Raw genomic sequence first — 141,487 nt, 5'->3', positions numbered from 1 at the left:
TTGGTGATCTTAAGCATTTTTTTACAACATCGTACCAAAAATCTCGGTTTAGTGTCGACCTGATGGCTTTTTTGTCATTGTCTTATTCATTATAGATGTTGTCCATTGTTAGTTGTTCAGGGCACTGTAGAATGAAAAACAGTTCAGCGTGAATTCAGTTCCCTAAAGAATTGAACAAAATATTTTAATTTATTATTTGATAAAAGCAATTGCTCGTAAATGCTTATCCAAACAACTTGCCAATGTAAATCAATCTTATTTGCTTTATTCATTATCTCATTTATGGAGAAGTTAAGAAATAAACAGTAAATAAATATTCTCATATTTGAAGCACCATGAATTCGCCAAAAATGTCTAAGATGATTCTCTAAATCTGAATAGAAAAAAAACTGAGAACTTAAACAGACTCTCGTGCAATCTCTTGAAAATGTAATCAAGGGAACCAAGATTCTAGCAGAAATCAAAAGAATGTAATCCAGGGACAAAGACCAGACATGGAAAACAAACAAACACGATAAAGAACATAAAGGAACTAAAATACTAGTAATACATACAAAGTAACAAAAGTAAATGAGCAACATGGACTCCACAAAAAACTGGGGGAATTGAAAGAAACAATTTTGAATGTACACAAACCAACAAGTCAAATTGCTGGCATGGAAAGATAGAGACATCGGAGATCGAGGTCATGCAATAGGTGCTTGTGTCACCAAATTACTTCTTATTTTCTCTGAAGCCATGTCAGTTGACTAGAGAAGTTGTTTTAAGCTATAAAAAATAAAATCCTAAGCAAATGTATTGAATAGTGAAGGTAAGTAAAACGTATTCATTCCCTTTTGCGCTTTTCGTCCTTTCATATGTGTATGATATTGGCAAAGGTCAAAGTGACTGTTACTAATAGTAAATAATATGAAGTGGGGGAAACCGTCAGTGATGACAGTACATAATAAGGTATCTAGTTAAAATACTTTTGTGATACGAAAGCCCATTAATACCAGGTGTTGTTTAATTTAGCAAGTAGTTCATGATCCTGAGGGTCATATGGCAATATATTTGCGGTTGTTAATCCCTAAAAAATATATCGACCAAAGCGTAGCTGGGGACCATTTAATTTTGTGGCGGCCAAGAGGTCCAAATTTATGGTACACTGAGGATCATTCATGTGGAAAGAAAGAGAAAACTACATACACAGCTATTTAAGCTATAACGTCACGTTCTTAACTTAGAAGCAAGGCGGTCAAAATCTATACAATTCCCTTTCGGTCTCTCTACAAAAGACGAAGATCTACCGTCTATGTACTGGATTCCCGAACTCCACAAGAATCCACACAGACCACGCTACATAGCTGGATCTGCAAAATGTACCACCAAACCGCTTTCAAAACTTGTAACTTCTATACTCACAACTGTAAAAGATGGTCCCCAGTGCTACCTCGACTCTTGTTACTATCGTAGAGTAGTATTAACTCAATGTACGTCCTTAAAGATTCGAAAGATCTTCATCTGGAAACCCTCAACTCCAGATTTTTATCGGAATACAAAAGCATTACAACCTATGATTTTTTGTTCAACTCTTTATACTTCTATTACCCATATTCAGTTAAAATCCCGACTCAAAAACAATATACATTAATGTTACTCAAAAAAAGACAGTACACCTAGATACAATTATGTAGTACTTGGTAGAGATTCTTCAAACTTTGTTAAAATCGATTCCTCATCATCTTACCAAAGATGTTTTCAAACTGCTGGAATTTTTTTATCGACAATATATTTGTCCAGTGTGGTGGACGCATTTTCCAACAAACGGTCGGCATTCAAATGGAAACAAATTGTGCTCCTCTACTCTCTGATCCATTCCTTTACTCTAATGAGGCTGACTTTATAGCTGATCTAATCCAAAAGAAGAAACATCGTTTAGCCAGTTCCTTTTATCTGAGTTTTCGCTATATAGATGACGTATTATCCTTAATCAATCCTAGTTTTTTTTTATTTTATACATCGCATCTACCCCAAAGAACTTAAAGGATACTACGGACACTGTGAAGTCAGCCTTATATCTCGACTTACACTTATTGAACGATGGTAAAAGAAAACTATTGACCCAACTATACGACAAACGCAATGACTTTTCATTCCGTATTGTCAACTTTCCTTTCATCTGTGACCACATCCCTTTAACACCTACGCACAGAGTTATCATATTACAACTCATATTCTATGCCAGACCTCGCCGTAACTATGCTGAATTTTGTACGACGTTAGACTTCTAACAATTAAGTATCTGGAACAGGGTTATGTTGCTACAAGATTGAAGTCATCACTACAGAAGTTTTATGGTCGTCATCCTGAACTCATGGATCTTTACGGTGTATACATCTGCACCATGAGAACTGATTTGTTTAACGTGTCATCGTTTCCTATTCTCTATCGTCTACCCTGGAATTGACTTTCTATGAGCGGATCGGTGGGTGTTTCTAGAAAAGCTTATCCTAGGACGCATACCCTACCGGTGCACCTGGTTCATGCTCCCCAGGTTTTGGTGGGGTCCGAGTTGCTCATTTGCTTTTGTTGCTTTGTACGTATTATTGTGGTTGTTTTGTGTTCTTTGTTGTGTGTGTCTGTTTTCCATATCTGGTCTCTGTCCCTGGATTTCATTCTTATTATTTCCGCTACAACCTTGGTTCTCTTAAACACTTTTTTACATCGAAAAAATATTTTCAATGTTAAAACCAGTTTAATATTAAACAATATCATAATTTTAATATCAGAAACTGTTAATTTGTTTATTATTGTAAATAAATTATTTTTTTTAATATTCTAAGGTTTAAGAAATTTTTTGATATTTGAAATCAATAAATAAAAAGATTGTTGAGGTTTTTTTTTTATTGTACTTTTTTAAATGCATTTCTTAATATCTGAAAGGTGTGGGGGGCATTAGGCCAAAAAATATAGAATATAATGTAATAATATAAATTTGTTGAAAACATAGTCATATTTATAAATACTAGTATTAGGAAAATGAATATTTTTAATGACATCAATTAATTCCAATGGTGTCACAATGGTGACACAGTTAAACGTCATGTAACAAAAACGGCTGAAAATGGTAAATTTTGATGTTTTTCGGGCAGATCAACATCCAAAAAAAACCAACTTCATATTTTAACATATGAAAAATGGTGTAATAAAGAACGTATGAACAAATTTTTATATAACACATATATAAACATATCATATAAACATTGTATATATATGTACGGCAGACTGAGGCAAATCAAGATAAACAGAGGATGAAGCGAAATACAATAATATTTAGCCCAGTTATGGATCAGAGGTATTGTGGTTTCATAGATTTAAAGTTTTGTAAAAGATTGCTAAAAGTTAGAAATAATACCCCGAACTTCTATGGCTTATGGCGAACTGGGAATATTTCCTATAGAATTAAATATTAATCAAACACAGATTCATCATATAATGGAGAAATTTATTAAAAGAGGATACGAATGGAGAAGGTGCGATTAAAGGTCTCATAGGCCTAAAATAAACCCAAAAATTGATCATAAAGTGTTAAAAGAATAAATTGGAGACTTTAATCCACATAACAATGAGAAAACATAAAGACTTCTGATAATTCTTGCATTAAAAGAACCAAAATAACTGATTGGAGCCTACCAAATTTTATATACTCTGTCATTTTTGTACTTTTTTGGTCATTTTGTGGTCATATTTTTGACAAGGAAAGAAACAAATTCATATTTAGTGAATACAATCATTATTACATGTTTAATCATATGTGAAAATATGATGTTGTTTCTACGGATTGGACATAGTTTTCTGGATGTAAATATATCCGAAAAAAAGAACATTAAAATTTACGATGTCCACTATAGTTTTTGCAAAATAATGTATAATTGTGGGACATTATGACGTCATTCAAATGACGCAAAACATTTGTTCCCCTAAAAATTAAATATTTTTATGTTATCAGAACAAAGTTGATATTCTTGGAAAATATTCATAGCCCAATAACCCTACAACTTTTCGCCTATCTTATATAAAGTAATGTTGGTCGTGCCTGTTGTGCAAAATATCTTAAGTTTTAGGACGACGGAAGCAAAGGGATGGCCAAACTAACTTAGACCTTAGGATATGGATGAATGTGAATGGCTTCATTTGCCATTTGTAGTTCGAGCTCCACATTGTGATACGTGTTTTTTTAGTCGCTACTCTCTTATTGTCTTGCGTATGAAAAGATATCTCTGTAATCCATTGATTCTGTGAATTTCCATAAAAAAAACGTTTTCGTTAAAAATATGAACTATCCAAAATGTTCAATATATATATATATATATATATCTTATGCAAAATGTTTTTTTTTTGTATTGTCAAGAAGTTTTGTTATTAATAATTTAGTAACCTTATCGGACCCGAACTCTTTCCATTTGTGATTCAACTATTAACATGTAGTTTCAAACATAAGCTAATGGAAGGCATCAGTTATTTTTACTGTCACCAACTAACATTGATCACCCTTGAACTCTTTACAATGTGATATGTGTTTTTTTTCACCGGCCTTGTTTTGTCTTTTATGATTTTGAAGGGTGGGTATAATAACCGCGTATTTACTCTTCATAAATGCGCCAAAACTTTTGAGTCCATAGTATTTTATTAATGAATTTTTCTCTCTTCTCTCACCATCAGGATACAGTAAATGGTCATCCTGATGATTTTAACAAATCCGTTTTTGTTTTCAATCACAATTCAAATTATCCATTTGATCATAAAAAACTAACTCTCATATCTTATTTATTTTCTTCAATAATGGCAATTGAAGTAGACCAAAAGCCGGCAAACGTTTTGCATAACATTGACTTTTCTGTTAGTGACTCGTCTGTTCAGTTTCAAACTTACTAAGTATTTATTATACAATTGCATGTTCCGCGATAGCTTTAAATGATATCAGAATGATCGGTTGAGTTGACAGTTTTAAAATAAATCAGATTTTTGTTTTGTCAATAACGACGAAAAAATGTAGATCCAAACTGGAATTCCTCTCTAGAATATGCTAGATAGTGGGATACTTCTTAAATGTCATTGGTATATATGGACTGAGAAATACCTTAAAACTGAGATCGTTGAATTTTAGTATTGAAATCTATTAACATATACATACCATATACAGTGTGACCTGTAACTGTGTTGTTGACCTAACAAAAATGACTGTTTGCAAAAATAGTGAAGCATGTGTTTAATATTCCATTTCATAGATATGCGAAACTTAATGCATGGCTTTGTTTGTCGTTAGTTGAATAAACTTAACTTTTTTAAATTGTCAGTGGCATAATCTATTGGCTTTTTGTTTTTATTGTCTGTATAAGCAACACTGTCTGGAGAGGCTTCAATAAGAACTTTACACACATCAGGTTGACAGTTTTCAACAGCCTGAAATGAGAGAAGAGAGAAAAAAATAAACATTCATTTCAATATTTTTTCCAATAAAAAATGCTAGTTGTTAGTGAGATAATAGTAAGGAATACAGTAGCGGATACAGAAAGGGGGCACTCTATTGATTTTCAATTGTCAATGTACAATGTAATGTATAGTCAAGTAATCTTTTCGAGCATAAGGGGAGACCTGGTCCTGGATTCACATTTGGAATGTCTACATAAAACACGACAATCTGAGGGACGATCACATGAACGAACACAACAAAACAGAAAAGAAATGCATAACAAGAATTGTACATTTTCATTTCTTTTATCATATCCGAATAAAATTCAGATGTTTAAATGAATGAGTCAATCACTGACAAGAAATAACATTCAAAGTGTCTGTAAAATGGCACAAAAAGCGCATAGATCGAACTTGTGACAGTAGCACACGGCGCACTTGACACAAAATCACAATAGTACCAACCGAGAATAGAACCTAGTACCCCCGGCTGGTACTATTGTGAACCGTGAATTGAACCTAGTGCCCCCGCTGGTACTATTGTGAACCGTACTCTACTAAATATACTTGTTACATGTAAACTTGAACGCTCTTGGTCATAATTCATCTAATTATGGAATTTCGAGTAAAGTGTCAATAGGGAAAATGATTACTAAACATTTGTATAACAACTCGTAAATTCTTTGGTCTACATTCAGTTGTTGTTTGAAAAAGTATGTACCGTGTGGCATCGTTACACCATTTCACGCCAAATGAATACCCATAACACAAAGAAAGGTGCAGAAGAGGTTTACTGGTTTCCACGGTAAGGTGCTTGTAAAATTATTTGTTTCCATTTTTGTAAAGAAGAAAATGATTTTTGAAAAAAGGGATTACTTTCAGTATATCTATTTCGATATCAAAAACACTTTTTGGAGATGAAGAATTAAGGGGATTTTTTTCACAGTTTGACATATTAGAGCACTCCTCCAGATTTTTTTATCGAAACAAGTAACTACATTTTTTAAAAAAATTATTTTTGAATGTTTAGTATTTTTATTTGAATAATCGGAAGCAACCACACAATTTAAGTAAAAACTCATTTATCTGACTTAAGTCATCTGCAGATTTCCTACATGATTGTTTCTGTGTTTCTCGAGAACTGTTATAGCTACGAGTGTCTTGATTCTCCAACATAAAAACAAGCTGATTATAATTTCAATTTTATGCATTCTTCACCTTTACATTATTGAAAATTTTCGATTGTTATGGTAAATCCATGGAAGCCTGCCCTAATTAACGTCGATTTTAACCAAGGAACACATTTCGACTCTCACAGTATCAAATTTTAATTTAAATATGATAAGGATCATTATTAGAACCTTTCATAGATTTGGATAGATTAAGTTTTTTCCGATCCCAGTCTCACAAAAAGTTAGGTTTAATGTATGTAACACTTTTTTTCCGTTTAATTAAATATAATAAGATTAATAGGTTCTTACACGAATCTATATTGAAGATATGAGAATTCTCTCACGAGTGTGAGAAATTCCGTCTTTTGACGAATGAAGAACAGTGGAAGAAGTAAAAGGACGAAGAATTTTTCACACGATTAACCACGTGCAATTAACAGTAATCACCCTTGCGTTGTATAGTAATTATTTCAAAATTTTTTGTACAATTTGAATATATCAACATACATTGTCATACAAAGATGTGGACCTGTGTACGAAAAAATGGATTAATATATTCATTGACTCTCTGTACTTTACTTGACTACTTTTACTTAGCGTTTTGCGATTGGTTATTTGACCCGTGACAAACACGGTCGCGTACACCTGTTTGTCATAGGCTGTCTGTTATAGAAAAATAACGAAAACGGAAGAACATTCTATTCTTTACAATGTCTAGCCAAGCCCAGCTCAAACACCATTACCATACATTGTGGAGACATAATTATAGGTTAAGTTTAAACACTAATACGTATGCAAGTGTTATATGAAAGCAGTTACATTCTTGTATGAAAGTGAAACCAAAGTATCAATGAAAGCAATCTTAATCGAGTTCTCACAAACATAATGCAACATTACAAGATGTCATTAAAAAAATTACTACAATGAAGCCCCGTCAAACAACCAACATGGGTTAGTACTTTTGTTATCAAACAAGTTCATATTACTACAATATAACAAAGTTGAACGACAGCAATCCAGTAAGTACAAATTAAATGAGTCATTTGTAAAGATCTCGTGTGAAATGCATTGAAGATCCTACAATTGGAAAACAACGTATTTATGCTTCCATTCTTCTATATTTCTTAATTTTTCAAAATAACATAAATGTTTTTCAAATATATAAAGGTGAACAATGCATGAAATTCAAATATATTAATTAAGCAGTACCCAACTAGACGTGTTGATGTTGGAGAATCAAGTTATAGCGGAACTCAAGAAACAAAGAGAACCTACACTATAACAATTTACTAAGGTTAGATTTTGTTACAGTGACGTTATGTACAGCACTGTCATTCACAGTTGTTTTTCAGTAAGTTTTCAGTACTGTAGTTTACAGTTTCGTTCCAACGCTACATTTCCTCATTATTTTTCAGTATAAATACAGTAATGCATTCTTGCTAAGAATTTACATCGCCGTTATTACTATGTACAGTTGGTCGACCAGTAAACATAGTACCACTGGTGGTAAGCAGCTGGTCGTACATTTTAATAAAACAAGTTACGGTTAGCCAAAAATGGGAGATAAATCGTGAGTTTAATTGTTTATTTAAGATTTTCGTGAGTTAGATTTCCACATTTATCAACCCGTTTTATTGTAACATAACTTACAGCTACAAGGTTGATACTAAAGTATATTTTATTGCATATAACATCGTCAATATTTTTGTAAAACAGTTACTCAATAAAATGGATATGATGATTATAACTAAAAGAAGTCGATGGTCGTAACGTAAACTGGTATTTTTTTTAATGATGGTCGTAACTGACACAACGGTCACAACTGCGGTGTGATGGTCGCTAAATCAACGTTTCTCATTGACTCCCATATGTCAACACTTATTAAATCCCCACTAGAGAAGTTGGTGGTATATAGTGAAAGGAGTTTTCGTCATTCCTTCATTCCATCCGTACTACCTTCTTTCTATTACGTAGATGGCACCCATCTTTTACCCGTTACCCCTCCTGCAAAACTAAATGGAATTTAATGAAACTTTCACACAAACTTTATAACATATTCCCATTGTGCACATCTTATTTTAGATTTTGATCCAAATCAATTTGAATGTTTCACATAGCAAAACATGGACTTTGTCATTTTTGAATATGGGTACTTGGGGTAATCTCTTACCCGTTACTCCTCCTACACCACTCAAAGAAATTCAATGGAACTTGAATAGAATCTGTATTACATAATCACATTGTGCACTTTCTATTTAAGATTTTGATTCAAATCAATTTGGGGGTTCCACACAACAAAACATGGACTTTTTCATGAAAGATCCGTATCTTATTATATATGATAACTGAGTGGGATTTATAAAATCAATTCGAAGGACAAAAGGTGCATGTTATCACATCTTCCCAATTATACTTTTTTTTAGTTTTATTTGTTCATTAACAAACATGATCACGTTTAGTGGCGGGACCCTATTTAGAACCAAAATACTTAGGAAGATCAATATCTAAAAATAAATTTTATGTATACAAGAAGTACTCACAACCCAAAATACTGAAACTTTCAGTTAACAGTTTCAACGTTGACGTAATTTTCTTTTTCTTGTTACTGTTGAAATAATAAAGTGACACATTCACACTATGTCAGAAGTTAGTAGATTTATTGACATAGTTAACACATGCCAATGTGATGAACAATATACTAAAACAAATTTGATGTGATTAAAAACAAGAGGCTCCCAGGGGCCTGAATCGCTCACCCGGTTAAATTTCGTCTTTCAAGGGCAATAAATTTAACAAAGAGATATAAAAAAATTTTGAGTCAAAAAGACTCTGGTAGGATTTTTCATTAGGATCATTTCAGCAATTGAAATTTTCTTTCTATCTATTATGCTGTAATGGAAGTGACGTAAATCAGTTTACATGTACACAGTTTTAATTTTATCACGTGATTATCATATGATTTCGTTATGGATATAAATAGTAGTGAGCTGTGCTCGGTGTTTTACCGTTAATTGTTGAGTCTTTGTATTTTACATATGCTTAATGTGTTTGAAAACGAGATTGAGTTAATAACACATGAGTAACAATCGTCGCAATGATTGGTCAATTCAGTAGGCATTTAGTATTTAGGCGAGTTCATCGGCGCGGTTTATTCTATAGATAGCCATTCAGGTGTGTAGCGTACCGTCTCTACGCTTTATGACTGTTATGTGCCTTCTTTACTTCTAACTAATTTATGGTTATGCTGTTTTCTCATAGGAATGTAAAATTCCGAGATAATGCTTTGGTTTAGATTTATTCGGACCTTTCGACTTCGTTAGACGCTAATATATTATGAAATTATTTGTATTTCTGGTTTTCTGTCGAGCTACAAATATGGCGCGGTAAACAAATGTTAAGGGTATTATTCAGTCACTTCCAGTTGCATTGTCATACCGGTTAATATTGAAGTTGTTAAGCGTTATGCATTTATCAACGATAAGCACCATTGTTTTGTAGCAAAGGTTGTGTACTTGGTCAAATGAACTATGTGTTTTTAATGGAGTTTTCATTTAGACAGTGTTATAGTTACAGAGCCCAATGCACGAACGTACCACAGGGTGTCTTAATAAGGTTATTTAGTCTGAATATAAGTAGTTGATATAGACACGTAGAATCTAGACAAGCGAATACATTAGTGAATGTCCGATCATTTTCCATCATTTATTAATAAAAGAATAACACACTACTTATATGTTAGATTGGTATTGCTATTTTCTTAGTCATATTTTAAAGTGTTAACTGCCCATTATCACTGAGAAACTTACACATACAGAAGACTCCCGTTACAATACGTTTCAAGATATTAGCTGAAAACTGTCAAAAAAACCCTCGTTTTTCATCAATAACTCTTATAAGGAAGCGTCAGACAACTTTTATTCCACAGAAACTTTTGTAGGCCTTAAAATAAGGATAATTTTAGCAACTGAAAGAATTTAGCTAAACCTAACTGTTTTGGAAATACAATATGTGAAAAACAACCGTCTCATCCCTATGTTTTATTTTTAGTAATAGCAGCCAAGTTTTTCCACGGGTCAAAAATCCACATATCAGCTCTATGCAAGATACCCCAAGTAACATTCATGATAAGTTTAGTTCCAATAGGCCAAGTAGTGTCAGAGGAGAAGAGTATTAAAAGAAATAAGATTTAAAATAGCAAAAAACGTCAAAAAAAGGGCAATAACTCCAATATGGCTTCACAGATTAAAATGAAAAATTAAAAACATAAAAATCACATCATGCAAAACACTTTAATCTATGTCAGAATTTGGCTAACCTTTACCGTTTTGAAGATAAATGGGAAAAACTACTGTCTGACCCCTAATTTCTATTTCAGTAACGGCGGCAATGCATGTTTTTCGACAGATAAAAAAATAGCCACATTAGTTCTATGCAGGATACCCCAAGAAATATTCATACCAAGTTAGGTTCCAATTGGTCAAGTAGTTTCACAGGGAAAGAGTTTTGAAAAATTGTTAACGACGTTGACGGGCACCAACTGGTGGCAAAAACTCACTTGGTCTTTGGCCAAGTGAAGTAAAAAGTTTTCATAAAAAGAGTTATAACAGAATCCACTAAAAAGATATCTTTTCATATTTCATCTGATTTTCAGTTATTTATTTTTCACATGCATAAAAAATACAACGAGAGAACTGAATTACAAGAACCTTTCCAAGCCTGTGTTACAAGCAGAGTGACGTCGGCAATAGACTAGTGCAAAATGAGGGACTGAAGACTAGCCGAAACAATAGAATCACTTTGAAAACACCTGCTTGCTTCTTAGAAAGAAAATTGAATCATCATTAATCGGAAACTCCCGATTCAATTTCCTTTTTTTTTTCTTCAGAAAAATGAAAAGAAATAGACCATGCATGAGACAGTCATATCATTTCACATGAAAATATCGATACCAATTTAGTTGAAACTGTACCTTATGGAGTGCTGTTTTCCCATCAGCATCGCGTAAATTCACATCGGCACCTCGACGAAGCAACAAGAGAACTATATTCAAGTGCCCTCTCATAGCCGACCTATGTAAAGATGTTGATGATCCTGATTTTGTAGGCATATTAACATCTGCCCCGTTGTCCAGAAGAACTTTACAAACTTGTAGACAACCATTCCTGCTAGCATAATGCTAGAAAAAAATAACGAAAAAGAAGCCTTTGTAGTTTGACGAAGGTTGATATTTGGATGTCTAGTGATTCAAAGGATTCTTTCAATAAATCTGTATATCTTAAAGTAATATGGGCTCAATATCATTTTCAGTTTCTCTCGAATAGCTTTAGAGAAGAGACTCTACTATACGAGTGCAGCTTCTTTTGACCATGCAGTGACCCTCTTTTTTAGAACATTCTACAATAATTCAATAAATCTACTGAACCCATACTTCACCACGGTAGCAGAATAAGGCCATGTGAAAAAATGTACTATAGGTCGTTCCCACAAGATAGTTACATCGTTTCCTCAAGATAACTATGTCATTCTCTAAAAAAAACTATCTTCCTTCCAAATAATATGTCGTTCCTACACGATATTTAGGAAATAGGACCTTAAAAACCTGACACAATTTGTTTTGTGGGGAAATGGTCTGATAGTCAAATCCATAAATTCTGTTAAAACAGAGTTTTATCCATTTATTTATTCTTTAAATTTTTAATGTTACGCGGCGCTCCATAAAAATAAACAGTATTATTATTAAATCATCAGAATTAAGTGTGATCAAATGAAATCATAGACATAACATGATTGAACGAAACGTACGAGATCAATTGAAATTATTTAAATCAAGAATTTACATATATAGCTGTTTATAAATCCTTGTTTAAATATACATTCCTCACTTACCAGTGGCGAGTATCCGGAACTATCTGTCAAGTTTGGATTAACTCCCTTCGCTATATGGTCTTTCATTTTGTCAACCTCATTGTTTAATGCCGCTGACCATATACCCCGCTCAAACTCTAATTCGTCAAGAGTCTGACAAACAGAAGGAACAGAAACTTTTCCTGAACAGCAATGATCATGGGCCATCAGAATGTACAAGACTATTTATAAATAACAAACTATGGAGTGCAGTGTACGCAATTATTGCAAATTAACACAGGTATATGGCAAGCCAAAGTAGACAAAAATCAATATTTTGTAATATTAGAAAATGAATTTTTAATGTAATTGAGCTTTCCGTACCATACCATAGCAAATATTGTTAGAGATACCCGCACGGATAAAGTACCAGTCCATATAAAGTTCAGACATTGCCAATGGTAAAGTGATTCATGGTGTAGAAAAATCCACCAAACAAACGATGGTTTTTCAGTCTACGTATGCTATATTTTTGCATTACAATAATCATTTCCTTATTCAGATCTGCTCTTTTGAGAAAAACATACCTTTATCTCCCGCTAAAATCAACCAAATCAAGAACTATAACTCTTGCAAATTGTCAATTTCATGTACAATCTATACAATTTTTATCTCAAATGCGCTACAACCAAATGAAAAACGAAGACTGGTGATGTGATCAGTAACTGTTTCTGAACAAGAAATATTACTGAATTTGGTGGGTTTTGACATGCATGAATCACCTCCTGTCTGATTTTTATATAGACTGTTACTTAATAGTTTACAAGTTCGTCTGTATTTAAGAAAGAGTTTCTTGTATCGGTTGAAAAATTTTGTGAATATTTTTATGAGCTTGTGATATCGAGAACTTTTATGTAGTAATTTCCTGGTTATATTAAGATTTCTTTCATTAAAATCCGAAACATTATTTCAAAAACGAGTAAATCGAACCAATTGTGATATGTAAAAACTACATGATGGTGACAAAGGGACGTCACCATCTAAATACGGATAGTTAGAAATAGGGAATTTAAAAAAGTCCTAACTTTCATGGGAAATTTTGGTATAAAGTTTACTATTGATATGAATAATATAATCAAGAAACGGACATTCTTTATTATCAATATTTGTTTGGAAGAGCCTTTATTAATTCTAGCCATGAACAGTGATTCGTAACAATACTAAAAGAGGTCTGCAATAAGTGTGCACAATTGATTCCCATGGGCATTCCAATAACTTGACGATAATCGGTATCGCCAAAGCGAACGAAAATGTTGTCTAACAGGAATTCGAGTGCTATATCAAAAGAAGTTCAATAAAAAATGACCTAGAAGAATTCGAACAGATATATTCACATCCCGATTTATCAAAGAAACATTTGACAAGATATGCAAATTTTCGTTTGATGAGATTATGTGGAAGTGTAGTGTATACACTAGAAAAATCAAAATTTTGAACAGATTTGAAAAATCCCACATAGGCATTTAATTTATCAAGCACTTCAAGCGAGTTATTAACACTCCAAAAATAGTTAATTCCACTATAATGACAATTTTCATAAGCTTTGTTACAAAAAATATAATTAGATTTTTTATGATATAGAGCGCACTTGTAAGTAAAATAGACAATCTGGTTTTTGAGCAATGACTTCAAGAGAAATATAAGGTACCTTATGAAGTTTGGGAAGCCTGTACATAGTAGTCACTTTCATGCTACTAGGCTCAGGTTGTAAAGAGGCAACGACGAGTTTGTGTTTGTTCACAATTTCACTGTCTGAAAAAATAGTCATCTAGAATGTAGTTGAATTCGTAATTTCTTTTTTTTAGAATTTCAATAGAAAAATTACGTAAAATTACATCAATATTATTTGCAGCTTTATCTTCAGGAATAAATTTCTTGTTTATACAAAATGCTTAACGCAAACTATATAAATAAGGGAGCAGCCATTTGATTTGAAAGGGGATAAGACCAAATTTGAAAGATGTATGGTTTCAAAAATTTTGTAAAATAAAAAGGCGGACTGCAAGTGGTAGAAAAAAACAGGATCTAGTTTGAAATTGATAATGTCGTTCCTGTATACGGTCTGGGTGCGTTTCTAAAGGCATTTTGTGCAAGAATATTTGTTTACTAGAATTGTCTTGTCTTGGAAGACATTTTTTTCTGAATATTGATGACCCGGGATATCAATATTTACTTGTCTTCTTTAACAAAAATGGTTAAATGAAGTATTTGTCTAAAGTATTTGTCTTGAAATCTAAAAAATGAGACTTTTTTTGGCGTCAGAGAAATTCGGACTAGCTTCCCACTGAATTAAATTATCGCCTAATTAGTCTAAGCAAGCAACATTTTAACGGGTTCGCCATCTGTCTTGTTTTCACTACTTGCATATATGTAATTCAGTTTCTCCAATTACTTCTGATTGTATCCATCACATTGACAGTCTCATAACCTATTGACAGAAATGTTGATTCCATCATACTAGTATAGTTAGCGTTTCTATGAAAATATCTGTGTGTTTTTGTGTCATCTATGTTCATTGCCTACATGGGTAATACTAGTAGGTTAATGGTCAGCATCATGAACTCGTGGATCGTTATGGTGTATCCATCTGCACCATGAAAACTGATTTATTCAACGGGTCATAATTTTCCTTTCCTCGTTTGTCTACCCCGGACTTGACTTTTTATGAGCAACTCGGCGGGTGTTTCTAGAAAAGCAGAGGACGCTTACCCTACCGGTGCACCTGATCCATGATCCCAATCTTTAGTGGAGTCCAAGTTGCTCATTTGTTTTTGTTACTTTGTATGTATTATTTTGGTTACTTTATGTTCTTTGCGTCCTCTGGTTTTCTAGAAACACCCGCCGAGTTGCTCATGTATGTCTGTTTTCCATGTCTGGTCTTTTTCCCTGGATTGTATTCTTTTGATTACCGCTATAACCTTGGTTCCCTCGATTACTCTTTGAACGATTCATCACCTTTGACATATGGAATTTGGATTAGTATCTTTTTACGTGCGTTTGTACATGTCTCAGTTTGTAGCTTGCCCTTTTGTTTAGTGTTCGTGTACTTGGCATTATGGTTTGCTTTGTTGCTAGGTAACTGTTAGTTCTACCTTTAAGTGTTTTTTAATTTTTATTGCTATTTCAAAAGCTTACTGAAACAACCCTGTAAACGTAACTCCTAAACAGCTGAACTGCTTTTGATGAAATTTTAAAGAAAAACAAAGTTGGGCACCATATGTAGAAGTGCATTTAGTCAGAGGACTCGAAAGGGAGATAATCTAAATTAAGGTTAGGTCTCGCCTACCACAGAAATACACTGAACCTAGATCTCTTATTACATGTACATATATAAGTAGTCAAAATAAAGCTGAGAATGTGTACTTTAGAATCATATCTGTAATTACTACAAAACTGTATAAACATTGTTTACAAGTGTGATTTAATTGCCCCAATGCTGTAATATGCAGTAAGCAGAAAGGTAAAAATGTGGATTTCCAGCATTATTTATTCAAGTGAAAAAAACCACCACCGTAACATTAGCATACTAACATCATTTATCCTGAGAATTCACAGTGAACCTTTGAAAAATAACGTGTAAAGTAGGTGGTTAGTGGTTAGTGAGACCTTAATATACATGTTTTAGACCCTATAAATGCAAATTCTCCTAAAAAACTCAAGGGATTTAATGGAATTTTAAAAGAAGACTAGGCATCATATGTAGATCTGTGTAAAAATAAAATAGTGTTTAATGTCTGCAGAGGCAGATAATCCAACTTATGCGACGGTCGAACAAGTTAACTCGACCTTGGTAGAGATTCTTCATACTTTGTAAAAAATAATTCCAAATCATCTTCCAAGTATATGTATACAGAAGATATTTTCAAAATGCTGAAATTTTTTATGGACAACATATTTGTCCAGTGTAGTTGACGCGTTTTTCAACAAACGGTCGGCATTCCAATGAAAACAAATTGTGCTCCTCTACTTGCTGACCTTCACTATTTCGAGGCTGACTTTATAGCTGATCTGATCCGAAAGAAACATCGTTTAACTAGATTATTTAATCTCAGTTTCCGCTATATAGATGACGTGTTATCGTTAAACAATCCTAGTTTCGGGGATTTGAAACATCGCATCTACCCCCAAAGAACTTGAGATAAAGGATACTACAGACACTGTGAAGTCAGCCTCCTATCTTGACTACACTTAGAGATGGATGGTAAAAGAAAACTATTGACCAAACTTTACGACAAACGTGACGACTTTTCATTCAGAATTGCCATCTTCCCTTTCATCTACGGTAACATCCCTTCAGCACCTGCGTATGGAGTTTTCATATCACAACTCATACGTAATGCCAGAGCTTGCCGTAACAACGCAGACTTTTTGTATCGCGCTAGACTTCTTACAATTAGGCTTCTGTTGCTACAAGATTGAAGTCATCACTACAGAAGTATTATGGTCGTCATCATGAATCGTTACAGTGTATCCATCTGCACCATGAAAACTGATTTGTTCAACGGGTCATAGTTTTCCTTTCCTCTTTCGTCTACCCCTGACTTGACTTTTCATGAACAACTCGACGGGTGTTTCTAGAAAAGCAGAGAACGCTTACCCTACCAGTATACCTGGTCCATGTTCCCAGTTTTTAGTGGAGTCCGAGTTGCTCATTTACCTTTGTTTCTGTGTATGTATTATTTTAGTTACTTTATGTTCTTTGTTGTGTTCGTCTGTTTTCCATGTCTGGTCTTTCTCCCTGGATTACATTCTTTTGATTTCAGATAGGATCTTGGTTCCTTTGATTACTCTTTGAAGAGGAAATAATTTCTACAATCAGAACTACGCAGCTTTCTCGTTATACCGAAGGTCCAATATTTGTGACTCCTGATCCTGAGGGATATCTTCAATATTTATTAAGAATTACCAGTAACAATTGCGAGAAAGCTGATTTTTTATATGAGTACCATTTATTCTTCCTTTATTTATTTTATAATGGAATTTGACTTGAATAGTCTCCATCTAAATAAAGACAAAACATTTGCTCTCTTACCATGATACAAACTGCAAATGTATTAATATGTCAACATTTATTTTAAAATAACAATCAAAATAGAAGCATATAGAAATGATATGTATCAAAGGATAGTAATTGCAGACATTATCAAAAAAAAAGAGTAAAACACTACAGTAACACATCTACTGCATTGAAATGAAATAACAACCAGAGGCTCAAGAGAGCCTGAATAGTTCACCTTGTTAACCACTTGCTTATTTGGAAAACCTAAGGAATGAGACATGCTAAGTTAAAATCAAATGAATTGTCACATGCAGGAGATGCTTTTAATAACATTTTTATGATCAGAACCAGAATTTTGGTACAGGCAACAGATTTTGAATTATTTAAAAAAAAAACTGTCTTCAGACCCCTATGTTCCATTTTTTAGTATAGGCAGCCATATCTATTCAAGGATTAAAAATCATAACATTTTGAGCACAAAACACTAAAGAACAAATATACTTATTTTCATTTAATGATCTTAAATGGTTTTAGAGAAGAAGTTGGGCAAGCGAAAAATGCCCCCCAAAAAAACCCCAAAAAAAACGCAACTCCTTTATCAGTCAATGAATTGTTTGGAAAATTTTGGCATAGGTCAATCTTATGATGCTGTTTAATATTACCCCCTGCAAGAATTTTGCTTAAGGCAACGGTTTTGAGTTATTTGCAAAAAACGACATTCTGAACCCTATGTTCTATTTTTAGTAACATGGGCCATGTTTTTTTCATGGATCAAAAGTCCCAACTTTCATTTTGTGCACAATGCTCTAAGGAACAATCATGATTAATTTACATCCTGTCGATCTAGTAGTTTCAGAGGAGAAGATTTTTGAAAATGTGAAAATGACAACGACGACGGACGCCAAGTGATGGCATAAACTCACACGGCCTTGAGCTAAGAAGGCCATTTTTCATTCAAAGGAATCATTATGATTTTTTAATTGTGTACTAAGTGATTTTAAAAAGAAGGATCCTTTCTATCAATTATATTTCTACATTTTTAAAATAGATTAGAGTGGACAGTGAACCTGCCCTTATCACACAAATGAAAACTTGTCTTCAATAGTGATGCTATAAATCTTTATAAAAATATCTTTTAGAGTTGATCATATCTATGACATGCATTTTTTAGGTCATCCTGCAAATTCGTAAAGAGTTATGCATTTTCAATTAGTCTGCTATTTATTAAAAACCTTACTTTCAAGTCACTTGAAAATTGACATAGAACTTCACATGGTATGTACAACTGCACACATTTGTTTAAAAAAAACTTTCCTCAGAGATATTATTGGTGGGAAATGTTCTATAGAAACTTTGAATCATTACTGATTGAGGGGTAAGCATTTGTCTTCAATATTTATGAAAACATCTAGACTTTTTTTTAAATTGTCTTAAGCAATACAGCTCTATTAATTTGAAATTCACTTTGGTGGTCAATGTTCTAAAATTTTAGAATATGTTCATAAAACATCATCCATTAGCAAAATAAGGAAGTTTATAGACAAAAATATAAGGTATGATCTTCCATAATGTTAGTTTGTATATGAAAAATTAAGTATTGAATCTGTTTATACAACATTCCTAACTACATGTAAAAGAATAACTTCAGTCTAAAAGACATCTTGATGAAATGAGTTTCAAATTGATTAAAACCTTCATTTGGATTCATATTGCTTTTAATCATCTTTCAAAAATTTTGATATCAAGATAAAAATGTCTATCTTCTAAGTGAAACTAACCAACTATTTCAAGATCTAAGAAATGCACAGGATACAAAACTTACACTGATAAAAAGTTGAAAAAAAAAATCAGAAAAAAAAAGAAATTTTAGCTCCTACATAAAATATATGTATAGTTAATGGAAATTTTTATTCTAGTACAACACTGTCAAAGCACAGATCAGCACGGTGGGAGAATTGTGTAGTTGACCTGCATTCTTCTTTTAATGAACAGTCTTTGTATAGCCTTAGAGAAACAAAATGTCACTGCTAAGTTACTGTGATCTTTAGTTTGGTACTTTACTCGGTTATTTTTTAAATATTTTAGCAAAAGCTGCGTCTTTACATAGCCATACCTCTCAAGACATTAACAGTTCACTTACAGCAGTTTTAACTTCTGTGCTGATCTAACATATGCTATAATTAAACAGTATTCATCTAAAAACATTTTCCATGTAAACAGCAACTCAACTGAAAATATAATTGCACCAAACAATTAGCTCTGCACTTCCAGCAATCACTCAATACAACAGAAAGTTGGAGGGTATAGTCCGATAACGTTTATGCCCCTCAAACCAGTAACCTTTTTTTTAAATCCAACCACAATGGAAAAAAAATAAGATTTTTTTTCTGACAAAGAAGTTTCAGCTTCATGTTAATATTTTTTTTCAAAAATTAATAAACACTCCTCCTCAACTTTTTTTGAAAAGTAACCATAAGGCAAACAAAAACCCTACATTGCTCATAATTTACAATCTGATGGGACTAGCACAAAACCATTTATTAATTTGTTATGTACATGTACTGGTTTTAAAAATAAATAGATATACATACAATCCAGCATCATCATAAAAAAAAAACTGAGATTATCCATAAAGGTAAAAAAAACATAGGTAATTAAGGTTAAAAATCTATTTGGCCTAAAAATATTAGTTATTGTCATGACTAAGAATTCTGTAACTCTTTAGAATAATTTTAGGCTTTTGAAGAAACCAAACAGTAAGAAAAAGAATATGAAAAATTGGTAGAAATTATTAAATACCATTTACAAAAAACAAAGTATTGTCAGTAAAGATATTATGCAAAAATACACCATCTGACAAAACACACATATAAAAATAGGGAATTTATGTAATATTAAGTAATACCCCACCAAAAGTGTTCAAAAATATTTTGATACCTTCTCAAGTTATTATCTGGAAATGATCTGGGGACAGACAGATGGATGGACATGCAAATTTTCAGACATAATACCTCGCCACTTTGTGTGGTGATTTATGAAAATCAGCTGTAAGTAACACAGAAATACTTAAAATCTGAAGTCATAATAGCAAACAATATTCTTCATTATTAATCAGAGGTTTAAATTATCTTTCCACTTAAGATGGTTAAATCAAAACTTTACCATAGAGAGTGGAGAAAAATTGAAATCAAGAATAGGCTGAAGACTTAATTTATCCCATGAAATTGTAGAAAACATGGAAAATGGTGGAAAATCTCTAACAGAAATTTAATAACCAGCTGATGGTTAAAAAGTCACATGCATGTTTTAATCTCTGGTTTCCAAAAGGCTAAAAATAATTACTGTAACATCAACTGTTGTGGAAATCTGTAATAATGATCAACTATCTTTTTTACGAATTTTTAAATCTCAACAAGAAAGCAAACAAAAAGTACAACCCATGGAAACCATGACAAATCTTTATGATTACACTTAAAAGACTAAGTGAATATTTTGATGTAAATTGGAGTTTCTAAACCGTGGTTCATTGTATGTATCACAGGAACAATTTATCTCTTTGATCAATACAAAAATCAATGTGAAACAGTCAACAAACATTTTTAAAAAAAGATCTGGAGAGTTGTATTTTGACTTGACTGACAAATTTGAAGTTGTAAATGCATACAATATTTGGTGAATTTACAGTTTGTTCAGTATATTCTTTTGTATTGTAGACCAATAATTTTTTTCTAGAATGTAAAAATAATTCTAGAATGTATCATAATTTGCTAGAGATTCTAATGGATCAATTACAAATGAATATACATTCCAACCTAAATATAATTTTTCAATTGTAAACATTTGCTATAAAAAATATCATCAAATACAGAACTTAACAAAGTTTTTTGTTTTGTAAAATCATGAAGTCCACGAAGACATTGTTCTTATAATTCAATTTGGTGGGATCTTAAAACTCAATATCATTATAACATTCATATATGTACAGTCTCCTCCCTAGAATCAAATGAAGCTCTTCTCTCTTGTTCAGGATTTTTAAATGTGCTATAGCTGATAGGTACATGTCGTAAAAGTCCTTTTCTATAGGAATAAAACATCATTCCCGCCATAAGTATAATGCCAATGATGGCTACAGTCAATACAACTCCTAGAACGATAGACATGGTGTTGGTGTGGTCATCAAGAACTGAGGATTTATCTGTAAAATATTTATTCTAGATTGAAATACATTAATACATGCTTAAAAAGAATTGAACACAGAGAAGCAGAACCGAAACCTGAGAGGGGTAATTGTCAGATGTGTTCATCATAACAAACCTGAAAGTTATAACTCAATTTCTTCTTCTTGATTGTGCATCAACTTTTTTTTTTAATTGTACATTGAATACTAATATTGATTTCAATTTTGCAAGCTTCGTTTTTTTGGCATCTTATGATTAATCATTACTAAAACAACATATATTTTTTTCTCTGAAAGTAATGTAGTGCTGTATTGTGAATGGCCAATAATATATTTCATTGATTAGAATGCACAAAAAGGCATATTATAATTTATGGTAGAACTCATAAGTTCTGTGCTTAAGTCATTAGCACATTAAGAAGAGATATTAATACTTCATATTTCATTTGGGGAAATATTGTACTTTTTATATTGAAAGGTATGTAGTACCATAGAAATTTCTTCAAATGATAACTGTTTGTGCCATAGTATTACCAATACATTTCAATAAAAATTTTACACCAGAATATACAATTTTAGCATAGACTTGGACATAACCACAATGGAGCCAACTTTAATTAGTTATGACAGATGTTTGCTTCACACAGGATAACACTGAAACTGGTATGAGATGTCTGGTTAAGACAAGTTTCACTGTACATTCTCTGTGTCAATATTTTAAGATTTTTCCAAATAACAGTTCCGTGGGAATGCTCCAAATAAATATTGACTTTCCCACATTCATTAGCAATGCTTGATCTCCAAACTTAAGATATCCCTTCTGAAATTCATGTTTTCTACTTGCCAAAAGGGACAGTGGAAAATAATATAAAATTTCACTAGCCCTATGGGAAAGGAAATGTGGATGTTATACCAATGAGTACTTATCTAACATTTATGTTTACCTGAAGTACTGTAAAATGCAAAAGAAGAGAAAGCATTTCCAACTGGTACAGAAACATCAGCTTTATACGTCCAAAATTTTCTGACTTTATCCCAATTTAATGTTCCTGACAACTGAAAAGACCCAGTGAATTTTTCACTGGACTGGTACACTGTTGTCTTGTTGAATATTACTTTGTTGGAAACTGAATATCCTGCAAGAAAACAAAAGCAACATTATTCAATAATCAATGAATCATAATATAAAATTATTTCTTTGCAATAAAACTTTTAAAGGGATAAATTAACTAACACTAGTTTCAGGCCTACTATTTTGCTGAAGTTTCAACTTACTATGTGAAATTTTCCATTTGCCTATTTTAAAGTTAAAATACTATCGGAATACTAATATACAGAAAATACAAGATGTCGAGTCACAATTCAGATATAAGAAGGGCACAAAACTCTACTTCTACACAGTTTTCATATACTTTTCACAACAAGAGGCTCTCAAAAAGCCTAAATCGCTCACCTCACAAACCATACCATTACCCTATTGACTAAGTAAATAGGTATCATGCTTTGTTACCAAGGTCCACAAAAAATGCTGAAAAAAGCATATATTGATGAATGCTGGAAGTTCAAAAGAGTACCTAAGGCACAGTAAAATGTTGGAAATGCCTTCAAAGTGTTTTTAGAACCTCTGGAAAAAAATTAAGGCAGGGGTCCCCTATGCCCTGTTATTCCACCAGGCCTGATGGGACATTATCCCAGTAAACATTTGCTGATGTTTATCTTATGGGTAGCTTTCATTTTCATTATTCTTCTATAGCTGAGGAAAAAATAACAAAAAAAGCATTTTGACTCCTATGTTCTATTTGTAGTAACAACAGCCATGTTTTTAGACTGATGAAAAATTTTAAATGATCAGTTTGTGGAGGAAACCCCCAAAAATTATGCCAACTTTTATAAAATTTGGTTGCAATTGGTTTCAGAGAGTTGTTCACATTAAAAAGATAAAGAAATCTGTTTCAGGGGCCATAAATCCTATACAATAGGCAACTATCATTTTGAAAATTTTGGCAAAGGTCAGTCTTTTGATGGTGAACAATATTACTCTCCATCAGATTTTGTTAATTTTTTTGAATTATTTGCAAAAAACTGTATTTCAACCCCTTTTGTTCCATTTTTAGTAACAGCAGCGATGTTTTTTCATCAATCAAAAATCCAAACAATCATTTTGTTCAGGATACCCCTAATAACAGTAATACATGTACTAACTTTAATTGAGTTCTGTAAAGTAGATTCTGAGAAGGATTAATGAAAGTTATAACATAAAAAAACAGCAAAAATCAAAGTGCTGATAGCACTGGCAGTTTTTGATTCTTGTAAAAACTGTAGCATTGACAAATTTTCAAAGATTAAATGATGTTAAATAAAATTGTGATCATACACTTCATTTAAAATACTAATAATAACTGCCCTTTTTTAATATGTATAAACTGTAAGTCAATCTATACTACTGATCCAACTTCACACACAATTACATATTTTTGTTCCATTTCACCCTTTTTCACCAATTTTAAATCAAATATATCCAAAAGTTAAAGTGCATTTACATTCAAAAGCTATATCAACAGAGTATTTATCCTACTATGTAAGTATACCTAAATAAGACCAATATCAGCTTAAGAAAATAACTTCCTTAACACAAGATTTTCAAAAACTAGACACTTTTATCAATTTGAATTTTCCCACCAATTTTACTTGGTTAAAATCACTGCTCTTCACTTCATGTTTATAAATGGTAAAATATTAATGATATGGTATATAATTTAACTTATAAGTTTGTTAAAATGAAAAAAATATTTATCACATTTTATCCTTCCAGACACATTACTGCAAGAAATAAATTCCCTAACTGTAAATTTATTACTAAATATCTTTCAAGGCCAAAAAGGAGTCACCTCAAATCTTGAGTTGATATGAAGACTAGATCTTAATTTTATTTGCATAAATAATATTATACTATTGAGCAGATAAATTGCAAGAAATATATTTACTTTTTGTAAAAGAGGCATTGAATGATATAATATTTTTGTTTTTGTGTAGTGTTCAGAAATAGTAGGGATGTTCCACTGATAGATCGGTGACATAAGGTATTTTTATTCTGAAGGATCAAAAGCCCCAAAATGTTAAAAAATGCAGTAACTCAAACATGGGTCAACAGATCTTCATCAAAATTACATCACAGATAGATCTCATCAGGGTAAGCACTTTTACCCCATGTCAGAATTTGGTTAAACCTAACAATTTTGCGGATACAATATGTTTATGCAAAAAACTGCTGTCCAACCCTATATTCTATTTTTAGTAATGGTGGCCATGTATTTTTCAACAATCAAAAATCCAAACGGTCATTCTGTTTAGGATACCCTAACAAAAGGCTCCAAGGAGCCTGAATCACTCACATGGTTAAATTTTGCATTTCAAGGGCAATAAATTAAACAAGATGTTGTCTAACAATTTTGACTTAAGAAGACTTTGGTAGGACTTTCATAAGGATCATTTCAGCAACTGAAAGTTTCTCTCTATCTATCATAGTTTTCATGATATTGGCTGAAAACTGTAAAAAAAAAAAAAGAAAACCATCATTTTTCACCTTACAAGGAATCGACTGATAACTTTTACCTCTGGAGTCTTTTGTATGCTTTATAATAAGGATCATTTGAAGGAGCAATTGAAAGAATTTGGCTAAACCTAAGGGTTTTGGAGATATACATGTAATATGCATAAAAACTACTGTCTGACCCCTATGTTCTACTTTTAGTAATGGCGGCCATGTTTTTTTTACAGATCAAAAATATAAACAGTCATTTTGTAATCAATCATCTTTAAGTTTCATCCAAATCCATTCAATAGTTTCATAGGAGTATATGTTTGATGAATTGTGAATGACGGCAGAGGCCAAGTGATGGCAATATCTCACATGATGTATGGCCAGGTGAGCTAAAAATGTGAAGATTAGGGGTAGTTTTTTAATCCAAAAATACAGAGTGCAGGCTATGAACAACAAAATCTTTTGTCAGACGTTGTGATGGTACAGAAGGCTATTTTTGTACAAATATCAAAGAGTTCAACATATGCACTCTATATTTTCTGCATAAAAAATGTCTCATGAAATAAGCTATTTTTACACAATCGGCTAAATTTCTACTTTGCTTTACGGTCATCTACAGTTTTAATGCAACACATGCATTAACAGAAATGAAACTTTGCTTCTAACAAAAGGCACATATTCAACTACTGAATTATTCAGTTTTCAAATTTACTTGACACACTTAAGTTTTTGGGGCAGATTTTGTCATTTTCTGAACATACTTCTTTACCATTCAGAATGAGAGAAGTAGGTTGCAAAGTTAACTTTTGTAAGAATTCATTTATAACCTTAGATAGACTTAGTGAGAGACAGGCAGATGGTTGGGGAGGTTTCTTACATAATTTCTCAAACACCGAAAGGGATAAAGAAATATATTCTTTCAATAAATTATCATTCCATAGACATGTATCTCATATGATAGGGATAAATTACTTCCCATGGTATGACCACGGTGGTTAAACTTAAACACAAATTAAATACAAACTTGATACAACTATGTTGGACAAAAATCTGACCAGAATCAAAGTACTCACAACCTTGGTATGGAACCATTAGGTAGAATATCATCAAGATCCATAGTTTTATTATAGTATTGTATGGAAGTTTTATGGCCCTTCTTAGTTCAAATTTCTTACTGTGTAGATCATTACCCCCAATATCTATCACAGTCTGACTTTCGTAAAAACATTTTGTTATAATATCATAGAGATCCATATGCTGATACTTGAACTATGAAGCAAAATTCAAAAGCTTATTTTGCCCCCTTTATATATCACTAAGAGAAAACTTCAATATCATAAATTAATGGAAGAGAAGAAGAGGTCTTCAATAATATGAAGTTTTAAATACCTAAATTTGTTTCTTTAACAAAATAAACTCAATTATAAACTGTATTATCAAAAATTGTTATATTGTACATATATGGAACATGTATAAACAATATACAGTTATCATAAAAATTCAAAATTAAAATACTATAATTTCGATAATTTTACATTTGTACATAGCTTGGGTCATGATTATGATTCATGCTATTAATATGACACTCCTTTTTGTACAATAAACACATAAGATGGTGCTGGTGTTAAATTAATCATCAAGTTTACCATTGAAATGTCAAGGAAACAAATATCTTATATAAGAATAATTGACACCAATGAATCATAGGAAGTGAGCATATATCATCACATCTTTAAAGTTTAAACTTGAATTGAATTATGTAGTACTGTTGTCTTTGAGATGGCCCGTGTCACCTTTTTCAAGGAGCAACCTGTAGGGGATACAACAAAGTAGAAAAAAAAGCATAAAATCAAATAATATTCTCATCCCCATTTGTTTTTATGTTAAGCGGAACCCTTCTTGCATAAAGAAACATATTTTACAAAAAAAATATTTAAACCCCTCAAAGGAGTTTTGAATTTTCAAATATATATTATCTGTGAATGGAAGGACAGTGGGATGGAATGTTAAGACAGATAGATGGACTTGACAGCAGCAAGTACAACAAAACACCTTTCAAAGGAAAAGCATATAAAAACAACTGACAGACAGGCATAAATCCCAGCCATACTGCTTATATGTTTGATGTATACATAAAATGGGGGCCTTCCAGAAACACACACACACAAAAAAAAATAAAAATTGCTGCATTTGAAAAAAAAAATTCAATGAGAGCAGTTCATTACATTTGTATTTTGACAATTCAATTTCAAAATTTCTCTCCAAAGAACCTTAGGATCAAAATTTCTCTCCAACTCTTAGGACCAAAATTTCTCTCAAAAGAACTTTAGAATAAAAACTGAATCTGCTTCATTTATGATTATCATTTGCTATTGAAGAGTGTAGCATGTAAACCCAACCACAACAGTATTTAAAAGAATAACATACCTAACATATCAAAATGAGACATCCTGTCCACTAAGGACCCTATAATTTGTCCATCAACTGAGTGTACTCCTAGACGACAATGGTAGCTGGTTTTGTTGTATATATATTGGCCATTCCAAGTTGTGTAGTTGATAAATACTTGTTGCCATTTTGGTAATGAGCTAATCTTTCCAGATTCTAGATGGAAAGAAGAACAACATAGAACAATTGTACATCTTTAATTAGAATTCAAAGGTTCAAAATAACAATGAAATAAATTTGATATATGGGAGATTTAATGGGCTAACATCCAAACTTTGATACAAACCATTCTCCAGAAAAAACATTGGTCCTTTTTTAAAAATTTTCTTGTATGATCTTTTTCTCCCAATTTAATCTCAAACATTTCTGCCTTTTTATTTGAAATTTAAACCTGGCCTTTCTCTACCCACAAATAGTTGCAGCAAACCTTTTATCAGTTGAAATGCTCAATGCAAAGTAGAAAAGGCAGCAAGTGTTTTTAAAACAAAATGTGTAATATGCTTTGATGTCTAGAAAGCTAGGGCTTAAATAATTAGTTATTACAGTAAATAGTGTAAATAACACAAGTAATAAGGCATCTGGAAACCTAGGGACAAACAGTGAAAACACCTCTGAATAGGTGTAACAATCATTCATTTACATCAACAATTGCTAACTACACACGGTACATGGACATCATGTTTTGTTTTTCTTCACATCCACAAATTTGCTTTTGTCACTACATACATATAAAGTCCCATATCTCCATCACCTCTTGTGAACAAAAACTATCTTACACTAAGAAAATGTAAACCTGACCAAAATCCAAAACATATATGATAAAAATGAAGAATTATATAAATAAATCATAGTGGTCACCTATGATAAATATGTTGTACATATATTTTAGGATTTAGTGTTATTTATAGGTAGCTGGTCCAATGAATTGAAAAAAGTGATTCAAATTTAGGTGATAGCCATGAACCTTTTGTTATTTCTCTGCATTTGATTGAATGCAAAACCATAATAATACAGTCAATGATGGCAACAAGTATTATTTTGGTACACCTATTGTGTCTGAGGTCATCAATAAAGTTGTCTTATCTTGGCTATTATCACAGTAACACCAGTAAAATGAAGCTGTTGAGAATATTTTCTATATACAAAATGTTATATAATTTGAAAAATGATTGGAAAAATTTACATGCTAGATTACAGGAAATAAAATGAATAGGAAACTGGTAAAAAAAAGACTGCCAGCATAAAATTTCAATTAAAAGTCAGACTAAGTAATTGGATTCTGATGTACATGTATTTGGATTGTCCCACTATAGATGCTCCAGTAGTTTTTTGCCCAAATTCAATGAAGTTTAAAGTGGTAGCAGATAATTATTGTAAATAAAATTCCTGCCACTTACGTCCATTTGCTAGTACCATTAGTGAAGAAATCAGAATTATAAAAAGATGGATGGCATCATTTACAAATCCCATCTTTACTTCTACCACTTACTGGTTGACCACACTTTCATTATGGGCAACAAAAACAGAAAACTGAAAGTCCCTGAAAAAGACATAAAATCATTGTAATGATGCACATGTGAAAAAGCAGGCTATTACAGTTCCAGTTAATATTTTATTTACCAATAAAGATATCAATAAATTTGGATTCTAAAGTTAAGATGATAAATTAGCTATTTAAGATCCCTTCTTTCTAGTCAATTTGACAGTAATATAAATTAATTGTTCTGCTTGCACAGTTAGATACTAAAAGTACATGTAGATCAACAGCAGTTGTGTGGAATATTTGATACATTGTATGTGACTATCATGAATTATCAGCCCTCAAAATATTTTATATTTATTGACTGGGTATGAGGGGAATAGTAAGTTTATTTTCCCAGATGTACACGAGGCCTATTGTGTGAGGTGTAGATGAGTGCATTAGTTGTAACCTAGGGGAAAATAAACTTACTATTCCCTGAATATAGAGTCAGTAAGCATTTTATTATACCGAAAGAGACAAATTTATACCAAAGACTGAAGGAGACAACATACTAGATCTCAGGAAATTACTAACTTCATATACCTGCTGACTTTGCACCATCCATTGTGCTTTTGTTGCCTGACAGATCTGAAAACTCTGGACTCACCCTTTAATAACTATGAATGCCAAGAATTGCAAATGGAATGTTAAAAACCTAACCAATGAAAATTCCGCGAAATATAATTACACTTGTGGTCAGATAGTTAGGAGGAGGGCAACAGTTGGGAAACTATTGACCAGTCAATAGTCTTTTGGTGCGTAACTCATCAAACTGGTAAAACTATTCACTATATATATATATATATTTGTCAATAATAATCCAACATGATAGTGTAATCACAATCATGCCTTGTGGCAATCTTCAGGTGAACAATATGACTACGTTGTTAACGGTAACGTTTCTGTGACGTTACAATAGTTATATAAAGGGGAATGAATTACTGTCCATTCAACGATGGTGTAAACTTTTCGATAAAACGTTTTTCTTTTAATTTTCGAAGACCCTCATCGAAGGATTTCATTTTATAAAAGGGAAATATTTTAAAAAAAAACGCCAGCGCAAGTGTCAATGTGCACACTAAGAGGTATATATCTGTAGGCAGGTTCTCTAATTTGTTGCCTATGCACACGCATCCTGTCAAATAGATGGTTACCTTTTTGGCCAATGTAAATTTTGCTGCAATATCCACACTGTATGCAGTAGATCAGGTTTTCTGTCTTGCAAGTCATGTTAGCGTTGGTGAAAATTGTATTTCCATTCGGAGTTGAAATTGAATGACCTGGTTTGATGTATTCACATGTCTTACATCGTTTATCATTACATTTTGACACTGCAAATTGATGACAAAGAACAATTTGCAGTGTCAAAATGTTTAATGTTAAACTTTACTTAAATGTGTTAAATAATGTTACACTTTAATGTGTTGACTGAAATACAATGTTTTTGCATTAACAGCAAAGCAAATATTTTATAATGATTTTAACACGTTAAATGCTTCTTTATTAGGTACTGTTCAAGAGATTTTCAAATACTGCTTTTGGAAAGTTTCAACAGGTTATTGAAATATGCATAACACATTCTGCCATTTAACTTTGTAAGTTTCAATTATTATAACTAGATGCATTAAAATGCAATTAAAGCAAAAGTTGACAGTTATATCAGTCACTGCTTTTAAGAAGTGTATAAGATGTAAAAATAATATTTATCACATTATAGCAAGAATGAACCTGATTGTTTATCAGGTTTTTGACATGAGCGGCCTTACATACCTAGCCTATGGCTTAGTAAATATTACAATTTCTTGGGATGATACATTTAAATCATCATAGCAATTTATATCGACATCATTACAGGTAAATGTTTAATATCAAATGCATCGAAACTGAACATTATTTTGGTATCACTTGAAGATTGCCACAAGGCAATATATATATAAATATATTTATTCTGTCTTTTGATTAGCCTAAAAAAATAAATAACTAAAAAACTGCTTGATGTGATTCACAGGAAGTCCTATATCAAACAGTTCAAGAGTACCAGTACATGTATGATGAACAACAGAAATGGTAGCTTATGTAAGTGTGGCTCCTGTAGTTATGAAACCTATGCTAGATTCGCTAGACTGCTTATAACCTTAATAGATACGATAACGTAACTCTGTGTCTGATACTCTACCAACAGGGTTACGATTCCACCCTATTACTTGTAATGACATAATACAGTTTCTCTAATGCCAACAAATCATTAACATTATCTTACAAATAACTCAAGTCAAGTGCATATTTATCAATAACATACATGTACCACAAATAATTGCTCAAGTCATTTTTCCCAAGCTCAAACATAATTATATCTCTTCAAATTCAAATTTAATTCTTGAATTTTATGAAACAAAAAGTATGATCTTTATTTTCTTGAATTCTGATGCTTCCAAGATGAAATATTGAAGATTATCTCCCAATGTCATGGCAGCGGCCATGGATTTTAAAAGAGCCTGAAAATTTGAATAAAAAACCCATGTTTACGGGTGCATAATCAATTTATAAACAGTCCGATAGTGCATATATATTGAAAAAGTAGTAAACAGTACAGAAATTGACAATACAAAAGATAAAACAACATCTTTTACATAAACATTTGATTCAGAATGGCATCAGCAGGACCAGAGTCAAAACCCCCAGCAAAGTTTGACGATTGGGTCGTAGGTGATGAATTCATTAACTTATTCCACACTAACAAAGGAGACAGTCCCTTTGAAACTCCAACTGTCCACTGTCAGATCGATGGAAATGTAAACAATGTGACTTTCAGAACACCTTCAAATAAAATAGAATTCTGGAAAAAAGTAATTCTAGACTTTTTTAAGTACAACAAACCATCAACACTGAAAAAAAGTGCTGTTGAAATATTAAACTGTGATCTTAAATAAGAGAAAAAATGCTCAATCTCCATTAACTTCAATGATTCCATAGTAGTTATTCAAGGGGTCAAATGTGAAAAATTTAAAGATATTTACTTCCCTTCCAAAAGTTGAAAAGCCTAATACCTGAGGATGCCTCAAGATGATGATATAAACAATAACGTAAATGTAAGTGAAAACACTGCTAACTTTCATACAACTTTGATTGAACAGCCGGTCAAAATCACAGAAAGTACCTTCAACAGCTGCCGGTGAAGTATTTTACATGTAAGAGAGTGCACCTACCATATGTACTTGTACAAGTTTGTGTCTTCTTGTGGCGTACTTTGTATCAAATTTAAATAAAAATGCAGGATTGAAATTTTCAAGAATTAAAAAGGCAGGATCTATTACTGTCCTAATATTTATTGTTTATATTTTAATACATTTTGGTTCTCTATGATGAAGAAAAAAGTTTTCTAAAAAAAAGGGGGCATTACAGAAAATTTGATCTTAGCCCACCATAAAAATCACATCCTTTCTCCCTAATTAGATGTAGGAATCATTTCAATGGCAAATCCTATTCCCATTTGTTACCTTATTTTGATTTAGGAGGATAACAAACTCCCTTGCAAAGGAGGGGGAAATTCATGACCAACCTTTTGAAATTATTAGGAACATGACCCCCTTATCCTGTAATAATAGATCATCCGTTTTGATTTTTTCGAAAAAACTTGATCAAGAAAATAAATAGGCCATCCTTGTCGGTAAACATACATCCTGATTGTAAGGCTATATTATTTTTTCCAGTGTTCCTACTCTGATACAGCATAGATTTTATTTGCAAGTGGACGACAATCAATCATATGCATGAAATCTACAATTCAAGTGGGCTAATAAATAAAATGTAAAGATCGAGCCAAACAAAGCAAGAACATTTGTGGGGATAGACTTTGTAAAAAATCACGATTTCATGCAAAAAGATATATCCTCAAATTTCAGGGAAAGAGCTTTCGCTGGATCTGCCCGTTTGAAACCATGACTGGATAAGATACTCCGCGTAAAACTTTCTCTACATTTTTGCCTCAGTAAATGAACCAACAAATTATGTTTTATTTGCAATAATACGGGGCTATCATTAATATTCCTCAGTTTTAACAACTTGTCAGAAAACTAGCTCGCATTCTCCAAGAAAAGAACATTGTTCCATATCTCCCACCTGACCCTTGCTTGTTTGATAATGAAATTGGCATATCTCCCCTTAAAACTATGCTGATTATCATTTTTTTTTCAAAGTCTAATTATTAGTAACATTTGGTATAAGTTTCCCCGGAATCCGCTGTGAAATTGTAGTTCTGAGTTTGTGTAGGACAGACGGACACATGGATTGATGCCTGGCATTTACGGAAGATTCTCAAAAGCGGCCCTTGAATCTCAAAGTCATATTGCTTCCAAAGGGAGATAAATCTCGAATTTCCAGCAAAAAGCGACGTCACAATTTGAGGTCGATATAATAGTTTGTGCCATACATTGCGCATAAACAATGGTATGATTTGTCCTTATGCACAACATAGTCAAACTATTTCTATGATAATAGAAAATGTGTCTTCATCACTATTTAATATTGAAACTGTTTTACAATCCTTTACTGAGAAATTAGTTGATGTAAAAAATGACACCGACATCATATTACCAAATTAGAAAATCTACATGTATATCACAGATAATTCACCAAATCCTAAACTCTAATCACCTAAAAGATCAAATTGAGTATATTATGAAGAAAGTGTCCCACTGCAATTTTGCCATAGATTTATTGCACACAAAAATGAATCTTATTGATACACAACTTAAGGAGCAGAACAAAATCTTAGTCGAAAATACATGTATAACAAATAACATTGCATCCTTTGAAAAATTCTAAAATGACAACAAAGATTAAATGGAAAGTATGCAAGAAAAAATTGATAGCCTGCATTCTTGCCTAATGTCAGTAGAACAAGATGGAGTGTCTGTCCGTGTACCTCCAAGTTTGAATAAAATCAACAAAACCAAGAAGATCATAGGAAAATCCCAGTTGTTGAAAATCATTACATCAATAAACTGAAAAAGAAGGTTGACAATTGAAACAACATAAAAGATTGCAACTATTTAATACTGAGCGATTCCATTCTTAAAAAGATACTAACCCATACATTTAACCAGATGGAAGTACAATGTAATGTCTCATCAGAGGAGGGGCCTTGACATGTGAAGGTTTCAAAGAAAACCATGGTCACAATATTTCCCCCAAAAATGTGTTAATTCACATTGGAACCAGAGACTCGCAGAAAAGTCATGGTGTTATCAATAAGCAATATGGAAACTTGTATGCAAAAGCAATCGAAACTTGACCCCAGGCCAAAATATACATAATGCCAATAATCAAACGAAAAAACGTAAACACAGAAGCAATTGACCAAGCCAATTTGGCTCTTGCGGAAGAGTGCACAAAGTTTGAAAATATCACTTTGTTGAATAAGTTCAATCCTCAAGACGACACGTTTCATGACAAAGTACATTTGAACAATAAAAAAGGCTTGCCAGCAATTGTGAAACACCTAAAATTTAGCATGAAAATGTATCCTAAAGAGCAAACATTCAGAAATTGTCTAACAAAGGGCACTGCACCAAGTCGAGGTGCACCACACAATGCCACACAAGCATTTCCCCTTAGTAGAAAATCCTGTTATATCTGAAATCATTATGATAGACAGTCTGTTGCTTCGCTGCTGGATAACCCACGCTCACCATGGGTACCGCCTCCAACAAACTTTCCACCATGGCAGAATCCCTGGTTTTGGCATTTCGCCCAAATGAATCAAATGCGTCCACAAATGTAACATGTTCATAAGATCTTAGAACTGTCAGTTTACAGTTATCGTATATATTGTTCTGAAATTTAAATATGTTTGTGTGGATTTTCAGTTTACTGATGTATCTATTTATACAACTCCCCCTTAAAATCACTGAACTAAAAGTAACTCAATTTTCCTGCCTCCTTTTTTTTGGTTTTCAACCCCCTCTCGCCCCCCCCCCCACCCCCCCCACCCCAAAAAAAAAAAAAAAAGAAAAAAAAAAAAAAATTTATGGTTGCAAAAAGTCAATTAAAATTTACTGTTTATATACATGTATATTTTTATGGATATCAAAAAGACCAAATTTTTAAGTTACTTCAGAAAATGACATTACATGTACTTGTTTAATCGTTAATGCCATATAATATATTTTAAAATCTATACATCATGTACATGAATATGCATGTATGTTGTATAAGTTTATATTTACACATACTTTTGTTGTGAATTTATCATAGTACTTGTTTGTGAACAATTTGATTTTAATGGAAATTATGAATAACATGTTTTACTTTTCATGTAATTTGATTTATACTTTCAATCAAACCAAAATTATGTACACGCCGTACATTGTGTATATGAGGTTACCTGTAGACACTATATTCTAGTAGTTCTAGTAGTGTAAATGAAGTATATGTATTTGTTTTTGCACCTACAAAAGCTTGGGTTTTTAATATCAAAATACAATATCTTAAAAATTTCCAATAATATCCTAAAATTCGCTGTATGGAACATTGAAGGCTTGTCATCGGATAAGATGACCGAATCATATTTTCTCAACTCAATTCCAAAATTTCAAACTGTCAACTTCGTTGAAACTTGGTCAAATAACTTGGATCACAACAATAATATTCCTGGTTTTTGTTTAACCGATCAAAACATTAGAAAAAACATAAAAGGCCAGAAGAATTTCTGATGGAACTTCTACATTTGCTAAAAGTACTTTAATTAAAGGAATTAGACAGGTGAAGAAAAATCATGTAGATTTAAAACACAATATATATATTGCAACTGTCTACATATCTCCTGAAAATTCAAAGTATTATACAGAAGGAATTGAATCCGTTTATGACAGACTGTTTATCGACATTGCTTGATATAGTAATCTATATTATGTCATGGTACAGGACGATTTTAATGGTTACACTAATACAAAACCAGAAGTATGATGATGATAGGAATATACATATGTAGAATGAGATGATAAACATTATATATAACTCATAAATAAAAGAGGTAGGCTACTTTTAAATCTATGCCAAGAAACTAGTCTCAGGATCCTAAATGGGAGATCTATTGGTGACCTTACAGGCAAATATACATGTATTACTTATAATGGCTGTAGTGTTGTAGATTATATGCTAGTATCTACTGACATGTTAAATATAATCAGAGATTTCACAGTACATGAATTCAGTCCTGATCCAATCATTGCATGTTAAGCTGTTCTGTAACTACTAAATTTCATATAAATAATAAAAATTCTGGTCAACTGGATCCTCTTCCTAATAAACTTTTAAGGACAAAAGAGGCTACATAACCAAAACACTAATGGTCTTGACAGCAAACACAATTTTTTAAATTTTTTAGACACTGAATACGTAGATATTACAAATGCAGTTGAAGACTTTACTGTTGTTCTACAGGAAAATGCAAAAAATTCTTAAAATGATGCAAAACTATTTAAAAATCATCCAAAGAAATCAATAGCGAATAGTAACAAAAACACTGGTTTAACAAGTCTTGCAAAGGTCAAGAATTTAGTGAAAAGTTTTGAAAAACAGGTAAATAAATTTCCGGAAAAAAAATAATACAGGAAGAAATTTTATTCATTGAAATATAAATATTGGCAATTGTGCAAATATGAAGAAAAGAACTACAAAAATAAAATTTGTTCTGAAATGGATCAGACATATGATAAAGATCCTAAAACCTTTTTGAACATAAATATACTCAGTAGACAATCATCTGTAAAAAATGACACAGACATTCCTCAGGATAAGTTTGTGCAATTTTATAAAAAACTGAAATGGAAAATAATAATAAACAATGCAATATTGTTAATGATTTTAACAATGTTCATATTAAAAAAACAAGAGGCTCCCAGGAGACTGAACTGCTCACCTTGTTGAGTTTTGTCTTTCAAGGGCAGTAAATTTAAGAAGAATTTCTATCATAGTTTTCAAGATATTAGCTGAAAACTGTAAAAAAAACCTGTCATTTTTCCCTTTTCAAGGGCAATAACTCTAACAAGGAATTGTCTGACAACTTTTATCCATAAAGGCTTTTGTAGTCCTAATAATATGGATCTTTCAGCTATTGAAAGAATTTGGCTAAACCTAACAATTTTGGAGATATATCCAAAAAACTACTGTCTGACCCCTGTGTTCTATTTTTAGTAATGGCAGCCATGTTTTTCAACAGATCAAAAATCCCCACATTGGTTCCAATTGGTCAAGTAGTGTCAGAGGAGAAGATATTTGAAAGAAATGACATAAAAAATAGCAAAAAATGTTGAAAAAGGGCAATAACTCCAATATTGCTTAACGGATTAAAATGAAAATTTGACCACAGATAGATCTCATCATGCTGAACACTTTTACCCATGTTAGCTAAACCTAACGGTTTTGGAAATATATAAGAAAAGCTATTCCCTATGTTCTATTTTTAGTAACAGCAGCCATGTTTTTCAACAGATCAAAAATCCCCACACCAGTTCTATGCAGCATACCCCAAGAAACATTCATACCAAGTTTAGTTCAAATTGGTCAAGTAGTGTCAGAGGAGAAGAGTTTTGAAAAATTGTTAACGACGACAATGGACGCCAAGTGATGGCAATAGCTCACATGGCCTTTGGTCAGGTGAGCTAAAAACAACAATGTTAATCTAAACTGTGAATTTTCCAAGAAAATCACTATTGATGAGAAAATCAAAGCCATTCGCTCTGTACACAATGGAAAGAGCACTTCAGATGAGTTATTGCAATTGAAATGTTAAAGAACAGAGGTATAGCAATTTTAAAACATTTTTAATATCATTTTCTCCATTGGAAGATATCCTAGAACCTGGAATGAGAATAATATTGTGTTATTACACAAAAAAAGTAATAAATACATGTATGACCCAAATAATTGTAGAGAAATATCTATCAGTTCTAATTTTCTAAACTTTTTGATTAAGTTATTTACCAAAGACTGTTGACGTTTATGAATGTCAATGATTTGATTTGTAAAAATCAAATAGGTTTTAAAGAAAAGTGTCAAACTTCTGTATGAAATCTATCACAGAACATTATAAATCAAAGAAAGAAAAAGTATTTGCTGCTTTTATAACATTATATTTTCTATGTATACAGACACAAAATGTAGATTAAAATTCCATAATGAACTAAGCATACCATTTTCTTCTGAAAGAGGAGTAAAGCAAGGTGAGAACTGAGACACATTCTTTTCATTTTTTTCATTGATGACTTGACCAGACATCTAAATGGGGATGTCTATAATCCAGTTAATATAGGTAAAAATTCAATAAGTATACTTTTATATACTGACAACATTGTTTTGATTACTGAGATTAAGGAAGGACTAAAACTTGCCTTAACACTTTATTTGATTATTGTACAACATGGAAGCTACATGTTAATGTTGAGAAATCTTAAGTTATAGTGTTCAACTCAAATGGTACAACTTTTTTCAAACTATTTCAAATATGATCATTTCAATCTTGAAACAGTGTCACATTATTGCTATCTGGGTATTGTTATGAAACATAATGGCAATTTCAATGTAGCCTTAACAGGGGCTGCTCTGGCTTTCAAAATTCTGTCACCAGAAAAATTGCCAGCTGCCAATTTTTGTCGCCAATTTTCAGAAATTAGAGTCAAAATTGTTTTTCTAATTTTTTTTTTTAAATATGACAGTATTAAGTCCAGTGATGAGGTATCAATTCATCAAAATAACCCCTTCATTCATGACATGCATGTATCCAAAATTCACTCTTGATGCAAATATAAAGCAGGTTTTAGCTCTAGTCTTTTTCAGGATATAAAACCATTAGTCACTTTTTATATGCAAAATAATAAAGTACTACTCCAGAAAAAGGTGTCTTATTTCTATCAAGGACTTTATATTACTATGTTCATATAGTCCCTAATTTTAAAACATGTTCATTGTTGACCTTTGTGGTCTACTTAAGTTTATCTTAAAATATGATTTCGTTTTTTGTTTATAAATTTTCAACTAACTTGATTCTTTTTTCAAGTGACAAAATTTATAGCAAACTACCATTGACCATTAATTGTGCCCCTTTTCAATTATCTTGAATTCTATTTGTCTGAATTTAATTAGAATTTGGGAATCCCCATCTATTTGTTTACCGATTTTCCCGCCAATAAAGGCACATGACAAAAGTGTAAATAAATGTCATCCATTTTCTTTCATCAATTTATGCTTTTCAAAGTTTTTTAGACACCTCCTGATGGGATAATCATTGTTAATTGAGGTAAATCTGTTTCTGAATGTATCATATGGTTTAACAGGGCTGTGAAGCTTGTATGTAGCCATGTGCACATGGCCATGATTGTGTTTACCTTTGACCAGATGATAAGAGTTTTGATTGGCTCAATAATATATTTACATCTGATTGACACCTCCCAGGAGGATATTGTGATTCACAGTAAACCTAGTCTAATTACTTTTGATTGGCTTCAATCGTAAATTGGTTATAGTCAATTAACGCTGACCAGGTGTCAACACAATTGTTTAATTGGAGAGAATATCCGTTGCTGACAAACTTCATGTCAATTTTAATATACAAAATCTAGGTGCCAAGAAAATCGCCAACTGGTTATTTTTGTCGCCAGATCAAATAAAAAATCGACATTGGCGAAGCCCAGCACGATCCCTGCTTAAACACTTTAATGGAAAAAGCTAGAAAGGCATATTTCAAAATTAAAAAGACAATTGGGTTGAATAACCCCTGTAAATTACTTGAAAAACTATTTGATAGATTAATTCCACCTATTTTTACTTATTGTATTTGGGTACAATGTTTATTCTCAAACTTTAAAGATTCTGAACCTTTTGATAAATTACATTTCAAATTCATTAAAGAAATTTTGGGTGTACACTGCAAAACATCAAACGATGCTTGTCGAGCTGAATTAGAGTGAATACCTCTTAAAGGTAAAATTCTAATTTCTTGTGTTAAATATACATATATATATCCTAGACCAAAGAACTCAATATGTTCTAAATATTTAACACAAGAAATTAGAATTTTACCTTTAAAAATCAAAATAATTTTACAAAACCTTGGGTTTCCTATTTTTATTCAAAATGCTAATGGCATAAAACATTATATAAAGCAATTAACAGTAAGGATTGCTGACCAATGCATTCAAAATCAAAATGCAAAAATAAATGAGTCATCTCAATTGGATTTTTCCAAAAGCATTTACATTGCTGGTTACAGACCAGCTTACGTTGATGCCATTAAAAATTTTAAAAATAGAGAAGCAATCAGTATAATTAGCTTAAGTGCACATAATTTTATGATTGAAACGGGCAGACATCTGAATACTGATAAGTCAGAAAGGAAATGACTAATTTGCACAGAAGAGGAAATTGAAAAAAAGAAGAGCATTTTTTATTACACTGTAAGGCATATCAAACCAAACGTTTAACCACACCTGTTAACCTAGTCTAAGCTAATTGTGGGAGATCTCCTGCAATCCATCATAAAATTGCAGGAGATTTTGTGTGATGACATTATCGACATATTTTGTTATGTTATAAATTAAATAATACAGAGGATTTCAAACATTTTTTTTCAAAAACCACAAGTACATGATATATACAAATGAATCAACAATATGAATTATACTTATAGTTCACAGAAGTGATCCTTTTATTGTCAGGGAATGTTTTTTTTCACAAAGTCAATAGAATGATCAGCCACAAGGAATGGCAAGTTGTGTTCGACCACAAAGTTCGTAAAATCTGTTAGTAAAATCTTGACATGACTAGTCATTCGAAATTGTAAATCATGCTATTTGTTGATATGAATGAATATAATTCTAGAGAGACTCATATGTTGATCAGCTGTTCCAAGCGTTTTGATGATAAAGCACTGTCATGACCCACATGGTTGTTGACATAAATGGAAAAAATGGTGGACAATAAACGATTAAAAATTGATAAATTCAATTATGGGAAGTTTTTCCTTGAGGAATTCTTGAAACCGAAGATTGATGCCTCACGCATGGAAGACTTTTTTTGTCCACAAAAAAAAAACCGAGGGTCAACACCTATGGTTTAACACTGTTTCAAAACATAAATTTTCTTAATATATTTAAAAATTTCAAACAAATTTTAAATTTCATGTTTAACCATAATTCAGGGCACTTCCAAAAACTGATTTCTGTTTATATAATATAAAAAATAATATGTTATAATGTAGAACTGTATTATTATCAAAATATATGTGTTGCATGCTCCTACCTGTTAGTATACAATTATGTTTGTTTGTATTATTTTTCCCATTGAATTATAACAAAATAAACAAATTTTTCGTGCCAGGAGTGATCCATGCATCACTGTTGAAACCAGTATCGAGTATTGGACACAGGGTTACGTTACCATATCTTATAACCTTACTTAATCTACTTCTGCTCTGTTCTTCTCACTTGTATGTCTAATGTATTTTATACTGTACTTAATGTTTGCATACGTATGTTTATCCAGTGTTGTTATTCAAAATATAACTCGTTGTTATTATTAATGACAATGTGGATGAAATTTGTCTATGTGAAACAACAAATACCTGTAATAGAAGATGAAAGAATTCAATAAATGCTTTTTTCTGGAATTTCAGAAATTTCGTGTTACGAGGCATTGAATAGTACCTAAAAAAAAACCTTTAAACTTCCTTTACTGGCTTTAGTCTGTTCTTAGAGTAAGTCTTAGTCGCTTCCCCTTTTTTCCCTGTTTGTTCGGAAGAGGTTAATTTCATAGTTCCGAATGGTGCCTCAGCGTCTCACTAATTAGCAACAAGAGATGATAAGAAGCGTCAAGGGTCGTCCGGAAGACTATAAAAGTGACAAGAAGATAAATTGGCGACAAAAACATTGAAATAACGTCAAGATGTTTTTTTCTTCCAATTAAACAATTAAAGACGAAATAAAAAAGGGTGTAAATAATTTCAACAAAGTGGCAAGGAATCATAATTTATGATGTTGATAATGAAACTGTTCGTAAAAATGTTTATAAATGAAAATATTAATATGTTCAAAATGTTGAAAATGCAACTTAGAAAAAATGAATAAAAATTTAGTAATGTTTAAATCAAGGAAAAACATATTTTCCGTAAAAATGTTAAAATGAATGATGATTTCCTTGAAGAGACAAATAATAATAATTCGATAAAATATCAACATGAACATACACACAAAAAAAATAATAATAAATACACATTGAAGATTATAAGTGTACATGCATTCTGAATTACGAAACATAATTTTAGTTGATATTTTATCTGGGATAACCCATAAAAGCTTTTTGAAGGGCTTGTTTCAATGGGGTCCCATCATGAGTAATCACGTATAGTTTTGCCATAAAAAATATAATATACCTTCAACCACAGGGGTTTGCTCCCACTATCAAATCAGTCCGAGATTGCTCTGACATCCAACGGCTGATTTTCCAGACAAGCTGGGGCCGTGGGGTGTCAGAGCACGTCCCATAAAAAAAACACGGGATTTAGCGCGCCAAAATTGGTGGGCGCTTCGAGACTCAAATTTTCAACTTTCCTGGTTCTTGAAAAGTTAAGACTAAGTATGTAATGTGAGTTTATACTATTACAATAAATTATATACATGCTTTTCTGCAGTAATAAGTGTTTTGAGAAAGGATTTTTTTTAAACAGCAAGATATCGTGATCTTGAAGTTTATGAAGTTCAAGATCACGGGGTCAAATATTATGAAATTTTGTAAAACTAAGCTGTGTGCAAATTTCATACAGAGCGAAAAACATGTCAGTAGTGTTGTCTGGTATACATGCAACGACAAATAACTGAATCTACAGAAATTTGACAGCCAAGCTTGTCTAGCAAATCAGCCGTTGACGTTAGAGCAATTCAGACTACTGTCAAATATGCAGCCCGACGACAACACGTGTTATATACTAGTCGGGCTGCATATTTGATAGTGGGAAAAGACACTGTGCTTCAACTTACTATTGTTGATCAAGATAATACCTTTTAATAACTGTTTACCCTAATTGAAGAGAAAGTATGTTAATTTGGACTTTACTTGATTATGGGTCGCATTAGTGTTTAGTTATTTTGTTGTTACCCGTATTTATCAATTAAACACTTACTGCAAGATTGTAGTTACAAACCCAATGTCTGTGATATAATATCCGGGTTTTCATGTGAAATAAAATAGTACTACCATCTGCTTATAACAATACTTTGCAGTCTTTATTAGTACTTATAGACATGTCATTAACATAACACAAGAATAATAAAGGTTGTAATATACCCCCTTGTGATACTCCACGTATAATAATTTAAAATCAGAGTCAGTACCATTAATATAAACCATGTTAACTTTTTGTTGTCCACCACATAAATATGATTCAAAGTTGATTCAAAGTACATTTGACATCCATAGTTTTAAGTTTCCGACACAAGATTTTATGATCCACAGTGTCAAATGACTTTAGTAAGTCTAACATTATCATACCAGCATATAACCTTTGGATAACAAATGAATAAGACATGTGTCTTTAGAATAAGAAGATCTGATAAAGCCAGATTGTAAACTATATAAAGCCAATTATTTTCAACAAGATATTTGTCAAATTGAAAGTATATTACAGATCTTTCTAAGATTTTAGACACTACAACTAAAAATACTGATTGGTCGATAGACTTTATCAACCTCTAATCGACTACTTTTCTTTAAAAATGGGCAAACTCTAGCGGTCTTCATCTCGTCAGGTACTATATATACTTGTACCTGATGTTAACGATAAATTAACTTTGTAAGTAATAGGTTTAGCCATTATAAATATGAACTTTGATGGTATACCATCTAAACCAATCATCTGTTGTAAATGAAAAGTTAAAAGTAAAACAAACAAAAAAAAAAAAGATAACAGATCAAATAAATTCAGTCGCAAGAATTAAAAATTCCAGATTCATTAAAAATGAATTAAAACACTCATGTATTTGGTGTGTTCACGTTTCTCCTAAAACAACATCAATTAAGGTAAGGAATTATAAGGTTCTCAAAAGGGTTTGATAGTTTAAATTTATCTGTATTTTACCTTTTCGAATAGAAAATGTTGGATGATATTTTTAAATGATTTCAGATTGACCAGAGACACAATAATATAATTATAATGTAATATTTCTTCATTAATTTTTTTCTATATTTGCAAAAAAAGTAGCATATTAAAGCAATAAATATTTTTAAAAATATATTTCTACCTTTTTTAGGGTAATTATTTGAATTTATCTTCTAAAATAGAATAATCTAATATTAGTTTAGGCAATATGATATTATTAAAACTATTTACAATAGTCATTAAATATATATACCTGATATTAATCCACTTGTTTAAATTTTCATGATCGGTGGACTTTTAGCATGCATCATATTTTTAAAAAAATTATTTATCTAATTGGGATAATTTTTCAAGAAATGTAGTCAATAATAGCTAAAAAGTAAGCTTGCATTGTTCACATCTCACATGAAAGATTGAGCATATCTTATTGATGGCTTATAAAACAAGGTCTGTGAGTTTAGTTTCATTAAAAAGTGACAGCGATGGCAAATGCAATGCTTGAAGTGAACCATGTACCAGGTAAGTTAGGCAGAGTCAGACTTGAGTTTAATTGATATCAGTATACATGGTTGAGACAACTAGAGGGTACAGGAGATATTGAAAATGTATTGTTCCATTTTGTACAGGGACAACAAATACTTACTTGGACAACATAACAAAACTTGGGATCCACACTCACATGCACCGTGCACAGCAAAAGTAAAGGCCGAGGCAGTACTAAATTCGATAAAACAGAGATGTACCAAGGAAACACACTTATACCAACTATATACAATGAAGAAAGAGCCAAACTAGCAGAAGAAATACCGAAACATTGACAACAGACTTGCCATTCTTAAAGACAGATTCCTCAACCAACAGATGACATCTCAAGATTATGCAGACCAAGTCAGAAACAAAACAAAAAATAACAACATTATACTGTAATCAAAGAAACAAAAAATCGTGGAAGTATTTTACTTAAAAAAAAGGTAAAATACAGGTAAATTTGAACTATCAAACCCTTTTGTGGACCGCATTATCCCTAACCTTAACTGATGTTAGAAACGGGAATAAACCCATGTATAATCTAAAACAATGACGTTTTTTCAAGAGGTTTTCTTCTTGTCGCTTTTTTTCGCCCCGACGCTGCTTGTTGATTGTTTACTCTTCTTGCTGCTGATTAGTGTCCGAATATGAGATGATATGAAATCTACCACGTGCACCATGTACAAGTGCAGCGTAAACAAACACAATAGGAGGCTAGTTAATGATGTGAAATATTGAAAACATGTCTGGACGGGCGTGTTTATGGTATTACATTCTTTTGATTAATGTTATACCCTTGGTTCCGTTGATTACTATTTCACAGGTACTTGGGGTCGAGATTATTATTATTTTTTTTGTAAAAAAAGAAAGAAAATATGCAATCATGTGTTATAACAGCAAATATTGCACTTATACTATCCACATGAAGTTTTCTGGTATATGAGGGTCGACTGGTATACTGGGTAATCCTGACCCCAAATAGTTTATTTATAATGTATGTTCCCTTTCAATTTTTGTAAACTTCTGATTTACCATATGGGGTTATGGGAGTTTGTTTTTTTTTTTTTTTTTTAAAAAGGGGGGATTGAATTTTACAATTTTAAGGCTATACATGTAACTCGGTAGTGGTTGCACCCATTTTCATGAAATTTTTTAAACTAGTTTATTACAATTGAAGTTAACTCTCTCTTCAGTTGCTATGAATTTCTGATTCTTGTTAACATGTTTGTAGACTTATTTGGGGTAGTCCGAATTTCCTAGTTCTGCCCCGGCAATCTATCCCATTTTTATTTTGATATTGATATAACCCAACATATCATTGTCATTTTAAGTAATTTAGGGAAAATATCTCTGAGGGGCGTGATATAAAAATGGTCATTTCTTTGTAGTCACATGTCTGATTTCGATAATTTTTGTATTATTAGACGGGTAGTGCCACAAGCTTTCATAAAATATTAAAAAAGAAAACCATATGAAATCCTGAAATGTTCTTAAGGTCTCACTAACCACTTCCAGGTCAAATGACCACCCCTTGTATAGTACCAAAAACACACTGGACCAAGATCTATGAATTGCAAGAGCATAATATAAGTGTATGTTCATCAAAAGTAGTCAAAATAAAGCTTAGAAAAGGTACTTTAAAATCATATTTGTAATTTACTTCAAAATTGTATGAATATTGTTTACATGTGTGAGTTATTTGCCTTCCATGCTGTCAGTTAGCAGAAAAGGTAAAAATGTGGATTTTGAGTATTATTTATGGAATTCAAATAAAAAATAAAAATTCAAAATTCATCTTACCATTAGCATAATGATTTTGAAAGCCAATTTAGCCTTATTTTCCAATCTTCGTAATTGTATGCAACATTAAGATGTCATTTGTCCTGAGAATTCAAAGTGAAACTTTGAAAATTGCTTTTTTAACATGTAAAGTAATGGGAACAGTAGAAGTGGTTAATGAGCCCTAAGTCATGTTGGAGTTATTGCCCTTTTTGACTTTTTTTGGTTATTTTTAAGGTTTTGTCACATTCTGACATAGGGTAAAAGTGTAAGCATGATGAGATCTATCAGTGGTCAGATTTTTTGTGTAAATCTGTTAAACCATTTTGGGATATTGCCCTTTTTTGCAGTTTTTTTTTTGTTTTTGTTTTTGTTTTTGTTTTTGTTTTGTTTTTTTTTTTTTTTTTTTGGGGGGGGGGGGGTTATAACCCATACAAAGCATGAGGTACTGGTAGATAGTGATCATGCTATCTGTCTGTTCATCCATGGCCTAGTTCTAATCTGTAACTCCTCTGAAAGTGCTGAACGGAATTTGATGAATCTTACATGAATTTTTCAGAATTCTTTATCACATAATTGCATTTTGCAAAAAAATAGTAAAATCTTCAAAATCTGTCGAATATATAGGTACAAATAAGTATTTTAATCATCTTTTGTAACAACATTCAAGACAGAATGCAAAACCAACATTCTTCACTGCAGCTTAATTATGCTAATTCGTGATTTAATGTCTTATCCTTCGTACTTTGTAATTAAACGTTATGCTTTTTTCTCTTCTTTTGGGGTAAATTTGCTTCAAATGATAATTCAGTATAAAATCTAAAAACTTAATTTGACCTTCTTGTTTCATATTTGAACAATATATTTCCTTCTTCAATAGAACATTTCTTCAGCTCAGGACAAGTTTGGACCCACCACCACAATGTGTGTCAATAAGTCTTCAAACTTGATTCCATGACCCTCCCCACTTCTCCCTGTTGCCTCTCTTAAAGAAATGTCACTTCTCTTCAGCCCTGCTTAACCTGAGGATGCAATTTGTCTGAAACCCTTAAATGAAATTTGTTGAAACTTTGTTGGAGTGTTAGGCACAATACCTCATACTCTATGACTATTTAGATTTGACAAATTTTATGAGCGTTATGAGACTTGGGTTGCATTGAACACGATAGTGACACTTCGTGGAGTTACCGCCTTTGACACTTTTGGATGGATTTAATGAAAATTTTGTAGTATAGTTGGTTCATTCAACCTATGCCAACATTTTGAAAAAAATATAAATTAAGGTAAAAAAGTATGTTGGCGTAGGTTGAATATTGTGTAAACATAGTTGTCTTATATAAACAATGTGACTAATTATTTGTAATTGGTTTACCTGTCAAGTTATAATTATGTATCAAATTTATTTCAGCTTGTAATTATTTTATATGCTGTTTTTGTATGATTTTGGTGATTTTTTTTCGTTGTTGATTAACTTTTATTTTATTTCGGTATTTTTTTACATTTACTTCTATTTTATTTTGGCACCAATTTTATTTGTACTTGTACAATAGTTTTCGGAAAGCAGCATTACGCACAGCAATCTCAAAGTCAAGGAAGGTGGTTGTTGGTTGAAGTAATAACTGATGTTGTTGCCAGGCGTCTTTGAGAAGTGTAAGAAATCTAACATATACAGCTTCACTTTTACCAGGCAGTAATGCGTATACAAGTGGGTAGACGGCTCCGTCAACGTATGCATGGAATGTAAAGTTGAGTAAATATGTCTGGAGATGTATAAAAGGTACCATCTCCATATATGACGTCGGCTGCGACCAAGTGTGTCAGGTTCTGCTGAGTGGCGAACACTAGAATACGATCATCTGCACCATCATCTACCATTAGAAATCTGTCGTTTGCAGTGGTTATTGTCCATTTGCCTTCTAGTACGATGTCTGCCCGAGTTGGTGCTAGAGCTTTCATTGTATAAGCTGCCTCTGCAAGACTCAAATGTGGATAGTTTTTCAAAAACTTGTTGGCTCTCATCATTCCATTCTGGATTGCGTAACTTAACAACCTCCTGCTCATATATAGTTGGAACTGGTGTAGTCTCCTCTTTGCAGCGTTTCTTGATTTGTTGCATAACCTCATCAACTTTAAGTTGGATTTTGTCATCTGTGTGGTTGTGTCTATCTGGTAGTTTAACTAGCTTGTTGTCAAGAGTGTTTAGTGTTGCAGTACAGTTGGGCGTAGTACATATCCAATAACATCTGTTGCCCCGTCGTGTCTTTACTGGAACTTGTAACCCATTGTGAACTAAATTCTTGTTACCTGTTTGTTACAAAGCGAATATCTAACTGAGCATTTGCCATAATTGTTACTAGTGAATTATCAGTGAAATTGGAAGAACATGTCTCTTTATACCTACTCAGGCTTAGTATACTCACCATCATTCTGACATTTCGAGATAGGCTTGGCAAACTCAGTTTAATTATCAAACAAAGTGAACATCATTCGAAGTGTCTTGCCAACATATTAAGATGGCTTGGTATGTCACCGTTATTAAGATTCATGTCATGAAATAATTAGTATTAAAATTAATATGCAATTGAATTAAAAGCTAAAATAGCTAAAACGTCATCCCAAGCATGGATGGGCCACCATAAAATATAGAAAAAACAAAAAAAAAACTTAAACATCAACTATCATTAAAGGAATATTATCTTGATTACCCTTAATTTCTAGACTTATATTTCTTTATTTAATATAATTTACATTTGATAAGATTTTATTTCATTTCTTCATTAACTTATCAAATTTTATTCATATATTTATTTTTTAAAGTCTCTGATTTAACAAACTTTTTTATATTTTAATTAAAATTCATCCTTGTAATAAAATGATTTTTTTCTATTTTTTATTATCTGAAAATTACTTGTAATTAAGCCATAAATTATGGCTTAATTTTTAAATAAACGCCTATTTTATTTTTTTGTTGGCATTCCTTGAATGGTGTCTTCCTCGAATTCCAACATTTTGTATGTTGACTATTCCTTGAATGCCAACAAAAAAATTTCAATAGATGTTTATATTATAACAATATTTGTTTTTATAACAATTAAAATGTTTGGATAAATATTTAACCGTTGAAATTAATTAGTGAAGTTGGTAACATTTTATATCTTTTTTATATGAAAAAAAAAACGATTTTTAAAAATGTGTAAGAATATAATAAAATTGAATTATTAAAAAGTAGTTAAAAAACAATAAAATTTTAATATAATTTAAACTTTTATTCTAAGAAATGTATAAACTATACACAAAAATATTAACGAAATTCAGAAATTTAACATCAATAAACATTATTTCAAACACTGAACTTTATATTGATGATTTATTTCATTCTTTATTATTCTAAAGTTTAAACTAATTAATATGAATATTTTTTTTCTACTTTTCATGCCTCATGTGATTTTAAATTATAGTAATAAGAGTATAGTCCTTAAACCACTTACTGCAAAGACGGATCTTCTACATTGTGTTGCAATTACAAATATTTTATTTAACTGAACAAAAACCTCATACTTAGTAACTATTCTAGTACTAGTATTCATACATAAAGTAGAATGATAGATTGAAATATTTTCAAGTTATTGGACTATACAAAAATAATTCAAAAGTCTTATATTGTGATATACATATACATGTATGATTTTGTGAAGAAACCGCAAAAAAGAAAAAAGAAAAAAAAAATTAACAACTGGAATAAATATGGACTGAAATAAGTCACCTGTAATTTACTTATCTGTTAATTAATATGAATGTTTTGATAAGCATGCACCTTTGTTGTGATAACCATTGACACCTGAATGAATGAATGAATACTTTATTGCAAAAAAGCATAATTATGCTATAGCAACATAAACATATATTACAATGTGACATAATGACAAATTGCAGAGAACAATACACAATTAAGTATAATTATGAAACAATATGTGACCTAGTTGACCAAGCAGATTTGATAAAATTACATAAGTTCCTTATGACAGTAACAGATGTTGATTTCAACAGTGTTTTAAGCTTTGTTGTATTTGGCCAGGAACAATAATATTTTGGTAAGTTATGAGTACGAAAAATTCTATAAGCAGGACAAACCAGTAAAAAATGGTACTCATTTTCAACACAATTCATGGTACAACATTTACAGATACGCATGTGCCTATCAATTTCAATGTTCAACTTCAGTGTACCACTTCTCAATCTTGTCAAAAAATGTGAGTTAAAACTAACATCTAAATAATCCTCAAAACCAAATTCTAGCTTTAAGTCCTTGTATATAATAAGCTTTTCACAATTCTCTATAGATGCATACCAGTTTTGTATAAAGTTATCCCTAATTCTAGCAATAATAGTGTCTATAGGTATATCAAAATTTACATCAAATTGTTGATACCAGATATAATTTAAGCCCAAATTAGACAACAAATCACGAACTCTTGAAACCCAGTTTACCTTGCCATTGTTGGCATCTTCTAACAATACATTATAAATGTCAAATACAATAGGTTGTTTCTTTTTTAGAATGTTAGACCAATACTTCATAACTCTAAATTGTCTAATTATATACATTGGAAGGTGACCTAGTTCTCCGTAAAGAAAACAGTTTGGTGTGGTTCTACCTACTTTTAAGATACGACGGCAAAACTTATTATGTAATATTTCAATATCATTTCCACGATGGAAACCCCATATCTCCGAAGCGTAACACAAAACAGATGACACCATAATATCAAATAGTTCTACTTGATTCTTTTTAGTCAAATATAAATCTTTGATTGAATTAAGCATTGCGGATAACGCTCTCGATCCTTGTTGACACAGTCGTTTTTGTGTATGTTGAAACTTCCCATTTTTATGTAACAACATTCCTAGATATACATAAGAATCCACAATTACAATTTCGTTATCATTGTAGAAAAAACTATTGTCAATCGGTTGCCATCCATTCCGAAACACTACTATTTTCGTTTTATCAGTATTAACTTCGATACTCCATTTATTACAGTAAATCAGTAGTTTATCTAAAAGTTCCTGCAAAATTTCTGGTGATTTTCCAAAAAGTACTGTGTCATCCGCAAACAGAATCAAATACATCAAAAAGCTGTTGATATTTACGACATCAGTTTGATTGTTTAAGTTAATATCCTCGATCAGGTAATTTATAAAGAACAGGAAAAGAAGAGGGGATAAAGGTTCACCCTGTTTAACTCCCATCAGATTATTAAATGAATCGGATAAAGTATCACCAGATCTCAATCGCATTTTGATTGATGAGTACACGGACTTCACAATTGATATAAATTTTGAACTAATTCCACCTTTTAAGAGTTTATATATCAAAATTCGTCTATCCAGCTTGTCAAACGCCTTGCGGAAATCAACGAAAGCGCTATAAAGTTTTCCCTTGTTTTGAAGCGTATGACATATAATCCCATGAAGCACAAATATAGCATCGGTTGTAGATCGCCCGGGTCTAAAGCCGAACTGATTGTCAATTAATTTTTCCTCTTCTTCAGCCCATAATAATAAACGATTTGTCAATATAGAAGTGAAAAGTTTAGATAGTACGCTGACCAATACTATCGGACGGTAATTGTTTGGATTTGACAAGTCACCGGACTTAGGAACTGCAATTACAAGACACTCTGTCCAATGATTTGGATATATCCCGGATGTAAAAATAAAGTTAAATAGTTTTTTCAACACTGGTGTTAATAAATTTTGACACGAAGTTAGCATTTCACTAATTATACCGTCATTACCAGCACTTTTACCCAACTTGAGTTTTTTTATTGTTCGTAAAATTTCTTCTTCAGTGATTTCAGTGTCTAAGTCATTTATATTAATGACATCGAAATTGGTATTGTTTATTAAATCTAAAACTTCTTCACACAAATTCGGCGGGTTGTCCCCTAATATTGACTCAAAATGATTGAACATTGCTTCATTGTCAACTTTAGAACTTGTACTTGTAGTTTCGAACGGCTGACCAAACTTTTTCGGTTCGGTTTTCGCTAAATTACACGGTTCTTTTCCCTTCCGTCGTTTGAAGTTTGTTTTTGCTTTTCGTTTCGTCCTGTTATAATTATTCCGTTCTTTTATGTACGATTGTCTGTTTATATTGGATGGATGGCGAAAATAGAAATTGCGCACGGTGTTAAATTTTTGACGAGATGTCTTACACGCAGCATCAAACCAGTCATTGTCCTGTCTATCTGTAACACAATTATCACGAATCAGAATTGATCGACCAAAGACTTTGAATGCATTATCATACAACATTTCAGTAATTTCCTTCACAGCATTATTCATTTCGTCTATGTTTGAGATATTATCTACTAATTCATACAAAGAATCTATTTGCGTCTGAATTCTCTCAACAAACACATGAGTTTTATTGACATCCCATTTCAAATGTTTACGTACAGTTGGTGTCACATTTCTAGGCTGTACATTATCAAAATCAAACTCAAAACTTAAAGGTGCGTGGTCAGATAGTTCTGAAAAATCTAAAACATCGAAGTACGAAATAAGATGGTAGTTTTCTGGTGATAATAACAAATAGTCATTTACGCTTCTACCTCGGTTTGAACAAAATGTAAACCTTCCGGTCGTGTCATTTCCTAGTCTATCGTTAGCTATCGTAAGCCCAGTATTATAACACGTCTGTATAAGTTTACGACCGAATGCATTTGTTATATTGTCTAACGATTTTCGCTTCGGGATTATGGGGTTTTCCAAATGTTCTGCACTTAGAACGAATCTGTCTAGATTGTCATTCGCTAATATATCACTAACATTTCCAACTCGACTATTCAGGTCACCACAAACAAAAACTGAGTTAATATCACTATACTCTAAAACAATTTTTTCGATAGTATCGTGAAAGTCTATATTGGAGATTTCATAATAATTTCAGCGCTCATGTGGAATGTATGAAAAACATATAATAATATCTTTATCTAAATGGAAAAAGTCACGACAAAATCTAACAACAACAATACCACACTTCATTTGTTTTTCAACCTTAATACCCTCTACTAAAAAATCCCTACAAAATATGGCAATGCCACCCTCGTTTCTAGTACCAATATTAAAATCTCTATTTAAAATGACAAGTTTTTCAAAACCTTCAATGTTTATATCAACATCACCATCAACCTCATTATCAGTTTCATTGGTATTTTTCAACCATGTTTCACTCAAAAATAAGATATCAAAATTGTTTACTAAATTCAAAAAATTATTGTCTTCATAAATTGATAGCAGTCCATGTATATTCCATGATAAACATTTCAAGTTAATAGATTGGTCCCTGCACACACCCTATTCTGTATACTCTTTACCTCCGACATAAATTTTGTCTCTCACAAAGTAAGCTTTTATTTCCCTGTCTCTCAGTTGCTTGAGCAAATGTAGCTTTTCACGTCTGCGCTTTTGTATTTCAATGGGAAGCTGTTCAGAGATACCAAAGTTTGTTCCCTTCAGTTCTTTGTCAATCTTTTTCACTAAATCGCGGATGTCAGGAGAATGAAATTTTACCAAAATAGGTCTAATATTGTCACCAGCTTTACCAAGGCGATATGATTCGGATATTTTAATTTTTGTTTCTGGTTCTTCAATTTTTAACATTTCGCCGCAGAACGCAGTTACTACATTTTCACAGTTTTCATCTTGTGTTTCAGGAAGGTTATAAAAGAGTAAGTTATTTCTCATTGAATTCATGTTGACATTAATGAGTTCTTCTTTAAGTTTGTCATTATCCCTTTTTAATTCATTTACCGTTTCCTTCATTTTCCCCTCAAATTCAGAATCCATACCTTTAAACCGTTTTGTGAGCTTGTCAATATCGCGTTTAAAATCGGCAATTGAATTTTTCTGGGCTTCAAACTCGTCACTCATTAATTGTGTACTACGCTCAATCTGGTCTAATTTTTCCGTGTTTTTTTTTCAAGTCTTGAAACCTTTTCATTCAATTTTGTGACTATTGCGTCGATTTGATTAATCTTATTCAATTTCGTTTCAAAAGTGTCCATTCTCCGAAAAAGTTCATCTACCCAAGGGGGTTTGCTTTGAAAGTTTGATTGAGGGGGCTGAACTGGCGGTGATACATGTTGCATAGGCATAGGCATGGACATTGTGGGGGTCACCATTCCGTTATTTGGAGTGGAACAAAATTGTTGGCTTTGCATCGGGAACATATTGTTAGGAAATGGACTGTTTTGTGATAAATTGTATGTGTCCAGTTATACTATTATTGTTTATAGATGTAAAATTCAAATAATCGGTACACTGTTCATATTGAGTAGTGTCAGTGGGTTTGTTTACGTTTTTATTTACACCTGTATGATCACCTGTCGATACACACTTTTTCTTCTTTTTTGACTTCTTCCGTGAATTATTTTGATCTTGAGAGTCATTTGATACACTATTGTCACTGATATTTTGTTGTTTTGTCCTTTTTATGCCTTTCTTGGGCATTTCACACACATAAATTCACATTTTTGACAGGACGGCAAATTTCCTCTGCCATTCACCATTATAGTCACGTGATATCCCATTCCTTGAACGCCAACACAATTTTACAGGTAAATTGTCGGTAGATGTTGGCATTCGAGGAATAAACCCCTTTAATATATTTTAAAATGTTGGCATAGGTTGAAGACACCGTATAGTTAGGCTCTTCAATTTGTTCATCATACTGCACTGCCTATAATGACACTTTGTGGAGGCAACTTCTTTGACACCAAAGTATTTATTTTTGTATTATTGTAAGACACAACATTTAGTGTATCATACTGCACTGCCATTTTGATTCCAAAAGATTTACAGAAATTGTGCCACTTGGATCATTTCCTGCATTGAAATATAAAGTAAAACTTTCTGTTTACAAATCCTCTGAAGCCACTAAATTGATTTTGCTCAAAATTGAGTTGCCTTTGTGGACTTAAATCCTCTTTGACCATAGAGATAACTCATAGTACTTTTAAGATACAAATTGTATTTGTTTCATAAGTGTTATACTGCCACATTACATAAAGATTTCAGTAATGTACATTAATCAAACTTTGCTGCGATGGGGGGGGGGGGACATTTACATGATGTTGCCATAGCAGAGCGTGACCGCTTACCACCTTTTCAGCTTCCAACTACAGTGACTGCACCATCACGTATTGACGTCTTATCACAGACCTATCTACAACAGTGTAATATGCAAAATATTGGTGTCCCTTACTATGTTCAAGATAATGGTAGTTGTCTTTTCAATGCCGTTTCGGTAGATTTATCCGGAACTGAGACATTATCTACAGAACTGCGTGTCCGTACTTGTATAGAAATGGTTACAAAGAAAGACATATATACATCTATGCCTAATGCAAAAAATTACTATGGGTTTCGCCTAATTACATCACATCTACATTTGATTGTGCACATGCACGTGGTTGGTCGTCCATATGGACATTTTATGCATTAGCTGAAGTAATAGGTACAACTATCAAATCTGTATACCCTCCTTTAAATGGTGGCCAAGACATATATTACAAAACGCTTAATTTAGAAGCTACCCCAAGAAACAACATGCATCCAAATGATATGGTTACGATTTTATGGACCCGATCAACTAGTCATAAAGGTTCAATGTGGGTTGCAAACCATTTCTCACCTATTATACTGCCCGTAGATACATGTACATCAATCGATTCAACAGATTTGCAATCTAAGAGTTATGATTTAGATTTTCCACCACTATCTTCTCCATCAGCAACACCAATCAATATTATCAACACTTCAAACCCACAACAAGTTCACATTGTAGATGACACTCCTGATAAACACACCGATTCTGCTGAGGGTTGCCATATGGAAGAATCTGATACCGATTGTGATATTTTAAATGATGAAAATGATGAATCCGCACAACCTGTTTTTGCTTCAACTCCACTTCCGAATGGGCAGACACTTACCGCTTCTCAAGTGTTTCAGGCAGTCATTAGTGACAGCAAGACAGTTGTAGAATCTACACCTGATGGTTACAAGGACAACGTTTACTTTTTACTAAATAACAGTGTCAATATAAGCCGTTGTCAAAATTCTAAAAACAGTAACTTTTCTGATGATTGTGGGGCATGGGACTCTCACAGTGGTAGAACTACAAAAACACATTTTATTGTTTCACCTGACAACAGTTTAAAGTGGACTTTTCTGAGAGACGGCGTTTATTGCTTCCAAACTAAAACCAACGGTAAAAAAACATATACACCTTACAATCCTCAACCTGAAAACATTGTGACAATTCATCGATATTATTCAACGCTAAAACGTGATAATTCATATAAACGACGAGTGAGTTGGTTCGAAACCTTACCACAGCATCAATTACTTAATATACATGTAGCCGTAATAGAATACATCGGCACATCACCACGACATGGTCAGCCACATGGCAATGGACTGACATCGGCGATAGACCCCTCAGATTTTCATATCAAGGCTCGAGATATTAGCAGAAACTACCCTGAATTTGATTCGTATTTTCAAACCCGTTTAAAAGACAGACTGTTTCATTATGTTAACATTCCAAACTGGCAACTGGACTACAATCGTTTATGGACAAACAACAACTGCGAATCCATAAATCACTTCTTCAAGAAGGCAGTAAACTGGCAACCAAAGTCAATTCCGAATTTGATACAAGACTTACATGATATTGTTACCGTGCATTTCATAGACTTAAAACGTTCACTTTACGGTAGTGGGAATTATGAATTGTATGGCCGTTACAGAAAACACTTACATAGTTACCAGAGTTGGCAAACCAAAACACAAGAACAACAGAACAACCTGTTGCATAGACTTCTAAATGATGTTACCATCAAGAATACCAGCATTAAGTCTTCATATAAAAACTTTGAAGTTCTACAACCAAAAAGACTTGCTGCCAAACCATACCAAAGAATAAGACCTAGAAACTGCCGTACAAAGCCAAGATTTTAACATGACAATAGTTCTGCAAATGTCTTTATTTTGTTGATGTTTTACATGTTATTATACAATATAGAGCTGCAATAAATTATTCAAAATAATTTACATTTACTTTGTTATTTACACCAATTAATAATTAGTAATAAAATGTGTAGGTGTGATAATCCTTCACGGTCTACTGAACTTGGATATACAGGCACGTGTCATTATGATATCTTAAAATACGTTTAAATCAATAATTGCTGCAGCGATACTTACAAAAATCGAAATACAACATCTTCATAATTCAAATTTTGTCTATTGATACTAATATGCACACATAATGTTCCCATCCCGGGCTAAGTGCACTGTTAGGGGCTAAGTGCACTTAGCCCGGGCTAAGCGGTGTTTAGACAGACCCCTTATGGCTACCAAAAGCAATCATATTGGAGTAGTGAAATGTCTAATGTTTGAATTCTTAATCAATTGTAGGCATTCAAAATTCTAACAATACATCAGCAATGTATTTGTCCAAGTATTTACTTTAAAGGCAGGAGAAGTAGTGATAAGAGAAAAGGATGTCTGAAAATATTCTGCTTGTGAAATTTCATTTAAATACGATTTTTAAATCCTCACTTTTTCAAAATGTATTGACTCTGTAATCAACCTATACTTTCAGTCCAAGATCCCTCTTTCCATAGTTTATACCTTTATTTGGTATATTTTTGTGAAATATATTACCAAGAGACTCAGGTGGCAAGTCTAGCAGTCTGTCTTCAATTATTTCTTCTGAATACTAATTTCTTTCATATCTTTATCATGTGTATAGAAAAGGATTGTCTACTGTAAAAATGATCAGCTGTATAGGACTGATATATATTATTCTGGATCTTCACAGGTGATATGGGCTAATATTCCCAGTCAGCTTTCTACATTCTTTGAGCCATTGATGAAGGGTATATAATGACAACAAGGAATATGAGACCTTTATACCGATATCTCTTAATTTCTAGGATTTTGGTTGCCTATCCCATAGGCAACCTGGGTGAAACGAACCATTTTCCTTTGGAACGTCTCATGCTGTTTAGCACTAACACAACGTTTGTTTCAAATATTCTATGAGATTGACTTTTGGGTATGAGAAAAATGCTAGAAATATTTTCTAGCAACATAAGAAAGGTAATTTAAAATAACCATTACTGAATCTGCTGATACATCAGGATAGATTGTTTTGTCTTTGATTGTGAACTGTATGCATATTTATTCCCAGTATATGCAAATTAACTTGAATGATATCATAGAGTTGTGACAGCATTAACAGCCATAATGACCCCAAAGTCAAAATTATAAAATTCCTAAGAATTGACTCTTAAAACTTGGTATTTTAAGTCCCTGTAGGGTTTGACCACAAGTAAATCCATATATTTGAATAAAAGTGGCTCAATTTTCTTAAATTTGTAACAATATCAAAATAATGCTAAAGAAAATGTTTCCTCATTTTGGCCCTCTGAGTGTAAAATAGACATTATTGGGATAATATCGAAGATAAATTAGTTACATATATTGGGTGTATAACTATGGAGATTTTTTACACTTTCATTTCCCAGTACACCTTTCATGGTTTTCTTTGCTGTTTAGTAGTTTTGGTGTTAAAAACTCGCCAAATTTAGTAATATGAACGTTAGTAACTTATAATATTCCCTATTAATATTTCAGATATTGATTATAATCTATTGGAGTGTCATCAAGTACACCTTTATACCCCCATTCAATGAGTGATGTCGTACATGGGAATCAGGTTCATCATGTCTAATCGAATTTGTCAAAGATATCTCAGCTCTCATGATTTGATTTCAAATTGTGTGTGGCTTTATATATATTAGGAACATGTCGTAAGAAATTTTGGTTGCTATCAGATATCAACTTTCTATTTCATGTAGGCATTGTCTTTTTAACTTTTAAAATTATGGAATAAATTTTCATCACAAAATGGACGGATTGATTTTATATGGTATGGGGCTCTGTTTGGACGGGAAATTTGTTGTAAGAGATTTTGGTTGCTGTCCTTTATCAACTTCCTGTATGAGTTGGGGGTTATACGTTGCAGGACTACAATGTAAGTTCATGTTTTATCTGACTTTTTAATTATTTGGGTTTTTTTCGTAATTTATTTTTCTGTATTTCGTTTAAAAAACAGTTCAATTCATCAATGTCAAATATACACGTTGTTTGTGCTGTTACAAATCAAGATTATATAATGTATGAAAACAATGTTATTTTTTGTTGAATTTCAAGATGTTGATTTCCCACATACATGTACAGTGTAGTTAAACCACATCATGCTAATTTGTAGATTCTCATCACTGCCCACCCCATATCTCAATAGACCCCACCCCATTTTTTTCATTTTTGATATTTATTTGGCAGTGGATATTTCTTGAATATTTTTGTATTCAACGTAAGTCTACCACTGACTTCCGCTTATAACAAAATTTGAAATTGTGGCAAAACATGGTGTTTGTACTGAATTTAAAATGTGTTAATTTATTCAATATAGAGTCTTAATTATTTATAATTGTAGTACTCTAGTAGAATGTTATGTAATATCCACATCATGCAATCTTTTCACATTGTTTGTATTTTCATTTCTAGAATTGACTTCAGTTTATTGTATGGGTTGAAGGTTGATTGCATGAAGCTGTTAACTTAGCGGAGTAGCATCATAACCAAAGCACAGAATGTCTTATCGGATACCTTATGGCGTCCTGCGATAGTAGATTACTATTTATTGTGAACGGATTATATATAGATAAATTTTGTTAATTTAATTATATCAGTCTTTGTTTCTCTTGCATTTCATGATGGACTATTTATATGGAGTGTGTATTTTTATATGATTCATGTCCAACATATTTCAGGTCATATAATTGTGTGGCAATGTTGTTGTGTCCGTAAACCCTAGGTTTTTGTGTCATGATTGCTTTAATAGTAGTTGGTGTATCTTCTTTAAATTTTACAAGAAGAATCCAAACCTTAAAACGAAGGTTTTATAATCCAAACCATAAAGAAAGGTTTCTATTGATTTTGGTGGATATGGCTATAACTGTTTTCATTTGGGAAAAATGGGACTAAAATTTTAAAGCATTTCATACGATTTAACATTATGTTATACCACGAAGGTCAGACTGGGATTGATGTTTGGGATTTATGACCTTAATCATTTAGGAATTAGTGTTTTTATATGATTGCAAAATATTGGCAGTTGTATACTATTATTGTATGGTGCTATTTGTGTCCATGTCATCGTCTATGTCTTTGTCCCTAGACACTTGGTTTTCGTGCAATAACTTAAATACTAGTTGATTAATTATGATATAATTTTACCATGAGGTTTCAAACAACAAAAGGAATGTTGCTGTTGATTGTTGGGGCTAAGGCCCCAACTGAATTTGAATTAGGGCCGAAATGGACCAAACAAGTTTTCAAAGAATTATACTATTCAACTCCAGTAAAAGTATATAGATGTCAAAGATACTGTTCCACAATACCATATACCAATATGGTCATACTGGTATTAATTTTAAGGGTTAGGATATGAACCCTTTACGAATGAGAAACCAAAGGGGACCCGAAAAGTGTTTTCCTGATGTCTGGACAATAACTTGACTGGGAGTAAATGAATTTAATTTGAATTGTAATACACAGTATCATACCACAAAAGAATGTCTGGGAATGATTTTGGGGATGTGGCTTGGGCTGATTAAGAATAAAGGGCCACAGAGGGGCAGGAACGAATATAATGAGAATAGGTATGGTGTATATGTCAAAGAGACAACAACAAGGCCACCCATTCGTCTTCAATGAATAATAAGGAACCCCTCGTACCAAAATGCAGGCTGCAGCTAGCCCAAAAACATCACTTTACACAAGTAGAGCGAAAGAGTTGTACCATTTCACATAAAAATTAAACTAAAGGTGAAAACAAAACAAGACATACGGAGGCAAGAATTTAATGACTTTGGACAGACGAAAAAAAAATGCATCAGGGTTAAAGTAAAACGGAATCCTTATAAAGACTTTTTTCATTCCTGATAATAACTTGAATAAAAGAATGATTCTCAATAAAATTGTAACACAAAGTGCTTTACCCCAAAAGGAAGGTTGGGATTGATTTGGAGATTGTGACTGGAACCTTATAAGAATTGAGGGCCACTTTGATAATGGTCAAATACTTTTGCTATGTCAAATGTCTAATTACCATCAAATTTTCAAGCTTTATCAAGTTTTAATGGTTTGTACATACTTGCCCCAACTGTTCATAATTTGATCTCAGCGGTCGTATTAAGCTGCATCCTGTAAAGCACTGTATTTTGATATTAAGAATTCCAGTTGTAATAGATTATTGACTATGAAATTAAGTATTTAATGGTTTTATTATTAAACACAAAAGACTCTTTTTTTCTCACATGGTAATTTCTATAGCAGTTTGTATTAACTGTTTTATGATTGTATGTATATATAATGGATAACAAAAGGATTTTTGTTCTGAAAACAGATTTCATAAATTTCAGAGACTCTGTTAAGTAAAGCCTGTACGGTTCTATCTGTTTTATATGATATTCTTTATAAATGATATTGGTGGGCTAACCAGATGCTTTTTTTTTTGTAGTGGGTTCCAGAAGTTTTTCTCAAAGTAGCCCTGACTATAGCTTCCTGCAGTGGTGTATCCACGGTGTTTGGGGAGTTGGTACACTCACTTTGCATAAAATTCTGTTAATTTCATGCAAAATAATGGCAATATAAGGAAATGTGAAGTCCTATATAAGATGTCTTTTTAGGGGCATCAGATCTATATTGTTGTATTTTGAGATAATATATCATTTTAGACAATTTTTTTGCAATATGAATTGATCCTAAGCTGTAAAGATAACTTAATATTGTTATACAGTTGTAATTATACTACGTTAAATTAAGAGATATACTGTGAAAATACTTTAGGGAATGCAGTCTGTTCATAGATTTTTGAATATGTGGATTTGACAACTTGATGATACAAATGGAAGGGAACTCGTGTGGTTTGCCGAACCATCCAAAAACACTGGCAAAGCTTGCACTGAGCAAAGGTGTCTTCATCATCTCCATCTTGTTATCTTTGTCCATTTGACTGATCACCAAAGAATTCTCTATTTAAATTTGATAAAAGAAGTATGTAATATTGTAGTAAGTGGCCAAGACTTGTGTTATGTTTTTGTGGTAGTGTACTTGTTCTCCGGCAACATTCCTTCCATTTGTCTCGTTTCTCTTAAGAATGGTTTGGACAGAACATTGTATAATGTCATTGATTTATAAACAAAAATATTTGATTTCGTCAACAGTTTTTATATTAATGAGATGTGTATCTTTAGAATAAAAAACTTCTTTGTACACAGCATACTTTTTGTATCTAATACACAATCACATGATTTCTCTGAAAGCCGTGATTTCTTAAAGTGCAGTCAATCTAACAAAATTTTGCACTTAATCTACACAAATTGCTACAGAAGATGTTTCAGTTCTAACTATAGTATTATAACCAAAATAAGAACAGAAAAATCTAAATCTTAATGTGTGGAAACCTCTAAAAAGCTTTTTATATCATTGGAATAGGGGGAACTTTTTTCAAAATGGCTGAAATAACAATAAAGTTTGATATAAATCATAATTTTGCCTTATCTGAAAAATAAAATGTGGAAAGTAGTAGATGTTTTAGCACTGGTGAGAGGATCATCAACAAAACAATGTTACCAAACAATAACTTGGATTTAGAGACTAAATATGTCTTTAAGATAATGAAGTTCAAGAATTCCATATAATTAAAATATCATACTTAACTTTAGATTGATAAAAACGAACAAATGTCTGACAAATAAACATTATTTTTTCATCTCCCCTTTCCCATGTTAATTTCCATAGGAGATTTGAAATGCATATTTTTAATTTTCTGCACGTTAGAAATCGTTAGACATTTTTGCTGTGTTTATTTGGGTCATAATGCTTCATATTTTAATTTAAAAAAATTTCTGTTGCAATTTGTTTAAGTTTAAAATTTATTTTGACTGGACCCAGTGTAGGAGAATCACAACATTCAGTCTTAATATGCAGATTTAACAAGAATTGGAGATTGTAATTAAGAGTCTCTTTGTTTAAAATTTATCTTTGTTAAATTATTGTCTACAAAATATGTACAACAAATCTATTTATAGAGATAGAGTTTTTTTTTACTATAAAACTTTGTTCAAAGGTTAAGGATAAACGAATTAGTTGACATTTTCCTTGTTTATGTAGAGCCATTAAAGACAAAACATATACTACATCAATAATAAAGTATTTATATACTTTGTTTTCTTTTTCTACAATGATTCAGCAGTTCATTCCAACATGGTGCCATGCAAGATGATGCAGTTTGGCCTTGTTGTAAAAGTACTTTGATTTGTGTGTTAATGAAATCATGGAACTGTATGTAATAATGTTTGTGCACTAATGTATGCATAATATGTCAACATGTTGCATTTATGGATCTGTGTTTTATTTTGGAAATGTGAACTAGTTGGATACACTCATCCTTTTGTGTTCTCTTAGGAAAATCCAATTAAATCCAACATACTTATGCCTGATATTGCAGTGGAGTTGTAATTTCCTGGAAAGAAACAGATATGTAATTAGGTCAAAGATGTTGTTTGTCAATCATGTTAAGTTCTGATTACGTCACAATAATCCACACAACACATTATATGTAAGTTGAGAGGAATTCTGAGAGTAACATAGAGGGAATCAACTACCAATCTGGATTGTGAACCCTTTAAACACTAGAAAGGGTCACACTAATGAGTTTTCAACAACGTTTCTTTTTAAAGAGGAATTAGGTCTGTATGTAGATGTAGGTGGAAATCTGACTTCATATCCTCTTGAACTGTAGTTAGAATTAAAAAAAAAAAGATCTCATGGTCCCTCTATAAATGTTGGCTTGACAAATATCTTTTTCTACTACACTTCAGTACGACTTAATTTTAGGAAGAACAACAGATTTCACAATGATTTATTGTAAGAGAGAGAGAGTAATCAAGGGAACCAAGGTTATAGTTGTAATCAAAAGAATGTAATCCAGGGACAAAGACCAGACATGGAAAACAGACACACACAACAAAGAACATAAAGTAACTAAAATCATACATACAAAGTAACAAAAGTAAATGAGCAACTCGGACTCCACTAAAAACTGGGAGCATGGACCAGGTGCACCGGTAGGGTAAGCGTCTTCTGCTTTTCTAGGAACACCCGCCGAGTTGCTCATAAAAAGTCAATTCCGGGGTAGACAAACGAGGAAAGGCGAACTATGATCCGTTGAATAAATCAGTTTTCATGGTGCTGATGGATACATCATAACGATCCACGAGTTCATGATGACGACCATAAAACTTCTGTAGCGATGACTTCAATCTTGTAGCAACATAACCCTGTTCCAGAAGCCCATTTGTTAGAGTTCTAGCGCGATACAAAAAGTCTGCGTAGTTTCGGCAAGCTCTGGTATAACGTATGAGTTGTGATATGAACACACCATACGCAGGAGCCGAAGGGATGTTGCCATAGATGAAAGGAAAGTTGACAATTTTGAATGAAAAGTCATCACGTTTGTCGTAAAGTTTGGTCAATAGTTTTCCTTTACCATCGATTTCTAAGTGTAGGTCAAGATATGAGGCTGACTTCACAGTGTCTGTAGTATCCTTTATCTCAAGTTCTTTTGGGTAGATGCGATGTATCAAATCCCCGAAATTAGGATTGTTTAAAGATAACACGTCATCTCTATAGCGGAAACTGAGATTTAATGATCTAGCCAAACGATATTCTTTCTTTCTGATCAAATCAGCTATAAAATCAGCCTCATAGGAGTGAAGAAATAGGTCAGCAAGTAAAGGAGCACAATTTGTTCCCATTGGAATGCCGACCGTTTGTTGAAAAACACGTCCACCACACTGGACAAATATGTTGTCGATTAAAAATTCCAGCATTTTGTTAACATCTTCCTCTGTCTATTTGGAAGATGATTTGGAATTATTTTAAGTAAAAAACTGTAAACTGTGTAAACTGTTCTTTTTATACGACCACAAAAAAAGTTGTGGTCGTATATTGTTATGGCACAGTCGTGGGAGCCGGCGTCGTCTGGAGACACTTCGTTTCTGTGCAATAACTTTAGTTAGGGTTGACCAAATGTTCTGAAATACTAATATGATTTTAATAAACACTAAAGAAACGTTCATATTCAATTTGGACTTTGTGGCCCTTACCATTTTAGAAAAAAAATGGCCAAAAGGGTAAAAATAGGTGTTTTTGGGTTTTTTTTTTAAATTAAAACCCATGTTGAATGTTTGGTTTATTTTTATTTTTAATTATTCTTTTATTTTTATTGCGATCCTTATTTAATTCTTTTAAATGTATCAAGCAGATTTTCTGTTTTGGATCATTTTCAAGTTATAGGGGAAAAAGTTGGGCAACACCCAAAAAATTCAACTTTTTTATTTTTTGGTACGATTTCATTTTTTGTTATTGGATTTCTCATAAAAATCCCTGCCTGCATTTTTCAATCAGATTTTAGATATCTTACAGTTTTCGAGTTTATAAGGGGTCAAAGGGGTCACACCTCATAAATTTACTTTTTTAAACTTTTGGTCTGTTTTGAAAATTTTTAATTCATTTTAAAATTTAGTGCAATAGTGTCAAAACCATGTGTTTTGTCCATAATGAATTGTAAGTCCTTATGCTTATGTGTGTCAAAAACTTGTGTCCACACTTGTCCCAACTGTACAGGGTTCGACCACTGTGGTCGTATCATGCTGTGCTTGGCAAAGCTTTTTATTATTTTTTATGTATGAATAGTATTGTTTTTCTTTTATTGTTTTATAAATATAATTGATCTATAAACTGTATACCTACCAACTTAAAAGAGTTAATGCTTAGACCGTAGATGCTTTGATGTAAGGTGTTGGATGGTTAAATTAGCCACAGGATCATTTACATCTGTAAATAAGTTTACAGGTAATTGTTAAACAATAAAATTAAAGTACATTTTTTGATGTCTTCATTTCATCGTTTCAATTTGTTGACATATTATTCATAATAAGGGTCAAACAGATGCATAATTGGTTCACATTAAGGATGTTACATGCTACAGCATTACCTGGCATTTCCAATGTAATATGCATCATGACAATGGATTTTCCATGAAACATGCACCATGACACAGCACTTTTCATGTAAAAATGCACTATGACACAGCAGTTTTTTTTTTGGTACAGGTATACTAGTTGTCATCTACAAATAAACTTTCCTTGTACAGAAACATTTTGTTTAAGTATGGTCCTTCCTGGATTTATGGCTGCAGGTATCTTTAACCAAAACAGGTATGGCCAGTTTAATTTGACTACAAACCTTAGATACAAGTATGTACACGTTTTATTATAAGTGTAAAATACATCTATACTTTTATTCCTAAATGAAGTTACAAATTGCATTTACAAGAATCCATTAAACTTTTTTTGCTCCAATCATATTTCTAAGAAGAACTAAGTTCACTAGCCAGAATATATTGTTTAAAAGCACCTTTCAAGTATGTATTGAAATAATGTTTTTTATTTTCAGCTATTATATATTTCATCCCAACCTTTGACAGATCTTCAATCATAGATATTGTTATCTTTGGTTTAGAGAATAGATATTATCAAACAATTGAGCTGAAGGGAACTTAGTTATAGATTCTGTCCGTCTGTTAGTTTGCATTATTCCAAAACCTTATTTTTTTTTAGAGTTTGATTTGTAGTTGTATCTAGGTGTCATGTGTTACTGAATGAGATCTAAATTTAGGTTGATCAGGTATTTTATTGAAGTTAATATGGTCCTTGAACTCTTCTGTGGTGTTTTCAGTTGTCTGGACTTTCTATGAAGTTATTTAAGATTGGTTTATAAACAGTTGGGTCTGGAGGAGCAGAACGTGAGCTACTGACCTCTTTCTTTTCTCTTTGGCTTGTTATTTTCAATGACTAATTTTGAAATTTAGTTGGATTAGATAATTTTGACAGTTGTCAGTAAGCCAATTTGAGTAGTAGATATGTAATACTAAGGCTCTGGTCATTTTCGTACTGGGGGAAAGGGTTGGGATTATTTTTAAAAAAAAAATTCTCCAAATTTGTGCATTTTTTTACTTAACCACTGGCATTACCTTACAATATAGATAATGCAGCTCCTCCAAAATCTCTAGATGGATTAAAATTTTGAAATTTGTTAAAAGGGTTTGCATCATATGGACTATACGTGCATGAAGAAATCTATTTTTGCCAATTGTCTGCAGAGATTACCCATTTATAAGGTTTTAGCCTATTTAAAGTGTATTCTTTTTACCAGCTTGCTCACTGTTTTTCTAGTTAGCCTTGACTTAAAAGGAGACTAAACCAAATCCTTGAAATGGAAAAAGACATTGATTTTGTTGTGAAATTGCTTTTTTCTGATTTGAACTTTCCTAAGTAAAAGCAATCATAGTTTTATATATAGCACAAAATTGCATTTTAAACCACATTTAATCATAATCCCACATATGTTGCAACCTGTAGATAAATTGGTTTCACTTTCAATTTCCTCTCTCCAAGACTCATATTATTCTCCACTGCAGAGGAGGACACTTATCGACTACAAGGTTAGCAGATACTTAAGATTAAACCATGTGCATCACAGAACCGCGTTTGCGTTTAGGTACTAAAATTATCAATGACTATACGAATGTTTGATATACCGGATTTACAATTCTGTTGCGTATTTCGGTAATTTGTCCTGACGAAATAATTCAGCATTTAATTCCAGTTTTTTTGTTTTTTTGTTACAATACATTTAATGAGAAACTTGATTTTGTAGCATACCAGAGATCTTCGAAGACCATATTTCGGAAAAAAAAACTGGTCATCGTCTATAAATCATTTTTGTCGTGATATGCACTTTTTGTAATTTTCATTCTTATGTTACGTGTATTTTAATAAGGACTTACTCCAGCAATACTAGGGATTGTCTGGCAAGCTATATTCTGACTTAGTTGTAGTATGGAGGAACGGAATTACACACTCTTCCGTCAAAGCCGTACTAAGGACTTAGAGGAACATGGATGAATATGCCCTTATCATATTTATGTCAATGAATGTATGTGGTCATTTAATAGTTAGATATGTATCTTATACTTTTTAGATTTTCAGTTGCTGGAATTCATTTTTGTTGTGTTTTAAAAGACAATGCTTTGTATATACGCTTACATTTATCATTGTCTTGGAAAAACATAAGTTCAGATTCACGATAATTTCCATGTGTGCACATGTTAATACACTATGTTAGCTTATAATGTTTGACTGAAATTTGCATAATAAGAAAACTATACATGTTTTATTCCCTATTGTTTACATGTCCTCTTGTAAATGTGGTGCCCGGTACACATGGTAAATTTCAATAGTTCTCGTTTAGATTATTTAGAAAGTATCAAACAGAAAACTAAGACATTTTAAGATTGCCATGTCTGTACACCTGTAACGCGTCACATTTTCAATTCAATTCATTTTCAATTCTCGTGTACATGAAATGATCATTTAGCACTGAACATTACTCAGTTTCCGATTAAGTCACAGGAGCTTGTTACAAGACTAAATAGTCATTATACATCAGCACGGCCCCGATATTTATGAATATAAATTGCCAGTTGCTTAATCTGGTTCCTAATCTAGTTTCCTGCATGGTCAATATCATAAGCGACCCAAATATTGCTACAACATACCTCTTTTACGACATATACACATATTTAAGACTATGCGTGCTTTTTTGGGGCTTGTATGAGATAAAATGACCGGTTAGCATTGAATTTATGTAATATTACCGAGTTTCCGATTCAAACACGGGCGTTCATTGCAATTGACTATATATAGGTCACATATATTATCAGGACCCCGATATCTATTTATGGCTATTGCCAGTTGTTTAGGTTCCACTATATAGATAGGTCATTGCAGATAGTTCCATTCATTCTACACGTTGATGTACTCCCAAACAGTTAAAGTGGGGAAACGCTCTCGGACCCACGTGGGGTCTGGCAGTAGGCCAGAGCGTCAACATAGCAGCCCAGCCGCTAGTAGGACATACTCTGACCGAGTTCTTCGGTCAGGTATCCCGAAGGCTGGGCTCCGCCACCAACACCAGTTGGTTCTACTAACCCACTAACATTGACCGTGAGAGGCCTGTATTGGTATTCAAGGTCGTTAAAAAACCCCAATCATCATAGTTCCACTGCATCTTATAATTTACATATGAAGCGATCAACCACAATGTCGAATTATCAAGTAAGGTTTATGTAGCATTTCTGGACAGCAAGCGAGCTTATGGAGGGTGAGGTTGATTTTCAAGCTGCGTAGCACAAGTATCACTAGTATACTTTTGGCTAATGTAAATGATGTGCATACTGATACATATAGTGTTGTAGGTGCAAACAAGCCATGTTCCTCATTTTTCCCAGGTTCAACAGATGTTAGACAAGGGGGTGTTTTGTCTGGTTTTCTTTACTTAATTTTATTGATGAAATGTTATCTGAGTTAGAAAGAATAATCAAGGAAATCAAGGTTATAGCGGTAATCAAACGAATGTAATCCAGGGACAAAGACCAGACATGGAAAACAGACATACACAACAAAGAACATGAAGTAACTCAAGAATAATCAAGGGAACCAAGGTTATAGCGGTAATAAAAATAATGGAATCCAGGGACAAAGACCAGACATGGAAAACAGACATATACAACAAAGAACATAAAGTAACTAAAATCATACATACAAAGTAACAAAAACAAATGAGCAACTCGGACTCCACAAAAAAAAAAAAAACAAAAAAACTGGGAGCATGGACCGGGTGCACCGGTTGGGTAAGCGTCCTCTGCTTTTCTAGAAACACCCGCCGAGTTGCTCGTAAATGATCAAGTCCAGAGCAATAACGTAACTGGTGTTTTTCGTGTTATTAGTTATTGTCCTGCATTAGTAGATGACATTTGTTGTATTAGCTGATCACATTCTGGCCTTTAGGAGATGCTAGATGTCTGTACAAATTATGCCTACAAATGACACTCGGTTCAATCCACAAAAATCTGCGGTACCGGTATTGCAATTTTCAAAACATCCTCGAGACCGAAAATTGATCTATCCTCGGAAGATCGGTGATGACTTGATTCCAATGTTCATCTTGCGAGTTCAAATTAACCGTTCATTCAATTTGACTGATCAAGGAGTTAAATATATTCTGATCGTATCTAAAATGCTTGGTAGAAATGCGTTCCTAGCACTTAACAAACTTCAACAAATCCAAATGTGATGGTTCATTTGTATAATTCTGGTGCACTGCCTTCTGTGTTATTGGGATGTGAAACATAGACCAACTTAAAATCAGAGGATATTAGTGCAATGAATCATTTTCAACATTTCAAAGCAAAACAAAGAACTTGTTCTGATATATGTGAAGGTCTATTAGGACTTCGTCCGATAACTGTATATATCGAGAAAAAGAAACTTTTTTTCTTCAGAAACTCGAATCATTTAGCGAAAAAGGCATTTCTAGTCTGTCTGTTTTCCTATCTATTTGACTGCTATCGTACCCAACTTGGTTGGGTTGGGCGGCACAGTTATTTTTGTATGTTACTTCATGATCTTTATATTACAACTCCCTGATTATAACTTTGTAAGGATTGACCGATGTTCATGCTATGACCATCTCAAAAACCAAGAATGAAATGTTCACGCTTGCTATTGAGTTTACTTCGAGCTCGCCATCAGTAATGATCATATGCCATGTAATGTTGCGACAAACAATACTGTAGTTGCTTATCACCTTTTACACACTGAAAATACCTTTTCTGTAAACACACCACTGACTCAGATTTTTCTTCAAAAACTGGAACGAGTGAACCGAACCAAAATGGGCCGTATTAAAAATGGCATAATAATCACAATTTCTGATCATTATCTTACAAATTCAAGTATTCATGTAAAATTATAAGTGCCAAAATGCCTGCATGTAAAAGGTAAGAAAAATTGATTCGCAAAGACGTGCGTTCTTGAGCCATGAATATGTCGCGAACAATCACAAACAAATACCCCCCTTTTTTCTCCTTATGTTAACTTTGCTGAAAACAAATTAACTAACCTTCGTGAATTCTCATAACCTATCTAACCTAAATAGCTTTTCTTACCACTATTTGATAAATGCAAACAAGGTTCAAATACCTGTTACGTGTAGTCCCTAAAAACTCCAAAATAATCAAGGCACAATTATGGATAGTAAGCCATATCCCTCATAATATTATGGTTACATCTGGGTAAAGGCAGACTAGTAATTATTCAGGTTACCAGTGAGGGACCCTATTTTTATCATAGTTTTTTATGTGTTATTTAACTATTATTAGAGACTGCTATTTTTTCCATTTTAGGTACATGTGTACTTATTTTTACTCGGTTTTAATTGTACCAGGTTCTTTATATACTGTCCCAGTACATATGTATTCTATTTAAATGCATACATGTATATAGTTCTTCAAATATGAACCAGACAGTATTCTGATACAATGTAGCTACGCGTGGTAATATTGAAAATAGCTCACAATTGACATTATGCAACAGTTATGATGGAAATATTTCAATTCCGCCGAAGTTATGTAAATAAAATAAATTTTCTTTAATTTGAAGCTTAACTACATTTTACAGAATACCATAAAAATTACATGTAATGAGAGTTAGGGATAGCCTACAACAGAGCATCTCTCTTATATGTACACATATTCATTTTTCTTACATTTGTGATATCATTAAAAAAAGTGATGATAACTGAAAGGGGCAAGATAGAATAGGTAAACTGTTGTCCATTTAAAAAAAAAAATTCAGCATACCTGATCTAGATACCGTAAGGAATTCTTTTTTCTTTTTAATTTTTGAATTGCATATTTTAATTTTAAACCAATTAAAAGGCTACTTTCACTTTGAATTCACTTCCTTGACCCATTCCTGCGGGCCTGTTTGATACCTATTCCAGTTTGATTGAACACCTATCATATGCCTGCCATGCAATACTCCATATCAAACTACAAAATGTATAATTATACAGTAATATATTAAAGAAACAAATGAATTTTTGGGCCTTTGATCCTTCAGGATCAAAATACCTTTCTTTCAATGTGGACTTGTGATATTTGGCATGTGGATAGATTATATAAAGATAAAATGCTATGTACCACGGATAGTGGCCTATGACCTTGATCTTTGGTCAAATTTCATGGTCAAATTCCTGTTTTTATCAGTGACTGAACTCGTGTCCAAGCTGTAACTTTTTTTGTCTTCCAATTTGGGCTTTTGATAATTTCTATGTGGGTAGATCACCTAAAGACAATGTGTTGCATACCATGGATAGTGGCCTACATGTATGACCTTAAGTCAAATTCTGTTTTTTCATTGACAAACTCTTGTCCAGGCTGTAACTTTTTTGTCTTTTGATATGAGCTTTTGATATTTGGCATGTGGGTAGATCACCTATATGTAAATCAAATATATATGTATTGCTTAATTGCCACAGTGGGGCCCACAAAGATGGATTCCATCTCAATGATTTCTAGTTTTCTTAACAGTTACCAAGATGTTGTCTATACAGTAGCAATTTTCAGAACTATTTTGACTATGTTATCCTTAACATTGTGTTGTGTTTCTTCATTATGTGTTTCTGTTATATGTTGTTTCTGTATTTTGCTTTGTATAACAGTGATATTAAAATATTTGATTTAAAGATGGTAGTGATTGCAATGATTTAGTGATTTTTAATTAGGAGCTTTGTCTTCCTTTCTTTACACTTTCATTAACTTTTTGCGGAGCTCGGGATGCAGCCACATTTTATCCTGTTACCTCCCGTAAAAGCAGATATAATTTCGAAGACTCTTTAATTAATGTTGGGATTCGGGTGCAGAAAAAAGAGGTAACTAGAATGAAAATGGAATCCCCAGCAGACAAACACAACAGTGTTTCTAAAATTTACAGGGTGTTTCGTTTTTTTGGTAGGTTACATAAGGATGATTTTCATTTGTATCCCGGGTAAAGAAAATTTATGGCTGGGTCAGTAGAATGATAAATTCCCTTTGGACTTTTGAGATTTTCTAAAGTGTCGTAAATATTGGATGGAAAACCTTACGTGTTCCAAATAGACACCTTCTCCAAAGGGAGATAAATGTTGACAAAATTTTGGTCCGCAAGTCGGGAATAAAAAATCTAAATGCAGATCAATTAAATGTAAATATTTCTACGTCAATTTTATTCCCTAAATGTTGACCACTCAGACTACACATTTTTAAAACAAGGATACTGAAAAAATTTTGTACCTTACATTTGAGTTCCAAATATTAGCATGTTTCAGACTTGTTTATTTCTATCAGGACTGGCTTAAATTTTAACAGCTTTATTCCAAAGAATTGTAATTAAGAGCTGGCTTAGAAGGCTTTAGCCATTTCCCTAGTATTCTGTTCACAAGAAGGGTCAATTTCAATAACTGTTCAAAAAGTCAGAAAAATTCATTGAAATCTGTAGAAGAAACACTTTTACAATGTAGTTACTCAAAATGTGAATTTGTGAATAATCAGAGAGAGAGGTAGTGTACCAAAAGAAGCAACAAAATTCCTTAAAAAAATTCATTTTTGACAATTTTGTTCTTAATTGAACACCTCCAGCCAGGAATTTCCTAATAAGTGGAATAAAGAAATATAATAATTTCTAATATAGCAAGACTTTTTTATAAGTTTCTTTTACCTAACTACTTAGTCCTTGTTGCAACACATAATCAGTAGACCTTATGTAACTTGTTACAAAATTAATATATGGTGTTTGTAGCCCACATGACTTGGAGTATTTATTGTACACAAAAGGTTTTCAGTACTATCCTGACTGCAGTGCTTAGTGTTTGAGGTTAAGTTGTTATCATTATAATATCATTCTTTACTATATAATCATATTTTTGGCTGGGTTGCATTCATGCAAATCTGGCAATCAAACGATGACTTGGTGGACACAGAAAAAATTTTTCTCAGCAACTATAAATCACAGCCACTAGATATTTTGGTATGCAACTTCAGTATGGGGTCCAATATCGTGGGATGTGATTTCAGGTCATTTTTTCAAAAGATATTTGATGTTTTCATTAAATTTTAAGTTTATGAATTCTATACTCCCAGGATTCTCCAAGTGACCAAATATATAATTGATTTGACCTTAATTTAAAGTAAGTTTTTATGAATAAAATACTAGGAAAGTTAGCCCTAATCATTCATACCAGTTTAAAACCCTGCTGTAAATATACTTACAAATATTCCACTTTCATTTTTCTGGAATTGTGTGTTATCCCAGGAGTGCTATCTAATGATTTTGGTTTTTATCATTTTTAGGAATGGGATTTCAAGTTTGTTTCATTGGAGTTAAATTTTGATTTAAGAACTTGTAATCAAGTTTAAATAGGATATACTTACATTTTTGTATCCCTGCTTATTTCTATACTGGAGTTTTGAATATTTGCAATAATTATTTTGTTGCTAAATACATGTTTGCTTGAGCTGAAGCTGAAAATGTTATTTGGAAATTTCTTATACAATGCTGTTAAAATTATATCTTTGATCATTGCATCTAACAAATCTTCATACTTGGTGACTTGCAATTTTTTTGGGACATACCTTCCATCCACAAACAATCTCTCTTTAAGGATGTTTGATGCCTCTTACATGTGTTTATAATACACGTACATGTACAAGTATCTTTAAAACAGGTGTAAAACATTACAAAACGGGATAGTGTAATGAAATTCTACAAAAACACTTGATAATTTGAAGAACATTAAAGATCTTGAAAAAAACTTTGATTTGATGTATTATTTTGTTATACAATAATCATTAGGATGTCAGTAACAGTACTAAAGTAACACCCTTGGTAAGTCAGCTTGTTTAGGTTATTTTCTACATCATTTATCTAATGCTAGGATAATACATTTGTAGTTGTTTGTCAATCATTTGAAGCTGACTAAATATTGTTTTGTTCTTTTACAAATAACACAATCAAGAAAATATGAATGGATGCCCTCTAAAGGAAATGTCTGATAGCAGCAATTAGATGGTAGAACTCATTTCAGCTTAGTTACTTTTAATGTTTTGTGCTGTATCTATTTATTTATCATTCCTTGATGAATTGTGAATTTGTTGGCTAGAATCAGGATGCTTCTTCAGCCATGTTTCTTTCCCAATAGTATGATATTTGTTTTTTGTCTCGTTAGGAGAAGGTAGCTGGAAGATTAACATGTTATGATATTTCCTGTTTTGGTATGAAGTGTTACTGTTAGTTTCCTCATGTTTAATTTTCATTGTTTATGAATCAGTTTCACCATGCAGCAGTTGTAGTCTTCACAATCTCATCACATGAATCAATAACAATCTGTGAAAAATGTTTTAAAACTAGATGCAAACGTGTTTATTTTTTGTCATGTATACCTCAGCATTTTAGTTTGCTTTTCAGATCCAAGTCATTGAGACTTGCAGAGGACAACAGTCCGGAGCAGGCAGAGGAAGAAGACGACTTTGACATGGAAACAGACCATACCAGTGCATCAAAACCAAGAAAACTTACAAGGTGAGTGAGAACAAAAAAAAAACAACAGAGTTTTGGTATGATAAGTTGGAAATGAATCTTGCTGTCTGGCTTGTATGTTGATATGAATTCTGATGATAAACGTTTTTGCCTTTGCATCACCAGACTTTATACATGTACATCATTCTGAATGGTGAACAGTATTGGACAGTGCTTTAGTTTACATCATTAAGTGTTTATTCCATCCTTTGGGTTTGAATTGAACATTATGAAACATTCTGATGACCAGAATATACACTTCAATTAGCTCCATGATGAATACATATAAAGCAGCTGGATTCAATCTCAAAGCTTTATAATATTTATTGTGTCATGTTTATTGGAAATAAAATTGAGTTAAGAAATGTCAGTTATTTTTTTTTTTTGCTGTTAATCTCAGACCATTGAACAGCAAATAATTTATCCTCATTGTAATACTAATCTGAATGTTTTAATGCTTGCTCATTTACATTAGTATTTGTAATATTGTAATTTCAAACACAGGTGTTACACAATCTTTTGTTAAAACTTAAATGTTTTTATATTTAGCTTAGCTGTTTTAGTGGCATAAAAGATTTTCAGTTTGTGCTTCAGTTTGTCCATATCACAGTGACACTTTAGACTTTCCATTTGGTTAAATCTTTTTTCTTACAGACAGCCAGCATTATATCATGATAATGTTAGGTTCACATGTTGTAATGATAAGTATGCCAGGAAATATAGGTCACTTAAATGTTTCTAAAAATACTGAAAAATATTTCTTATATATTTTCTAGAGCTGAAAAGTCCAAGAATGCTGCCAAATTAAGGCGTGACAAAGAATCCATCGAGTTTAATAACATTATTAATTCTCTGCCTTTCCCTGATGAAGAGGTGGAAAAATTGGACAAGAGTTCTATTGTCAAGCTGACAACATCATACCTTAAAATGATTGATTTTATTGAAAAGGGTAAGTTTTGGGTGGTTATAATTTCATATAGGTTAAGTCTGCCCCTTTAGCCACTAACCCTAAAAAACCTGATTCCATTTCGAAAAAAAAATATGGAGTTAATCATTTGATATATAAGAAGCAATACTGAAACTATTACAACCCCGCTCCATTGTAGAGTGGTATAAACTGTTGTACCCATGTCTTTCATACTGTTATTTCGTCATTCCATAACTCATTTTTAGCACAACTGGCTAAAGGCCATGTGAGCTATTGCCATCACGTGTCCATCTTCATCATTAACAATTTTTCAAAACTTCTCCTCTGACACTACTTGACCAATTGGTACCAAACTAGGTATGAATGTTCCCTGGGGTATCCTTCATAGCACTGATGTAGGATTTTTTATCCGTTAAAAACATGGCCGCTGTTACTAAAACTAGAACATAGAGGTCAGACAGTAGTTTTTTGCATATATCTCCAAAATCGTTAGGTTTAGCCAAATTCTGATAGAGTAAAAGTGTTCAACATGATGAGATTTTGTCTGTGGTCCAATTTTCGTTTTAATCTGTTTAGCCATGTTGGAATTATTGCCCCTTTCAATGTTTTTTTGTTATATTTCTCGTATATCTCCAAAACTGTTAGAACTGTTAGAACTCGTAGATTGTGTCAAAGCTTGCAGAAACTCCACAGATTTTTTGTGCTGTGATAGGCATCTTACAATTAGGCGTTTAAAAAAGGTTATGTTGCGACAAGATTAAAGTCATCACTACAAAAGTTTTATAGTTGTCATCATGTGATCATTGTAATGTATCCATCTGCACCATGAAAACCCATTAGTTCGTGTCATAGTTTCTCTTTCCTCTTTCTTCTACCCTGTACATGACATTTTTTTTTATCAATTCTGCAGATGTTTCTAGAAAAACAGAGGACACTTACACTTCAAGTGCACCTGGTTCTTGCTTTCAGTTTTTAGTGGTGATGGGTTGCTGATTTACTTCTTAGTTTCTTTCACATGTTATTTTGGTTATGTTATGTTAATGTTGTGTGTATCCATTCCATGTTTAGTCTTTATCCATAGAATATATTCTTTTGATTTCTGCTCAAATCTTGATTCCCTTGATTACTCTTTCTATTGGAGGGAATGCTAAGTTATTTGGTGTATTTGTTTTGCATGATGCCTTGTAATGTGTCTCCACCTTTAAGGTTCCTCACTAATCTACTTCCTGTTTACCCATTGACTTAGGCATTTCTTAGGTGGTACAAAATAGAAATTTTCATCACAGATTTCTCAATTGTTGGTCTCATTGTCCACAACTCCTCCTTAACAACTTGCAGGATTGTAATGGAACTCATTGGAATGTTAGATTATCATATCAGGATGTGCATATTGTCAACAATTTGTTGTTGTTGTGTATCATCCTTCAACTCTGGAGAACACATGGTTTTCAGGGGGAAAATCAGTGAACAAATAGATGTTTAAATTCCCCAGGACTTTCCCCAAGACTAAAAATAGTACTACAGGTGTGATAACTTAAGTCATGATTGAATTGACTTCATTTTAATAATAATAATTAAGTACCAGTCCATATAAAATTCAGACACTGCCAATTGTAAAGTGATTCATGTAGAAAAACCCACAGAACAAACGATAGTTTTTCAATGTATATATGCTATGTATTTACATAATGATAATCATTTTTGTATTCAGATCAGCACTTTTGATAACATCATATATTCATCTCACACTGAAATCAACCAAATGGAACCAAATCAAGAATGATAACTCTTGCAAAGTGCTAATTTCATGAACAATATATAATTTCTATCTCAATACCGCAACAACCAAATGAAAAAATAACACTGGTTTTGTGATCAGTGGCTCTTTCTGAACAAGAAATAAAACTGCATTTGATGGGTTTTTTTACCTTGGTTCCTTGGTTCCCTTGATTACTCTTTGACATGGATGAATCACCTTCTGTCTGATTTTTAGAAAGACTGCTATTTAAAGAAGTAACAAACAAAGCAAAACAACTAGCGTATCAGTTTTACAAGAATAAGATTTATGTTTTTCTCCCTGGCAACTGTGTTAGCTCCACACTAACTACTGACATCCTGAAAATTGCCTTCTGGCATTTTTTGGCAACATAAGTAGTCGAGTACATGTACATGATTAGATAATTCTAAATCTATAGATATGTTGAAAGTTACTAAAAAAGTGCATGATAAAGCATGCTCTTAATCAAATGAATATCATATTCAAAAGAGGCCCAAAATAAATGAAAAATTGTTATCTCCAATGGATGTGCTTCATGTATCAGCAAAAATTTGCAGGTAAAACCCTTGGTGTGTAATGTTCATAAAGATTTACTTATCATAACTTGATAAATATTTTTGTTTTCAATATAAAAAGGAAAAAAATAAATAATGTGTTAAAGTTGGATTATTACTACATTTGCAGTGCAGTGGTAAAATATTTTACATGTACCTATGAATAAATTATAATTCCTATAAACTAAAACAGAAAAGTACTTTTTAAGTACACAGATCAGATAAAATATACACATAATACATAAAATAGAAGTGGCACATTTTGACACAGGACTTTTTAATGTCATGTCACGCTTAATGAATATACCACTAAATTCTGGGGATACCACTGCTTTGATATTTGGTATATGAATTGTATTGTATCTCCCCCTTTCAGGTTGTGCACTCAGCTACTTTCTGTTTATGAGTCCATAAAATAATTTTTAGGAGGTGTATAATTGATATTTTCTCAGCTTTTATTGTAGGGAATGATTAGATATTTACATGTATACTCCTGTTCTGTAGAATGGGGTATACTGTTTTACTTGTATCCCTCATTCCGTAACACATTTTATGTGACAAAATTCCAACTTTCTGTAAATCACTGCCAGTTGAAATGTTACACAAAGCTACTCATGAACATATTGAATCATATAATGCCTTTTAGTCCTTGTAGGCATCTACTTTTTGTTTGCTGAAAAAGTAAGGGTATCACTACTGAGCTGTCATTCACTGATTTCTGGCTTGTTGGAGGAAAGCTGTTGTTAGCTGTAGACAGCAGAATTGATGCAAGCAGTTTAGAAAAAATGATTTATTATATCCCACAAAGTGTGAGGTATATAGTGATTATTCTGTCTGTCCATTTGTCTGAAACTGCTGAATAGAATTTGATGAAACTTTCACAAGTTCTTTATTACATGATGCCATTGTGCTTTTCCTATTTTGTTTTCCCATCTAGATACCTTTTTGGGTTTTTTGAAGCAAAACAAGGACTTCGACATTTCTTTAACAAGAGGGACAATTTTCATTTGAGCAACTCCTCTAAACTGATATCTGACTAAATGGAACTATTATTTGTTGAAACTAACACAAATTCTTTATCACATGGTGAAATGATGCCTTTTTGAAGCTCCTATTTTTTCATACAAATGACTTTTGGGCTTTCCTGGTGCAAAACATGAAATTGGTTATTGGTTGACCAGGGTGGCATTTTCTAATAAGCTGCTTCTCTGAAACCACTGTATGGAATTTCATAAAACTTTCACAATTTGTTTATAAAATGATGCCATTGTGCACCAAATATTTTGTTTCCCTACTTTAATGACCTTGTGGGTTTCCTATTTTCTCTGAGCAGAATACTTAAAATGAGTATTGGTTTTACTTTTGATATTTTTAGACTTGTTTTGTAATGGTCTACATAGCTTTTGGAGAAAATTTCAGTTTAAGTTTCTTTGCTTTAAGACTTTATTCAAGATCAGAGGAAGGATTTTCAAATGTCATTCCATATTTAGGACAGCATGTTAGAGTTACTCCAAACCACTGATATACACAGTTGTTTGTGTATACTTTTGGTGAAATTCCTATATTTCTTTTTGGAGTAATGGACTTGTACATACTGAATATTACATGTCAAAATCTGTATCACATGCTGTATCAACAGCGGGACTCCAAGGCCACCGTGTCATGTTCATTGTATCATATATTTTAACCATACTTCAAGTATGGTCTGTAAAGGGGTGTGATATAGGGTATGCAATATAGGTCTAGAGTTGTCGTATAGGGTATGTAATATAGGTCTAGATGTGTGGTATAGGGTATGCAACGTAGGGTAGAAGGTATAGGGTTTAAACAAACACTTATAATGCATATGCAAAAAAGTTATATTTTAATCTAAATATATTATATAACTAAATACACAATTGTTTGTAATAATGGTCTGATCTAAGGTTTGTATACTTTTTGAAGATAATTTGATTTTTAGATTGTGAACCTTGTTGTCATTCCTACAATTTTCACTGCAACTGCTGATCATGGTGCCTTGATTATCTCTGAAAAGCTTATGTCAAAATATCCTTTCTGACTGTGAGATGCATGGGATATGATTTCTGAGTGTGGGATACATGGGATATCATTTCTGACTGCTTGACACAATGGATATCATTTCTGAGTGTGGGATACATGGGATATCATTTCTGACTGTTTGATACATGGGATATCATTTCTGACTGTAGGAAATAGCTTTGTGTTTGATGACTTTGTTTATATTTTGACCTTATGTTTTTTTTTAAGAAAAAGTTCTCATCACATGAGCTGGATATTTTGGTGGGTGTTAACTTTGGTTATGCTTTACCACAGGCTACAATCATAGACTTGAATGATATCAAATTACTCATTGATGACTTTTTTTGTTTGTTTGTTTGTTTTTTTTTTTGTCACATTTATAATTTAATTTGTCTCCATTTATTTTTAATATTCAATCACACTGTAAGAATAGTATAGTCATTTTTCAATATGAATCATTGACTTAGTTATAATAATACATATTTCCTTGGACAGACTGAGAATTTATTGATAAACTGTTCAAAAATAATTCAGAAGTAGTATACTTTTAGTATGTTAAAAAGTTTTTAAGTTACAAGTATGAAATTCATCATGTACACAATGCTGAGTGCATATGTCCTGATATAAGATTTGTTTTCCTTCAACATAAAATTAACATCAGCACAGATTATTTCATAAGATTTCTCAGGACAAGGAAGAATCATATTACATTTCAAAGGTCATTAACTTAAATGAATAACTATGAACGTGCTTATACTTAAGTGCAATTTGAGTTATCTCTCTTTGTCAATGAAGTTTTGTTTATGATGGATTTTCTATTGAGTTGGTTTTTGGTAGTACTGGTACATATATTGAGAAATTGGTTTTATCTGATATGATATATAAAGCCACGATAATAACAAAGGAAAAAATATGACGGTAAAACATTTTGTAAGTTTCATAGGGTGTGGACAACAACAAAGGTTTAAATGACATCATATCTTGTAAAAGGACAAGTTGAGAGACATCTTTTACAAATATGCAATGTCATCATTAATAGGATTGTGTAAAGATTAAAATTTCTTTCATTTCAATGATTTTTTAAGAGAGAACTAATAAATGTAACTATGGTTATATTTTATAAAAGTATTTAAATATTTTTCTCTTATAGTGTACAGTACCTAGAGCTACGTGCTTTGATTCATGTAGCATTAAAATCACTAATTATAACCTTAGCAGTGTGGTTCATTGACCATTGTACTGTTTGACTGGTATGTTTCACTGTCAGAAACAAGAGATATCTACAGTTGTATGAATTACATAACATATCTTCCAACAAATACCTGGTAAGAACATGTACATCTGCATAATCCTGAATAACTATACAACCCAGATCTATACTTTAAAATGATCTTTGTAGTAGTACAATGCACATAGGTTCATGACAGTATAGACAGTTTACTTGCCCTTTTTATCTTGGTTGTTATTTGAAGATTCTGACAACCTCTTTGAAGTTGCTTTAATTATTAATACATACTTGAAGATTATGGTATTTTAATCAATAGATTACTTGCATCTCTTGTTCTGTATCTGTATTAGTTGAAGTTCAGATTCAAGTGCATGTGTACTATGGTAAGGGTAAGAAGTCAACTGACTGGTAAGCCTAAGAGTAAGATCAGCTGTATATTCATTTACATAGGCAGATTCATTGGGGGAACAGAGGACCCCTTTTACCAGTAGTAAAAATTGAAAATCACTGGGGTGGCCCAATCCTTTTTAGGTCAATCACCCATCCCCACCCCTTTACTTTTCAGAATTTCTGGATCTGTCACTGAAGTATACATACACTTGTTTACTTTTTAATATATTCTTCATTGTGAAATAGTGGTTCTTTGTGGTAAGTTATTAAAATGTGGTCAGTCTAAAGACTGTTGAAATATATTTGATCACATACTTTTACATGTATGAACAACTCTGCGGGTGTTTCTAGAAAAGTGGAGGACAATTATACCTCCCGGTGCGCTAGGTCCATGCTCCAAGTATTTAGTGTAGTCCGAGTTGCTTATTTACTTTTGTTACTTTGTATATATTATTTGGTTGTTTTATGTTCTTTGTTGTGTATGTCTGTTTTATCTGTCTGGTGTTTGTCCCTAGATTACATTCTTTTGATTTCCACTAGAATCTTATTTTCCTTGAATACTCTTTATGACTACAGATACAATGTAGATCTGATCAGGTTCAAATTTGTTCATGACAAAACAACTTGTTGCAAGTCTGTATATAATACTAGTATGCTGCTCAAGGAAGATATTTCTCAATCATTTCAGATTGGCTGGTCTCTTTTTACATCATTCTGCTCTGATGTAAAATGGTTAACCATGTTGTTCTGTATCTGCAGATAATTAATTACTAAACATCTTTTTTATCTACCTTGTTTCTTTAGGTCCCCCTTTTCTTTTGCTGCATTAAGTCTGGCCTTCTTCTGTGTTTACTGAACCAATATTGGTGATGATAAGTAATAATGAGATTGCAGTGACAACTAAGATGTGGTTGATAGTTAATGGGAATTTTCTGGAACAAGTCAATACAAACATTGATATTTGATAACCTGTTATTTCATATCAGAACTTTTTCTTACTTTTGGTATTTGGTAGAAAACAATTAATAAAGGTAAAGTAAGATTTAGAAAGAATGCATATAGATTTTAGGCAGACGTTCATAATTAATGCCTATTAAAATGCTTTGATAGATTAGCAGAAATAAGATTTTTTTCATTTGTAAGATGTTTACTTTCTGTAATGAATGGTTGATGATGGCAAATGAAGACTTCCTTCTTTGAAATTTTTAATTCTCTCTCTGACTTTTCAACTCTAGTGGTAGACTTGAAAGATATCTAGTTTCTGCACGTACTTTAACAATACAAGCAATCTAAGCTCACGTCTTAAATTTTATTATTATACAAAACTCTGTGAATTTCCTCATTTTAGACTAGAACCCAAAAATGCTTTTGCCAATTGTCATGACATTCTTAATTAATTATTTCCTTTCATGTAGGCTTTTGAGTTGTATTCTTCATACCCTCATGAAGCAAAATTTTTAGAATAATCTATACAACTTTTTTGACTTAATGTCACTCAACCATGAGGCCACTAGCAAGTCTCTACTTTAAGAAATACCTTCGATGATTTCCCAATAACCAATAATGCCAGATTATATAGCCATTAGTGATAGATTTATTGATATGCAATCCAATCTGATCGCATCATCAGTTTCACCATGGTCATGTTGTAGAATAATTGCAGTACAAAATGCCAATGCATTTTCTATAGGTGACACTAGTTCTCACACAGTTATATATAGTTGGTTTGATTATTGTTGTATAAATACAGTTCTCTAGGGGGCAAAATGGATTTACTTTTCAAATGGATATTGCTGGCATGAAAATCGGATGGTTCTCAGTGAGGAATACAATAAATTATAGTGAATGGTACTAGGTGAAAATAATTGGATTTGATTGCTAGGAATTGTAGAATTGAGTGTTGTCTGTTCTGTACAAATCTGGCTATTAATTGCTCTGTATTCTCAATCATTAGTGATGCTGGTATCAAGGAAAAGGAAATGTACCCTTGTAAGGATAACATTTGCCAAAAGGCCAAGAGGTAATTAAGTTAGACTTTTAGAGGTTGTTTCTTTTTTTTTTGTTTTCTAAAAGTAATTGATGTCCTAGAAATGGAATTTTTTTGTGACTGTTTTTAGAATGTCTCCTGTATGTATGTCTGTTTGGCTTGACATTTCATTAGTCAGCACTATTATTACATTACAAAGTTACTTTTGCAACTGAAAATTGTCTTAGTTACATCAATTAGTTCTCCCTTAAAGAATGTGAATAACAATTATCATAGGTTCATGGAGAGCATTGTACAAATATAGGTTATTATTCTTTGAAGATGATCATGATGCCATCATATAAAGACTTGATCAAAAATTTACACCCAGTTCTTATTGTAAGCAGTTGGCACACCTTAATAGTACATGTATATACATACATGTATATGTATTTTAGGAATGATCTAGATGTTTGTCGTACCACTAGTATATTGCATTTTGTCACCTGCCTTATATTTTTATATCATGTCTGTCCGTCTGTCTGTGAACTTGTCAAGGTTTTCATCACTGTAACACCTACATGGTGATTTCTCTTAGCTGAGCTACATGTAGTGGTCTGGCAACAATGGACTTTCTTTTAGCTCTCTAGATATATGTTGTCTTTTTTTCTTTTGTCTCTCCTTCACTGTGGCATTTTAGGAAATTAGTCAACCAATCTAAATGTAATTTTGTCATTGTCATTTCACATGCTTTTAATGTTTTTGTTGGACAAATCATTAAGTGGATTTTGTCCACAATACAGAATAACTCTTGCACATTTTATTAAGACTTTATGTTCTGGCACACTCCTAGGGTTGTAAAGATTACTTATTGTTTAAACCACAAAGATTAGTCAACCAATTACAGATTGTAATATTTAAGTGTACAGTGAGGTAATTGTTTTTTACCAAAGGCCAGACGAGCTATTGCCATCACTTGGCATCTATTGTCATTGTCAATAATTTTTCAAAACTCTTCTTCTCTGACACTACTTGACCAAATGTAACCAAACTTGCTAGTATCCTGCATAGAAGTGATGTAGGTATTTTTGACCCGTTGAAAAATATGGCCGCCATTACTAAAAAAGGAACATAGGGGTCAGACAGCAGTTTTTCCCAGATATCTCAAAACTGTTGGGTTAAGCCAAATTCTGACAAATGGTAAAAGTGTTCAGCATGATGAGATCTATCTGTGGTCCAATTTTCATTTTAATCTGTTAAGCCATGTTGGAATTATTGCCCTTTTAGGACATTTTTTGCTATTTTTAATGTTATTTCTTTCCAAAATCTTCTCCTCTTGCACTACTTTACCAACTAGAACCAAATTTGTTATAAATGTTCATTAGGGTATTTTTCCTAGAACTAGTGTAGGGATTTTTGATCCATGGAAAAACATGGCTGCTGTTAAAATAGAACAAAGGGGTCAGTCAGAAGTTTTTCTCTGGTATTTCTTCAACCATTAGGTTTATTTAGATGTTTTTAATTGCTGAATGATGATTAAGAAGGCCTACAAAAATATTTAAGGGATTAAGGTTGATAGACGACTTTATGCAAGAGTTATTGCCCTTGAAAGGTGAAAAATGATGGTTTTTTTTTACCATTTTCAATATCTTGAAAACTATGATCGATATCATTATGATAAGGCCTACAAAAGTTTGTAGGGATCAAAGTTTTTGGACAACTCCTTGTTAGAGTTGTTACCCTTGAATGGCAAAAATATTAACCAGGTGAGCAATTCAGGCTCCTAGGAGCCTCTAGTTAGCTCATCTCGATCAATTAAAGCTTATGCCATTACTCTGTGTCTGTCATCCTTTTCAGTTTTCAGTAATCTTTTCACATTTTGCTGAAGTATATGAAAACCCCATTATCAACTTTGACCAAACTTAGCAGAAATGATGTATGGAAGAGCTTCTAAAAAATAATCCAAATAGTGTTCCTTTTGATCAAACAAGATTGTACCTAGAGGTTGTCTAAGCTTCTTATAGACCAATTTTCGAAGATCAACTCCTGATACAACTGGGCTCAATGTTTGAAACTAGATAGGGTTGTTGATCTTAATTCCTCTTTTAAATGATCCACTTTTTGTGTTGCTTGGTGGGTGGCTGCATGTTGTCACTCAAAGTTGCTACTGAAACCCTATAGTAAAACACATTACATTAGGCCTCGGTCTCTGCTAATATAAAGCCAAATTCACAATTCTCTGCAGTTTTTGTTTAATGACGTTAAAATTGTGGCACCATTATGACATCTTTACAATGAACAAATGCCATAAAATATTATTTTTCCCTATATTTATATATTTTACTATGTTATGAACAGCTTTCATGTTACTGTGGAAGTACTATTATTTGTGGATACCAATTTTCCTGGATTAGGGAAGAATCACAAGTTTGTGGATTGTTGGCTATGTGGTTTTGAGGTTTTTAGTATACATATCATTGGGAATCTTCTTTTTGTTGGGAACTAAATTTTGTGGTTTTTCCTTTCCATGAAAACCATGGAAATTGGTAGCCCATGAACAAAATTGCTTTCACAGTATTACAACATTATTTTTAGACAATATTCATACCTTAATGCCCTTACACCTTTGCCTTTGAATCTGCACTGGTGACTGAACTTGACATTATTATGTGTTTTAATTTGTTATGCATTCACCACATGAATATGTAGATAAAATACATTCTGCAAAACAAATAGATCAATCAGCGTGACCCAACTAAAACTGTAAAATGAGAATATGTGAGCTTATAGTGAACGAAGTGATTATTGAAAAAAACTTCCTGTGATTTATCTGTTGTTTCTCACATACTTCCTATTTATTTGTATCAATGATGGGCAGTAAGAGCTAACATTTTATGTCAGTCACTATAAACATCACAGTAGTTGCTACCACAGTTTCTTGCATGTCTTTATTAGATTTGATGCAACTTGCAACCTACCTGAATGTCTAATTATCTGAGGCCAACGGAATATTGTTATTAGATATTGTCTTCACAAACTCATCCAATCTGTTGTTTTTATTCAGGTTATTTTTTTACAGAAAAAATTGTTTTGAATTTTATTCCATATATATAATGCAACACAATGTATATTCTTTGCTAAAAAATCATTTCACAGAAAACACAACACTCTTATTTCAAGCCTGAAGGGTGTTTGCTTATAATATGTAGTCAAGAGTATCTTTAGCATTGTGGGAATGATTGTCTAGTCATCCAGCTAGTTCAGCTTTCCACGATATTTTTGTCATAGTTTTCTGTATGTACAGATATGTAAGTTAGACTGCTGACTTTCTTGTCATACTACTAAACCAGGTTTACCGAGGGTGGGTGGAGGATTTATCAGATATATTCAATGGCTTCTGATTACCTTGGCCTAGTGTCAGATCAACTTGATTTGCTGTAATGTATTGTAATCATCATATAATAATATGTCATATCACAGAATGGAATTGTCAATCATGTCCTCCATTACATGAACACATGCACCATATGATGACTCGACAGTTTTTAATATGTCTGGAAATTTATTCTGTCCTCATACTTGTCAGTATAATTTTAGATTAGTAGGTGAATGAACTGAGGTTTGAGTAATTGAGATAGTGTATGTTGAATTATGGTACTCGGAGTATTCAGTGTACTTGGTTAAACATGAATGGATTAAAGTGGTACCAGTCTATTCATTTATATCAGATTCTTGTCCTGTTATTTTGTTAAAATTGTAGTTTACTCACTAAAATAACTTATTGCCCACATTTTATGCTATTTTCAATAAACTCTTATTGATAAAGTTTGTAAGTGTTTTTTTTTTTTGGTCTGAACATATCAGTCACATGCTTGCAACAAACTGAATAGTTTGTCAAATATTGTCTTTCATGATTGAAATATTTAAGTTATTGAACCATGTAGCCATTATCTCTTGCAAAGATGATGTGTTTTTTGTCAATTTGGCAGAATCAACTCATTTTGGCTCCATTTAGCACCAACGTTACTGTGGGTGAACAACTAAAAAGGTTTCATTGGTGAAGCATGCATACCTTTTACTTATATACCAGTATTATCCTATATCCATGTTGATTTAGTTTATCTACAGGGATTAAACATATTCCATTGTGTATTATAAACTAATAAACAAATAAAAGAAACTTAAAATTGATTGTATTTGCAAGTGTCATATTGAGGAGCACTGAACATTAGAAGTGAAATGGAAAACATGCTAAATAATCATTCTAAAGCTCTTCAATTAAAAAACATGCTAAATAATCATTCTAAAGCTCTTCAATTAAAAAACATGCTAAATAATCATTCTAAAGCTCTTCAATTAAAAAAACCCAGATCTATTAATAGATGACAGTTGTATGTGACCACTCATATAAATCTTCTCATGAAATGAATGTAAAGAATTGACAATCGATGTAATGGGCCGTAGCCTGCCTTCATACTGAGTCCACTAAATTATGGGTTCATTTGTACTCAACACAATGTTTGAGTAAAGATCACTGATAGGGAAAACCAGTAGAAAAGCGTTTAATTATACAGGAACTGGATAAAACAAATTATTGCTGAACTTGAGCTAAACCTTCACCCATGGTGGCTAGTCTATCTTTATTAATGAAATTTGAACTATAGGCTAACCCCCTTTTAACAGTATTAGGTCTTTTACAATAGATGAAGCCTAGTTGGCAATAGTACAATGAATGCATCTGTAAATTAATTAGGAAATGGAATCTGCTGTGGGCATTCTTGTGTTGGCATTTTTATCACTGTGGGTATCTGATATGCTTAAGAACATTGCAGGAATCATTTCTTGATTTATGATGATGACTGTACTGTTAATAACTTAATAGATTCATAGTTCAGCATATCTCTACAAAGTAAATGCTTCATGTCTCTTGACTGAAGGGTTTATCATTTAGTACATGGTTATCTCCAGTTTACACTTCTCAATTAGATGTTTTAATACTAAACTTTTCCTAAAATCATTTTTAAGCTGCCTCCATGAAATGGTAATATTAAAGTTTTACTATTTTTGTACCTCTGCTCTGAAGGATTGGGGGCAACTATTCATCATAGTGGTTCTGTAATTTTAACACATTCTTCCTGTAGGTATTCCATATGGTGGGATTCATCTTCAAAGAAATTTGACAACTTCCTGTTTACCATGGACTTAGTTTTTTTGTTTTTGGGTTTTTTTTGGGACATATTTTAAAAATTGAAATTTTCGTCACATTTTTTCATCAACTACTTATCACAGAGACTTGAAATTTTAACATGTTTTTTCTGTAGGTATGCAATAAAGTGGGATTCATTTTAGGAAAAATTCAATAACAACTTCTAGTATACCAAGGACTTTGATTTTTTGACATATTTTGATAGTTGAAACTACTCGTCACAGCTGCTTGAAATTTTAACACATTCTTCCTGGTGGTATGTATTTGTTTTTGGAAAAATTGACAACTTCCTGTTTACTGAGGACTTTGTTTATTTTTTGACTTCATGTTTTTGCAAGTGGAAATTTTCCTTGCAGTTTTCTCGGCAACTACATGTACTTATCAAAATGTCTTGAAATTTTAACACATTCTTATTATGGTGATATCCATTTTTGGAAAAATTGAACAACAACTTCCTGTTTACCAAGGATTTTTTGTTTTGTTTTTTCACTTTATATTTTTGAAAGTTAAAATTTTACTCCCACTTTTCTCAGCAACTACTCATCACAGTGGCTTGAAATTTTAACCTGTTGTCTGTAGGTATGCTATATAGTGAGATTCATTGACGGAAAAATTTTATAACAACTTCTTGTTTACCGAGGATTTTATATTCCTGATATCGTGATTGAGAATGGGGGTGGGGGGTTTGACTAAAGAGCTATAGTTCACAGATTTTTTGTTTATCCTGTCAATTTCTCATTCTAATACATATATTTGTTTAGACTCTTTTCCAAACACTTGATGAGTTATGCATGAGTTTGCTTTTTGTTGTTAGAAACCAATATGGTTTAAAACAACAAATTATGGTATAAAATAAGAGGACTGTAATGCTGGGCATGGAGCCCCAGGGTGGAGCCTGTTGAGAGGTTGGTATTTGCATCAAGAACTTTCAATTGGTTATTGATGTTCCTTTGAGGTTATTAAGAAATAAATTATTTCCCTAAGTTACTGTAACTGATAAAGACATGCCAACATCCTAGGCTATCATTTCCAAGATTGTTTTTTCTGTGAAATGTGCTTAAACAACTTCATTAAACCTTAGCAGTAGGATGATTGTGGCATGGCTCAATTTACAGAAGTGGATTAATGCACATCCTAAATTGTGCTTCTCCAAATGAATCAAAAATTGCATCAGACTTTTTTTCAGCTGAATGAAATTGAAGATTAATTCTTGTTAGTTGTTGAGAATCAGTAAGAAATTGATTAAAGAAGTAGAAAGGCAGGAAATTTAGTCATGTTATCAAATGTTCTGGTCAAATTATACTGAATTATTGATAGCTATAAGGGTATAAGAAGGAGTGGGTTTGTATCATGTGGTTGGTAGAAGTATCAAAACAACTTGATCAGCTGAATTTCCGGGAGAATAGCTATTCTCAAATATCTGTCTCCAGTACTGACATAAGATATTTTAAGTTTCAGTATATATGATTTCACCCTTCATTAGAAATGTATGATCTCATTCACACCAACTTATAATTACAGATCATTTATTTTGCTCTTGAAACACATGTAATCTGTTTCAGTTATTGCATAGAAAGAGATAAGAAATTTGGCCAGTGGTTTTCTTCAGAAAATACTCAAGCTGAAAGTATCATTCAGTGATTTACCTAGCGGTTTGATATGTCGAGTGAATCTCACTCTTTTGACAATTATTTGTGAGTAAAATTCTTGAAAGGGGAGATTTTTTTCTAGCAATGAAAAAAGCAACTTTAAACTGATGAATTACCTAATGATGGAAGTATTACTATGATTTGCACAGCTTTGTGCAGGCTTTAAGTTTTGTATTGTATTTGTTTTCTTGTTTCTTCATTGTGAATGTTTCGTTCACAATTCTTCTCATTGTTCCCTTCATTTCACTTTCAAGCCTTGTTCTACTTCAAACTCCAATTAAGGCACCAACTACCTTTGTTTTCAGTTTTATAACCTTTGTGATTAACAGTCAAGGCCTGAGATATTCAGTTATTATGAGATAAAACTTACTTTGATTAAATCGCCTCTTTTTTATGGGTTCACTGGTGGCTGCCATTGTTGAAATTATTTTTTGATGAATGATATAATGAGGTTCCACGTAATTAGCACCCCAACAGAAGAAAAACCCTGAAAAATAAATAATTACTAGCCATTCATTAGACAATAAATCCTCAGGCTTACATAAATATGGTCCAACTTGTTGGTAGGGGTAATTTTGATAGGATAAAATTTTGCTTTAAAGATAAACTGTAAGACTAATTTTAAAATTTTAAGCATAAAATATGCAATAATGCAGCCTACAGAACTCTGTTTTTGTTGAATGTCATTCTCCTCTTGAAATTTTTTGTGAAAAGTTGGCCATTGTTGAACCAAATTAAAACAAGTATTTTCTATGCTTTGTTGTGTATATCAAACAGAAAGACATATACTTTAATGAGTGAAAGACTTGACTGTTGAAATCATAACCATCATGCTCATTTTCATGAACTTAACTGATATATCCTATCAAATGTTTTTTTTTGTCTGAATGTCTCCATTGCCTTTCAATATTACACATAATATGTCCTAGATTCATGAAAGAAGAATATTTTTATCTTTCTGGAATTAATAATTTCATTTAATTGAAGAATGATCTTGCTATCAAAGAAAATTTTGATATTTTTTATTGCTTAAAAGATATTTTTATAGTACATGTAATATTGTTTAAACAGAATATACCAGCATGGTCTTGTCTAAAGATAACTTTTAAGAGAAGTCTTGTTATATAATGTATTAATGGGACAAAGTTTGATAGAAACTAAGACCTGAATAACTTAAGATTTTGACTGTGATTAGTTCTTACTGGTTTTGCTATTCTTGGGTAACAAAATGAGTGTACATATCTGAATACCAGTACATAGAGAAAATGGTAATGATGACATTTAAGTTGTATAGAGCTCCCAATTTATAATCTCTTGAGCAGAAAATAAGATGTTATAAATAGCAGTTTTAATTCTCTTCTCATTTACATTATTAACCTCATCTTGCTGGGTTTGTAAATACCAAGTGGCAGTCAGTGCATAAATTCTGAGTAATTGATTGAAAGCCTGGGTGCATGATATTTACAGTATAACACACTTCCTGCTTGCCAACATTTTATACAACAATATATTTTCTTAACCATATTAGGCATGCCAGCTTAAGTTTGATATTAGAATGAACCAGACACCACCCAGACTTGTCTTCTATGCTATTGCAGATATACTGAGCTGTGTTTCCTTTATAGATTAGAACTTGCATTCTGTTCTACTGTAGGACAAATCTTACAGCTTTACTTTAATTGAAACATCAGTCTGAACCTATAATGTTTTAATTAACTTGGTTGTATATTAACTGACATTTTTTGTTATGTATGAAAATTGTGTAAGATCTTTATTAATCAGGATAATCATACCTCAAGTAAAGAATTTTTTTTTTTGGGTGGGTGGGGGGAGAGAGAGAAATCGTTTGTTTGTCTGTCCATCCATTATTTTATCTTATAAATAAAATTTATGGGAAGATTCAGTATCATATGTACAGTTGCAAAAATACATGTAATTGTCAAGTCCCTGCTAGGGGAGATTATCCAAATTGGGGCATTGACATATGTTTGTCTTGTAAGTGCTACTTATAACAGACAGGGTTTTACATGGAAACATCTGGTAAATGCAACTCCTGAACTGTTGAATGGATTTTCTTGAAATTTTATGTAAAAAGTTTTGCACAGAATGTTAATGTATGTAAAACCCTCCAAAAAGTTGTTTCTGTCCATCCATTTGTCTATCCGTCCCTCAACAGTTTCCAGATGACAACCAGTATGTGGTTGTGTGGGATGTGTGAAAGTTATATATATAAAGTTCTTTATATAACGCTTTTACCATTAGTAATTTCGAAAACTTTCTGTCTTTGATTTGTTTATTGTATACATCAATGTTTCTGATTTGTTTATTGTATACATCAATGATTTGTTTATTGTATACATCAATGATTTGTTTATTGTATACATCAATGTTTCTGATTTGTTTATTGTATACATCAGTGTTTCTGATTTGTTTATTGTATACATCAATGATTTGTTTATTGTATACATCAATGATTTGTTTATTGTATACATCAATGTTTCTGATTTGTTTATTGTATACATCAGTGTTTCTGATTTGTTTATTGTATACATCAATGATTTGTTTATTGTATACATCAGTGTTTCTGATTTGTTTATTGTATACATCAATGATTTGTTTATTGTATACATCAATGTTTCTGATTTGTTTATTGTATACATCAATGTTTCTGATTTGTTTATTGTATACATCAATGATTTGTTTATTGTATACATCAATGTTTCTGATTTACCTAAACATTGGATATAATTGAAAGTTAATGTTCATTTGTGTTAATTCAGTGATTTTATTTTTCAGAAATGAGCTCAATGACAATCAAAGATGATAAAGAAAAGAATGTCATTAAACCTGTCTCAAACCACATAGCCAGACTTCCTGGGGGTAAGTTCTTACACCATAAAACCTTAATTCTAGTTAGTAATACCCAGACTCTGAGTCTAAAGGAAAGTTCTCCATACACCTGCATGATATATTTTCTTACTACATAACCAGACTGTGCAATAGTAAGTTCTAAAGTAAAAAGTCACTGATAAGCTCTCACACCAGTTACTCAATTTCATTAACCACAATGATGGTACATGTAAGTTCTAGCACCACTGAGACAACTTGATGGGAAGTCCTCGCCTTGCATATCAAGACTACAATGATATGTTATCAGCAACCTGATGGGATGTTTTCACTTTGCATAGACAGAGTTTATGTTATCATTCTGCACAGCCTGACATCCTGATGGGATGTTATCATTCTGCATGATAAGATCTCAAACCAATATAACCAGACCACATAGATCTTAAACCACATCACCAGACAACTGAATGGTAAGTTCTCAAACCATATAACCAAACTACAGAGATCTCAAACCCATCACCAGACCATAGAATGGTAAGACCTCAAACCATATATCTAGACCTTTGAATGGAAATTTCATAAATCACACGGCTAAACTCCCCAATTTTACTTCACTCAAACCACATAGCCAGAATTCCTGATTAGTTCTTAACCAAATACCTATAATTCCTAATCACAAGTTCTCACACCATATCCAGATCATGAAAGTAAGTTCTCCAACAAATAATCCTAAACCTGGATGGAAGTATTAGTAAGCTGATAGAAAAATATGAGACTATGAGGCAAGGATATTCTTTCATTCTTCATGCAACATTGTGATGTGTGTAAATACATGGAAAATTCAGAAATCAGAGAATTATGAATTGGTGTACTAATATCTAAATCAATCCCAAAAGTGAGAAGTAGAGATAAACACCTCCAGGAAATGCAAGACTAGGAACTCACACTATCAGAAAAGATATTTTGTTGTTTAAAGCCTTGTTAGAGAACTAATATTCTTATGCTTAGATGTCTGAGATTTCTCTGTCTTGCACCTTGTAAGCCATATCAAATTCTTATTTCTTCATTTATTTGTTTTACCTGTCTGTCTGTTTTCCATATAATTCTGATATTAGTTATGAGATTTGAATGAACCCCTCAATGTTATTCAGTATAATATGTAAATGTTTAAATCTTTTCATACGCTCCGATGCACAGTGCTTTATTTTTTTCTTAATTGACCAAGACTGAAGTATAAAATGTAGTGTAACTTTTGTTTAACGTTAAAACAAAATTTGATATCAAGTGTCTTTTAATAATCATACCCACATACTAGTTTTCAGGACTGATTTGTGAAATAATATTGCCTTTAAATTCTCATTAAATCCTTATAAAATTTTCATAGGTTTTTGTTGTGTTACAGATCTTTGTATTCATTAATTGTCAGATAATGGAATCAGTCTGTTTTGTTAATCACTATGTGATGCAAGTAGAAAATCTGGTGCAGATCACATAAAGTAATCTAAAATTAAGTTACCATTTTATCCACTGCAGTTCCCATCAAGTCTTTGAAAAGAATATTTCGTGCAGGGAAGTAAATAACCATTTGAATATGTTCAATATTATGTTATAGTAAAATGATGTTGTTTCAATCTTACATAAAAGCTATGAATTTATTTATTTCAGTCACAAAGACTTACTCTGTCTTTAAACGTTTTATTTGTTACAAATTAAGTGAGCACTCCCAACCAGCATTTGAAAGACAAAAGCGATTCAATGATTGTTTTTTAATGCTATTTTTGCTTAGAGTGTTTTTTTTTGCAGTTATTCACATCTAATTTTCTTGAATTGCGCTGCGGTAATTTTGCTGTAGGACTACACTAAGAGGATTACATACAAAGTAGTTCCTAATTGACTGTCCAATATTAAGACACCAAACATTGATTTTTGTGAAGTTTCTTATGGATTGTCTCTATGCAATATGCAAATCTTTTTTATGTTTAATTTCAACACTTGTCAATTTAAGTCAGAGACAAGCAGCTGTTAATGTGAAAAATCTCTCTACTGTCCAAGTTAACTGACTTCAATCACTTGAATCACGCAATTTACCAATGCTGTATCAATTTTCACAAGTTTTTACTGATGTCACATTTAGAGAATTATTTTCTGTCATGCCTATGGGGACATAGGCAATTTTCTTCAGAATATGAAAATGTCATATTGATGAATAGTTAATTGATGTATGGTTCAATATAGGTTCCCTGTTTAAATTCCAGCCGCTATATCACTTGGATAGGAGAGATGTATACCATCGCTATATAACCTTCTTATATTCATCTTTACTTTCCCCTAAATACAATGAGCTACACAATGTTCATGTAAACACACTTACCCTTGGCTTTTGAGCATGTCAGAAAACACAGGAAGGCCATTTTTCAAAAGCTTTATTTTTTATAAAATGTCCTATTTACTCAAGCTTCTGACATTTGAATTAATTGTTCAGCAGGTGTGAAAATGTTATCTATATGAACCATTGTTAAAGAGACATCCAAATGCTCACAAATCAAAATTACATAACAAACAGACTGAAAAAGTTAATCCTTGACTTGCCATAAAGTAAAATTACACAGATGTTGAAGATGTTACTGTTAAACTCGTAATGTCCTTAGTCATGGTAATCTCTCTTTTTTGTTAATTACTTTGAACTCTACTTTTGATGTTATGGTAGTAATTAGTCCAATGTTTCATGAAGTAAATGTCATTTTTACAGAATTAATAACAATTGTGTGTATAAAGATTTCAAAGTAGATTTTTCGTACTTTTAGGTTCAGCCATCACAGAGAGTCATCTAATGTTAGAGGCTTTGGATGGATTCTTATTACTGTTAGATAGGAAAAGAAAGATTTTGTTTGTATCCAAAAATGTAGAAGACCATCTTGGATTTTCTCAGGTATTATGAACATTGTACCTGTTCCTATGTCATTTTTTTTAGCTAACCAGGCCATAGGCCATGTGAGCTATTTCCATCACTAGGAGTTCGTCGTCGTCGTTCATTGTCATCCATTGTCATCGTCGTTCATTGTCATCGTCTGTCATTGATGTTAACAATATTTCTAAACTCTTCTCCTCTGAACTACTGAACCAAACTTGGTATAAATGTTTCTTGGCTTATTCTGCATAGAACTGATGTGGGGATTTTTGATCCATCAAAAAACATGGCCACTGTTACTAAAGATAGAACATAGTGGTCAGACAGTAGTTTTTCCCATATATCTCAAAAACTGTTAGGTTTAGCTAATTTCTGACATGGTTTAAATGATGAGATCTATCTGTGGTCAAATTTTCATTTTAATCCATTAAGCAATGTTGGTGTTGTTGCCCATTTTCAACATTTTTTGCTATTTTAATTATATCTTACAAAAATCTTCTTCTCTGACACTATTTGACCAATTGAAACCAAACTTGGTACGAATGTTTCTATGGGGTATCTTGCATAGAAACAATGTGGGGATTTTTGATCTGTCGAAAAACATGGCTGCTGTTACTGGAAATAGAACATAGGTGTGCTTATATCTCTAAAACTGTTAGGTTTTGCCAAATTCTTTCAATAGCTGAAATGATCCTTATTATTTGGACTACAAAAGTCTTCAGGGATAAAAGTTGTCAGATGACTGCTTGTAAGGGTTATTGCCCTTGAAAAAGGGAAAAATGACTGTTTTTTTAACAATTTTCAGCCAGTATCTTGAAAACTATGATAGATAGAATGAAACTTTCAATTGCTGAAATGATCCTTATGATAAGTCCTACCAAAGTCTTCTTGGGTCAAAATTGTTGGACAACTTCTTAACTTTCAAAACTCAACCAGGTGAGCGATTCAGGCTCTTTGGAGCCTCTTGTTATAAAGCAAAATACATGAATAGTTTTTCCATTACAGGTAAGAGAATTGAATTTGAAAAGAATAGGTTATAAAAAAAGGGATCTTGCATTTGGTTCCAAAACTATTGAAATGATCAACATAGTCATTTTGTAGGAAATCATTTTTTCTCCTGGCAAAATGATTAGTTGAAGTGGTTAGATGAAACATTTTTAGAATTATTGACATTGATTGGGTGCACATGAAAAATAATGAGATATATGTCATTACTGTGTCTATTTGTAACCACAGATTGAAAAAAAACTGAAAAAAAATACTTGAAGAAGAGAAGTAAGTCTATCGTACCATAAAGGGAAACTACTATGTCCAAACAGAGACACAGGTCAATAATCATATGCAATTGCTCAATGATTAAGATTCATATCTTAATAGACTGAATTAGAGTTATACATGAATCAAACAAATTTGATCCAAGCAAGCAATACTATCAGACAAAGATAAAAAACATCAGTGATCTTTGCATATCTTGTTCTGGGCTATATTACATATTACAATCAGACATGACTTTTTTCCCATTTAAATCTGATTTTTCGGTTTATTTTTTAACTGCAGTGTTTTTAGTATTTAAGGTTTCCATGGGAAAACTTCAAATGTAAATTTACTTGCCCACACTTAAAGTCAACTTCCTTGTTGCTACAAGATTGAAGTCATCACTACAGAAGTTTTATGGTCATCATCATGAACTCTTGGATCGTTATGGTGTATCCATGTGCACCATGAAAACTGATTTATATAATGTGTCATAGTTTTCCTTTCCTCTTTCGTCTACCCCGGACTTGACTTTTTACGAGCAACTCAGTGGGTGTTTCTATAAAAGCAGAGGACGCTTACCCTACCGGTACACCTGGTCCATGCTCCCAGTTTTTAGTGGAGTCCGAGTTGCTCATTTGCTTTTGTTACTTTGTATGTATGATTTTAGTAACTTCACATTCTTTGTTGTGTATGTCTGTTTTCCATGTGTGGTCTTTGTCCCTGGATTACATTCTTTTGATTACTGCTATTACCTTGGTTCCGTTGATTATTCTTTCCATACCTAACAAATCTTTCAGAAGTTCAAATTTTCTACTGAACAAAGTGAAAGTGAACATAATGTATAATTTTCCCATACAAAAATTATACTTACCCTGGGTGACAGGAAAGTGGAATCCTAGAACACTGAACTGTATCTGTACTTCAAAATTTTTGTTGGCTTTGTCAAATCATCTCTGTACAATACTAGTTTTTTGGGATTTTTTTATTTAAAAAAAATTTTTTTTTGTTTCCTCACCATGTGAGAATTTGTAAAACTTGGATTGGAAAGAAGTAGAAAAGAAAGCAAGGGACAGACAGACTAGACGATAGATGATCTCAGCCTTATGTACAGACATGTACGAAGAGGACTAGAGAAAACTTGGTACAGAACCACTTACCAAACTATAAAAAATTATTACAAGAGAAATCTTCATACAATTACCTGCAAATACTGAAAAGGCTGATCAGGTTACTAATATGGAAGCAACTTTGTTAAGTTTTGATACTAATTTAATGAATTTATTTGATTTTAGGTACAAATGATTGGGAAACCTATTGAAAATTTCATTGAAGATAAGGACATTCCTGAGTTACGTAAACAGTTCAATTTAAAGTTTCTATCTCAAAGCCAGAGAGTTGATTCCATGGAAACTGATCGTAAGTTATTTATTAATATAAAACTTAAGGTCATATTTCAGTACTGTCATTATATGACCCCAAACAATGGTGTCATTGTCTTCCTTCTCCATAGATATTTCATGTCTGGACAGTAACTTGAGTATAAGTGCATAGATCTTTATGAAATATATCACAAGTGCCATACCATAAAAGGAAGCATGAGATTTATTTTTTGGGTGTCACTTGGACCATTGAGGAATTACAGATTAAATAGGGACCAGAAACATGCATTTTAATGATATCCGAACAATAACTTGAGTAAATGTGAATTGATCACTTTGAAACTACCACAATGTGTCGTGCCACACAAAGAAGGCTGGAATTGATTTTTGGGATTTACATTTAGACTGTTTAGGAAATTTGGGCAAATAGAAAAAGAAAAGCTTATTTTCTGATATTGGAATATTTATCTGACTGAAAGGTAATGGATCTCTTTTATGTTTTATCACATGGTGCCATACCACCAAAGGAAGTCGTAGATTGATTTTGAGGGTTGTGAAATGAACTGGTAAGGAATAAGGGGCAAAAAGGAGGCCAGCTATATCAAGCTTGAATTGTGCATCCCTACTTGCCTCAACTGTTCAGGGTTCAACATTTTTGGTTGTATCAAGCTGTGCCCTGAGAAGAATTTAATAGTTATTTGGTTTGTCAGGCATGCATAATATAGACTTCATTGATTGCATAGCTGCATATCCATTGACAAATAATTAACATACATAAAGTGTTGGTATATCCAGTGTAACAGTTTCTACCTCACAGTAAAAGGTGGGATATTACCAATACATCTAGCAAAAAAATGAACTACTCAATGCCTTATAAATTTCTTGAAGGGAGTATATGTAAAATATGTTTTACTGATAGATAATGTTCATAAGACCAATATACTACTAGTCCACCTAGTTAATGATTACTTACTCTTGCTGAAAACTGAAATCATTCTGTTAAGCAGCCATTGATTATTGAAAGCAAATAAAAAAGTATAGAATAATTCCTGCAAAAATTTTATTCTGATCCTGTGTAATAAAGGTATAGTTCAGTTTATCTTCAGTCTAACTGCATCCCATGACCTTGTAGTCACAGATTCATTTTACATCTATTCTATAGAGATAAAAAGTATTTAGTCTGTATGCCATTCCTTGGCTTAACAAGGTTTCAAGTGATATCTTTTAAACATTTTTGTTGGATTTAATATAGTGGTGTTCATCAGTGCATCAGCCTATAATCAATAAAGTGCTGGACAATATGATGTAAATACCATATATATGTTTTATCCTAATCAAATTATATACTATCAATGTCTTACCATTTTCTGGCTCTGTATTCCATGACCATCTCAGTCAGTGTTTGGGGTGGTGTAAAAGACATGATGATGGCCAAGTGTAGAAAGGCTTCCCAAATATGTCATCTTAATCTGTTACATACTGTAATGACCACTCCTTAGGCCAAGTAAACATATATGTCTGTTTATGGTTACATTGGATGAAAAAATATGGTAGGTAGGTAGATAAATCATTTTATTTCAATTTTTATTATTTTATATAGACACATATTTGATGATTTCTCTACTTCAATAGTGCTAAACTAAAAAAATGATAGTTAAATAATTGCATTTCATTTAGAAACAAAAATACCAAAAAAGTACTAGGGTAGGGAGAAAAATAGATGAGGTAGGGTAACCATAAACAGACAGTTTTTTTCTCCAGCTTTATTTTGTGCTATTGACTTCTTACCCTTAAAAATTAAGACTGACAGGTCAGGTTCTCAATAAATATGACACCAACAGCTTAGGTGTTCAACCTGTCCATCTGTCAGTCCATTTTGGATTTCTAAAGAGTTAAATGAGAATGGATGGCAATGTTTATCAAAATTGCCAGAAGCTTTATTACCATGATATAGATATACATCAGGTTTAAAATTAGGTGATACCAGAAATTTCATTCAGGAATATAATTTAACTTAATAATTATACATGTTAAAGCCTCATAAACAAACTCCTCCTAAACTCGCTCAATTGATTTTGATGAAATTTTTTTTATATGTAGATGTGCATTCGTGAAGATATTAATGTTAGGTTAATGCAAGGGAGACTATGCAACAAAAAGGTTTAAAATGACTCAGTTCACTCAAATCAGGGGAATATTTTCTTAATGAGCTTGTTCACAGTACAATGTATTATTAGTTTCAATAACTGTGGTCCTTAAGCACTCTCTAATTTGTAAAAGTTTGTAAAAGTAGTGTCAGACCCTTTCTAATTTTATATAATGAGTCCATAGATTCTGCTTAAGACAACAGTTCTTACTTATTGGTCCTCAACATTGTTTAGTCCATGTCATGGTAGTCAGACCCTCACTAATTTAGACCCCTATTAGGTGTATAAACTCCTTTTTATGACCATAAGCTATTCTTGATCTCTCTGTCACTTTAATGTTCAATAATGATAATGGAATCCACTTAAAATTTTAATTGTCTCCTACAGTCTCATGGGAAAATATGTTAAAAAATTGATGACTATTTTCATGTGTTACTAAAGCAGATGATGACTCCAGGGAGCATTATACTTTTGATAAGTTGTTTAATTTACAGAAAAAATCCTCCACAGCACCAGAATTTATAAAATACAATTACTTTTAGAAAAGATTCAAACATCAAATGTGAAATGTAATGCCATCAGTGTTGGCTTCAGGGTGTGATGAACGTTTCTAGAGGGAATTAGAGTGAGAAAATCAATATGATATTTGTTTCATCACTGGTGTTTTGTAGGGTAATTGAATTCTGCAGTTATACAGTATTATATGATTTAAAAGAGAACTAGCTGAATATAATGTGATGGATTTGAGTTATCTCTCTTTTAACCAATAAGATCAATAGCCACGTAGTGAGCCTTATCCTTTAATTAGGTTTGTTTTTGTAATGGTCTTTATCTCAAAGAGGATTAGAAACAAACAAAATTGAGCAAAAATGTATGGTTCTTAATTAAAAAATGTTGACCAACGGGCCTTTAAGTTGTCTTTAAAGACCAATGGACCTAAAATTTCTGTCTGTACAACTCATTTATTTCATCTATTTATTGCTATAATTCTTATCCATTGATAGGCAAAGATTTTAAGAATTGATAATAAAACAATGCCACCTCTATCACTATGTATACTTTATCTCTTAATTAAAACAGTAATGTATTAATCCTTTATTTATCATATTTATTTTGTACTTCCTGGATTTGTTTTTCTTCATTTTTTGCAACTTTGTCAAATTTCTCTCTTTTATATTATTTATTTTTTTCCTTAAGACAAAAATGGGACTGTCAAAAAAGGTAAATTGATAGCTTGCCTCTTGATATTATACCCATGCATGTTGGTGTTTATTTTAATGGGTGAATGTATTTGCTTATCTTGAACTCTATTCACACCAGATGCTTACACAAATAATGTTTAAACTCAATGTCTCTTTAGCTCAACCAACCACAAATCACAAAAAATTGTCTGTCCATCTGTCTGTCCACACAATGTTCAATGCTTTGAGGGATTTAAAATTTTCTTTATAATACTTCCTATGATGGAAGGAAGCTACATTTTTTTTATTCCCATCAAGTTTTTTCTTTTATCATTACATGTATTTACACTGAAAATTGCTGGAAAAGTATTTTGCTTGAGAACATCTCTCATTTATTCAGATGCATCATGTAAGGCTATTAGTGCCAGCTGCAATGGCATGCTTATAACATCCTAATGCTCTGGTACTATGACATATTGGTCATTCTCTTTTGGTAAAGCCTACAAACACCAATCAAACTATACCTCATATAGGCCTACATGTATACCTCTGGTTGCATTAGACCTTTAAGTGACCTAAATCTCTAATAGGTCCATATCTCTGTAAGGCCCAAATATCAGGTGGATACCCACCTTTGATGGGCCTAACCTTTGATAGGTAAATACCTGAACCTCAGGATGATGAGTCTATACCTCTAATAAATGTAAACCTCTGATGGACTCAAAGCTCTGGTGGGTATGAAGCATCTCTCACTAGCTCATACATTTGATAGGTTCATATATCTCTCATTGGCTCAAAACTCTCATAGATTTATTTATATCTTGTGATTGGTCAATATCTCTGATGGTTACATAGGTCTAAAGGTCCATTCCTTGAAATGTCCAAACTTTCTGATGAGGCCTTTCTACTTTTGATGGGTTCACATGTTTTATCTGGCTTTTACCCTGGGTTGGTAAATGGCCCTTTCCTCTGATTAGTTCAAACCCATGAAGGGTCTTTATAGCTCTTGATGGGTCTAATCTGTAAGCTTAAAAAAATAAAAAAAAAACAAAACAAAAACAACAATTATGTTGGTCTGTTATTATACCACTACTGGAAAAGTTGGGGTATATAGTGATCATTTATTTTTGCTGTGTTTGGAAGATCATGCTTAAATGTTACTTGTCATGAAAGTTTTGCTAACCCAATGATTTGATTTTATATTTGTTTTTTGTTGTTGTTGATTCATGTCCTTTAAAGGCCATTAATATGGAAGGGGCCATGTTTTTAATGGAGTTCTTAGGGTTTTCAATTAACTATCTGGGAATTTTAAAAGTAGAAAATACCACACACTAGTCACACTATTTTCTGAAGTCCTGATGAAGCCCAATCCCTACCATTTCCCTTTTTAGCTTGTCTGGCCCGAAAGGCCATATGAGCTAATGCCATCACTTGACGTCAGTCATAATCCTGGTCCATTGTTGTCATTAACAATTTTAAAACTCTTCTCCTCTTGAACTGCGGGATTCATTGAAACCAAACTTGGTTTGAATGTTCGTTAGGGTATTCTGCATATAGGTAAGCGGGGATTTTTGATGAGTTGAAAAACATGGCTGCTATTACTAAAAATAGAACATAGCAGTCAGACACAAGTTTTTGCTTATATATCCCAAATTGTTAGATTTAGCAAAATTCTGAAAATTTTAAAACTGTTCAGCATTATGGGATCTGTCAATGGTAATTTTTTATGTGAATGTCTGTTAAACCATACTTTTGGTGTTTCAGTGTTTTTTGTTATTTAGAATGTTATTCCTTTCAAAAACCTTCTCTGACACTACTAGACCAATTAGAACCAAACTTATTATGAATGTTCCTTTGGGTATTCTGCATTGAAAGCATGAGGGGATTTTTTATCCATAAAAAAAAAACATGGCTGCTGTTACTAAAAATTAAACATAGGGGTCAGATAGAAGTTTTTCACATATAAGATCTAAAAAAAACCATTAAATTTAGTAAACTTTTAACATAGGTTATAAGTATTCAGCATGAAAAGATCTATTCATAAAAATCTGTTATGGTTACGGTGTCCAGGATAATAGGATCTACCTGCAGTCAAATTTTCGTGCAAAATCTGTTGAGCCCTGTTGGAGTTGTTGCTCTCTTTTTTATGTTTTTTCACTCTTTGCTTATAAAGCCAGATGAGGGATTCAAGCTTTTTAGAACCTCTAGTTTAGAGGAGCAATCTTTGGAACTTGCGATAAACATTATGATAAGGGCCTTAGGCAATTTATGATTTATTAAAGAGACATTTGAGTTAAATACTACCATAACTGGGAACTCTCTGCATTATATTTGATGCAGATACTAAATATATTTGTTGTCTGGTTGGTCTATAAGGCTGTATTCTTTACCACTGGATGATAACTGATGCCCATGTCTGTTACACATGCTTATGATCAAGATACTATAGCTTACTGGGTAAGCAAATATGTAATATGACCCCCATAGTAATTTATCTCTCCAATTTCAGTGCTTATTTTCCAGCTGACTCTGTCATTTTAACATCTGATCTTTTTGCTTCATATATCCGGACCTCCGACTTTTTTTAAGTATTATGTATAAAGACCTCCAACACTTTGTTTATACATTAAGGCCCTACAAGTTGATGATATGTCTGCATGTATATTGTATCCTTTACTGTAAACATGATATTGTATGTTTCTATGTAAAGCAAGGGAGTAGTGTGGTAGATTGATGACCCTTCAGCACGCAACCCAAAAATATAGCATTATACCAAGTTTCATTTCCTACATGCTTTTGTTTTAAAGACAAATATAATATATCAAGAATCATATTAAATCCTACTGGAAAATGTATTTCAAAATCATGTGGTGTTATCAAGTTTATGCATTACCAAATTACAGTGTCACATGTAGATATTTTTATAGTATCCTTTTTCCATTAACAAAATATCATTTAACACAGAATTATTGCTTCTATTTATTTTATAACCTTCACTATAAAATTTCAGTATGTAGAAATTTGATAAGAGGATTGTAATTTGATTTTTCTTTAATTTCAGAAGTATACCACCAGCTTGATGAACATAGAATGTTTTATATTCGAATGTTGTGCCAATTCAAAAACAACAAAACAAAGTATAAAGGGCATACGGTAAGTAAAGGATGAACAAATATTTAGGGGTAACTGGTAGTAAATTAAGGATCAGATGTCCAGGATGATATATTATAATCAGAGTTGTTACTGAGAATTTAGTCTTGCATCCTGACTTGAGACAAAATCTCCTGGATTTTGTTACTTATTTGAAAAGTACTATGATGTCAAATCCCCAATATCTTGCAAATTATTGACTTAGCTCTGATTATTTAAGGAATGACTGTTATATTTTTTCGGTCTATGAAAAAATGACCTCATTCATATGGTGCACAATAAATAACTCGCATAGCAGGTTATTTTCAACTGTACACCATGGGCATCGAGGTTATTTTCAACTGTACACCTTGGGCATTGAGGTTATTTTCAACTGTACACCTTGGGCATTGAGGTTATTTTCAACAGTACACCTTGGGCATTGAGGTTGTTTTCAACGGTACACCTTGGGCATTGAGGTTATTTTCAACTGTACATCTTGGGCATTGAGGTTATTTTCAACTGTACACCTTGGGAATTGAGGTTATTTCAGAAAAGAAAAAGAAAACATGTATTAGTCATTCCTTATATTTTAATTTTAGTATTAAAATTTAAAGACTAAGTCATCAAAAAAAGGTTGATGACGTCATGGTCACATAACAAGATTTGGTCTATGAGATGATGGACAAAATTTTTTATCCAATTTATCCAGTCAGAAAGCATGTTAAATCTGAAATTAAATTATTTTTAATATGACTTTCAACTCAGATTCTAATTACACATCTTGGAAATCAATAAGACTTTGCTTGAATGTATTTTCTTCAAAAATAGATTTGTTATTTTGATAATAAACAAATTAGGAATTACAAAACAAACATTATAATAGACTTGATTCGCTCAGTTGTCATCTTCAGAAGTAAACAAACTATGATAAGGTCCTCAATTGACGTCATCATTTTTTAGCCTACAGATACAAGGCATTAAATCTTGTATTGTCCTGGTGTCCACTAAATTTATACACAATGTATTGCTCAAGTAGTCAGAGTAGAAAGAGATCATTACAAAATGAAATACTCTTCAAAATGTTGGAAATTGCTTTGTGCCACCATAAATGTTATTTTTACATGTTATAGATAAATATTAATGTTTGTTGGAGATACACAATGTATCCTTGACTGCAATGGGAAAAATTCAATTTGCAGTCCTTTAATGTCTTTTCAAATGTCAAAGAAATATAATAATTCCAGAATTCACTTGTCTTACATGTTTTGGAAGGGAATGGATTACATGTAGAATCTACTTAAGTGTATTAAAAAACAAACAGAAAATAAAACATTATCTAAGAAATGTAATGATTTAGTGTTTATTTAAAACAATACAACTTCAATGCTTCCTCAAAATAGCTTCTTAGAACTAACACAGGAATTGTTTAACTGGAAATGTGTACTTGTTTATGTAGGTGATCCACAGTGCATTTCGTTTGTATTCATACAGTTACATTGTATATAGCTTGAAGCAGACCATATTGTTCTTATTTTTATCATTCATTCAGTTAGTAAATATGTAATTAGGGAAGGAGTACATGTATTTAATTGAAGTTATGTACATGTATTAAACTGTGGTTAAAGTGTATGTCACTATTGTTGATTTGAGGTTATAATGGGTGTATTCATAGAATAACAATTAAATTAGGTAGAAAGGATCTTCTAATTACTATCATATAAGGAAAAAGTATCAAATACGTGAAAAATGAGGCAATACAAAAGCTGAATGATGACAAAGATGGATTTATAGTGTAAAACCTTTGCTAATGCATAAATGCAAATGACTAAAAATATCAAAATTCAAAATACAGAAAGGTCTTACAGACAGATTCGATTATATTATTTCAAAACACTTAATCATAGTGAAATTGGAGGACACAAGTTAAAGCTCCTCCCAAACTTAATATATTCAAAAATATATGAGATTCAAGATAAGTTTTAATCCAATATGCTCATTGAAGTATAGTAACCTTTGGAATTTAAAAGTACTTTGGTACTTTTGGTGCAATAAATAATGAAAACAAAAAAATACTGCACTTGTAGAAAGGACTAGGATGTATACATAATGAAGAGACAAGAAAAAATAACTTAGACTGAAGTCTTGAAAGTCACTAATCATAAAATATTCTATGCCACTGATTTCGACTTGCTTTCAACATCGAGGTGAATTCATTAATCTGCTAATAGACTGAACTCCAAATCAATCAGTGATTTTCTCATTTTCACCCATCTTGGCATACATATATGTGTGGCTTTGGTTCAGAATTTTAAAAAAATCACAAATTTTAGTGAGCTGAAACATATTCTTTTCCATTTCACATCTTTTGATTTAATGTACACTTGTTCATTACTAGCAAAATAAGTGTATTCCTTTTTTGAAAATATACTTGACATTTTAGAATGTTTTAAAAACTTGTGTTGGTTTTAAAAGCTCATTAGAGATTGTTTTCAATGTTTGATATGTACTGACTTTATTTTTGAACTTTGTTTTGTAACGCAACAGTTCATCAATAGGCTAAAATCAGCAAACATTAAGCGAATATGTGATATGCTCAATTTAAAATCAGGTGATTACGTAACCGTGATAACCTGAATGTTTCTCTATCAAAACAAATCAAAGTCTAGGTGTTTCTCATCTATATTACAAAATGTTCAATGCTAACCAGTCATTTTTAACCAATTCTTTTAATGTTAACTTCCCTCTCTAATACAAGTAAAAAACACATGTAGGACACATATACACATATGGAATTTAATAGGTACATTTTGATCTTGTATGAAACTAGAATTGAAGGTTCTACCATACCGATCAGCAGCATAAGGTGGTGTAGTAATATATAATCATGCAAATCATAAAAATGTACAGTAATGAAATTTGGAGTGCAAGAAGTCGCTAACAATATTAGTGACTTAAAAATGAAAGCTACTAATGATGCTATTATGTGGGTGCAAAATTTATTTAGAAAGATAACTGATATAATGAAAAATGTTGATTTTCTTCATAAGTACATGATGTTAGATAAATGTGTTCAGTTTATTAGGGTTCAGTCATGCATCATTTATTCCATTGTTTTTAGTTGGTTTATAAAATATAAACTTCCTGAAAACAGTTTTATACTTTATTGAACTTGTTGAAGAGCTGGGAGAATTTTTCAGTGTTAACTAGTTGAGAAACAGTGTTAAAAAAATCTTTGTTTTTAGATATAGCGCGTATTTAAGTTCATGTTTACCTGATATCATGTTTGCAGTGAACTGGTTTTGACAATTTTCATGGTAGACAACTGAAAAAGGGGAAAATAGAACCTATGAAAATAAATCTTATTTCATGAAACTAAGTGCATTTATTTTTTTTAGGAATGCAGAAAATGTAAACATACCAGAGAACAAGCTTGCAGTTTGTTGATGCCACCATTGTTTTTGCTTTCAGCTTGTTCAGTGGTCAGGGAGGTTAAAGATGAGAAAGACAAATAAAGCTAACAACTTTGCTACAACTGGACTTGTTTGTGTCTGTAAAGTCATGCAGACTAACTCTATACTGGAAATTAAAATGGATGGCAATATGTTCATGAGCAGACATGACCTTGGAATGACCTTCACCTTCTGTGACCCAAGGTAGGTGTATAGTAGGAAGTAGTAATTTCCAGCTTTATTCATTAAAGATTGAACTTGGATAATTGGATCCAAGTATTTCTGTAATTGGAAATGCCAATTAGCCATTTGAAGTTGAATTTTTATTTTTTCCACTAAAAATACTATCATGTACCTCAGCATAAAATACATGCATCAATAAGCAAAAGGATAAGATATGAAATCTCTGTGAATATTTGTCTTATTCTTAAACCAGAAATGTCTGTGATTTCTGATTTATAGTTAACTGAACTCCCTGTGTAAATATTTACATTGAATTATACATCTGTACATTTATAATTCTGTTTTGAAACTTGATTAAATCATTGACTTGTGAAAGTGCATCCTAAGTGAGGTATTAGTCTGATGTTTAATTCATAACGGACTGCCAATAGATATATGTGGTTTGTCTGTTGCACTCTGTGTTAAATTATACTTTTTATGTTTAAGGAAATCAGATTTTGCTTTTCAGTGAGAAAATTGTGTGCTATGAAAATTTTCAAAATAAGAAGATTTGCAAAATAAAATCTTAGAATAACCTTAAAGTTGTTGTTTTTTTTTTTTAAGTTAAGGTCGTGATAAGTTAATTGCTTAATTCTTATGCATCTTTCCAAAAGTGAAATGATGAGTGTGGGAATATTGTATCTTTTTTTTTCATTTTGATTTATTTTCGGTATATGAGAAAAAAAAATCTGTAATTCAAGGAGATAATTGTATCATATTAGAAGTTTTGAAGGGGTCAGTCTTTGGATTTTATAGTTCCTACCTGCAGCCGTCAGATAGAGATTGACAACAATAAATCTTCTAATACAGTTACATTCTGATGCAGTGTTAAATAATTCTGTAAAAAATAGTAAATAGAAATCTTTAATTAATAAAAATATGTAGATCAAGTGTGGCGTTGAAGCCCTCAATTTCAGATGTTATCCAATTATTATTGAAAGAGTAATCAAGTGAACCAAGGTTATAGCGGTAATCAAAAGAATGCAATCCAGGGACAAAGACCAGACATGAAAAACAGACATACACAATAAAGGACATAAAGTAACTAAAATCATACATACAAAGTAACAAAAGCAAATGAGCAACTCCGACTCCACAAAAAACTGGGAGCATGGACCAGGTGCACTGGTAGGGTAAGCGTCCTCTGCTTTTCTAGAAATACCTGCCAAGTTGCTCATAAAAAGTCAAATCCGGGGTAGATAAACGAGGAAAGGAAAACTATGACCCATTGAATAAATCAGTTTTCATGGTGCAGATGGATATACCATAACGATCCACGAGTTCATGATGACAACCATAAAATTTCTGTATTGATGACTTCAATCTTGTAGCAACATAACCCAGTTCCAGAAGCCTATTTGTTAGAGTTCTAGCGCGATACAAAAAGTCTGCGTAGTTTCGGCAAGCTCTGGCATAACGTATGAGTTGTGATATGAATACTCCATACACAGGTGCTGAAGGGATGTTGCCACAGATGAAAGGAAAGTTGACAATTCTGAATGAAAAGTCATCACGTTTGTTGTAAAGTTTGGTCAATAGTTTTCCTTTACCATTGATTTCTTAGTGTAGGTCAAGATATGAGGCTGATGTTAAAGTGTCTGTAGTATCCTTTATCTCAAGTTCTTTGGGGTAGATGTGATGTATCGAATCCCGAAATTAGCATTGTTTAAAGATAATATAAGTTAAGATAAATGTTTCATTCACATTATTTTTGATACTTGAAACCAACTGCAAAGTATGGGTAGATTAGCTTAATATTAATGTTAACTGTTGGTATTGAATATAAAAACCTTTAAAATTACAATAAACCAAGACTTAAATAACTTCAGTAAAAATATAATTGTTTTTTACCACTTTCTTCAAATTCTCTAGGGATAATGACATAGCCAACTTATCTTTTCATTATTTATATGTATACTGAAATTGATTTGTATTAGTGTTTAGAATTAAGTGATGTTCATTAATATCTACTGATGAAGTGAAGTCATTTTGATATGCAGTACCTCACATTTTAAAGAGTCAGTCTGAGTTTTCACAAATAAAAATATTACTTCATTTTGAAAAATATTTTGGTTTTATTACTGAATACTTATTGTGTTATACTTAAGCACATAGTAAAACAATAAAACTTCTACATGACAAATACCTGTGTCCATATACCTTGTTCTTACCTGAGGCATGACAACTCACCTGTGTTCATTTAAAACAAGCCACTGACAGCAATGGTGATTACAGAATCTAAAATTGGCCCAAATGAAGAAGCATTTAAACTTTCTATTGATATTGTGATTTTTATAGAATTATAACATTAATTGGATATGAGCCGAGTGAAGTGATTGGTAGGACAGCGTACCAGTTCCACAACCCTCTGGATGCTGAAAGAGTCCGCAACTGTCATTCAAACTGTATGTATAAACTAAATACTTAAAATATGAATATATATTTGAAATACAACATAATGAAATAATGACATGTGATTTTTGTGAAAACGAAATAATTACTGTCAGTTTTTAATTAATTTACATGAACTTGAATAAGGCATATATGTTCACTTTCTGCTCATTTCTCCTGACACAATTAAACCAAATTTAACTGTCCACAAAAGTTACATAAACTTTAGAAAACATTTTAGGAAGACTAGTTGTTGAATAAGACTTTGATGGTCCCTGTGGAACACTTTTTGATATGAACAATGAAATGTATAAAGTATACAAAGTTTATGTCATGCTGTACATATGTACCAAAGTTTCATGATAACATAATCATGCATCTATGATGAAATTATCCTTGAGCTTGAAGAAATAATAGACCAACTGGCTAAAATATATTTTATATCAACTTCACCAGTGAGCAAAAATATTTATTTTTGGTGTTAAATTGTCAGCATCAAGCATTATTTATATTGAGAAATATTTTCTAAAGGAATTTAAATAGGTGTGTTGATTAGGGGAAGGCTGTGCCTGTCTTTTATATATACAGATTAACTGATAATGAATAATGATTTCTGAGGATGTATATTATGTATATGCATGTGTTAACCTGTATAATATGTATATGCATGTGTTAAACCTGATACCGTTCTCAGATAAACATTTTGCAGAGCTGTGGAGTGGTAGTGTCCATCTCTCTCAGTCTGTCTGGTTTAGTCTCATTTATCATTTTTAATTGTTTAATTTGACCTTAATGGTGAGAATCATGTAGCTAAGGTTAATTTAAGAAATTATGTACCTTTTGTAAGATTTATTTCCCTTTGGATGATTTTTTTTTTAGTTTTAAGGGGTTCTTGCATTTCTTAAATATTTAAAATATGTTTTTAAGACCTTTTATTATGATACATGTGATATGTAGTATGTATACTCACTATTTACATAAATCATGATGTAGTCTAATGCAAATTTACGATTTTGTCCTGAGAATTTATGGTTTAATTTTATCATCAGAATAGAAAAGTTGCAATAGATTTTGAGCGTTTTGGCTTCACTTAGGAATTAGAGGCCAAAAATAGAAACATTTTCTAAAATTTTATATTGAATGCTTTTTAAAAGCCTTTATTTCATTTTGTTCTTTGACTTTCTTAATCTGAGCATGTATTTAGATTTATGAAAATAAGGTCTCAGTTACAAGTTGGGGTCCAAAATTCAATTGCTTTTAATTGAAATTGAAGTTTTGGTTTTTGTTTTTTTTTACATGTTTATTCTAACCATATAGTTAGATTTTCTATTTTGGGCCCAGTTTTCAATGGTCTACACTGAGGTGCAAAAGGTTTAATACTTAATGTTGTTGGCTTTCATAAAAAAAAAAAAAACAGCTTCTTGGATTTCTTTGATATTCTTATAGATATTTTGATATTTGATTTTTGAAAGAGATGGGTAAAAGTCAATAGTAAGCTTTTTAGCACATACATTCCATGTCCAAAACTTATGTGATATAATGTATCAAGCTTGAATGTTGTGTCCATACTTGCCCACATGTTTAGTGCTTGACCTCTGTCTTCATATCAAGCTGCTTTTCAACAGAGCATTTTGCTTTATCAATATTTTTGCTGATCTATTTTGTGTATTGTAAAAATAGTTGGATATCAATTCAGTGTGCCTTGTTCAGTATATTGTCGTAGGTTTCACATGTGAATTCTCTTGCTTTCATATCATTTAAAACATTTTGCTTGAACTTTTTATTAAAACTCTGGCAGCTAATTTTGTTATTACTACACATAATTTTGGGGGTTTGTTTTGTCTTAACCATGTGTATATGCTGTTACACTACTTGAAAATAAGGCATGTTCTGTTGTAAAGGAACAGTTACTTTGTGGAAGCTTTCAATTGTCAAAGTATTTCTTTTGTCATAGGATAACAAGATTTTACGATTGTAAATTCAGAAGTGAAGTTCTATATGAAGACATCCAATATCATTCATGGCCATGATGTATCCCCAATGTGTTCATGTAATTAGGTCAGGGTGTTCATTTTCTGTGTCAGTATAACATGAATACCCATGCCCGATAAAATAGATTTAGGCATTTAGATCATTATTTGCATGTTCAAAGGCATAAAATATCACACCACAGTAGATAAGAAAGTTTGAAATAACAAACTCCATGGAATATGATGTCTATATTTAATGACTGACATTAATTTGTTATGTATAATAGAAAATGGTCATTTATCTTACTTAAAACTCTAATTTACATGATTATGTTCTTTTTTTTAATCCAAATGTCTAATAATGTCCATGACTGTGTATAGAACAAGAGACAAAGTTCATGAAGAACATACCATACTAGCAACACTTTGCATGGGTAAAGGTCATTATAATACTGATGACAGTGCAGAGAGGGTTAATGACAAGCCGATTAGAGTGCAGAAAAGTTATACCACTGAAGGGGGTCATATTTCTGAAGAGACCTTGGTGTTCTCCAAATCTTTAATCTATTGTATGGTTTCTTTTGACATTTGTCAGGCAGTGTAATATCAAGGTTTTCATTAGATTATTTATAAAATTTCAAGATTAGAAAAAAAGAAAACCTCATTGAAGCCTGATGGACACATTTTCTGTGAAGTACTCCAATCTCTCATTTCAGTATGGATGCTATTCTTTATCTTCTGTGAGGTTCTCTTAAGTTTTACTAGAGAATGAATGTAATTGGTACTGTTCTCCATATTTATTTGGACTGAAGATCTGAGCCAGTGTTTGCTAATATGTTTGTTTCTCCATGTAGTACATCTCAGCAAAAACAAATTGTATTCAGCAGATATTTCATAAAATGAAATGTTGACAGGAGCAAGTGTCAAGAAGTGAATAATACAGTTTACTCACCATTTAATGTGAAGTAAACTGTCATAGTTTTTCAGGGTTAATACACCTGTTGATTAACGTAACCTTTTACGATAGCTGTAAAGAGTTTCTTGGAAACACCCCTAAATTTGCAAAACTTGTACAGTTTGTGTCATAAATTAGGTTTAAAGTTTTTTTTTCTAAATTAATTTTTCTTGTGGTACTCTGTGATGTATGCATTCAATAAATATAAGTATAAAAACTGAATACACTACTTAGTCCAGCTAAAAAAAAAAAAAAATAGTATTTATTTTATTTTATGGGATGTGAAACCTTGACTTAGATTTACACAAAGTGGACCCTGGAACGGAGTAGACATGAATAGATTTACAACTCTATGTTTGTTCAGCCAATGTATGGCATAAAAATACTTTTATTTTCTGACAAATTTTATTGTGAGAATTGAAAACGTGATACAAGTACCTTGTTGACCAACTAACCTGATATTTGTTTCATGACTCCATACCATTACAGTTTGAGTGTATAATGATGGTAGTATTTGTTTTATACATTTTGTTTCTGTGAAATAAATTTGATGCTAGTCAGAGAATCTTTATGAATTCATTAGTGATTGATGTTGACTTGAAAAGAATCCAATTGTACATAATGTCATTTTATATATATTGAGTGTTTTTTTTTCTGTTTGTTTATTTTTTCGTTGCTGTCTTGTAGCATGTAAGAAATCTTTATTATATCTCCCTTCTTTGTCAATATATAACGGCTTAATTATAATGAAAGTACATATGTACTAATAAAGCACTGTAACAAATGTATCTTGTGATTTAGGTTCACTGCCTTTAATTGAACTTGAATAGGATTCCATTGAAATTTATGATAAAAAAAGAAACTTGTTGAACAAGTTTATTGCTTGATAAACATATAGATTCTTTGTTTTATATTCTCTTTAAAACAAAAAGTTTTTTTTTTCTGTTTTAATTAATTAGCACATTTTTTACCTTACTTGTCTTTTAAAACAGCATCTGAAGTGTTCATGATTTTCTTCCTCAATAAACAGAATTTTACTGTTCATTCAAATGCAAACAAAAACTTTCAGTCTGGCTCATCCAGGTTGTCTGTGTCCTTGTCATCTGTAGACACTTGGTTTTCATGTGAGAGTTTTTCTTGGAAATTAAAATTTCTAAATTGTGAAATAATTCCAGTTGCTTTAAAAGAAAGCTTTTGAGTGAATTGAATTATTGATTTGACTAAAATGAAGGAAGCAGTGAAATGTAATAATTCATTGATTACAATGGTAATTTATTTTTAAGTATAGACAGTGGAAATTTAAAATGACCTCAGAAAAAAATTATTTTCCTGTTTTAAAGTCTAAAATGAGATCAAATTAAGAGAAGGCCATACCAAATTATGGCTGGTAAAAGTTCATTCATATAGAATAACTGTCAACTGTCCATTTATAAAGTTTTGTCAATTGAAAAAGAAACGTCATTTTTATTGTAGTGGACAAAGTTTTATGTTTCCCTGGACTGACATTAACCCCTCTCAGTATCAAAATTCATTTAAGAATAATAGCAACCTGATGTTTCAGCAGAATTTAATCCTGAATCAACATATTTGTTTTCAACTGTAGCTTATATTTTAAGTGCTAAGTATTTTTTTAGACAATTTTCCCATGTATTGAGAAAACAGGTTGAACTTAACCAATTAGTTTCCATCTTGTGGCAAGTGAGAATGATGATGGAAATTAGTGTTTTCAAACACATAAACTAGATTGGTATTAAACGATGGTTATGGAAAAGCACTATTTTGGTAAAATCCAGTCACTAAGTAATGAAAATGAGTCCACTTTATGTATTGTTAGCTTCTATCTCAATCTCTAAGGTCAAGGTCATTCAAACATGTATGTACTTACCTCATCTAATTTGATTAGAAAAATACAATTTCTCAGACTAAGGAAATATAAATTTATAACCATTAACTCCTCTACTATCCTTATCAAATGTTTTGTGCATTTGCTCTTAGATACTATCAGTCCCTGTTTTCACTGCTTTGGCTTAATTAATCTGTTGATTTTTAGGATTTGTTATGTTTCCTGCATGAATTTCCCTTGATTTTAATAGGAAAGTGCAAAATGAAGTTGAAAAGCTTTCTTTTAAAACCCTACCTACTTTTTATTTCCTTATTTCTGTTTCTAGACCCCCTTCTTATAGTCTCCTTACTGCTTGAGTTCTTACCATGATAGAAAATATAGATACTATGATTGTAAAGTTGACAACTTTCTTTTTATAACCACTTTACCCCAAATCAATTTAAGTAGTCATGATACAATATATTGTTGACAGCCATGTCTGGTAAAATACAATAAATTATTCTTCCAAATGTACAAGAAGGCATTACAATTGCTATGTAAATACCCATGACTTGTTATGCAACACTGTCACAAATTATTTCATTTTGTTTAAAATTAGAACATGTTTTGAAAACAGATTTCATTTGATATATTCTTTTCCTTTTATATAAAGGATGTTTTCATAAATGACATATGTTATTTTGGTTTTTCACATTAAAAATGTGAGTTTAAAAAGATACTATTTTAAGTGTATGTATGTATGTTACAGCAATATAAGTCTTAGTTGATGGAGTTCATGATCTCTTTTTTTTAAGCTTAATTTAATGGCTTACATACTACATGTACAACAAAACCTAGGGGTTGTAGTTTCTGGACTAAATCATTAAAAACAAGTACTATCATTAAAAACAGAGCATACGCAGTAAACTTTTGTTTTTTTTACTTCTAAGTTTCTACATTTCTTTCAAGGAAATAACACATGGCACACAATTTTTAAGGTTCCGATAAAGTTTTTTTCGAACGCAATATCAAATTTGCGATACAGATTTTTTCGAACACCACTAAGTTATCAGTATTTGGCCTATCAGGAAAAAGAACTGTGATCAGATGACTTGCATTTCCATAGATGTTTGTTTGTTTATTTGTTTGTTGGGGTTCAACGTCCGAGCAGCAATATTTCAGCTATATTCAGACAATGCATTTCCATAGAAGAGTGTCCTTAAGGTCAAAGGGTGAAAAGCAAAGCTATACCGACTGTGTCAGAAAAAATCTGCTGGCTATTTATTCTGGCAAGAAAGTTGGAAGAGATTGAATTACATTGAATGATGGAATGAATACATGCACAAGTTCTGTGTTACAATCAATCAATCAATCATATGATTATTGCAACTGAGCAATGCCAAGGTGGATAAAATTCTGTCAGAGAAATTGATAACTCTCTCTGTATAAAGCTCTGATATAAACCTTGATCTATAGTATCAATGTTGGTTGAAGGATATTGAAATAAATGCAATTACTATAACTGAGGTCTATAGTTGTACACCTTGTACGATCATTAGAATCCTGTTGCATACTTTCACCATTACACAACATTAGTCTACTTCAACAGTTTATATGATTAATATCTTGTTCAGAGAAACCTGGATTCGTCTAGTACATTTCCTTTCTTGTGTAGATTACAAATGAATTTTTTGTAATGTTTTGATTTTAAATCTGTATAAGGTTTTATTATGAATGTTGTTTAAGTAGTATTCATTAAGTGTGGTTATTGGTACTTAAAATTATCTTAACTGGATACAGAGGTATGTTGTAAGGTAGAAAAACATTTTGATTGCTGGAGTTTTCATTCACAATCAAGTAGTTAGAGAACTTGATATTATATTTTTGGAATCATAATTTTTTCACCAGTTTTCACCAGTATTTCTACTTTAAATATTTTTTTATAAATTGTCATATTACTGCCAGCCAATGAGAATGATTTAATTTTGCATACCATTCCAGTACATGGTGTGAATTTGATATTATAGTAATTAGGTAAATGAGGTGATATAAGTTTCTCATTTTATGCATAATTCTCTATTAAATGCATCATTCTACAATTACACTATGAGTTTGATAAATTTGACGCCACTTTGTGCATACATGGGTTGAAATACTAACCAGTTGAAATCAAATTTCTACTAACAATTGGCCTGTTTAGTTATATGACTGTATCAAAATGCAATGGCTATTTAACTGAAGTGCTAATTGAATAGATCTTTACAAAAAATATAATGCATAAAATCTTAAGGTTAAATTGTTAGACATTTCTTTTCTATAGTTATAATCATTATCTTTAAATGGCAACCTTTACATGCATAGGGAAGCATTGTAGTTAACAATCATTCTTTAACAGTAAAGTCTTGGACAAAACAAATTGTCTTATACAACCAGAATACTGCTTTTACTTTATTTATCTGAATTAAAAAATAAACTAGTCAAAAGGCAAGCATTTTTTTTTTAAAATATTGATCACTACTTTAAATGTCAATGTGTGATGTTGGACCACCATAAAGAAGAGTGACCTGAAGATAGACCAGTAATCTATCAAAGTTAATACAGTTCATCAAATATTGAGACTCATCATACCAAGATCTACTACAAGGCCAGTCATTACCGTAGGATGTAAAATTTAATTACAAGTCATAGGTCATCCAAAATTAACAGTTTATTTTTGTTACCTCTGTTACTAAATATAGAAGGTGTTATTGATGAAAAATGTTTGTGTTGCGCCTCAAGCTACACAAAACATACCAAAATAAATGATGACTTTGTGATCTGTAGAGACAGCTTTAGACCAGTGACAGACAATTGTTCTACTGACCTCTGTACACCCAAGTAGAGGGCCACTTGACCACTGGATGTTATTATTTTACTCTCAACTCTGTTTTTTCTACTTATTAATTTACTGTAAGAAGATGGACGAACTTCAGTCTGTATTAGTTAAATATTGCTAAATAGAAAATAAAGATCCTAACATGCATAAAATTTTTCAATAAGTGATTTGAATGTCATTTCAAAGGATTCATTTTTTTGTTATTATTGTGTTTGATTATCTGTGATTGTGTCTTCTCTGTGGCTTAAGACAAAAGTTATGAAAATTTATCATTTAGGAAAAAAAAGGAAACAAAGTCTGTTATTATTAATTTCCAGCCCTGTGTTTGAGGTTTTTCTGTGGCTGTTTCATCTTGAGTTCACTTAGTCCATCTTGAATGGTGAACAATGAAATGCTTAATGTCTTTAAGTTCAGTTTTAATTTATTCATGTCCATTTAGAAAATAAAGAAACAGATTGACTACAAACAAAGTTTCCTCTAGGCCCAATGTCATCAGCTGATTAATCTGTAGTTGGTCAGTATAAGGTCTGATAATATCACTAATATTACCAATTTGTTTACCTGATTGTTGTCTGATTGCTAGGGAAACTCCAAGAATTAAACTGTCTAAGGCTAGATGGACATTGTCCTGAAGTTAGGACGAATTTCAGTCAACATTGTGGAAGAGTCATCATGAACTTTCTCATTTTTAAATCTTATTTAGCTTACTTTTTATATATTAATAAATGCTCTAAACATTTTCTGAAAAATTGTTTATTTACATAAAAGATGCATCATTCCATATCCTTTGTAAACTGTAATCATTCTGAAAGACACACTTGATTTTTACTGAATTGTTGAAAAAGTAACAAAATTGTTGTTAATGATCATTAACTTCCTCTGTTATAAATAAATAAGTAAATAAATAAGCCTTATCTAGAGTGGGCACATTAAGATTAAATACAACATAAGCTCTAATGAGGTTGTAACCGATCAACATATTACATGTAGTTTAAACGGTATATAAATAACAAAGACATAAGCTCATGCAGACAGATAAAACATAAAGCATTAAGTACATGCAACACACACATATAACACAATAGGTTCAAGCACAAATAAAGCAGCAAAATAAAATGATTGATTGATTGTTGTGGTTTAACGCCCGAGCAGCAATGTTTCAGCTGTAGATGCAGCAAACTAAGTTGAAGCAGATAAAGCAAGGAAATTATAACTAAAAAAAAACTAATAGGAAATAAATCCCTGAGAAAAATTTTATTTTCACATATTTAGCATTTACAATTATTTCCATCCATGATTTATGTAAATTTTTAAACTGACTAAAATCCCCATTTTTTCTAATATGCTCTTGTAGTTCATTCTACAAAATAGCTGATGGAAAATTGTTTTCATCATATGTAGTCCTATTAACTCTTGGAACATCTACAATGTTTGAGTATCTGAAGTTATATTTACAGTCTTTTAAAGAGACTAAACCATTTAAAAACAAGTTCGACATAATTTATTTAAAATTTTAAAACACTCCAATGCCATAGTTTTCATTCATTTGATTCTTGATGATGGTACTTTAGCCTTTTAGTAACTCATAATAAGACAGATAGTAGTAATTCAATATAAACTGGATAGCTCTTTCATGGACTTTTTTTAACTTATCAGAATTTTTCTTACTACAAAAACACAATGCTAGAGGACAAGTTAAGGTTTGACAACAGAGAAGTATAAAAATAGTCAATTCAATTTTAACAAATTATCACCAATACATTTTAGTATACCAAGTTGTAGTGATGCTTTTCTACTAATATTTGTTACATTATGATAAGAATTAAGTTTATAGTTTATATCGATTCCCAAAAGGTTCACTATTTCATCACATTAAAACAGTTGATTCAATTGTAAAAGTATTGTGTTTATGTTCTTGTCCCAACTGCTATTGCTTACAATTTATTAGGATTACATTGCATACATCTATTAATGATCTAGATGGATTTGATGATCTGTTCATGATCATCTCTCTGACACGACCATATGAGATTATGGTGTCTTCCAATGTATTATAAATTATCAGGGCCCCGCCAAGAAAGTGGGGGTTCACCCTATAGTGATCACTCTGTCCAAAGGGGAGATAACTGTATGTTCAACTTGTGTTTTACACTCTCTATTGATCAGGTTGGTTGGTCATGACTTGTAGGCATGAAAGGTGCTGCTTGCTTCCATAAACACAGAGATATCATCATGAATGTGCAACCTGCAACCAGATTCATACTAGATTGTAATGATACATATTTATGAGGATATTAAGTGAAAGATCTTTGTATTTACATCAAATTTCTCTTGCCTCGGATGTCAACTTGTCTACATGCATTTTAAGTCAACCATATCAATGCTTTCCTTTCTGTGTGTTGAATGTCAAATTCAGATCCAGATACATTTTAGTATACCAAGTTGTAGTGATGCTTTTCTACTAATATTCGTTACATTATGATAAGAATTAAGTTTATAGTCAATATCGATTTTTTTTAAATATCTTTTGAAATTTCTGGGAAGTCAAGAGGCCGTGATAAGTATGATGCTTTGTTGATAGATATACTTGAGAAGGAAAACTGTTGAAATGTTTACCCCGGTTTCTCCTTTAACCATTTGCAAGTCTCATCCTATAGAATTAATTACTTTCTCTTAACTTTACAATGGTTATGAGTCTTCTAAGAATAATTTATGTTTTTAGAGAACTCAGCCAATAATGAATCATAGAAAGGTTTAAAATTACTTAAAAATCACTGCTTGAACTTTTTTACCGATATGGCAATGTTTATGAAAAGAAATTTGGAATGAATATTGAATTATTTGTTCCAAGCTTTGAGATGGAGTTTTCTTGTAAGGAAATACTGTCACTAGATATATGTATATATATATTTCACTAAATGCATTGTAACTTAAGAGTACTGTTTACAAAACATTAGACTATCATTCTACTATTTCAGGATAATTTGTCTTATGATCTATCACAATGGGAACTTCTTAAGTTATCAATGGTATTTTTGTTTGTCAGAATACTTAAAGTTTTCATAAATCACAGAACAAAACAAACATTACAACTTTCTATATTTACACTACAACCAATCAAAATTTTTGTTTAAAAAACAAGTTATCCCATCATGCATTATTACATATGGACCCATGACGTGCATATTGTTTTGTAAAAAATAGCATCTGGATTTGTTTTTGTAATGTAAGTTTTTACATTGTATGATAATATTTCTATTTTCAGTGATAGTTAAAGGCTCTTCAGTTAGCAAATACTACAGGTTCATTGGCAAGAACAGCGACTGGGTTTGGATGCAAACACGAGCAACCATCATTTACAACACTAGTAACGTACCACAATACATTGTCTGTATGAATTATATTATTAGGTATGATTTATGATCAGCAGAACTAATAAGTGTCAACCACAATAGTTATTTTGTGTGTCTTGTCATAATTTACATGTTCAGTAAGGGCTTGAACGTACATACTGGTACCTTTTCCGCAATTAGTGGTTACTTAGATGTTGTTTACTGATGCTGAATTATTTCTTTAGACAATGCTGTCAGGTTCCCAGTTGCATGAATGTTAGTTTACTGACAGCTAACCATACCTGCTTACCTTCCATATAATTCATGAAAAATTTGCACTCCCACATAAAAATGTAAGATTTATGGGAGGCTTTCGGTTAAAATTACTATATTTTTCTGTGAGAAATACGAAAAAATTGTATTTTTGAATAAAAAATTGCTTTTACATAAAACTTTCACATGAGAGAAAGTGTCAATGGGGGGGAATTGTATTCCACTGTATAGACTGTAGAAGTATCCACAGGATAACACACATAGATTGTATTCGACTTGTCCAGTGGATAACTCCTATAGATTGTTGTGGACTTGTCCAGTGGATAACTCCTGTAGATTGTAGTGGACTTGTCTGGTGGATAACTCCTGTAGATTGTAGTGGACTTGACTTGTGGATAACTCCTATAGACTGTATTTGGCTTGTCCAGTGGATAACACCTATAGACTGTATTTGGCTTGTCCAGTGGATAACACCTGTAGATTGTAGTTGACTTGTCCAGTGGATAACTCCTGTAGATTGTATTAGACTTGTCAAGTGGATAACTCCGGTAGATTGTAGTGGACTTGTCTAGTGGATAACTCCTGTAGATTGTTGTGGACTTGTCCAGTGGATAACTCCTGTAGATTGTATTAGACTTGTCAAGTGGATAACTCCTGTAGATTGTAGTGGACTTGTCTAGTGGATAACTCCTATAGACTGTATTTGGCTTGTCCAGTGGATAACACCTATAGATAGTAGCAGACTTAACCAATGGATAAGAATAATGATGGTAACTGAGTCTTAACTGGTGGTAACTGATGTTTATACCACAACGTTCTGGTTACTCTTGGTATATGGTGACCAAGTTTAAGGTTATTAGGAATGAGAGAGTGTAAAGTAATTGTTATTAGAACACCATTGGGGTTGGCTGTAGTAGACTTATTTTTCGTGTTAGCATATAATATCAGACATTTTGATAAAATGTTATTTTTTTTCAAATTTTATTTCTTTAAAGGATTTCTCCACTTTTTAAGAAGCTATAATGTCCTTTTCTTACTCTGCTTTGTTGAAATAGGTGTAACTGTTTAGAAGGATTCTCACCATAGTGAGCCTTTAGTGGAATGTTAATAGATATTAATTCAACTTAAAGCTCTGTTCATTAATTTACAAGCCTATCTCTTCAAAAACTTTTCATATCAAATGAAAGTTTTTCTGATAATTTCCCAGACAGACCTGTTCCACAGTTTTCTTTAAACAATTTTTTTCATAAGTTTTTTAACACCAAACAAAGATTAGCCTCATACCACACTATTTGTATGGGAAAGTGCTTAATTCATAGATGAGGACTACTGTCTTTAAGCATATAATTTATGGGTAATGGTGTTTGTATTTTTGGTGGGTTATCTTTGTAAAATGTTTGAACTCGAGTGCCTGGGATTTGTAATGTGTACAGTCATTTTATTTGTTGACCAGAGGAAGATTAAGGAAGGGAAGTACAAGACATTGGTCAATTCTTTGTACAACAATATATTAGCTATCTGCTTTCAGAAGATTTGGCTTTAAACAACAGTGTAGAAACATTCAAATAAGATAAAAATTGTGTCAGCCCAGATGTTTACCCTAATTTTCCACCAGTGCTATTTTATAACTGTGTAACATTATTTAAAATCTGTCTGTCGATCTGTCTGACATTCCAATGTCCACAACTCCTCCTTTATTAGGTGATGAATTCTCATGAAACTTAGTGCCATTTTTATTACTATATGTAGTATTGTATATCGTTATTTCAAACATTTTTGTGAAAAAATATGGCTGTTGACTTAGACATTTGTCACCTTATTCTTGGACATATGATCTGTTGACTTAGACATTTGTCACCTTATTGTTGGACATATGATCTGTTGACTTAGACATTTGTCACCTTATTACTGGACATATGATCTGTTGACTTAGACATTTGTCATTGGACATATGATCTGTTGACTTAGACATTTGTCACCTTATTACTGGACATATGATCTGTTGACTTAGAAATTTGTCACCTTATTGTTGGACATATGATCTGTTGACTTAGACATTTGTCACCTTATTACTGGACATATGATCTGTTGACTTAGACATTTGTCACCTTATTCTTGGACATATGATCTGTTGACTTAGACATTTGTCACCTTATTGTTGGACATATGATCTGTTGACTTAGACATTTGTCACCTTATTACTGGACATATGATCTGTTGACTTAGACATTTGTCATTGGACATATGATCTGTTGACTTAGAAATTTGTCACCTTATTGTTGGACATATGATCTGTTGACTTAGACATTTGTCACCTTATTACTGGACATATGATCTGTTGACTTAGACATTTGTCACCTTATTGTTGGACATATGATCTGTTGACTTAGACATTTGTCACCTTATTGTTGAACATATGATCTGTTGACTTAGACATTTGTCACCTTATTGTTGGACATATGATTGTCCTTTTCTGTTCTTTTTTAGCTCACCTTTACCATAGATTCCCGTGAGCTTATGACATCACTTTGCATCTGTCGTTCATAAACTTTTCATGTTTTGCTCAACTGCATGAAAACCCTTGACCAATTTTTACCAAACCTTTGCAGGAATGGTGTGTGCAAGAGCTTCTACAAAAGATCCCTTATTGGTTCCAATTGATTAAACAAGATGGCTGCCAGAGACCATTTTAGCTTCTAATTGGCCAGTTTTTGAAGATCAATTCCTCTGAAACCACTGGTGCCAATGTTTTGAAACTTGATAAGGTTAATGACCTCAATACCCTCTACAAATGATCCACTTTTTGTGTGGCCCAGTGGGTGGCTGCAGCCACTAAAAGTTCCCATTTAAACCCCATGGGGAAACTTCAAGGTTTATGAGAGAATAAAAAACACTTTAACATGTTGGACTAATATAGGATTTACTAATTAATTCATTTTACACAATTTAGTTCAGACTTAAATCCACCTGAGAAACTTTGAGGTTGTGACGGGTTGACGACCTCCTTATATTTTCTGTCATAAAATGTCACTTTTGACCCCAATTTAAGTAGATCTTGAGAAAATGGAGAGCTATATATAGAGAATGTTTGATACTTGTTATACATCTGGGGGTCTATTAGGTTAATAATATGCAAATAAATTCAAGAAAGAAGAGCCTGAAAAAAAAACATGAAATTTATCATTAAATACTTTTTTCTCACAGTAAACTTTATACATTGTAGATGTAGTCATTATCATAAATGTCATAAGTTTTACATGTTGAAAGGCCAAGTGCATTTTAATTTGTCATATAAAAAAAAATAAACACATTTTGGTGTGATTTAATTTGATTTCAAGTCTGTGTATATTAAACTTGATTTTTTAGTTCTCTTTAGTTTAATTTGCCCTGAATTATATGGTATTGTTGATAAAACAGCTACAGGTCATTGTATGATTAAGTTCATTGCTGAACTGTCACCTGATAATTTTGAAATTAGATCTTTTGCACGTTAGATAAACAAAGTAAGTTCAAAGACCAATTCAAGTGTTTTAATTGGTCCATGAAATGTGAGCCACTTTCTTTTAAAAAAAGAATGAGCTGCAATCTCCATTTGTTTTAATGCCTAAATTGATGAAAGTTGAACAGAGAATCAAAAACATTGTAACATGGGCAGCTCTGAAGATGAGTCTGATCAGATATGGTCTAAAACAAAATTGATACTTTGTTGACCCTTCCATTAAGGAATGATTGTAACATTTTGTATGCAGGTGTATAAAAAATAACCTCAATCATGTGCTTCACACTAAATAACTTGCCTAGCATTCTTTGGGGTTATTTAAAAAAAAAAAGAAAAAAAAAGAAATTTTATGATCAATCCTTATTATTTAATTCATTAATTAAAAGTTTAACAAGTAAATCAAGAATCATTTATATGATGTCACAATGACATGGTAATACATGTATTACATTTATTAGGTTATAAACAACAGATGTCAACCTATCAGAAAGGAAGGTTCATCCAAAATTCAATTATTTTTAATTAAATTGACTGAAAATTGATTATGTATTTTTTTATTATGCTTAAGCAAGATGGTAAAACATATTATGAATGCTTGAACTATGTCCTTGTTTCACTCTTCTGAGTTCTCTTATCATACAAAATAGTCCAATACCAAAACAGTGAAACAATTTAATATATGCTCGTATAATGTAATTACTTTAGATAATTTTTTTTTGTACTGATACTAATGTTATTATTTTATATTCCAGTGAAGAAGAAGGAGTGCGAGTATTGATGCAGGAAGATAAAGAATCTCTATCATGTACTGGTGTTATGGATATTACAAGTAAACCAATCAAGGCCCGTGACTCTGGCAAGGGAGATAATCCTGACCATCATAGTGACAGTGGCTATCATAGTGGTTATAGTCCTTATTCCAGTATAAATCCTAGTCCAATTTCTGAGAGCTCCTTCAGCCATAATGAGTTAGGGGTCAGTGATACTGCTGATGACTTTCCAATGAGTGTTGTACAAGAGTGTGCAAGTTCATTGGATCCAGATGCTGCTGACAGTGAAGAAATGATGAAGTTCATTGCAAGTTTAGATGGAAATGAAAATGACAGTGCCAAGAAAGGACAACAGCAGTGCTTAGAGAATGTTCAGTGGAATGGTGGCAATTCTCTACAAAGACAGAGGACATTACAAAGAATTCAGTCATGTCCACAGGTGTCTTCTCTATATAGTATTGATGATGCAGATATGGACGATCAACCAATTCACTTTATGTGTGGATCATCTAGACCTAATACCATGCTTGGAGATGGTTGTCCAATTGAAAGTAAAGGTGATATCAGTAATAACTATTCAATCCCCAAACAAGGACTTGTCAATATTCAAATTGGATCCTTTAATGAAGGAAATCTGATAGGCTCAACCACTATGGCTGAATCACTTCCCAAGGAGATCTCAGATTTTTGTATGCAGTATGCTGAATCAATGGTAGACATGCAGTCACAAGACATTATTTCTCAGTTTGCTCATGACAGTTTATTCCCTACTTTAGAAGGAATCAACACACAGGCTGGAAGACCTGGTGATCAGCCTGGATGTAGTAGTAATGGTGTGAGATCACCAATCCGTCGAGACTCATATGGCAACCCTCAACAATTTACTGCTCCACAAACATTACCAGATTATTCATACCAACCACCAAAACCACAAATGGTTGCAGTGAGTCCACACAATGTTCCGAGTCCACACCATGTTCCAACAAGTCCCCCAGCTGGCATGCCACACCAGTCTATGTATCCAACTAGTCCTGAGTATTTTCCTCGCAATTCAGATACCCCAAATTCTTACCTATCAGGCACCAGTGTGGTCAGTCCTCCACAAAGTTATTCCAACTTGAACAGTCCAATGTCCATTGATACAAACATTTCAAGTCCACAGAATAACTTCAATATCCGAAGTCCAATTCCCCAAACACAACAAACAACAATTGGAAAGAACAATTTATCAATAAATTCAGTGAGATCTCCAACACAGAGTTATTCGAATACGCCAACATTATCTCCAAACCCAACGGGATACAGTGGACAACGTATTAACGGCAACATGGATCGTAGTTTGTTGTTGAAAATGAACAATGGTGGCAGTTTGTCTCAAGGTAACGTAGGAAATCGATTGTTAAGCAATAAAATGAAATCTAATGGACATAAACTGTGTAATGGGACAACTCAACAGACAGTTACAACAAAAATGGCTCCCCCACAGACCTGTTCCCCAAACAGAATCCCTCAAAACAATGCAAATAAACCTTCTTCCAGTGACAATTCTTCAAAAGGATTACGGAATGTGAAATCAATGTCAGAACTTGAAAAAATGTTACGGGGATATTCCCCACCGTTTTTGCATGACAAACAAAAAAGTGTTTCAGCCGATGGGGGGAGTACATTACTCCAGCAAATGTTGACCGGCAAACTGTCTGGAGAGAAGTATATTGAAATGGAAAAACAAAGACAGTTACATTGTGCAATGAGGACTCCAAAACACTAAAAATACTATTGATTACTGTGTAAATATAAAGTACATATCATAGAACTATATTTATATACACATTTATTCATATACATCTAAGTTTTACATATTTTGTACATTCATTCCTTGTGAATATATGTTGGTTGATTACAAATGGTAATTATGATAAAAACGTCACTTGTGTCAGCTTTTTTCACTTCATACAACATGGTCTGCTCTTTCATATGATTGCATCTGTACTTTAGTTAAGAAGAATATTAACTTTAAAAAATCTTTATTTTTAATTACTACAGATTCATCTGCACAATTCTAAAATTATTTAATCAAAGTACATGACTCATAAAAATTTAAAATAGGCAGCTCTCTTTAAAAGAACTGAATTCGGCAATGTTTCATAATGATTTCTGTATTATTAATCTGTACTCGGTAATAAATTAAAAGTTTTAAAATTTAAGAAGAAAAAAATCATTCAAAATATGTCACAAATATTTGTCAATTTCACAAAAATTAATTTGTTAAATTTATTGTAAATTATGACTCATCATAGTATTGTGATGTCATAACTTACATGTATTTTACATGTACGATTTTGTTGTGAAATCAATTGCAGGTTTCTGCTGTTTATTTGTTTATTATTCTTACCAGTTGTGTGTTATGGTTAACAGTCATTTTCAGGGAAATGAAGTGAGTGAAGGTTTATTATACTATAGGGATTATCTTATTTTCTGTACACATTGTACCTTTTAAATCATAGTTGAACTGTTCTGACAAATCAGGCTGTAGCAATCGTAGACATTTACTTACTCAATCAAGCATATATATTTTGTAAATGATTAGCTTCCATTTCTATATTTTTTTCAAGAGCAGAGAGTTTTAACTTTATGAAAAAAGAGTTTTAATTTTTTCAACAAGTTCATTTGAAGTTCTTATCTTCCTTCCTTTGACAGGTAGTTCCATTCCATTTTTTTTCTGTGACTTCCCTTGTTTCATTCTGGGGCATTTTGTTATTACGTTGTTTGACCTGACTGACCCTTAAAAATTGATAAAGATTTTTTATTGATTATTTTGTATTTGTTATTGTTTTTGGTTTTTTTTCAACCATAAGATATTGGACTCATTTGGTACTTTGAAATTATTACCATTAATTCACAGGTCTGCAGTCTACATTTCAGATAATCCCAAACAAAACAATATTGGATTTAACTACAGACTAATTCTTTATATTCGGACTGGAATCCATTTAAAATTAAATTACTAGAATTTTTTCTAGTAATTGAACAGGTTATATGATATAACCAGGTTTGGTGCAGTTTCCACTTGATGTATAGCTAGATTGGCTACAGATTGAATTTACCTTCTATTCGGTTTTCCTCTTGACGTATTGCTAGATTGGCTACAGATTGAATTTACCTTCTATTCGGTTTTGTTTGTTGATTTGTAAAGATGATGGATCATAAAAGGACTCCGGCCAACTTTCCAGTGATTTTGTTCATAGATAATACAATGATTAGACATTTAAATATGTCAAAGATTGATTATATATTTGGATTTGGCAATCCCAGGACAATAGGTGTTATAAAATGAAATCAAAGAAAATGTTAACTGTCCTTTGACATAATAGAAAAAAAAACAATTACCAAAATTGATAAATGTCATTTTCACCAAAAACACAAAATGAAAATAATAAGCCTGAGTAGGGGTTGAATAAAAAATCTTTGTTGCACATTGTAATGTTGTTACTACTGTCAGATCAATTGGGCTATGGACGCTACACATGATTTATATCTTGTATCTTGATAAGCTATAAAAGTTGAAATATTTATATATTTGGCGTTTTTTACAAAGAAGTTACATTTTCATCCAAAAACACATCATCAACCATCTTGCACTTTTGGGAGACTGTAATTACAGAAGGCAAAAAAAAAATGATGTAATGATTGACTCGAAGTATCCAATTTAGAGCAAAAAATGTCATAAAAGCATTTTCCATAATTTTTGTTACTAATTTTTGTACTTTTTATCCAACTGATTTTCTGAAAAATTGATTTTTTTTCTACCAATTCTAATGAATATTGTGAACATTATAGCAATTTTTTAAATTGGCCCTACTTGTCGGCAGAATCCTGAGGAAAATGGCCCTGGTCCTTTGTAGAGGTTCAAAGATTTTCCAACACAAAGTAAGTTTTTTGTTACTCCACTCACTGACCCATGTGTCTAACAAGTCGGGTTAGAGCTGACAAACATTGTAACATTGCTTCACTTTACCCATTCCTATTTATAGATAATTTACAGTATTTTTTGGTGTTTTTTTTTTTTTGTCCTTGTGTATTTTCCTCGATATGTTTAGCATTCCTTATGAGCTTCCACATTCTGTATAAGTTTGTCTCTCTGTTTGCCTACAATACTTGTGTTTTATCCTTATCAATGATAATTGATATGTAACACCTAGAAGAAGGCCTGTTCACAGATCAAAGTTTGCCATAAAAAAAATCAAATTTTTGTTACCATGTCAACCTGTATCAAAAATGTTCACAAAAAAAATTTTTTGAGTTTGTTGGAATAACTTCATCCTGTTTTCTTAATTATAAAATTGTGTGCCACAGACAGTAGATTCTGGCCTACTTCATATTTTTTTTCAGGCTGAACATTTATCAAAGTTTGCCCAGGTTTTCAATTCATTAAATAAACAGAAGAAAAATTTTACAATGGTACACTTAAAGTTTAGTAGGAAATAGTGTTAATTGTCTTCTGATCATTGCCTGGTTCTAGGCTACAACCCTCAACAGTGTAGCCTCAGACCTAACATGAACTGTGATATATTAATTATAATGTAAATATCTTGATGTAATGTATACTGTAAGTCATTTTTCCTGTTTATGTAGTACTAGAAACATTTAATATATAGTATGGTAAATCTGAAACCTCACCCAGGTTTTAGAGAAATCAGAAACTTTTTAAAACTTAGCTGATGTATACATTAATTTCTAAGTTTACATTGTAATCTTGTACTTGGAGGATGTAATTATATTTCTTTACTTTTTATTTATATTTGTTTCTTGGTACACCTCATTCCTAACTTTGTAAATGTTACTTGTTTTTCTTTGGAATTCTTGATGTTTATTATGAAGAAGGGTTGTTTCTGTGAGATATTTTACCTAAAAACTTATTACAAATTTATCCTGATTTATTTGTTGTCTGAGAAATTCATGCATTACTTAATACTTTTTAAATTTTTTAACTACGAATCCATATAAAATTCAGACATGACCTATGGTACAGGTGGTGCATGGTGTAGAAAAACCCACTGAACAAAAGATGATTGTCTTTTCTACATGTGCTATATCTTTAAATAATGTAATCATATGATGAACATCATTTGTAAATAACTTTGTAAACTTCCAGTTGTCCGTTATTGTCCAGAAACAGAGTTTTTCAACAATTTTTAAGATAGTTTTAATGATTTTTAAATAAATTACTGATGTTAGGATACAGATGATATTGTGAAGACGTGTCCCGTGTATGCACGATGTCTTAACCTGGCGTGTCCAGCAACTTTTTCTTGCGTCCAGGACGTGTGTATGATAGTCCTTTTGAATTCAGATCTGTATTTTTGTGAAAACAATACATTTGTCTCCCATTAAAGTCAACCAGATCAAACCAAACCAAGAAAAATAACTCTTGTTAGGTGCCAGTTTCATTTACAATCTCTATAGCAGTGCAACTAACAAATGAAAAACCAAGGCTGTATATGTGGACTGTTTCTCTTTCTACACAGGAAAGAAAAGTGAATTTGGTAGGTTTTTCACATACATGAATTACCTCCTGTCTAATTTTTAAGAAGACTGTTACTTAGTTACTGTTTGTTGGTGAAATGCTTTTGGCCATGGAAGGAAGTTGCATTTTGGGTTTTTGATCCTTCAGGATCAAAATACCTTATGTTACCGGTCTATCAGTAGAACTTCTTTACTATTTCTGAGCACTACACAAAAATATATTCCAAATATATTTCCTTTTAAATCATTCAACACCTCTTTTATAACAAGTAAATATGTTTCTTGCAATTTATCTGCTCAGTAATATTCTATTATTCATGCAAATAAAATTAAGATCTGTTCTTCATATCAACTCAAGATTTGAAGGACTCCTTTTTGGCCTTGGAAGATATTTAACAATAAATTTACATTTAGGGTCTTTAATATTTTCATTTTAACACACTTATTATCCATCCTATCATTAATATTTTACCATTTATAAACAGGAAGTGAATAGCAGTGATTTTGACCAAGTAAAATTGGCCGTAAAATTCAAATTGATAAAAATGTCTAGCTTTGAAAATCTTGTGTTAAGGAAATTATTTTCTTAAGCTGATATTGGTTTTATTTAAGTATAATTGTTATGTAGGATAAATACTCTGTTAATATAGCTTTTGAATGTAGATGCACTTTAACTTTTGATAGATTTGATTTAAAATTGGTGAAAAAGGTGAAGTAGAACAAAAATTTGTAAATGTGTGTGAAGTTGGATAAGTAGTATAGATTGACTTACAGTATATACCGATAGTTTTTTATAGTATTTTAAATGTAATGTATGATCACAATTTTATTTAACATCATATAATCTTTGAATTTTTTTCTACAGTTTTCTCGAGAATCAAAAACCACCAGTGCTATCAGCACTTTGATTATACCCTGCCACCCAAAATGACCAGGTACTAAGTGATACCCTCCAAAAAAGTTGTGTGTCTATCTGTCCATCCCCCAACAGTTTTTAGATGATAAATTGAGAAGGGATGAATGATTTTTTTTTTCACCTTACTCAGATGTTCAGTAGGATAAAGTACAGGTTAAGTTTAATTTTCAGCCAAATCCAAACTGTAGTGTAGGAGATAAGCCATTTTGAACATTAACCATCCCCATTTTTTCACCATTATGTGGCGGGTATCACTTTATGTTCTTTTAATGCCTTAATTCTTCATAGTTTTCTTATTTTTCATTTCAGAGTTAATACACAATTTACCCAGTAATGAGGCTTATTATGTGTGTCAGTACAATTTTTTTGTTTTTTTTTATTTCTTCAAAGATAAAATTAGAAATAAGGTGTACCTAATATTGTAATCAATCAGAATATAATTTATATATACAAGAATAATAACGTTTTGATCATATAAAATCGGTAATGATTAGTTATGTATGAGGATACTGGATGGAAAAAGCAGTAATTAAAGAGCAAAATGTTGACAAACTTCACAAGTTGTAAATTTTATATGGGCATACACTTATACTTAAGTTGAAATTTGTATGGTCAAGCTAATAATTGAACAATGAATGTGTGTTAATGATTGTTGACAAAATTAGTTTGGATCCAGTAACAAAATTAAAAAAAAAAAAAAAAAACAACAACAGTTTAGTTAGAAGATTACTGTGTGAAATACGGAGACACAGTGATATTAGGTTTCATGACCAAAATACACCAAATGAATCAAGTCTGATTAAAAATTAAACAGCAGTGTAGCGGGAACCACATTTTTCTTCACTCATCAGTCATATTATCAAATTACAGAGATAGGACTTCTTAAAAATCATAATTAAGTATTGGATGAAGGTAACTTTACCCTCTGTGGTTTGTTTTTGTCATATATTGTTACTGCTATCAGATCAGATACTATTTTAATTGGTTTCTCCTGACAGTTGATGCTATTATATATTTCATATTGAAATTCTTTGGCTGTGTTGATTGTAATTCAGATACATTTTCAATGGTTATTTCTTGTTCTTGATAGTGCTTTTTTAAATAATTGTGATATTTAGTGCTATGGGTTTTTGTTTTATTTTAAATCTTAATTTCATTGATATAAGGAGGATGTGACTGTTTTCTTAAGTTTTTTTTTTTCAATATAAAATAATTAACATTAGATTGAGTTGTTATTTCATATTGTGAGAAAAAAATGTCAACATGACACAAGTTAGATCTTTTGTGATTTTTATAGTCTGTTATACATTACATTTATTTATTCCCTTTTTAAAACAAGATTGGAATCATTTATAATATAGTCTAGATTTTACAATATTTAAAAAAAGATATCCCAACAACTTGTCTCCCTGAAATATCATTAACTTTGTTTAATTGTGAAAATTAAATTACTGCATAGTGTATGATATGTAGGGACAACATTGTGTATGTTATGACAACATTGTATTTTCACCTGTTGTTTAATTTAAGATATTGTCTAATAGATTCGTACATTAACCTACTATGTGTGATAACATGTCATAAGATGATATTAAATTATCATAGATTCTTATATTCATTTTTTGATTTGATACTTATCATGACTTGTTCTTCAAAGAAGAATGGGGATATATTTTTGTGCTGCACCGTGGCGTGGAGACTTGGAAATGCTTTGCACCTTTCTGTACGTCAGTATAACCACGTAAGAGCTCTAATATCTACACTTCTTAATGTATTTTAATAATATATATACAAAAGGATGACCAGTCATTTTATACTACCACAAAAATATTTTCAATCATGTAATGGTATCACCCTTTCTTCACTATGTTCGCAATGTTCGTTGTCGGCGTCCATTATCTTTTATTTAGTTTATTTACGAAAACTTCAGTAACTAAAAACTTATCCTATCTTTTTTTAAATTTTAACACATTGTTCCTATGAACATGACAGAGGGTCCTATTGTTTTTGGAGGTTTTTGCCCCACTCCTTATTATCCTTATTATAAGGCCTTCAAAAGTCTTCAGGGATCAAAGATGTCAGGCGACTCCTTGTAAGAGTTATTGCCCTTGAAAGATGAAAAATGACTTTTTTTAGCTTACTTGACCGAAGGCCAAATGAGTTATTGCCATTACTTGGCGTCCGTTGTCGTCGTCGTCCATCGTTAACAATTTTTCAAAAATCTCCTCTGACACTACTCGACCAATTAGAAACAAACTGGGTTTGAATGTTCCTTAGGGTATCCTGTATAGAACTGATGTGGAGATTATTTATCCGTAGAAAAACATTGCCGCCGTTACTAAAAATAGAACATATGGGTCAGTCAGTAGTTTTTTTCCACATATATCTCCAAAACCGTTAGGATTAGCCAAATTCTTTCAATTGCTTAAATGATCCTTATTATAAGGCCTTTAAAAGTCTTCAGGGATTAAAGATGTCAGCTGACTCCTTGTAAGAGTTATTACCCTTGAAAGATGAAAAATGATGGGTTTTTTTTAGCTCATCTGATCGAAGGCCAAATGAGTTATTGCCATTACTTGGCGTCCGTTGTTGTCGTCGTCCATCGTTAACAATTTTTTTAAAATCTCCTCTGACACTACTCGACCAATTAGAACCAAACTTTGTATGAATGTTCCTTAGGGTATCCTGTATAGAACTGATGTGGAGATTTTTTATCCGTTGAAAAACATTGCCGCCGTTACTAAAAATAGAACATAAGGGTCAGTCAGTAGCTTTTCGCACATATCTCCAAAACCGTTAGGTTTAGCCAAATTCTGACATGTGTAAAAGTGTTCAACATGATAAGATCTATCGGTGGTCAAATTTTCGTATTAATCCATTAAGCCATGTTGGAGTCATTGTCCTTTATCGATGTTTTTTTTTTGCTATTTTTAATGTTATTTCTTTCAAAAATCTTCTCTGACACTACTTGATCAATTGGAACCAAACTTGGTAAGAATGTTTTTCGGGGTATCCTGCATAGAACTGATGTGGGGATTTTTGATCCGTCGAAAAACGTCTTAATCTGGTTCCCTTGTCAATATCATAAACGACCCAAAGATCGCTACAACGTAACTCTTTTAAGACATATCATACACATGTCTATGCGTGTGTTCTGTTCGTTTGTTTTGCTTGTTACGGAAAGTTTACATTAAAAGAAAAAAATGACCGGTTACCATTGAATTTACATTAATATGTAATTTTACTCAGTTCCCGATTCACACTGGCGTCTGTTACAATTGACTATATATAGGTAATATATATATTATCAGGACCCCGATGTCTATATATGTAGCCATTGCCAGTTGTTTAATCTTGTTTCTGGTGATTGAAAACATTCGGGTCATCACGATTTCGAAAGAGTACACAATCATGTCAAGGTAATCAAGGTTTTAGCGGAAGTTTTAGCGATTTTAGAGCATATTGCATTCGGCATTCGTGCCTTTTCGGATGTTGAAAGCAAGCCAAAATCGGTGACAAAGAATATCTGACGATTAGCGACTTTGAAGACTTCAGTCTTTGATTTTTAGTTTTCAGCCAATATCTTAAAAACTGTGATAGATAGAAAGAAACTTGAAACTATCAATTGCTGAAATGATCTTTATGATAAGACCTACAAAGGTCTGCATAGGATCAAAATTGTCAGACGACTCCTTGTTCAGAGTTATTGCCCTTGAAAGCCGAAAAATATTTTAGCGATTTTCAGCCAATATCTTGAAAACTATAATCGAAAGAAACCTTCAGTTGATGAAATGATCCTTATGGTAAGTTGCACCAGTCTTCTTTGAGTCAAAATTGTAAGACAACTCTTTGTAAGAGTTACTGCCCTTGATTGAAAGGTAAAAATTTAACAAGGTGAGCGATTCAGGCTCCTTAGAGCAAATTTGTTTTTCAATAGACCTTTTGTTCTAACGATAGGTTGGTCGATGAACATGCGTAGAGCATCCTCAATATACACTTCCGCGAGGAAAACTTTCGTTCCACCCAAGTCCTATCTCGCGGAAGTGTATATTGAGCATGCTTATCAACTTACCACAAATGGGTCTATAGATGATTAAAAAATGTTTTCTTTTCTCCAAAACTTGAAACATAGATTTTTTCCCTAAAAAGGGCTATGCATGTTCCATTTAACACGCTTAATAGTCAAATTCTTCATCAGTTCAAATTTTACTAAGTGAAATTGGCGGGAAAATTCAAATTGATAAAAAAGTGTCTGTTTCGGGAAATCTTATATACATCTTTGTGATTATTTTCTGAGCTTAAATCGGTTTTATTGTAGTTTAATTACTTTGTTAAAGTTGTTTTTATTGTACTTGTAAATAAATTACATGGCAGGTAAAATGAAGGTAGATACTGTTTAACTATTGATCTACAGATCAGTATTAAAGACTGAAATTCAGTTTAAACATGTAAGAAAAAATCAGTTCTTAATCATCTTAAACGTAAATTTATGGTTACTTTTTATTTTACATCCTATTAAAATATTCGAAATTGAATGTGTATGCCATATTCACAAGGATCAAAAACCTCCAGTGCTAACAATATTGATTTATGACAGAAATCGTCCTTTGAACTTGGTATTTTCATCTACGCCATTGTAGGTGCTTTCTAGCCTTCATATTCAACCGAACTGTTTCCATTAAATTGTGCGTCATGATCGTTCTCAAATAAAAAAAACATCCATGAATGGATTTCTTTAGCAATAACATGTGAAGAAGATTTGAAATCAATTCAATATTTCACCTTGAAAGCTTATTTGGGAAAATAACAACAACATATATTTATATTTCTGCCATGAACAGCCGAAACATACACCATGAAACTATTTTACAAAAAATAAACCATTGCCTGTTATTCAGAGTTTTACTCTTACATATATTTTTACTTTGCATATCTTTATTCTCTGAAACCTAAGCGTTGGACAGGTTCAGATCAACAAAAACAGGGACAAGTTTAGAAAAAAAGATTCACATTATCGCCGAATTACACCACTCGGGTATATCATGGACACCCTGTTAATGTGCGATTAATTGACACGAATAGGGACCTTTATACCCTTCAACTCACACTCATGTTACTTGAACATGATCCCCATAAGTGTTTGTTACTGGTATCTATGATCAAATAGCTTCAAATATCATCCGGATACATAATCCTGTCTGTAAAACTTGACGGAGTAGTCGTCCGTTAGTAATAACGTGGGATAGCACTCCAGACGAAGACATCTATTTTTACGGCATGGTTTTAATTTCAAAAATATTTATATTACAATGAAGTGTTTAGGGTAGGGTTGAAGGCCATGTACGTTTGGGTAAAATGTTCATTTTTTTCCCATATATGTTAACAGGGTCACTTTCGTGCAAAACAAAAATGAAATAAATTACAGAAAAATGAAATGCAAAAACAAGCGAACATAATTAAATGACAGGAGTTACACCCTGACAGACATGTGAAAATTTCAATTACCTAAAGAAGAACCACTGTGCGCCCCCTCCCCCAATCTAAAATCCTGGATCCGCCCCTGAATATATTGAAATTCGTATATCCTTTTATGGAGGTCATACAATTAGGTACGTATGTATTGATTGATTAATATAATAACTACAATATAATAATGATGAAAATATGCTAGCATAATCCCACAAGATGATTAAATCTAAATAATAAAAAAATATATCTTTATTCTCATAAACCAAATATAAACAATGGTATAGACAACACATAAATACAGTGAATAATACAAATATAGTATACAAAAGTAAGACAGAGTTTTTACAAGCATTTAAACATCTCGACTTGACAAATTACTACTTGGTGTTGAACAACCAACGACTGCCATATTCAAAGTCTATATTATGACCCATTAGCGGGAAAGCCTCAACCATGTCTGACACTTAAAGCAAGCCGGTACAATCACTGGTCTACCAAAGTCACATGGGAATAGGATTAAATCGACAAAAATTGTGCCAAGCAGTATTATGGCTTTTGAATTTCGTAAGCATTGGACGGTCTTACAAGAAAGATTTTTGGTCACGAACAGTATCTTGAAATATCACAAAAATAATGTGTTAAGTGCAATATAATAGTATGTATGGCAAGCCAAAGTGGACAAAATGAGTGTTTTCTAATATTAAAAAATATAATTGTTCAATATTACAAATTCATTTTTAGCTCACCTGGTCGTAGGCCATGTGAGCTATTGCCATCACTAGTCGTCCGTCGCCGTCGTTAACAATTTCTTCAAAGTTCTTCTCCTCTGAAACTACTGAAAAGATTTGCATGAAACTTATAATGACTGTTCCATAGAGTATCCTGCACAAAATGACCGTTTGGATTTTGATCGGTTAAAAGACATGGCCGCCGTTACCAAAAATAACACATAGGGGTCAGAGGGCAGATTTTTGCACATATCTCCAAAACCGTTAGGTTTTGCCAGATAGTTTTTATGTAGGGTATCC

At 32.1% G+C, this 141,487-nt stretch overlaps 3 protein-coding genes across 7 annotated transcripts; 1 reads left to right on the top strand and 2 right to left on the bottom strand.

Annotated features, from left to right (window-relative positions):
- Nucleotides 1-4,237: 4,237 nt before the first annotated feature.
- On the bottom strand, nucleotides 4,238-12,740 carry LOC148624615 (uncharacterized). The gene is made up of 3 exons (XM_088567361.1): nucleotides 12,513-12,740; nucleotides 11,596-11,802; nucleotides 4,238-5,445 (listed from the first exon to the last, which is right to left on the bottom strand). The coding sequence occupies exons 1-3, from the start codon at nucleotides 12,696-12,698 to the stop codon at nucleotides 5,305-5,307; spliced, it is 534 nt and encodes a 177-aa protein (XP_088423487.1). The 5' UTR covers nucleotides 12,699-12,740; the 3' UTR covers nucleotides 4,238-5,304.
- A 4,842-nt stretch (nucleotides 12,741-17,582) lies between these two features.
- On the bottom strand, nucleotides 17,583-42,040 carry LOC148624614 (uncharacterized). Of its 4 annotated transcripts, XM_088567359.1 has the most exons (6): nucleotides 41,919-41,990; nucleotides 30,372-30,497; nucleotides 29,093-29,235; nucleotides 27,675-27,851; nucleotides 22,651-22,842; nucleotides 17,583-21,724 (listed from the first exon to the last, which is right to left on the bottom strand). In XM_088567359.1, exons 3-6 carry the CDS (start codon nucleotides 29,163-29,165, stop codon nucleotides 21,501-21,503), a joined length of 666 nt encoding a protein of 221 aa, XP_088423485.1. In that variant the 5' UTR covers nucleotides 29,166-29,235; nucleotides 30,372-30,497; nucleotides 41,919-41,990; the 3' UTR covers nucleotides 17,583-21,500. The 4 variants fall into 4 exon arrangements, with proteins under 4 accessions (XP_088423485.1, XP_088423483.1, XP_088423484.1 ...); XM_088567357.1 differs by lacking the exon at nucleotides 30,372-30,497 and having other exon boundaries at nucleotides 41,919-42,040; XM_088567358.1 differs by lacking the exon at nucleotides 30,372-30,497 and having other exon boundaries at nucleotides 41,837-41,979.
- Nucleotides 42,041-71,642: 29,602 nt separating this feature from the next.
- LOC148624613 (uncharacterized) lies at nucleotides 71,643-133,343 on the top strand. 2 transcript variants are annotated; one of them, XM_088567354.1, is made up of 12 exons: nucleotides 71,655-71,789; nucleotides 76,294-76,407; nucleotides 77,181-77,353; nucleotides 94,939-95,022; nucleotides 97,794-97,918; nucleotides 100,447-100,570; nucleotides 103,878-103,901; nucleotides 106,923-107,014; nucleotides 110,462-110,646; nucleotides 112,963-113,069; nucleotides 123,943-124,087; nucleotides 128,534-133,343. In XM_088567354.1, exons 1-12 carry the CDS (start codon nucleotides 71,773-71,775, stop codon nucleotides 130,317-130,319), a joined length of 2,976 nt encoding a protein of 991 aa, XP_088423480.1. In that variant the 5' UTR covers nucleotides 71,655-71,772; the 3' UTR covers nucleotides 130,320-133,343. The 2 variants fall into 2 exon arrangements, with proteins under 2 accessions (XP_088423481.1, XP_088423480.1); XM_088567355.1 differs by lacking the exon at nucleotides 103,878-103,901 and having other exon boundaries at nucleotides 71,643-71,789.
- Nucleotides 133,344-141,487: the final 8,144 nt, after the last annotated feature.

The sequence above is a fragment of the Perna viridis genome, chromosome 2 (genome assembly GCF_037379345.1).
Source record: "Perna viridis isolate PV_CMFRI_1.1 ecotype Kerala chromosome 2, ASM3737934v1, whole genome shotgun sequence".
Classification (NCBI taxonomy): Eukaryota; Metazoa; Mollusca; class Bivalvia; order Mytilida; family Mytilidae; genus Perna; species Perna viridis.
Note: the sequence above shows the minus strand (reverse complement) of the source record. Positions and strands in the feature narration are given on the sequence as shown.

Bases quoted from the DNA above. Each gene is read 5' to 3' on its own strand.
- LOC148624615 (XM_088567361.1), bottom strand. From the start codon at position 12,698: ATGGCCCATGATCATTGCTGTTCAGGAAAAGTTTCTGTTCCTTCTGTT. The intron at 11,803-12,512 runs GTAAGTGAGGAA...ATTTTTTTCTAG, and splicing joins GTTCCGGATACTCGCCACTG to CATTATGCTAGCAGGAATGG. The intron at 5,446-11,595 runs GTACAGTTTCAA...CTCTCATTTCAG, and splicing joins GGAAAACAGCACTCCATAAG to GCTGTTGAAAACTGTCAACC.
- LOC148624614 (XM_088567357.1), bottom strand. From the start codon at position 29,165: ATGGGATTTGTAAATGATGCCATCCATCTTTTTATAATTCTGATTTCT. The intron at 27,852-29,092 runs GTAAGTGGCAGG...CTTTCCATCTAG, and splicing joins AATGGTACTAGCAAATGGAC to AATCTGGAAAGATTAGCTCA. The intron at 22,843-27,674 runs GTATGTTATTCT...GTTTTCTTGCAG, and splicing joins GTCTCATTTTGATATGTTAG to GATATTCAGTTTCCAACAAA.
- LOC148624613 (XM_088567354.1), top strand. The intron at 107,015-110,461 runs GTAAGTAAAGGA...TTTTGCTTTCAG, and splicing joins CAAAGTATAAAGGGCATACG to CTTGTTCAGTGGTCAGGGAG. The intron at 113,070-123,942 runs GTATGTATAAAC...TTCTATTTTCAG, and splicing joins CCGCAACTGTCATTCAAACT to TGATAGTTAAAGGCTCTTCA.